We start from the raw sequence: 138,107 nt of genomic DNA, 5'->3' as shown, positions 1-138,107 counted from the left end.
TTGGCTCTGCGGGTACCATTGTTAGGCCAGAAGTGAGGGATTTGGGGTGCAGGAAGGGGCTCTGGGCTGGAGCAGGAGGTTGAAGCACAGAGTATGGGCTCAGGAAGGAATCTGGATGTGGAAAGGGGCTCAGGGCTGGGGTTGTGGGGTGGGGCATGGGAGGGGATGGGGGCTCTAGGCTCCAGGATGAATGGATCTGTACTGGGTCAGGGCAATAGAGCTCAGGATAAGCTGTGGGATATGGGATCCAGATAAGGCTTATCTTGGGGGGGCTCTCTGGAACCAGTGAAATGTCCCTTAGCAACTAGGCACAGAGGCAGCCTGGCAGCTCTTCAAGGTGTGTGCTGCATCCACCCACAAACAATGGGAACTGTCAAGTTGGTGCATGGCGGGGTAGCACCCAGAGCCCCTCTCCTATGCCTCTGCCTAGGAGTCAGAGGGATGTGTTGCTGTCTCTGGGAACTGTGCGAAACCAGGTAGGGAGCCTGTCTCTGTCAGCACCAACAACCAGATTTTTAATGGCCCAGTCAGGGGTACTGTCTGGTGCGAGCAGGGGCCCTTTTTGACTGGACATTCTCTTCAAAAACTGGACACTTGGCAATCATATATGGTTTCCTCAGCAAAAGCCCAGACCTTGATATTGCAGCTTTTAGTCTGCCAGAACACCATGGAATGGAACTCTGTCATCTCTTTTCCTGGCACTGCCATTTTTATAAGGCAGCTGGGCAGCTCCTAGCTGCATGTGGCTCATTATTGAGCCATTTGCAGATGCAGCTGCTCTCTTCTGGCTCCCAACGCCCTGTTACACTGAAAGAGGACTCAGTTTAAGTGGTTTAAAACAATTGGTTTAAGCTGCCTAGGGTGGGAGGGGGTCAGCTTGAGTCTGTGTGGTGGGGGGGAGTTAAGCTGCCTGGGGCGGAGGGGGATGGTTTGGAGTTGTGGGGGTTAAGCCTGAGGGTGTGGGGGGCAGGTGTGTGGTTTGGGGCTTGAATTCCAGCACCTTGTTTTCTAGAGAAAAAGCACTGTCAGCTTTTGGAAAATTACAATCGCACATGCTAAGAGTATGAGCCTAATAAAATAGACCTGAAAGTATCTGGTCTTCATCATTGGCATTACAGGAAATGTAAACCCATGTAAAAAAATGGAAACTTTATAAAACCATAAACTCTGATGCTTCATTTAGTTTGTGGTATTCCACATAGAATTATAAAATGCTGCCCTCTTACAACATTAGCACAGTGATACTAGGTGACTCACTTCCTGAAGATTCCACAATTGCTTTTTGTTCCATTGTCTCTACCGTCTCCTATACTGTTGTCAGGAGCTGTCCCTGAATCCTGTTCAGTCCCTACTGGATGAATTTGGATTCTTTGACATTGACAGCGTGCTTGTGCACTTGATTTTCTTTTTAGGCATATAGTAAACAAAACGGATAATTTATTATTTCTTTCTGGAACTCTGACAGATTTTTGTGCTTGTTTCTGTTTTTGTCCATTTCACAGACCATCCAGCTTAAAGTCTGTCACAGCTGTTTCTTGTTCTTAGAGGCTGTTGTGAAGATTTCAGAAGTTAATTGGCTCATCCTACCTAAGACTATTGTATGGCTTTCACAGAGGAAGACCAACAACAGGGTAAGGCTGTTACCCTAAGATAATGTTACCTTAATTTACAATGAAGGCCATTCCAGGGTTACACATGTGTATTTTATTAAATGCCACTATTGGATTAAAGGAAAAGGGGAACTAGCTTTCAAGCACACATGCACACTCTTGCCCTCCTGCAGTCACACACTTACAGGCAAACTCATGCAGGTGAAGAGACGCATAGGGACAGTGGAGGAAGCCAAGGCATAGCAGGTCCAGTATGTCTGGCTGTAGTCATGAATCTGAGGCAGCAAGCTGATTGCAAGACCCCATTGTCAGCTTGCTCTCTTCCCTCTGTAGTATTCAGGAGCAGTCAGTATCAACCATCCTGGGGAAAAGGGGAGGCACTTCCCCAGTCAGCTGAGACTAACTCCTGCAAACTGGTAATGGCAAGAACAATTCTTATAGCTTTGCACCCATCTTTTTATAGGTTTGAGTCCATAGCTCTTCTCATGTCCGATTGCCCCAGGACACTGTGGCTACGTCTACACGTGCAGCCAACATCGAAATAGCTTATTTCGATGTTGCGACATCGAAATAGTCTATTTCGATGAATAACGTCTACACGTCCTCCAGGGCCGGCAACGTCGATGTTCAACTTCGACGTTGCTCAGCCCAACATCGAAATAGGCGCAGCGAGGGAACGTCTACACATCAAAGTAGCACACATCGAAATAGGGATGCCAGGCACAGCTGCAGACAGGGTCACAGGGCAGACTCAACAGCCAGCCTGCTCCCTTAAAGGGCCCCTCCCAGACACAGTTGCACTAAACAACACAAGATACACAGAGCTGACAACTGGTTGCAGACCCTGTGCCGGCAGCATAGATCCCCAGCTGCCGCAGAAGCAGCCAGAAGCCCTGGGCTAAGGGCTGCTGCCCACGGTGACCATAGAGCCCCGCAGGGGCTGGAGAGAGAACATCTCTCAACCCCCCAGCTGATGGCCGCCATGGAGGACCCAGCAATTTCGACGTTGCGGGACGCGGATCGTCTACACGGTCCCTACTTCGACGTTCAACGTCGAAGTAGGGCGCTATTCCTATCTCCTCATGAGGTTAGCGACTTCGACGTCTTGCCGCCTAACGTCGAAGTTAACTTCGAAATAGCACCCGACGCATGTAGACGCGACGGGCGCTATTTTGAAGTTGGTGCCGCTACTTCGAAGTAGCGTGCACGTGTAGACGCAGCTTGTATGACCAAGAGTCATCAGCTAAGGATGGATGGAACTTTGATTTTCTCTTGATGGGGCTTCTTTCTCAGGTGGGTCTTTTTCATGCCTCAGCTCCTATTATTCTCTGGCCATCAAAGTGCTGCTGGTACCTGGTTGTCCAGACAGGCTGGCTTCAGGGACTTATACCATTGAAAATACACATTCATACTTCTAAATGAAATCACAGACACACCTAACTTTCTAACAGATAGGATTTCTTACAGTCTTAGGTATGTAAACAATTGTCTGCTAACTTATAATACTTAATATAGATCTAGCAGCTGCTACAAAACAAAGCTTATGAAACAAAATATAGCTATATAGAACTAACCTAAACCTATAAAACAAAGCTTCTGATTCAAAGCTTACAGAAAGTTACAGGACTTAAAATCAGCCATAGCTGAAGGTTACAGAACTTACATCTCTATTGTACTGAACTGAGCAGAAGCTTTACCAACAGATAACAGAAAGTGCAGCAATCTGTGAAGTGCTAAATGCCTTTTTTGTTTTCGTTTTCACCAAAAAGTTAGCAGTGATTGGATGAATAATATGGTGAGCATCAGTGTAAATGGGGAAGGGTCTGAGACTAAAATAAGAAAGGAACAACTTAAGAATTGCTTAGATTAGAATTAGATGTCTTCAAGATAGCAGGGTCTGATGAAATACATCCCAGAGTGCTTAAGGGACTGATTGAAGAGCTTTTTGAGCCATCTCTCAGAACTCATGGAGGAAGACTGAGATCCCAGGGAACTGGAAAAGGACAAATGTAGTTTGCATTGAAAAGGTCAACTTAATGCTAGTGTGGAAACAGTTACTTTAAATCAATTTTTATTGGCCTCCAGAGGTATTCTACAATACCCCACATGTATCCATTCTCGTGGCTTTCACCTCCACTGCTTTCCAGGTACACAGGAAGTAGTTAACAGGAAACCTGGGAATTTGAATTCATTTTCTTTTTGACCAGCGTGGATAGCACACCTCAGGAGCAATTGCATCCCGCCGTCATGAGTTCTCAGAATTCTACTGCTGATCAGAGTTCTCACGGTTGCAAAACAGCCCCAGAATGGAGCTATCAGGAGATCCAGGATCTCATTTCCGTGTGGGGGTGATGAATCAGTGCTGAGCAAACTGTGAGCCAGCAAAAGAAATGCAGACATTATGGGAAGATTTCCCAGAGCATGATGAAAAAAGGGTACACCAGGGTTGCTCAGCAATGCTTGGTCAAAATCAAGGAGCTCAGGCAGAATTCTCAGAAGGTGAAAGAAGTCAACAGGCGATCTAGGACATCTCCCAGAACATGTCGGTTTTACGAGCAGCTCAATATGATTCTTGGCAAGAACCTAACAAAAGTCACCAAGAATTGCATGGACTCCTCAGGAGACCATGTTCAGCTCTCCAGTGAGAGCAGCAAGGGTGAGGAGGAGATGAAGACCAATGAGGAGGAAGATGCCACCACTCAGCAGATACCTGAGGAGGCAGATCCTGCCAGCCAGGAGCTCTTCCTCACTCTGGAGCCAGTCCCCTCATCAATGCAGGATGCTCCAGAGTCCAGCAATGCTGGAGAGGGCTCTTGTGGTGAATGTATTTTTTAAACTTCTACAAGTGGGTTGCGGATGGGTTGGGGTATAGGTTTACTTCTGCTGAACGTATTTTTTAAGCTGCTACAAGGGGGTTATGGGTTAGGTGTGGTGGATCTATGCCCCTTGGAACAGCTTGTTAATATTTCTGAGGATGGAGCGTTTATCCTTTTCAGAGAGCTTCATAAAGGTCTCAGCCAGGTACTCTTATTTTTCACACCAGGTTTTTGGGGAGGCCTGATTTATTGCAGCTTCCACGATAGCACACCTTGCCATGCCAAGCCACCAAAAAGTAGTCTGGCATCACGGCACCACACAGCATTTTGACAAATTTTCCAGCCCTGTGCTCGGATTATGAACATATTTTCTTTTTCACTCTTGATTGTTCTTTGGAGGCTGATGTCTCTTTTTGCAGCCTAGAAGCAGCACAGGAAGTTTCAATAAAGTTTGTCCCCTTAACATTATTGCACTGCTCCCTGGCCATTTAAATGTCCCAGGACTTTCCTGCTACACCACACGGCTGCCGGGCTCTCTATCTCCTCCCTCTATGCAGATGGTGGGTTCCCCTGACCCGCTTTCATTACACTGCTAGAGGGCTCCCTGGCTCCACCACCCCTGCAACCACACGGCTGCAAAGAATTTATAAGGAGCTGCTGTGAAAGTCTTTTTCCACGTTTACATTTTACAGAACTGTCCCCCTCAGCCCACCATGTGGTTGGTGGGCTTGACCCCTCCCCGCAACCACATGGCTGAAGGTCTACACAGACCTTGCTTCCAGACACTGACATGTCCAGATTGGGCTTTCCCTGCTTTAAATGGCTTTTTCCCTGCACAGGAAAAAAGAAAACAATGAGAAAGTTGTTTTCTGTGCTTTACATTTTGCAGGGCTTTGTTTCAACTTCCCCCTTCCCTCCCTTAGCCACCAGGATCTTACCATGTCCTCAATGAAATGGTATGGAGAAGTTACAGCTTTTGTTCTGTTGGGGTTGATTCATTGTCACCCTGAAGAAGCCAGAAGTGGCCTTGGAAAACAAAAGTTTCAGTGACTGTCAAGCAGACAGCAATTCATTGTATGGGTCAGTGCATTGTGTCACATTTAAAAATTATATCTAAATTTTGACTTTGACTGTCTTCAACAGGCAACTTGAGTGGGAGTGACAGGGTCACTGTGATGTGCTGCAGGAAAAGAACAAAGCAGGACCTCATCCTGCAGCAGCTGTAAGAGGCCCAGAGGGAGTGAGCCCGAGTCTCTGCTGACAGAAAGTGGACCCTGCAATGGTGGCAAAGCATACTCCAGTGCAGGAACCAGGACTTGTCAGACCTCCTGAAAGCTGTCAAGGAGCAGATCGACATCCTGTGGGCCCTGCTGGAACTGCAGAGGGCCACCCCCTACAGAACTCACAATTACTTGGCCTCCTCACCCTGTTGTCTGACTTCCCTTTGTTGGGGGCCCCAAATGTGCACGAGGGGGAAGGCAAGGACAGCCTTGCAGTCCACCTCTAGGACCTCTCCACACTGTAAAAGGTTCACATTACCCCACATCTGATGGCAGAAGTCCCTTTCTTTTTCCCCACACCTTAGCCGCGTCTACACGTGCCGGCTACTTCAAAGTAGCCGCGCCAACTTCGAAATAGCGCCTACCATGGCTACATGTGGCGGGCGCTATTTCGAAGTTGACATCGACGTCAGGAGGCGAGACGTCGAAGTTGCTATCCCCATCAGGAGATGGGAATAGCACCCTACTTCGACGTTGAACGTCGAAGTAGGGAACATGTAGCCGTTGCGCGTCCCGCAACATCAAAATAGCGGGGTCCGCCATGGCGGCCATCAGCTGAGGGGTTGAGAGACGCTCTCTCCAGCCCCTGAGCTCGATGGTCACCGCGTGCAGCAGCCTCTTAAAGGTCCCCGCCCCCTGCCTTCCTGTGCAGGAAGCTGAGAGAACGTGCAGGCGGCAGCCCAGCCACGCGGCCAGCCTGCACACCCCTCTGCAGCCACACACCCCCCCCGCTGCAATGGCCGCCCCCCAGCCCCCCAAGCACCCCCAGGGCACACCCCCCCAAGGGGAGCCAGGGCTCCCAGCCCGGCAGCCAGGCTGGGAAGCGGCAGCGGGACCCCTCCTGGATGGAGGCCAAGCTTCGGGACCTGCTGGGGCTCTGGAGTGAGGAGGAGGTGCTCCAGGTCATGGGGAGCAAGAGGCGGAACGTGGATGCATTCGCTCAGCTGGCCGAGGGCCTGGCCGCCCGGGGTCACCCTGCCCACACTCCTGACCACATCAGGAGTAAGGTGAAGGAGCTGCGGCAGGGTTATGTCCAGGCCCGGGATGCGGACGGCCGATCTGGGGCCGCCCCCGTCACTTGCCCCTTTTACAGGGAGCTCAGGGCCATCCTTGATACAAAGAGGGGAGGGCACGTCCTGGGCCCCACACCCCGTAATGTCCAGCGCTGGGGGTGGGCGGCCGCGACCTGCGCCTCAGCCTCAGCCCTGGCCGGGGCTGGCTGGGGCCTGGGTGGACCGGGAGATAAGGCCGGCGGGTGTCAGCTGGCCCCAGGTCCCCCTTGGGGGAAGGGCCCTCGGTGGCGGATGGCAGTGCGACGGCGGATGGAGCAGCGGGTGGAGTGGCAGGTGGAGCAGGCAGGGTGGGCACAGTGGCGGCCAGCACGGCATGGGGGGGCCAGGTAGTCCGCGATGCGCTCGAAGGTGCACATAAAGGCCCCCCATGCCTCCTGGCGCCAGGCCAGCGCCCACTCCTGGAGTTGGAGGCGCCGCTCTTCCACCCGCAGTTGCTGCTCGGAGACCTCCAGCTGCCGATGGAGGATCGCCAGCAGCTGGCTCCGCCGTCATCCCCGCCCTGGGGCTGGTCAGTGCTCCGCCGAGGGGCTGGCCTGGACTGATGGCCCCGGTGGGCTCTCCGGGACCACTGACACCTCGCCGGCGCTCTCCGGTCCTTCCGATGGTGCAGCTGCGGAACACGGGGGAAAGAAGAGTGGAGACAGCCGTTAGTGTGGGCCCCGAGCCGTGGCCCTTGTGCCCCCACCCCTCTGCTGCTGGTTCCCCAGCCCCGTCCCCGGGAGATGCTGCTGCTGCTGATGGGTGTCCCACCCCCTCCCCCCAGGGGACCCTAGGTTCGGCTCCCCCCATCCCCAGGGATGGGGCACAGCACTGTTGTGCTGGGGGGGCAGGGGCTGATACACTCCTGTGAGGGACATGCCACTGCTGTCCTTGGGGCCATGGTCATCTGGGCATGTGGAGGGACCTGGTCACCTCTGTTACCCCCGCCCCTCAGCCCCGGGGGTGTACATACCTGATGGTCCGCTCCCACGGTCGGGGGACACCCAGTGGGAGGACGCCCTGCTGGAGCTCCGTGATGGCAGCGCGATCTGGAGCCCCCCGTCGCTGGAGGAGGACTCCCCCTCCTCCTCCTCTGGCTTCCAAGGGGTGGGCTCCTGGGGGGGCCCCTAGGGTGCGGGGCTTACCTCCAGGGCGGACTCCACCTCCGGGGCCTGCTGGGGCTCGTTGGCTGAGGTATCAAGAGTGGCCAGAGGGGAGGAGGCCCTGAGCTCCCTGATATCCCCTTCAGTAATCATCTTCTTTTGTAAATAGTTTGTATTAGACCCCTGTTGTTATGTTGTTATGCTGATACCTGCCCCACCATGTAAATAGTTCTCCCCTTCCTTGTCTTCCCCTTTTTTCTTTCATCTTATCTTATTTATAATACATATATATATATTATTTATGTTGCCTGTAAATAGTTAGTTATGATAATAATAATAAGAGTTCAACATATATCTGGTTTGATGAACAAATGTCTGTTTTTACTTACAAGAAAAGTGTGTGGGGGGGTGCTGTTGGGTGCTCTGTGGTGTGGGCGTAGGGGCAGGGAGTGTTGTGGAGGATGGGGGGGCTGCAGTGGGGGGCCTGCCAGCATTCACCCTGTGGCCTCGTCGAACTGGGCCCACAGGGCCTCCCGGACCCGGGTCCCTTTGAGGTCCACCTGGCGACTGGGGACAGTGGGTGGCTGCACATCGGCCCTGCCAGCCTCCACAGCCCAGCCCTGAAAGAATGCCTCCCCCTTGCTCTCGACGAGGTTGTGGACGGCGCTGCACGTGCCCACAATCTGGGGGATGTTGGTGGGGCCCGCATCAAGGTGGGTGAGGAGACACCTCCAGTGCCCTTTGAGGCGGCCAAATATGCGCTCCAACCCCTGGCACATGTGGTTCAGGCGCATGTTGACGCACTCCTGGCTGGCTGACAGGTGGCCCGTGTAAGGGTGCATGAGCCAGGGCCGGAGGGGGTATGCCGCATCTGCGATGACGCAGAGGGGCATGGTGGTGTCCCCCACGGGGATCTCCCACTGGGGGATGAAGGTCCCCACCTCCATCCGGCGGCACAGGCCCAAATTCCGGAATACCCGGGCATTGTGGGTCCTGCCAGGCCAGCCCACATATATGTCCAGGAAGCGGCCCTGGCTGTCCACCAAGGCCTGGAGGACCACTGAGTGGTAGCCCTTCCTGTTTAAGTAGCATCCTCCACTGTGCTCTGGGGCATGGATGGGGATGTGGGTCCCATCCAGAGCCCTGAAGCAATTGGGGAAGCCCAGGGTGGCAAACCCCGCGATGGCGGCATCCGGGTCCCCAAGCCGCACGAGCCTGTGGAGGAGCAGGGCGTTGATGGCACGGACGACCTTCAGGGGAAGCACATGGGAGACCACCAATGAGGGGTATGCAGGGTGTGTGTGGCCCTCCCCTGCCAGGGCTCCCCTCCCCTGCCAGGGCTGCCTCCCCCTCCTGCTGTGGGTCCTCTTACCTCCATGAGGACAGCCCCGACGATGGCCTTGCCTATGCCAAACTGCTGGCCCATGGATCGGTAGCTGTCTGGAGTGGCCAGCTTCCAGACAGCGATGCCGACCCATTTCTCCACACTGAGGGCACGCCACATGACCGTGTCCTGGTGCCTCAGTGAGGGGGTAAGCCACTGGCATAGCTCCAGAAATGTCTGCCAGCTCATGCGAAAGTTCTGGAGCCAGCGGTCATCGTCCCACTCTCTGAGCACCAGCCGCTCCCACCAGTTGGTGCTCATGGGGTAGCTCCACAGCCGGCGGTGTGTGCGGCGGGCGGGGGGCTGCAGGGTTTGGGGTTGCTTCCTCCTCCCCTGCGGGCAGCTCCTCCTCTGTGGCTAGGATGTGATCAGCTGCCTCCTGCATGGCATCGAGCAGGGCAAGCACTGCTCCTGCAGGGGCGGCTGGGTGGACCTCTGGCTGCTGCTGGGGGTCCATGACTGCGTCGCCCGAGGTGTGCGTGCCTATGGCTCTGCAGACCGTGTGCTGTGCAGGCTGAGTGTGTCTGGGAGGGGCCCTTTAAGGGAGCGGCTAGCTGTTGCCCCGGAAGTGCTAGTCTGCCTTGTGACCCTGTCTGCAGCTGTTCCTGGCACCCTTATTTCGATGTGTGCTACTTTGGCGTGTAGACGTTCCCCTGCAGCGCCTACTTCGATGTGGTGCTGCCCAACTTCGACGTTGAACATCGACGGCACCAGCCCTAGAGGACGTGTAGACGTTATTCATCGAAATAGCTTATTTCGATGTCGCTACATTGAAATAAGCTGTTTTGATGTAGCGTTCATGTGTAGACATAGCCCTTAACCCTCACCCCGCCCCCGCTAAAAATGATGCTGTGAAAACCACAGTGTCATGTATTAGTTCACATCAGGTGGGATGCACTTGGAGGTGCTTTCATAAAGTTCAAGCACAGATCATTGTGGCGGGTCAGGGTGGCTGTCTGCTCATTCATAAAGCTATTTTTCAGAGCCTTCCTGAGTTTTATTGCTTCTGTCTGTGGATTGCTGACTGCCCTTGTGTACAACTGTTCATAAACACTGCCCAAGGCATCTGCCTCTACCACTCAGGTGGGCATAAAATTTACCCCCTTTGATTTGCAAATGTTATGCAGAATACAGCATGCTGCAACCACGGAGAAAGGGGAGTGTTGGTTTCACAAATGTCCAAATGGGTCAAAAGGCACCTGAATTTGGCTTTTAAACTGTCAAAGGCACATTTCAGTGCCATTTTGCACATGCTTAGCCTGTAGTTGAAGTGCTCCTTGCTGGTTGTGTATGGCTTCACGAGCGAAGGGAGCAGAGGGTAAGCAGGATCACCCAGTATCACTATGGGCATCTCTACATCGCCAATCTTGATTTTCTGGTCTGGGAAAAGAGTCCCATCCTGGAGCTTTCTGTACAGAGCTGAGTTTCTAAAGATACACACATCATGCACCTTTCCCAACCATCCCACTTAGATGTTGGAGAAATGACCTTTGTGATCCATAAATGCCTGCAACATCATGGAGAGGTACCTCTTGTGGTTTATGTACTCTGAGGACAGGTGATCCAGGGTCAGGATGGGGATGTGTGTTCCATCTATTGCCCCACTGCAGTTAAGAAACCTCATGGAACCAAAGCTGTCCTGCACTTTATCCTGCACTTTTCCCAGAGTCATGGTCTTTTGCAGCAGATGGGCATTGATTGCCTTGGTACCTGGATCACCATGGCTCCCCGCTGTAGATCTGCCCACCCCAAACTGATTTCCCACTAACTAGTAGCTGTCAGGCATTGCAAACTTCCACAGAGCAATTGCCGCTTGCGTGTGAACTGCCAAAGCAGTTGGCAAACTAATAGAAAAGATTCACTGTGGTCATAAATTTTTGTTTAATTTTGTCTTTGGTGGCATAGGTCTTTGTTAAGTGCTCAGAAGAGTATTCTAGTGAGACTGTGACAGTAATGTACTTTAACCATTTTGGCATTGACCAGATTTGTCTTTTAATTTATTATGTTAGCTTTCTGCATTACTGTAAAGTTCCCTTATTTTGTAATATACAAGCTATGTTTTTCTCAGATTCCAACTTGTGCTCACTGCAAATTTCAACATTTAATTCCTGAGTATGTAGATGGCCACTATTCTGTATAAACACAAACTAATTATGTTTACTGTTAAGAACTTTTACTGCCTAGCTTTGCCTTGGCTATCCTCTCTTCTGTCCTATTGCTGACCCATGTCTTGCCAATAATGACGTCTCATTGCCCATTGCCCAGTTTTCCCTTCGGAATCTTCATGCTCATTCTCATGCTGTACCTATGTACTGCAGCTGTGTCTACACAAGAGGCTTTTCCCAGCAAAACTGGGCTTTTGTCAGGAAAAAACACAGAGCATCAACATGCAAATTGTGCTTTGTTGACAGTTTGTCAAAAAAAGCCAGCACATCTGCAGACAGCATTATACCTCTCCCTGTTCAGGAACGACATCTCTCCCAATAGTGTTCTGTCGACAAAACAACCATATAGACGCTCTGGGGCCCTTCTGTCAACAGAGAGGGCTTCAGGTTCCCTGGGCAGCCCTCTTTGCAAAGCTTCCAGTCAGCCATTCTGTCAAGAGTGGGCCAGGCAGTCTGGTTGCTCTCTGTCAACAGAGCGGATCGTTCTTTCAATCTGCTTTTATGTGTAGACACAATCTGTCAACACAAGTTTTGCTGGGAATTCCCTTCTAACAATCAATTCTGTCAAGAGAGGCTTCTTGTGTACACATAGCCTGTAGATTTTCCTTTATATTTTTCCTTGCTTTCTTTACGTGTAGTATATAGTTGTCAACTTGAGAACTAAAATCTATCTAGAAGAGTATATCCAGGACAAAGTGCTTCATCCATTTCCTTAAACTACTCATTTTGTGCCACGTTGAGGGTGAAGATATTAGTATAAAAGAATGTTTCACCTGTATTAACAAGTTAAAATCGTTACCTTTTGCTTGTTTAATGGTTACTCATCTTTGCCATTTTTTGTATATAGAGGACAAATTGTTGCTGAATGAGCCTGAAATTGGAAAACTGAGGAAAGGCCTAAAATGGGGACTTGAATTATCACTCTGGCTATATTTTATGAGTCCTGTCTCACTCGGAGAGTCAACAGGCTCAGTGTTTCACTCTTCCACTTCAATATACAATTTCTTTCTGTTGCACATTTGAAGAATCCCTCCTACTCCAAAAAGTAAAAAAATAAAAAAAATAAAATTCTGCAAAGTTGAGATGAGTACAAGTCCCCTGTCAAATCTTTACATTTTAATTAAAAATTGTACACCAGTCAGTTAATTTGCTCATTCCTTACCACTTCCCATACCAACATACCCAAGCTGAATCAGATGAATTAGGACAGTAATATTTAGTAATCATTGATCGCCCATTTGCAACACTGCCCAGTAGTTTTCACATTTTACTGCAAACAGAATGAGAAAAAACCCTAGTGAATTCAACATTCTGAAGACTGAAAAATAAGACAAGCTAGGCAGCTGCACATAGAACTACACCGAGCTTATCTTCACCAGACTTTAGCAATTAACTTAAGATACCTTTCGTATTTATAAAAGCTAACCAGCACAACACCCAGATATTGCTTGCAACTCTTCATTTGTTTGTTTGTTTTTTTACTTTAGACTGAAAAAATTAGATGTTCAGCCCATCTTCCAGAAGTATCTAGGTTCTAGCAAGTCAAGTTGTTTTAGCAAGTCAAGCCATTCTAGAGCATAACTCAATGCATTCCCTTCTCAATGCCACTGATTTTTATCCACTAGCCACAACTCATTCCTATAGCGAACACTAGACTTCATCATGCTTCTGTAACTGATTTATTATCTCTTAACGCAGGGGTGCACAAAGTGGGGCACAGATCCCTTCAGGGCATGTGAAATTCTATAAGTGGGGGTGCAGTATGAACGGTTGCTGAGTTTCAGGCTCATCCAGATCATTTAAAAGGTTGAAATATGTTACTGTTTTTAAGTATGGTGTATTCACATTTAAATACCAATTAATATAGTTTTTACATTCTACATACTTATTTTCTTACACATGCCAAAAGAGTTTTTTTCCACCCATAGGAACATAATGAAATTTCCATTGATTTGGATTGCCTTAGACAGGTTGTTGGGGCCTTGCTAATTGCAGGGATGAAGAGGGAGGCCCAACGTAAAAGTTTTCTCACCCCGTCCTGACGTATCTAAAAGGCATTATAAATGCATTGTTCACTTGCATTTAAACTTTTTAGGATCATCATCATCATCAACAACAACAATAACCACAGGGTCAGCACCCATTGGTGTCTGATGCCTCTCTCACTATTTCCTTCCACCTTTCCCTGTCCAGCGTGGAGTCGATTAGTTTTTGTAGCCTAGCTCCACTCCAATCTACTATAACATCTACCCATTCTCTGTGGGGTCTGCCTCTCCTATTCAAACCATCCATTATGCTGAATACCAGGGTCTCGATTTTTTGTTTGTTCTTCATTGTTTAAATGTGCCCTAATGTCTGTAACTTGCATTGTATAATCTTCGGCAATAGCTCCTCTTTCGGCTGTATCTTTCCATATCATTCCTCATTGTTGACCTTCTGCATCCATCCTATTCTCGGGATCTTTCTATAATAACTCGGCTCGAACACTAATATTCTTCTCTTTGAAACTTTCATTATCACCCATGTCGCACATCCATACAACATGCTGCTGAGTACGCACGTTTTCAAGATGCTCAGCTTCATTCCTAAGTTAATCACTTTGCTTTTCCAAATCTTATCCATTGCCTTCAAAATTGCTCCTGCCTTCGCTATTCTAGTCACTATTTCCTTCTTATAGTCCAGATCATACGTTATGTTGTTCCCCAGATACGTGAACTTCTCTATGTTCTCTAGTTCAATCCCATCTACACTGATCTTCCTATTTTCTTGTCTCCAAATACCATTGCCTTCATTTTATCAATGTCCATAATCAGTCCGTACTTCTTCCCTTCCTCGTTTAGCACCTTCACCATTTTTGCTAACTTCTCCTCATCTTCCTCAGTGATAACTATATCATCTGCAAACCTCAAGTTGTTAATTCTTATCCTGTGCACAGACATCTCTTCTATCTCTTCCTTGGTCATGTCCATCGCTCTCTCTAGCTGTGTGATGAAGATACTGGGCAATACTGGATCTCCTTGTCTTGCGCCTCTATTCATTCTAAACCAACTTCCCAACTTTCCGCATGTTCTTACCACTGCGTCCACATTGTCATTGGTGTCCTTCAACAACTGTATCAGTCTGCTATCCACTCGGTATGACTCCAACATCAGCCAAGTCACTTTCTGATCTATACTGTCAAATGCCTTCTAAAAATCAACAAAGGAATTGTAGATGTTCTTTCATAGAGCTTTCTCTGCTATCAGTCTTAGTGCCAGTATCTGCTGTGTGGTACTTTTGTCTTTCCTGAACCCTGCTTGCTAGTCCATTTTTCTATCTGCAATCTTAGTTTCTCCATCAGCATCTTTATCAGCACCTTGCCTAAATGACTCATTAGGGCAATTGTTCTGTAGTTTAAGAATAATTAGTTTTTATTCACACTCTGAAATTGCAGCATACTGCTTCAATATAAAAAGCTTTTGTTTGCAGTTTATGCTGATGGAAATATTTCAGAGCGGCACAGAATTTTAAAAGAATGGATAGAAGCTGTTAACACTAGGAAAAAATGGGGAAATAATGCTCTCTTTGGGCTGGGCTTTCAAGAGGAATAAAACATTCACAGTGGGTTTTTCACATTCTTAAATGGATAGACCATGCAGGAGTTTTAATTTTTTGGATGTTAAACCAAACTTTAAAGTCTTATTTGAAAAGACTTGTATAATTTTACAGACTACAGTGTGTCTAAACAAGTTTTGAGTCTTTAGTCTCATTTCCAAGGCATATTTTTCCCACTCCTTTGGGTGTAGTTAATTTTTTATAACATGCATAAAAATACTTTTGGTAATAAAAGATAAGTAATAAGAGGCTTGGTGTAAGGCTAAGGCCGAGGACAACAGTCAATGCTTTGCTAACATACAGCAAAGCTAAAGGCCTCAAGCCTGAACAATGGTGGGTTAAAGCAAAAACTGTGCTAGGTAGATTCTGCCCACAGGAATGCAGCAAGAGACAGAGTTGATAACTCACAGGGCCTAAAAGCACATAAAAACATGTAAAAGCACCAAGAGCCAGGCACTTAGTGATACACATAAACACATCCTGCTTAGTACCATGCACTCCCCATAGATAACAGCTTATCACCAGGTACATTCTGACCCAAGTTCAGGAACAAGTCGTAATGACAACATGATGGATAGTGTTTTGATGATACCACCATTATCCCCCAAGTTAATGGTTAGATCTAGTTCCATTAAGGGCTGTCAATGTGTTACAATGAGGGGGTTGTACCTGTACTTGTTTATACCCATGGATAAAAGTGTGTGTAGCAGGCTGTGTTGAGCAACCTAGGGGATGATGGAGCCCCCTTGCCATCAACTGAGTCGCGTCCATTGACACGGCATATGCATGTACCAATGTAAGCTGCTGAGTCATATTGGAGACTCATGAGGGTTTTGCAGCCCATACGTCAATGACAATAAACCTGGCTCCAGTGTCCTCGCACCTCGCTTGATTTGTGGTTCTTGGGAGCTCTCAGAGGTCTGCAGTGTTGGCTAACTGCAGGGTCTACACTGCTGTCCAAAGAGAGCACACGCATGTGGCCAAAGTGATTAACATCAAAGGGAGCAGATTGGACGTCTGAGCACCTTTCCGTTAGAGACACCCAACCACAAAGACAAAGGCTTAAACATAACAGTACAGACACATAAATAAAAAGACACATATGCAATTAGTGTATGTGGAAAGATTTTTGAAATAATCATACAGACATTTGTAAAACTGTTCCATCTGTTTACTCAATAACAGTTGTCACAGTATCTGCTTAATGTGTTTATGCTTGACTGCACCATAAACTTTTTAGCAATGGATTGAAATAAGAGCTTTATTCCTTGAGTCTACTGATACAGAATAAATATTTTTGCCATGTTAATCAACTGAAATGTTTGTAGCACATGATACCAATAGGCAATTGTTCGGCCAAAAATAATCAGGTTTTATTTATTTATTTGCAGTGTTCCAGTGGGAAAAAACTTCACCTAAAAATATTTGATTGAAAATGTTTCTTTTAAAGAATACTTTTTAAAAAGTGTCATTTAGCATTATTGTGATTAAACTAAAAAGTGTTGCTTCTGAACTTTTATACTGGTGACATTTTATTCAAATTAAGGATTATATGTAAACAATTCCTATATTAGTATCTTTCTGTTTCCGTAACTTGGAAGAAAGTGAGAAGAAGCACAGAATTTTGATTTGGCTAGGATGCTCTTTGACTTGAGGCCAGTCCTGATTCCCATAATGATAGAGGCCAGCAGTGGGAGAAAAAGAATCATGATCTATTATTATCATGGAGGGGTTATAGATCCTGGGAAAGTACACAAAAAAATGAAAGCTTTAAGAGAGAGCTAACATTACTTGGGAAAATAAAGAAATGAAAAGGAGAGGAAGGGAAGTTCAGCTGAGAAGATAAATGTCTGAAGAAATTAGGAAAGAAGAAAACTTCCCCTGAAGATAGCCACTGAAGATATTTAACACAAGTTTTCTGATTGTGGTTGGTGCATGTCCTCCATCACAAGTAAAATGTTTCCATGAATTTGCCATTTATTAATGTCTGCATCCAGTCCTGGGGATTATATGCACAAATCTGGTTAATAAAGATAATAGGGAAATGGAAATAATTTCTATTGTACTAACTAGCAATTCAAGGACCCTAGGTTTTGATTTAGCACATTATTTAGGTATTAAGGTGATTAAAAAATATAGGAGTTAAAGCTGCTCAGCAATGAACAGGATCAGGCCCTTCAAATAAAAAAACACAGTAAGAGACCTAACAAAGAACCACCATGGCTTAACAGCCATGTTAAAAAGGCAATGGGAGAGAAAAGGGCAGCTTTTAAAAAGTGGAAGTCAAATCCTAGTAAGGAAAAGAGAAAGGAACATAAACACTCCCAAATTAAGTGTCATAACGTAGTAAGAAAAGCCAAAAAAGATTTTGAGGAACAGCTAGCCAAAAATTCAAAAAATGATAGTAAAATGTTTTTTAAATACATTAGAAGCAGGAAGCCCGCTAAAAAAGCAGTGGGGCCCTTGGACGATAAAGATATAAAAGGAGCGATCAAGAAAGACAGTGCCATTGCGGAGTGATTAAATGATTTCTTTGCTTCAGTCTTCACGGCTGAGGATATTACAGAGGTTCCTAAATCTGAGCCAGCCTTTTTAGGTGACAAATCTGAGGAACTCTCCCAGATTGAAGTGACATTAGAGGAGGTTTTGGAGTTAATTGATAAGCTGAATAGTAACAAGTCTCCAGGACCAGACGGTATTCACCCAAGGGTTCTGAAAGAACTCAAATGTGAAATTGCGGAGTTATTAACAGTGGTTTATAACCTATCCTTTAAATCCGCTTCGGTACCCAATGACTGGAAGACGGCCAATATAACGCCAATATTTAAAAAAGGCTCCAGAGGAGACCCTGGCAATTATAGACCGATAAGTCTAACATCAGTACCAGGCAAATTAGTAGAAACAATAGTAAAGAATAAATTTGCAAGGCACGTAGAAGAGCATGAATTGTTGGGCAAAAGTCAGCATGGTTTCTGCAGAGGGAAGTCGTGTCTAACTAATCTATTAGAATTCTTTGAAGGGGTTAATAAATATGTGGACAAGGGGCACCCAGTGGACATAATATACCTAGATTTCCAGAAAGCCTTGACACGGTCCCACACCAAAGGTTTTTATGTAAATTAGGTGGTCATGGGATAGGAGGAAAGATCCTTTCATGGATCGGGAATTGGTTAAAAGACAGAAAACAAAGGGTTGGAATAAATGGTAAATTTTCACAATGGAGGAGGGTAACTAGTGGTGTTCCCCAGGGGTCAGTCCTGGGACCGATCCTGTTCAACTTGTTCATCAATGATCTAGAAAATGAGGTAAGCAGTGAGGTGGCAAAGTTTGCAGATGATACCAAGTTGTTCAGGACAGTCAAAACCAAAAGGGATTGTGAAGAACTACAAAAAGATCTCAGCAAACTGAGTGATTGGGCAGCAAAATGGAAAACAAAATTTAATGTGGGTAAGTGTAAGGTAATGCACATTGGAAAAAATAACCCAAATTACACGTACAACATGATGGGGTCAAATTTAGCTACGACAGATCAGGAAAAGGATCTTGGAGTTATAGTGGATAGTTCTCTGAAGACATCCACGCAGTGTGCAGCGGCAGTTAGTAAAGCAAATAGGATGTTAGGAATTATTAAAAAAGGGATAGATAATAAGACAAAAGATATCATACTTCCCCTATATAAAACTATGGTGAGCCCACATCTTGAGTACTGTGTGCAGATGTGGTCTCCTCACCTCAAAAAAGATATATTGGCATTAGAAAAGGTTCAGAAAAGGGCGACTAAGGTGATTAGGGGTTTGGAATGGGTCCCATATGGGGAGAGGCTAGAGAGACTGGGACTTTTCAGTCTGGAAAAGAGGCGATTGAGAGGCGATATGATAGAGGTATATAACATCATGAATGGTGTGGAGAAAGTGAACATAGAAAAATTATTTACCTTTTCCCATTATGCAAGAACTAGGGGACACCAAATGAAATTGATGGGTAGTAGGTTCAAAACTAATAAAAGGAAATTTTTCTTCACACAGCGCACAGTCAACCTGTGGAACTCCTTGCCGGAGGAGGCTGTGAAGGCCAGGACTCTATTAGGGTTTAAAAAAGAGCTCAATAAATTTTTGCAGGTTAGGTCCATAAATGGCTATTAGCCAGGGGTAAAGTATGGTGCCCTAGTCTTCAGTACAAGGGCAGGAGATGGATGGCAGGAGATAAATCACTTGATCATTGTCTTCTGTTCTCCTACTCTGGGGCACCTGGCATTGGCCACTGTCGGCAGACGGGATACTGGGCTGGATGGACCTTTGGTCTGACCCAGTATGGCCATTCTTATGTTCTTAGGTTCTTATGTAATGGGTGGATAAAAACTAAGGGTAGTCCCATTGACTTTGATAAGAGTATTCATGAGCTTAAAGTTACACCAGCAATTTGTTGAACTCAGATCATAGTAATTCATAAGGGAAACTATGGGCCCCCAAATCAGTCCTGGCATAACTAGACACAAATGCCTTTGACTTACACAGGAGTTGCACCTATTTATACAAGATTTAGTGCTAAATCTAATCTATGTTATTTGAAGATTGGAGTGGGATTCATTGAAAGAGCATTGCAAAGAGCATAGAAAAGAAAAATGCTATTCCACAGTAACAAAACAAAACAGCAGAAAAGTAGCACTTTAAAGACTAACAAAATTATTTTTTTGGTGATGAGCTTTCATGGGACAAACCCACTTCATCAGATCAATCACGTTTCTAAAATCCACAAACCTGGAAACCCAGGATGCCCTATCATTTCACGTATTGGCACCCTTACTACCAGACTATCCAGCTACATAAACTCCCTCCTCAAACCCTACACCACCAGCACTCCTAGCTCTCTCCTAGATACCACTGACTTCCTGAGGAAATTACAAAACATTGGAAACCTTCCTGACAGTTCCATCTTTGCCACCATGGATGTAGTCCATCGGTTCCCAAACTGGGGTGGGCGTGCCCCCCTGGGCTGGGTGAAGAAATTCCGGGGGGTGCACGTAAGGCAACCCAGCCCCCCCATCAGTCCCCCCACCTGAAGAAAGATCCAGCCTTTGCTTCCGGCTCTCAGCCCCTGCTGTTTTATGTGGGTGACTTTGCCTGATCTCTTTGCCTCTTCGCAACCTTACGTTCATCAATCAACTGCCAGGTCCTGTCCTGTATCCAGTGTTCTTTTTGTATACCTCTCCTTTGACCAATCATCTCTTCTGCGATCTCAGTCACTGCTCTTTTGAACTGCATCCACTGGTCTTCGAGTGAAGTTTGGACTTAGAGGTGCCTTCAAATGATGCTTCTATGTTGTCCGGGTTTCACATGCATACAGTAGCATTGGAACAACCACTGCACAGTATTCAAAGAGTTTTGTCTTGGGATAGATGTCCCAGTTCTCGAAGACAGCAGGCGGTCGAAAACAGAGCTTGCACACCTCAGGCAACGCTGGATTTCCACATCAATGTCAACTTTAGCGGAAAGATGACTTCCAAGGTATGGGAAGTCCTCCACATTTTCCAGCAGTTCTCCATTGACTTCAACAGAAGGTACATGAGATTGTCCTTTTGGAGAGGTTTAGTGGAGCACCTGCCTCAGGAGAATCCTTTGTATCTCTCAGGAGGATAGGCACATGAACATTTGCTTCCCGGAAGAGTCTAACATGACCAGCATTGAAGCCATTATCATTCATCAACAACTTTGTTGGATTGGTCACGTGGCCCAAAACAGATCCTGTTTTCTGAATTGGAGGAAGGACAGAGGAGCTTTGGGGGCCAGCAGAGGCCATATAACGATGTGCTGAAGGCACACATGAAAAAGTGCAGCATCGGTGTTGACACCTGGGAGAACCTTGCCCAAGACCATTCTCAGAGGAGAATGGTAATCTGTGAACGGCTGGCACAGTTTGAGAGGTACCGCCACAGTGCAGATGAAGAAGAAAAGAGCATCAAAAACTGCCCAGGACCCCTACAACAGCTACCAACACCTGCTCCTTCTGTGATAAGATCTGTGGCTCTAGAATCAGGCTGATGACCCATCAATGGGCTCACAAATAGGAGGGTGATATGAAGATATCCTAATCATTATTGAGTGATGGTTGAGAGAGGGGCTTACAGGAAAAAAGAAAGCCATTCACAGGTCATTGGTTTGAGTACTGAGCCGTTAAATTCCTTAACTATCACTAAAGGCCCCATTACTGCTACTTAACCTTGTACTCTGTATCAAAATAAAAACGCAGTCAAGTAGCACTTTCAAGACTAACAAAATAATTTATTAGATGAGTTTTCGTGGGACAGACCCACTTCTTCAGACCATAGCCATACCAGAACAGACTCAATATTTAAGGCATAAAGAACCAAAACAGTAATCAAAGTTGACAAATCAGAAAAAAAAATTATCAAGGTGAGCAAATCAGAGAGCAGCGGGGCGGCGGGAGGTAGAATCAAGAATTAGATTAAGCCAAGTATGCCAAAGAGCCCCTATAATGTCCCAGAAAGTTTGCATCCCGGTTCAAACCATGTGTTAATGTGTCAAATTTGAATACGAAAGAGAGTTCAGCAGCTTCTCTTTCTAAAGCAGACTGGAAATTCTTCTTCAATAAAACACAGACTTTTAAGTCATTAACAGAATGGCCGCTCCATTAAAATGTAGACTAACTGGTTTGTGGAACAGGAAGTTTTGATGTCTGTTTTGTGCCCGTTAACTCTTGTGTGTAGCATAGGCCATCTAGAAGTCTCCTCCACTTCACTCTGTCTTGGGACAAAACTTCTGGCTGTCTCAAGGAGTAACCCAGTTGTTGTCCTTCAGTCTCAGTAGATCCTCTGCACATTGTCTGAGATCTTCCTCTTTTGCATTTTCCTTGCGGGTTCCATGTGAGAGCTTGACAGACTATACTGAATGATGGTTTTCTGAGAGCATGGCCTAGCCATCCCCACTTTGTTTTCTTGATTTCAATGTCAATTGGTTCTTGTCCTGATCTGTTCCAAAGCTCCTCATTTGTGACGAAGACTGGCCATTTGAATGTGAAGGATGTACCTCAGGCACCTGTTTATGAATGTCTGTAGGTTTTGATTTGAAGACTTTTTAGTATGCCAGGTCCTGCATCCATACAAGAGCACTCTCTTCACACTTGTGTTGAAGATTCGCAGTTTCGTCTTCACAGATATTATTTGTGAATTCCATATGGGACTGAGAGTCTTGAACACAGCTGTTACATTTCCTGTCCTGGAATTGATATCCTTATCTGTTCCTCCATCTACACCCATAATACTCCCCAAGTAGGCCCCATTAGCACACTTAGAATTAAAACCAGATACACACTTCATATTCTTAACATCACATAAAAGAATGCTACGTGAACAAAAACAGGATATACAGAGTCAGCAGCATGCAACTTTAAAAGAAGCATGTTACATGACCGGTTTTTGCATAAAACATCTTTGGGTTATACATGTTGAAAAGCCAATTTTCATAAAGCGTGGGAGTCTACGACACTCACAAGCTCCCCAAAGAATCTGATACTGCAAAACCTTTTACATGCAAGTAAGCAGCTATCTGACCACTTATGGCTCTCAAAGGTGAGAACAGGCACCTCCCAAGTTCCTGTACAATATGGATGACAATGAGGGAACTGAGTCTAGAATGGTCCTACTGAAAGGAGTTGCTGCAGACAATTCAGGAACCAAGACCGCAATGGTTGTTATGGAATCCACTCATATCAATTGATTCCACTTTGCAAGCACTGACAAGATGGATGAAGCAAGATAAGTAGTGGAGGACCAAGTACAAGGATCTCTTCATAGGTGCAGAGAAGCCTTAAAGACATCTTCTGTAGTATCTAAACTGGCAGACCTGAGGGCAGGGTCTTGTCATAATAATCTGAGACTTGTGGGGATACCTGAAAGAGCAGAGCATGGCAACACCCTAAAATGTGTCCACAAGTTCCTTATAGAAGGGTTTAAACTACCAGCTGGTTTTGAGTATCAGAAAAGTGGCTGAGTTAGTTTGTATCTTCAAAAACAACAAGAAGTCCCGTGGCAACTTAGAGACTAACAGATATTTTGGACCATAAGCTTTCATGGGCAAAGCTGGTTTTGAGTTTTTTCTGGAAAAAGTACATAAGTCCCTGGCTCCTACACAAACCCTAAATACCAAACCTCATGCACTGTCAAATCTCTAACTCACTGTAAAAGCAGAAACCATGTAGCTAGCTCAGTATTTTAAAAAACTGTTGGAGGGGGGGAACGCAAAGTAACGAAAATTGTCAGTGTCTAGCAAAAGATGTGGTAGAAAAAAGATCATCTTTTAGTTGGGTTAGGGAACTTGCCAAGCTACAAAAGCTTAAATATTTCATTATGTTTCCCACTCGATTCCATGTCTGGGTAGTTGAGGACCTGCATCTATTCCAAAAGCCATAAAAAGCAAAAAGACTTTTTAAAGAGCCTGTAGAAAACTTTATTATTAATTATGTTTATTTCAGACTGTAGAGTCTAATGGGCCAGTCAAAAATGGGCCTCCATTGTGCTAGGCAATTGACAACATTAGTAAAACAAAAAAGCAGTTGTGTAGCACTTTAAAGACTACCAAATAATTTATTAGGTGATGAGCTTTTGTGGGGCAGACCTACATGCCTCCAGCTTCCATCTAGGACACACCACATGGTTTATCATTTATAGTCAAGGTCTTAGATACAACTGCATCTGCTCCAATTCTACTGACAGAGAAAACTTCAAGCTCTCTACCAAGCATTCGTAAAACTTTGGTCTGCCCCACGAAAGCTCGTCACCTAATAAATTATTTGACAGTCTTTAAAGTGCTACACGACTGCTTTTTTGTTTTGTTGGGATACAGACTAATACAGCTACCTGTTTGTACAACCGTAGTAATAGACTGTCCCGGCTGTGAAGAGTTTACAATCTAAGTAGACAAGACAGCCACAGGGCGTGGAAGGAATAGAAATACAATCAGAATGAACAACCTGATTAAATCATCCCATTAGTGGGATGATTTTATTTATCTGTTGTGGTTGGGGTAAGGAATAATCTGTAAAGAAAGACAAGGGAAGGAATGCGAAAAGGTCAGGACAGGGCAAAGGAGGGACAATTATGGAGTGAAAACAGAAGTGAAGAGACTATGAAGTGGGAGGGAAAGAGTTGGCTGTTTGCTGCAATCAGCCTGGGATAGGAATGTCTAGTACAAACTAAAGAGAGGTACCTGCATGTCTAAGTATTTGTTCTGCATTATCAGATTCACTCCCCTTGAGACCAACTGTTACGTCTGCCCTACTTGCAGATAGGATCCTATCCGGTGACTGTGAAATGTTCTTTTCTGGGATCTCTTCTGCTCCTATCTTAGCCTTTACGAGCTTTTGTGACATTAATTCTATTCTCTTCAATGGCTGAATGTGAGGTGCCCCATGAGGGGAGTTACAGGACTGGGTAACACACAATGAATGATCTCCCTAAACAGTTCCATATTCTAAGTCTAGGCAGCTGATCTCTGTCTATCCCTCTATTCGCCTTTTAAAATTAACAGCATTAGTGAAGCCTTCCCAGGTAGCCCAGTTCAACAGCCACAAATACTATTTCAAAACAAAACAAAAGATACACCTTCCAATGGGCAAGGGAGGGAATTAGGTTCTCAAACCTACAAAATTACGGTTGTAGTTTTATCATAGCACAGTGGTCAAACTGGTTCCAGCATGCTGCTCCCTCCCCACATGGGAGAAAGTGGAAAGTGTACTAAACACCAGATTCCCCAATGTGGGTTTTATCTGTGTTTGGACAGTGCCTACTACAATGGGCTCTGCTGGGCTCCTCTTGTTGTTCAACAGAGAACAACAAGGTGCTTACAGTTATGAGTGCACAAAGGGTGCACAGTCCTAGCAAAGAGGTATCAGCTAGGAGGTGGCAACATGGACTAATCTAGACTTCCGCATTGAAAACAAATGTATAATCTTGGAAAATTTGCTGAGCAAGGGCATCCTAAGGGTCTCCTAATTAGTCAGTGATGAGGGCTTTGTCCTTTTTATATTAAAGCAGCCTTACAATCTGTCCCCCTCAGCTGAGTAGTTGTACCTACAGCTCAGACATTTATTAGCATATCAGTTGGTCCCAGAATTACTAGATCTGTCAGAGGCCTCAAACTCCTGAGAACTTTATATATGGTTCATAAACTCCCCAGGTTCCCTTCCACTCTGTATATTTATTGCTAAGGAAAAGGTCTGCTACAGTTGTTTGTGAAAGTATGGGAAGGGAATTTATGACTGTCCTTACAACTATCCCCATGGCATGACATACTATCATCATCATCATCAACCATGGGCTCAGTGCCCATTGGTGCCCAATGCCTCCCTCATGATTTCCTTCCATCTTTTCCAGTCCAGTGCAGAGTGCCTTAGTTTCTGTAGACTAGCTCTGCAGCAATATACTATAACATCTACCCATTCTCTGTGGGGTCTACCTCTCCTATTTGAACCGTCCATTATGCCAAATACCAGAGTCTTGATTTTTTTTCATTGTTAATTCTGCAGATCTGCCCACATAGCTGTTCTGAAACAGGTTCTCTTTCAGCTGTATCACAATATGGCTACGTCTACACGTGAATGCTACATCGAAATAGCTTATTTCGATGTAGCGACATCGAAATAAGCTTTCGATGAATAACGTCTACACGTCCTCCAGGGCTGGTGCCGTTGACATTCAACGTCGAAGTTGGGCAGCACCACATGGAAGTAGGCGCTGCAGGGGAACATCTACACGCCAAAGTAGCACACATCAACATAAGGGTGCCAGGAACAGCTGCAGACAGGGTCACAGGGCGGACTAGTACTTCCGGGGCAACAGCTAGCTGCTCCCTTAAAGGGCCCCTCCCAGACACATGCAGCCTGCACAGCACGCGGTCTGCAGAGCCATAGGCACGCACACCTCGGGCGACGCAGTCATGGACCCCCAGCAGCAGCAGCAGCAGCAGCAGCAGCAGCCAGAAGTCCACCCAGCCGCCCCTGCAGGAGCAGTGCTTGCCCTGCTCGGTGCCATGCAGGAGGCAGCTGATCACATCCTAGCCACAGAGGAGGAGCTGCCCGCAGGGGAGGAGGAAGCAACCCCAAACCCTGCAGCCCCCCGCCCGCCGCACACACCGCCGGCTGTGGAGCTACCCCACGAGCACCAACTGGTGGGAGCGGCTGGTGCTTGGCGAGTGGGACGATGACCGCGGGCTCCAGAACTTTCGGATGAGCCGGCAGACATTTCTGGAGCTATGCCAGTGGCTCACCCCCGCACTGAGGCACCAGGACACCGCCATGCGGCGTGCCCTCAGTGTGGAGAAATGGGTCGGCATCGCTGTCTGGAAGCTGGCCACTCCAGACAGCTACCGATCCATGGGGCAGCAGTTTGGTGTCGGCAAGGCCACCGTTGGGGCTGTCCTCATGGCGGTAAGAGGACCCACGGGGGGAGGGGGAGGCAGCCCTGGCAGGGGAGGGGGGCCCGGGCAGGGGAGGGGAGGGGAGGGGAGCCCTGGTAGGGGAGGGCCACACATACCCTCCACACCCCTCATCGGTGGTCTCCCATGTGCTTCCCCTGCAGGTCGTCCGCGCCATCAACGCCCTGCTCCTCCACAGGCTCGTGCGGCTTGGGGACCCGGATGCCGCCATCGCGTGCTTTGCCACCCTAGGCTTCCCCAATTGCTTTGGGGCTCTGGATGGGACCCACATCCCCATCCGTGCCCCGGAGCACAGTGGAGGCGCTACTTAAACAGGAAGGGCTACCACTCAGTGGTCCTCCAGGTCTTGGTGGACAGCTGGGGCCGCTTCTTGGACATATATGTGGGCTGGCCTGGCAGCACCCACGACGCCTGGGTATTCCGGAATTTGGGCCTGTGCCGCCGGATGGAGGTGGGGACCTACATCCCCAAGCAGGAGATCCTGTGGGGGACACCACCATGCCCCTCTGCATCATCGCAGACGTGGCATACCCCCTCCGGCCCTGGCTCATGCACCCTTACACGGGCCACCTATCAGCCAGCCAGGAGTGCTTCAACATGCGCCTGAACCACGCACGCCAGGTGGTGGAGCACACATTTGGCCACCTCAAAGGGCGCTGGAGGTGTCTCCTCACCCGCCTTGATGCGGGCCCCACCAACATCCCCCAGATTGTGGGCGCGTGCAGTGCCCTCCACAATCTCGTTGAGAGCAAGGGGGAGGCATTCTTTCAGGGCTGGGCTGTGGAGGCTGGCAGGGCTGATGTGCAGCCACCCGCTGTCCCCAGTCGCCAGGTGGACCTCGAAGGGACCCGGGTCCGGGAGGCCCTGCGGGCCCAGTTCGACGAGGCCACGGGGTGAACACTGGCAGGCCCCCCACTGCACTGCCCCCATCCTCCACAACACTCCCTGCCCCCACGCCCACACCACAAAGCACCCAAGAGCACCCCCCCCACTTTTCTTGTAAATAAAAACAGACATGTTGTTTGTCAAATCAGAATATATGTTGAACTCTTATTATTATTATCATAACTATTTACAGGCAAAATAAATATTATATATATATGTATTATAAATAAGATAAGATGACAGGAAAAAAAGGGGAAGACAAGGAAGGGGAGAACTATTTACATGGGGGGGAAGGTATCATCATAACAACATAACAGGGGTCTAATACAAACTATTTACAAAAGATAAGTGAAGGGGATATATACAAAGGGGGAGGGTGGGCCACGTCCTGGGCCCCACACCCCCTATGTCCAGCGCTGGGGGTGGGTGGCCGCGACCCGCGCCTCGGCCTCAGCCCTGGCTGGGGCTGGCTGGGGGCCGGGCGGACCGGGAGATATGGCCGGCGGGTGTCAGCTGGCCCCAGGTCCCCCTCGGCGGAAGGGCCCTCGGTGGCGGATGGTGGTGCGACGGCGGGTGGAGCAGGCAGGGCGGGCAGAGCGGCGGCTGGCGCGGCATGGGGGGCCAGGTAGTCCGCAACACGCTCGAACATGTGCATAAAGGCCCCCCATGCCTCCTGGCACCGGGCCAGCGCCCGCTCTTGTAGGTCGAGGTGCCGCTCCTCCACCCACAGGCGCTGCTCGCAGACCTCCAGCTGCCGACAGAGGATCGCCAGCAGCTAGGGGTCCGTCGCCGTCCTGGAGTGCTGGCTCCGCCGTCGTCCCCGCCCTGGGGCTGGTCGGTGCTCCGCCAAGGGGCTGGCCTGGACTGATGGCCCCGGTGGGCTCTCCGGGACTACTGACACCATGCCAGCGCTCTCCGGTCCTTCCAATGGTGCAGCTGCAGAACACAGGGGGGAAGAAGAGTGGAGACAGCCGTTAGTGTGGGCCCCGAGCCGTGGCCCTTGTCCCCCCACCCCTCTGCTGCTGGTTCCCCATCCCCATCCCCGGGAGATGCTGCTGCTGCTGATGGGTGTCCCACCCCCTCCCCCTGGGGGACCCTAGGTTCCGCTCCCCCCATCCCCAGGGATGGGGCACGGCACTGTCGTGCTGGGGGGCAGGGGCTGATGCACTCCTGTGAGGGACATGCCACTGCTGTCCTTGGGGCCATGGTCATCTAGGCATGTGGAGGGCCCTGGTCATGTCTGTTACCCCCGCCCCTCAACACCAGGGGTGTGCACTGGGGGGGTACATACCTGATGGTCCGCTCCCACGGTCGGGGGACACCCGGTGGGCAGACGCCCTGCTGGAGCTCCGGGACGGTAGGATTATTTGGAGCCCCCCATTGCTGGAGGAGGACTCCCTCTCCTCCTCCTCCAGCGTCCCAGGGGTGGGCTCCTGGGGGGGCCCCTGGGGTGCGGGGCTTACCTCCGGGGCGGACTCCGCCTCCGGGGCCTGCTGGGGCTCGTTGGCCGAGGTATGAAGAGTGGCTGGAGGGGAGGAGATGTGCCAGGGGCCCAGGATGGCCCTGAGCTCCCTGTAAAAGGGGCAAATGACGGGGGCGGCCCCAGATCGGCCGTCCGCATCCCGGGCCCAGGCGTAACCCTGACGCAGCTCCTTCACCTTACTCCTGACATGGTCAGGAGTGCGGGCAGGGTGACTCCGGATGGCCAGGCCCTCGGCCAGCCGAGCGAACGCATCTGCGTTCTGCCTCTTGCTCCCCATTACCTGGAGAACCTCCTTCTCATTCCAGAGCCCCAGCAGGTCCCAAAGCTTGGCCTCCGTCCAGGAAGGGCCCTGCTGCCGCTTCCCAGCCTGGCTGCCAGGCTGGGAGCCCTGGCTCCCCTTGGGGGGGTGCCCTGGGGGCGCTTGGGGGGCTGGAGGGTGGCCATTGCAGCTGGGGGAGGTGTGTGTGGCTGCAGAGGGGCGTGCAGGCTGGCCGCGTGGCTGGGCTGCCGCCTGCATGCTCTCTCAGCTTCCTGTACAGGAAGGCAGGGGGCAGGGACCTTTAAGGGGCCGCTGCACGTGGTGACCATCGAGCTCAGGGGCTGGAGAGAGCGTCTCTCAACCCCTCAGCTGATGGCCGCCATGGCGGACCCCGCTATTTCGATGTTGAGGGACGCACAACGGCTACACGTTCCCTACTTCGACATTCAACGTCGAAGTAGGGCGCTATTCCCATCTTCTGATGGGGATAGCAACTTCGACATCTCGCCGCCTTACGTCGATGTCAACTTCGAAATAGCGCCCGCCACGTGTAGTCGTAGCGGGCGCTATTTCGAAGTTGGCACGGCTACTTCAAAGTAGCCAGCACATGTAGACGTGGCTTATAACTCCTCACTGGTAACCTTCTGCATCCATCCTATTCTCAGGATCTTTCTATAACAACTTCTCTTGAATGCCAATATCCTTTTCTTCAAATCTTTCATGATCACCCATGTCTCACATCTGTACAACATGCTGCTGAACACATACATTTTCAAGATGCTCAGCTTCATTCCTAAGCTAATTGCTTTGCTTCTCCAGATCTTATCTATCAGCTTCAAACTTGCTCTTGCTTCCTCTATTCTCGTCGCTATTTCCTTCTTACAGTCTAGATCATACCTTATGTTGCTCCCCAGATATGTGAACTTCTCTATGTTCTCTAGTTTGATCCCTCTACACGCATCTTCCTTCCTACTTCCTTATCTCCAAATGCCATTGTTTTTGTTTTATTGATGTTCCTAATCAGTCCGTACCACTTCCCTTCCTCGTTTACCACCTGAACCATTCTCACTAGCTTCTCCTCATCTTCCTCAATGATAACTATATCATCTGCAAACCTCAAGTTATTAATTCTTTTCCCATGTACAGATATCCCTTCTACCTCTTCCTTGATCTTGTCTATCACTCTCTCCAGATGTGCAATGAAGATACTTGGCAATATTGGATCTCCTTGTCTCGTACCTCTACTTGTTTTAAACCAACTTCCCAACTCTCCGCATGTTCTCACCTCTGCCTCTGCATTATCCTTCAACAACCGTATCAGTCTGCTATCCACTCCATATGACTCCAACACCACTCAAGTCCCTTTCTGATTTATACTGTGAAATGCCTTTTGAAAATCGACGATGCAAATGTATACGTTCTTATTCTTTCGTCAAGCTTTTATGCTATCGGTCTTAGTGCCAATATCTGCTGTATGGTACTTCTATCTTTTCCGAACCCCGCTTGCTCATCTGGTATCTGTGATCTTAGTCTCTCAGTCAGTATCATCATCAGTACCTAGCCTAGATGACTTGTTAGGGCAATCGTTCTGTAGTTCTTGCACTCCAATGTACTTCCTTTTTTGGGTATTATCACTAGCACAGATCTTGTGCATTCCTTAGGGGCCTTCCCTTCTTTCCATGCTATATTACATAGTCGGTGTATTTCCTGAATCATGCTTTCTCTGCTGTATTTGATCATCTCTCCCATAATCTTATCATTTCCAGGGCTCTTGTTGTTCTTTAGTCATTTCACTGCTTTTTCTACTTCCTCCTTCAAAATATTGGTCTTGCTCTCAATGCTCGGTGGAGATATCTCATTCAGTCCTGCAATCAGTCCCTCTGAGACACTCTGGCCCAACTGTGCTTTGTAGAGATTGGTGCAAGATCTCATCCATCGCTACACAATCTTCTCCCTGTTCATGAGTACTTCTTTGTTCTCATCTTTGATAGCCATCTGCTTCGGTTGCCATTTCCTATTAATATTCCTAATTGTTTTATACACCTCCCTGGTCTGACATTCGCTGTAATTCCTCTCTATATCTTCACATTGCTCCTCTAACCATTTCTCCTTATCCCTTCTGGCTGCTTTCCTTACCTCACTGCATTTCACCCTATATTGCTGTTCTGCCATCTCAGAAATATCTCTTCTGATCTCCAGCGCTCTCTTCCCTTGAACTAACTTCAGTGTCTCCTGGGTAATCCACTTCTTATTGTTCTTTTCTTCTTCTGGAACAGTCTGCTCAATTGCCTCTTCTATAGTGATGGCTATTCCTGCAACTCTCTTATCTAGGTCTTTCTCTGTGTTGACATTCTTAATCTTCTCTTCGAGCATTGCTCTGTATGCATTCCCTGTTTCTTCCTCACATAGCCTCGCCATCTCTCTTCTTTTCTTAAACTGTGTCTTACATTTTCTTTTGAGTTTTATCTTAATGTTTGCGATCTCTAGACTGTGGTCTGAGTCTATATCTGCTCCTTGGAAAGTTCAGCACTGCCGTACTGATGTTATCCACCTTCTTCTTATCAAAATCATATCTATCATATTCTTGGACTTCCTGTCCTTTGATCGCCATGTCCACTTCCTACAGTCCTTTTGTTGGAACCTTGTGTTGCAGATCACTATCTCATGCTTTGTAGCAAACTCTAGTAGTTTCTCACCTTGTTCGTTTCTTTCTCCATATCCGAACCTTCCCATGACTCTCTCCCAACCTTCGTTATCTGTTCCAACCTTTGCATTCCAATCTCCTCCGATGAACAACACATCTTTCTTCGGTATCTCTTCCACCATCTTTGTCAAGTCTTTATAGAATAGCCCAACCTCCTCCTCCGTACTGTCCGAAGTGGGTGCATACACCTGAATGACTAAGATGTTGAATGGTTTTGCTTCAAATCTCGCTACCATCATTCTTGCACTCACCAGTTTGTATCCTAAGACTGCTCTTCTAGCTGTTTCGCTAAGAAGGAATCCAACTCCTGCTTCATGCTTCGTTTTGTTTCCTGACCAAACGACTTCACAACCGCATATCTCTCCTGATGCCGTCCAACGCATCTCTGTACATCCAGTCCAAGTATATTGCATCAGTGTCTCTCCATCTCCTTCTGAAGCAGCTCTAATTTTCCAGTTGCCCACAGTGTTCGGACGTTCCATGCTCCAACGGATAGCATACGTGTTAGTTGTAATTTTCTTTCAGTAGCCAACTTATTGACCCAACCCCGATCGCTTGATTGGTATCGCAGACCTTGTTTATCTGGGTGAGGTCTGAGCTGGCATCTTTTATCATTTAGCTGTACTGGCATCAGATTTCATTTGTATTGTTGTCTGACGATCAGCGCATTGACACACATCTGACCAACCCTCCTCCTTCATCCAGGCTTGGGACTGGCATGGACCTCATAGAGGCTTCACGGTGGAGATAGTCTAGTGATCGCAAACATCAAAATGAAACTCAAGAGAAAGTATAAGACACAGTTTAAGAAAAGAGACATAGCAAGTTTCGGCAAGGAAGAAATAGGGAATGTGTATAGAGCAGCAATGGAAGAGAAGATTTGAAATGCGGGCACAGAGGAAGACCTAGACAAGAGAGTCGAAGGGATAGCCACGGTTATAGAAGAAGCAATTGAGCAGACTGTTCCGGAAGAAGAGAAGATCAATATGTAGTAGATTACGCAGGAGGCACAGAAGTTGGTCCAAGGGTAGAGAAAGCTGAAGATCAGAAGAGAGTTTTCCGAGAGGGTGGAACAGCAATATAGAGTGAAATAGCATACTAGACCATGTTATAAAAGCTTCTGTGGATCTTTGGCTATGCTACATACCGCAGGAGATTTTGTCCAAAGTACATTGTATGTTACAAAAGTTTCACAAGATAAAGATCTTGTCCTTGCTTTGTTGATGCTATACTACACAGAAAATGGGATACACACATATGCTATGGGACTGTCCAATCATCAGGAAGCTGTGAGAACAAGATAGGCATGATAGTTAAAATTGCACTTGACTTCAGCAGTCAAAATTAGATCCTGCTGAAAATTACATCCTAGGATACTTACCTAGCAAAATGGCTTTAATTCCTCCACTAAGACTTTGGTTCTTGAGGGCTGCAATGCTCACAAAGTGCATTGTACAAAGACAGAAGAGTGAGATTATGCCCAGAGAACAGCTTTCAGACCTTAGTCAGAAGCCAAAGATAGTTCTCGCTCTACATATCAGGTATGTGAAATTTCAACCCTGTTCCTAGGTATGTTTGGATTAGATCAGCGATTCCCAAATTATGTGTTTTGTGAGCTATGGCAAAGTGTTCTGCCATTGAAACTGAGTAATGGTGGCCTCTTCCCCATTCTCAGGGAAAAAATCTATTTTGGGATGTTTTATCTGTCATCCTTGCTATATTTGTTTTGTTAATGTCTGTGTTAATTGTTATTTGTTGAGTTGCATTTACCATACAGTAATTTAATTAATATTACTATGAAATGTTTTCCATTAGTAATATTCCTCATAGTATGGTGATGTAAAAAACACAGTGTTCTGCAGAGAGCACCGCGATACCCAAGCGTTGCATGACCATGAAAAGTTTGGGAACTGCTCCATTAAATAAGTTTTTGTGATTTTTAGTTTGAAGAATGACAGACCTCCATTTCACACGATCCCCTCTTATCTCGAGTCCCTTCTTTTTGTGTACCTTCTCTTTCATTATTGGAACCTTGGTCAGAGGGCACACTTGCCCTATAGCACCATCTGCTGGCCAAGGATAGCTTAGTTGAACATACCTCTGTTTTTTCTTCACCAAGGGCCCCTCCAGAAGACCACCCACACCGGAGATTCAAGATATTCCGTTTTACAAGTCCTACCCAATTTCAGCTGGATCCAGACCCTTGCCACCTGAGAGGCAGAGTTCTAACACTAGTGATTCTTTCACTCCAGTTCCAACCCAGGCATAGCCCTTCCTCCCTGAGAGTCTGTGCTCTACCAACACCTCTCGCCTGTAATTAGGCCTTCTCTACAGACTTTCCCTGCTGGTGCCTTTTCTGTGCTGACTCAGTACCCTGCAGAGTTTGTAGGCATCTACAACCAGCTGCACCTGTTTCCTCCTTCATAAGGCTCAGGTGTTCCCTTAAGCCCCAGTGGGGAGTAGGTAGTGAGTCAGGTGCACTGAAGCCCACTGTCTCCTAAAGGGGCCAGTCCCTTTGTTGACATTAACACGCTGATGTGCTATGTCTGTGTAGTATCATATTATATTTGTGTAGTTTTCATGAGCTGTAAAATTACGTAATTTTGCTTGTGATGCCACGAAGAGTACAGTAATCAGGAACGCATATAAGCTGTAAGTCAGGGCGGGCAAGATATGGCCCACAGGCTGGATCTGGCCTGAGAAGCCTTTTAGTCTGTCCCACAACCAGCCCTGACGGCTGGGTAGGGGAGAGCCCTATGGGTGCTGCCCCTATCCCCCCAGCAAAATCTCTTGGCTCCTATTGGCTGCTCTTCAGCCTCCCCAGCCATCCTAGAATCTGCCTGCACCATGCTAAAAACATCCCATGGCAACCTGTGGAAGTTGAAGGAAGGGAGGGGCAGGGCTACCACAGCCTCATAATTTGCAGGGCCCTCTCTGGGAAGGCAGAGTGTTGCCCATGGGGAAAACCAAACAAGAGGGGAGTTGCCGGATGCCTGGAGACTCCCACTTACCACCTAAGAAGTCTGCTGAAAACATCTAAGACTGAAGAGGGGCAGTGCTTTTTTTCTAGGAGAAAAGGTGCTGGAACTTTAGTCCCAAAACACCACCAGCCCCCACAGCCCCAACCCACCACCAGGCTTTAACCCTATGCCCCCCTGCACTCCCAAATCACCCACAGGATTAGCCCCCCACACCTCCAGTCCCCGCTCCCTGCTCTAAATGAATGCCCTCTCCCCCCAGAGCCAGGCATCCCTAGAATCAGGCACCCTCAGAACCAGGCACCACCAGCCCCTCACAACTGGATGCCCTCCCTCTTCCCCACAGCCAGGCACCCCCAGCCTTTCCCTCTCCTCCCTCCCCACAAGTGCATGTTGGCAAGTTACTGTGCTGACATGCAGCTGTAGGGGCCTCTCCAACTCAAGCCACACCAGGCTGCCAGAGCTGCATAAACACCACACTGGGCTGGGCATCCAGGACCGTGGCGGGCCACGGGCGCCAAGGCAGCAGCAGCCATGCAGCTCCTGGGTGGAGCCACGCTGGGACAGATCCCAGCTGGATCTGTGCATGCGCAGAGAGGGGGGCGGGGGCACACCACATGTGTGGCTCTACTGAGCTGCATCTCACCACCCCCCACTGCTCCTTTGGCCAATGCATATGGCAGTGGATGGGGAGCATAGCCCAGCCACCTTTCAAAATGGCAGCGACAAAATAAAAAGGTGTCAGAACATCGTTCCGCGGCATTACAGCAGAAAAAAAAGCCCTGAAGGGGGGAAGGATTGTGCAGAAGCTGGGAGGCTGCATACCGTGTGAAAGAGATAATTAGAACTGATAGAGTTAAGGGTATGTCTATGCTTGGGAATGAAGCCAACTTTATTAAAGTCGATTTTTTAACTCTAGATTTTATAAAGTTGAGGTTGAGTGTCCCGACCAGCTTAGAATGTCTATTTAGTGTGTTCCCACAAGGTTCCCTGAATTCAGCTGTGGTAGCAGTACATTGTGGAAACCTATCCCGCAGTTCCTGCAGTCCCGTTGCATTTTGGAATTTTGTGCCGGTGTCTTATGGAGAAAAAAGTCTCCGCAAGTGGTTCTGGGTTTCTGATGTCATCATCCCAGAATGCATTTCCCTCACCTCCTCTTTCCAGATGAAATAAAACAGGATTTTTTTGTGGTTTTCATCTTGACTGCCAGCTGGCATTAACATGGATCCTGATACGCTTCAAAGTTTGATGCAGTGTCTTGTGCTCAGTTCCCACACTGTGATGCAGAACCTTCTGAACATAATGCCCGTGCACTATGAGATCATTGTTTCCAGGGACATTGACTGACATGAATCTCTGGAGAGAAGAACTGCTGAGTTTCTGGCAGCACTGGAGTCACTGTCGAGCAGGGAGAGCAGGTTCTTCAGCCACAAAACCGGCACAGACTGGTGGGATTGCATCATTTTGCAGTCCCGGGACATCCAGCAGGGGCTATGAAACTTCTGCATACGTAAGGCCACTTTAAAGGAATTTTGCGAACTGCTTTCTCCCATCCTCAAGCGCAGCCTTACCAGAATGAGACCTGCTTTGACAGTCGAGATGTGCACAGCAATTGCTCTGTGGAAGTTGCAATGGCAGACAGCTAGCGGTCAGTGGGAAATCAATTTGGAGTGCGCAAATCTATGGTGGGAGTTATTGTCACACAGGTAGCCAAGGCGATCAACATGCTTTTCCTTGTCAAACTAAGCTGAGCTGTTCCTCTGATCTGACCATGCTCATCACTTAATGGCGTAATGTGTGTTTACTCTAGGTGTCAGTGATGGTCCCTGATCCTTTATGTAATCGCATGAGCACAGAAACCATTTAAATTAAGCAAATATTTCCCTTATCAATCGTTCTAAATCATATGCAGTCACTGCTCTATTAGTCTCAATGCACAGCCACTATCAATGGCTATAACTGCCACATGAAATTCAAATTGTAAAGTGCTCTAAAGTTCTCAGTCAGGTCTGGCCTGAGCAACACCAGATCGTACCATTTATATGGACACTTAGTTTAAAAAATGGACTAACCTAATAACCATATATGGACAATCTTCTGGACCTTTCTGCATACTAATGAGATGTGGCTATAAAAGGCTGCTCTTTGGTTGCAGAGGGGTCGGGGCTTGCTTGGCCTTTGGCCTGGCTTGTCCCTTCCCTTCTCTTCTCGGCCTTCTGAAGATAATTGAGCTGATCACTTAAGCTGAAAATCACTAGGAAGAGCCTTAAGTGCTGCAGCTTCGCCATTCTACTGCGATCATCACAGCAGCTGAGGAGAACCGAGGAGATCAGCACCCGCGGTTCCAGCGCCGCCATGTGACGACGCCTCTTCCTGACGCTGACCGCTGCCACTGGCTGGCGTCAGCCGACATTGCTGACTGACGCCCCCAAGGCTTCATTCTTTTCACTGAGTGGCCTTGCTTGACGCAGCGCGGCTTCGCACCTGTGCGGCCGGCTACAACAACTTTCCAGAACAATAAAGGCCATTGGCCCTGTTCCTGGGCTAATCAGCCGGAGATGCTAATATCCTTTTAAATGTAATGTGTTGTATTCAGTTAAAATGTTAATGTAGTTACTGTTAATTAGTTAATGTTATGCTAGCTAGCTATATTTGCCTAAACTTAAAAGGTGCTTAAAGTATAACTGCCTGGTGATAGGAAACACCCTCACCAAATCCTCCAGTGGCAGAAGTAGCGCACTGTCAACTGGTGCAAGGGCTCTGGCCTGGCAAGCTGGAATCCCATCGGGACTATGCATTAGAGTTGCGGCCTCTTGTGGTCCTATTTATTAAGGGCAATCCAGCCTGACAAATCTAAGGGCAATTAAGCCTGCCAGATTAAGGTAATCAAGCCTGCCATTCAGTAATTAAAAGTTGTACTTAAGGCAGATATCTTGCCATCTGACAACATGGTGATCAATATGTACCATTTAATTGTAATTCAGTTAGTAACTATATAATGAGTTTTATTTCCTTTTTACGTTATTGCTGTTGTAGTTTGTATGCTGTTGTAGGTAAAAGAAACCCAACATAAATAAACCGTCATAGTTCGTTTCAGTTAAGACTTTTAATTTTGTATTTCTCCATAACCACCTCAATGATCTTGGGTAGAGACTGAGTGGATGCTCTGCCTGCACTTCCCCATGGGTTATATACTGAGGTCTTCTAAGGCAAGCCACTTGCGTTGTTTTGTAGAATTCCTCTCAAGGCTTTTTTTTTTAAAACTGCTCAGGCCACCGCCTTCAATTCCCCCTGAGCCTCAACACTCCCGTGGAAGACAGTGCCTCTGGGGAATGTGCAGGAGATAGTGGACAGATTTGCTGCCCTGGGATTCCCTAACAGATGTGGGGCCATAGATAGAACACACAGTCCCATCCTGGCACCAGACCAGCAGGACTCAGAGTACATTAAGCACAAGGAATACTTCTCTATGGTGTTGCAGGCGTTGGTGGATCACAAAGGTTGATTCACTGACCTCAATATGGCATTGTTGGGAAAGGTGCACAATGCACAAATCTTTAGGAATTCTGGTCTGTTTAGAAGGCTCCAGAGTGGTACTTTCTTCTCAGACCAGAAAATTAACATTGAGGGTATATAAATGCCCATAGTGATTCTGGGTGACCCTGCTTACCCCTTGTTACCTTGGCTTGTGAAAACCTACACAGACATCCTGGACTCCAGTAAGGAGCTCTTTAACTACAGGCTGATCTGGTGCAGAATAGTGGTAGAATGTGCCTTTGGCCATTTAAAAGCCAGGTCCAGGTACCTTCTAACCCACTTAGACCTCAATGAAGAAAACTCTACCCTTGTCATTGGGGCCTGCTGTATTCTTCAAAATATTTGCAAGTTGAAGGGGGAAGTTTCATGCCTGCGTAGGGGACTGAGGCAGAGATCCTGGCAAGAAATTATCAGCAACTGACCCCAAGGGAAAACAGCAAAGCCCAAAAAGAGGCACTGAAAATCAGGGATGTCTTGAAAACCAAGTCAGTGAACAAGCATGAAGTGCGTTAACTGGCATCTCCCCCATCACTTGAACCATGCTGTTTCCTCGCCCTTTATGAAACTGTCCATCAACTGCAAGACAACCACCCCCAACCACCCAACCCCAAAGCTTGCTAATCAATAAACGAAACTTTTTTCAATAAATAATGCTTTTATTTAGAGGGCACTAATGGAAGAATGGGGTGTATAGGGAAAAAAAAGATAATAAGGTAATAGGTAGTCAAAGGTTAGTTTTCTGGTCCATGTTGATTTTGTGGGGCTATGAAGCAGGATTCTCTGTGACCTTCCCTTGCTTGTTCTGAGTCTCTGACAAGAGGAGGGTGCTGAATGTGTGGCTGCCAGGAGCAGGAAAAAGAGAGTGGGCTGATTGGGTTGAAGGAGGTCTGAAATGATTGTGCCTGGAGCAGCTGGGGGATGCCGTGCCCCATTCAGGGAAGGAAAATGAATGGGGTATGGAGAGTGGCCTGTATTAGTGGTGCCTGGAGTGGCCTGTAGAGTCTGTGCCTCTAAAAGGGAAAATAATGCGTATGGATAGCGAGGTATGTAATGGGGCATTTGTGGGCGAGGGGCGCATGGTTTGCTGACTTTTTATCAAGCACAGCTTCAATTAAGGCAGAGGTCGCTGATTGTGATTTTTCTATCAGTGAATTAATCAATTGTCTGCTTGCCCATAAAGGACGTGAATGAATCATGCATTCATTCTTCAGAGTCCATCGTTTTTTTGCTCCAATCACAGAGCTGTGTTTTCTTTTGTGACTATATCAAAATTATTTTCCAACAATTCATCCTGGGTCTTCTTCCACGTTTGATGCAACTTCTCACCTGCTGGACTGGGCCCTCTTTGTCTTTTACCAGGGTCATCTGCTGATAAAACAAATTTAGAAATACAGTAGACCCCTGACTTACATGTAGGTTGCACTTTTCCCAGGGATGGCGGCCCATGTAGGAGTGGGTGGCTGCATCGCGGCATTCTTAAAGCCTGCTGGTCCAGGAGGAAATAGGGATTTCCTGGAGCATGTACTGCTTATAGCAGCACGTGGATTTTAAAACGGCTGCTGAAGGAGTTACAAAAATCATTAAAAGTCATTGGGGGGCACACACGTAAATTATGGGAGTGTGCAATCGTCTGCCAGCCCTGGGGGCTGGGGGGATGTTGCCTGGAGCAGCAGCAATTAGATTTTAATGCTGCTATTTCAGGAGCTAAAAATCCTTAAAATTCATTGAGAACACACATGTGAATCATGGGAAGGTCCAAATGCCTGCCAGCCCTGCTAGCCGGGGAGCGGGAGGGTTGCCTGGAGAGCTTGCTGCTTAAAGCAGTGCCTGGACTTTGAAGTGGCTGTTCCAGGAGATGCATGGCAAAAAATCATTAGTGACTCACAGAACTTCCCATGCGCTTGAGGTGGCCAAACGAGACATTAGCCCCTTCAGAACAAGAAAAAGGGATAGGGAACGATTGCTCGTTCTGTCCAGGTACCATGCTGGAAAATTTGCAAGAATGCTCTGTGGGTCTATGTTTCCAGATTGCTTACTGGTGGCTTGGTGCAGTAAGGTTTTTACCGTGGAAGCAGAACAAGTTAGGTCGTCCCAAAAATCTTGTGAGGAGAATCCAAAAGTGCCTGTCTAAGACCTTCAGGTTTTTGTCCAAACAAGATCAGCGCTCCATCCCCAGAAATATTAACAAGCTGTTCTAGGGAAAGAGGCATAGACTCTCCACCTCACAACTACAACATACTATTATCAAAGAAATATAAACCACCTTCCAGAAGTGCCCTTGCCAAGATCCAGGTTGGCCTCTGAAGCCACCTCCTGAGTTAAGGAGGCAGAATCCATGGGCTCCAGCTCAACAAACAGCTCCTGGCTTTCAGAATCTAATTCTACTGTGGAATGGACCCCATTGTCATCCATCCCTTCCACATCAGGACGTGCTTCATCATCCTCCCGAGGACACAGGAGTTGATGCGAGTCTGTCCCCAGAAAAGTGCGTCGCTCTTTGTAGTATTAGTATTTCTGGGGAGATGCCTCAGACTGACTGTTGGCTGTCTTGCATTTCTGGTAGCTCTGCCTCATCTCCTCGATCTTTATGTGTCCCTGCTGTACCCTTTCTGAATCATGCCTCGCAATATTTTTGCATAAATATCAGCATTCCTTTTGCTGGATTTGAGCTGGATAAAAATAGCTTCTTCAATCCAAACTGAAAAAAGGGTCCAAGAGCGCCCGATGGCTCCATGCTGGGGCCCTCTTGCGATCCTGAGAAGTCATGGCTACAAGGTGTGCTAAGTGTGCTGCAGAGATGTGATGCACACATCTGATGACCACACTGGCGAGAGAAGAAAGGAAATCTAATAAAAATTTCCAGGCTGATGACAACCGCTTCCTGTCACTGACTTCTAGCTCATCTGGAGAGAGCATAGGTGGAGTGATGACCGGAGAGGACACCTTGGGACACCATGGGACAGTTTAAAGGCAAATAAAACTGATATTAATAATGCTGCCATCTCCACTTGTATAGTTCAACTTTGCAAATTTAACTTCTCAAGTTGCTTTGGGTGGATTTTAGAGCCCCTTAAAATCAACCTGTTGAGTGCTGGGGTGTAGACAGATAGTTTATAAAATCTAAATTAGACCCTTAAATTTGACTTAATCTCCTAGTGTAGACCAGGTCTAAGAATTTGCACGTAACAAGTATCTTAATGTATTAGAATTAGCTGGCATGCTTTTTTATTTTGGCTTAACAACTTACTTTGATCTGTCTGGTTTTACCTGCAGCTAATCAACTCCTACTTTTTATATTTAATAAAAACACATTTGTTTATGATCAAGTCCAGTGTAAATAACTGTTACCTGGGGGGAACAACCCCTGTGCATCTTTCACTGACAAAGAGGACAATCTCATAAGCCTTCTCTGTGTAAAACTGAATAAAATGGATTTATTTGGGGGTTTGGTCCCTTTTGGGGGTTGCATTCCTGGGTGTTGACAATAGCCCTATAGCTCTACAATTTAGTTGTTCCATTTAAAAATAATAAATCAAAATGGCATCAGAAACCTCTGAAGGCATAAAAATTGTTGATTACAAAGCTGTTGCTCTCCACACGAAATCTGAATTTGGTATCCCTCGTCTGTTTGCCAGAAGATGGGAATGGGCAACTGGGGATGGATCGCTTGATAGTGACCTGTTCTGTTCATTTCCTCCAAGCTCATAGGAATAAGGGGATTTCGATGTTGGTGGGGGTCAGTATAGATGAGTGGTGCAGGAGCAACCTGCAGCACTTTCGATGTGCCACAGCCACCAGTATGCTAATGAGGTGCTGACTATGCATTTCAGCGCCTCATGAGTATTCTTCGATTTGGCCATTAGCATGGCCATTTCAAAGTTTTTACTAAGTGTAGACATAGCCTTGATGTTCACACCTCCACATTAGCTACTGATAATGGGCCACATCCTGAGTGACTTAACAGATCTTGTCAACTCTGGTCCTCCTCTTGCCTGGGACCCCTTCCTTTTCATAAGTCCACATATTTAAACCCTCCTCTGGAACCCCCTACTCACACCATCTGATGAAGCACAAAACAGACATCAAAACACTCCAGATCCACAAACCAGTTAGTCAACATTTTAATGGAATGGGGCTTTCCATTCATGACTTAAAGGTATGCGTGTTACTGAAAAAAAAATTTCACACTACTATTCAAAGAGAAACAGATGAGCTGGCTTTTATATTCAAATTCAACACATTAACACGTGGTATGAACCGGGATGGGAACTTCCTGAGTCACTATAGGGGCTTGTCTGCATACTTGGCTTAATCTAATTCTTGACCTCCCCCAACTCCACTCTCTGATTTGCTCACCTTGATCATTTTTTTCTGATTTGTCCTCCTTGATCACCGTTTTTGGTTCTCTGTGCCTTAAATATTGAGTCTGTTCTGGTCTGGCCATGGTCTGAAGAAGTGGGTCTGTCCCACGAAAGATCACCAACAAATAAATTATTTTGATAGTCTTTAAAGTGCTACTTGACTGCTTTTCATCTGATGAAGTGGGCCTTTGCCCACAAAAACTTATGCTCCAAAATATCTGTTAGTCTGTAAGGTGCTGCAGGACTCTTGCGGCTTTTGCAGAGTTAGCAGAGGTCCTGGCACTAGGTGCAGTGAGTGCCCACACACCAGCCTGCTCTGGTCTCTCCCCTGCTCCATTCCTCTACTTCTCTCAGGCCCCAGCCCTGCCTTTTTCTGGCGTCTGCCCCTGCTTGACATGGAGCCGGGTGGCCTGGGTCGCTTGCGGCTGCCGACGCCGGGCATCCTGGGATGGCCGCCATAGTCCGTCCTACAGCTGGGACCACGCTGAAACATATCAGCGCAAACGCTGGGGGCGCCGGGCGCCGCACCGCGCCCCGCTCCCTGAATACTGGTGGGGCCTGGGCAACACGGGCCCGCATTAAATCGCCGCCTAGGGCAGGATGTGCCCCCGACGTGCGGGGTGGGCGCTGTGGCACGACGCACCCTGCAGCAAACGCCCCGCGGCCGAGGGGGCGGGGGCTGGCCAGAGCGAACCTGCGCCCAGCGGCAGGGGGTGACGCACTGACTCGCGGGTCTGCGGGGGTGGCGGGGAGAGAAACTCCAGCGGGGGGAAGGGCGGCAGCCAGTGCGACCCCCTCCACTCCCCAGGGGCGGGCTCAAGCGCCCCCGAAAGGAGGCTGTAGCAACCGGAAGTGCCTTTCTCCTCCAGGAAGTGACGTTACCCCCTTCCCCGGCGGCGGTGGCGGCGGCGGCTGTAGACCCGGGCGCGGCGGCGGCGGCGGCGGCCCGAGGAGCGGGCGGCAACATGGCGGACGGCGTAGACCACATAGACATCTACGCCGATGTGGGCGAGGAGTTCAACCAGGTACGCGCGGACGGGGTCGGGCCCCGCGCGCTGCTGGCGGGGCCGCGCGGCGGGAAGGAGGCGGTGCCGCCGCCGCCATTGTTGGAGCAGGCGCCCGGCCGGGGGCTTCCCGCTGAGTGCTAGGCCGCTGGCGCAGGCCGCATGCGCGGGGCCTGAAGCGGCTCGTGAGTCTGGGCCCACAGCCGAGGTGCTGCCCGCGGAGTCCAGCCGGCCCGCTCCTCCTGGGCCTCTGCCTTTTGGGGGTTCGCGGGGGAGACACCGTAACGCCCCGAGCCACAGCTCTCCATCTTCGCGTCCTCTGACCGAGAGACTAGCTCCCCCAGTCGCGCCCCCGTCTCTGCATCCGCCTCCCCCAGAGACTGTAACGCCCCCCTGGCAGTGCCCTCGTCTCTGCATCTGCTTTCCTCAAAAACTGTAATGCTCCTACTAGCACCCTCCGTCTCCGCATCTGCCCCTCGCCGACCCCGAGACTACAACGTCCCCAGGTGTGCTCCCAGCTCGCCCCCTCCTGCGAGAGTGCAGCATCCCCAGCCGTGTCCTTGTCTCTGCATTTCCCTCCACCAGAGACTAACGCCCTCAGCAGTGCCAGCCTCTCTGCATCTGCCTCCCCAAGAGACTGTAGCGCCCCCAGTAGTGCCCACATCTCTGAATCTACTTCCCCCAGAGACTGTAATGCTCCCCATCAATGCCACCATTTCTGCATCCACTTCCTCCAGAGAGTGTAATACCCCCCAGCAGCACCCCTGTTTCCTCCAGAGACTGTAATGCCCCCAACAGCATGTAGCCCCCCACCCATCTCTGCATCCCTTTCCTTAAGGGACTGTAAGGCACCCAGCAGCGCTCCCTGTCTCTGCATCTCTTTCTCTGAGCAACTGTAAGGCACCTACTGACGACCCCATCTCTGCATGACTTTCCTCAAGAGATCATCAGTAGTACCTGCTGTCTCTGCACCACCCTTCCCTGGAGACTGTAACAAAATTAGGAGTCAGCTCTTGTCTCTGCATCCCCTTTTCCGAGAGATTGCAAAGCCTCGGTGGTACCCACATCTCTGCATCCTCCTGCCTGAGGGTCTATAATAGTCCCAGCAACAACCCCCACCCAATCTCACATCCCCTTGTCTGCTGGACTCTTATGCATCCTGCAACAAATACCCATTGATACATCCCCCCGAGATGCTGTTTTACATAGCCAGCAACACCATCCCATAGCTCTATAGTCCTCTCAAGAAGTATTGCTTAACCAGCAATACACTGCTGTCTCTGTAAACCCAGGGAGACCATAACAATACACAGCAACCGGTCCATATCCCTGAAGAGATAGTAAAGTGACTAACGCAAACAGTAGGGCAGAGGTGGGCAAAATATGGGCCAGGGAGCAAATCTGGTCTACAAAATGGTTTCCTTTGGGCTGCTAAAGGTCCTGTGGTGCAGTAGGACACTTAGGCAGGCTGCCTGCCTGTTGTGGCACCAGCCATGCTGCTCCTGGAAGAGGCAGCTGGCCACTTCCAGGAGCAGCATGGCTGGTGCCACAAGTGTGTCTGTGTGTGACCCTTGTGGGGAGGGGAGCAGCGGGTTTCGATGCGCTGCCCCAACCCAAAGCACCATGCTTACAATTCCTATTGGCTGGAAACTGGCCAACAGGAGTGCGGGGTGGGGGGCAGTGCTGCGCCTGCAAGGGGAGCAGGGAAGACCCATTTGCCTCCACCCTCTCGAGTGGTGTGCAGAGACATGTTTTCCAGTTGCAGGTGGTTGTATTGAGTGATGTGGAACTGTTGTGGCATGCAGGCCTTCAGGCCAAGGCCAGAACCTGCACCTCACCCCGCTACCCTACCTGAGAACCCCCTCCTGGACTCAAACTCCCCACCAGACCCTGTAGCCCCTCTGATACCCCAGTTCTCCGCTCCAGGTTGGAAACCCTCCTGCATCCAAACTCCATCCCAGACCCTTCATTAATATAACAGAAAAGTGTGGCCTGTAACAACTTACTAAAGTTATTGAAATGGCCTTCCTGCAAAACTTATTGCCCGCTCCTGTATTAGATTAATACCCAACTTCTTTCACCCCAAGGGAAGAAAGTACATAGACACAGCAATGGCCCCTCTTACCCCACAGAGAGGTTATAATTAACACACACACCTTTCTGTATCCACAGAGAGAGCAAGTGTAACACACAGTGGTGGCCCCAGAAACAAGAGATGTAGAAAGTATCAGAGAGGTAGCTGTGTTAGTCTGTAGCTTCGAGAACAACAAAAGGTCTTGTGGCATGTTATAGACTAACAGAATATCTGTTAGTCTATAAGGTGCCACAAGACTTTTTCTTGTTCTTAAAGAGATGTAGAAAGTAATGCCCCCATATTCATGTTGAGTGATTGTAATAGAGAGCTACATTACCCTGTGTTTGAGGCAGCAACACACAGATCAATGCCCTTGTCGCAGTAGAGAGACTGTAAAAGACAGCAACACCATTACCAACTCATAGTCTGAGAGACACGGAGAGAGCAACAGGGACACAAAGGCTGTGTCTGCACTAGGCAAAAACTTTGAAATGGCCATGCAAATGCCCATTTTGAAGTTTACTAATGAAGCGCTGAAATACATATTCAGCGCCTCATTAGCATGGGAATGGCTGCGGCACTTTGAAATTGACACGGCTCGTCCAGATGGGGCTCCTTTTTGAAAGGATCCCGGTTACTTTGAAGTCCCCTTATTCTTATGAGCAGATAGGAATAAGGGGACTTCAGAGGAGCTGGGGTCCTTTCAAAAAGGAGCCCTGTCTGGACGAGCCGCGCGGCAGCGAGCCATGTGTGCTGCGGCCATCCGCGTGCTAATGAGGCGCTGAATATGTATTTCAGCGCTTCATTAGTAAACATCAAAATGGCCATTTGCATGGCAATTTCGAAGTTTTTGGCTCATGCAGACACGGCCAAACAGAACAACAACCCTTCCACAGAGAGATTGTACCAAACAGGAAAATCTCTCCTGTCTCTGTATTGGAAATCCCCATATCCTTTGAAATTTTGCAAAACATATGATCGTACTAGCACCAAAGAGGGTTAAAGACACTGTAACACATACATGAAAATTTCAGTCTACAGATTGATAAAGAAACCAGGAAACAAGAAAAAATTCTTGCTCTATGCAAGGTCTCCTAGTACAGGGGTAAGCAAAGTTTGTACATTTGGCCCCACTTTTTATCCCTACAATTAGCGCCACCCCCCCCCCCCCAAACCCGTCTAAAGAAATCCAAATGGATGGAAATTTCAGTTACATTCATATGAAGAAATCCTCTTTCAGCATGTGTAAGAGAATACGTTTGTAGAATGTAAAAACTATTTATTAATCAGTATATAAATACATAAAAACAGTAACAGATTTCAACATTTTTAATGAGATGGATGAGCCTGAGCACCAGCAGTAGATCAAGCTGCACCCCACCCAGTGAAATCTTGGAATCATAGTTGGAAACATGGCTGTCAAATAGAAGATTATTGAGAATATGCTGTCTTTTGCAATGTCAGTGTGATCCAGGTTCACCCCTGGCTCCAACCAGTGGAGGGGAACTAGGAACCAGAGCCTGGTTCCCTGCTGGCCTCCACTGGCTAGAGCCAGGAAACCGACCAGGGCTGTTGCCCTGGTCAGTTTCCCTGTTCCTGTCAGCATCAGCAGCTGAGAGCCTGGCTCTGGGCTGCCACTGATATGAGCAGCTGTTGCCCCTGAGAGGAGTGGGGAAACTGCTCCTTATTATGCTTAAGCAAAGCACAAGAGATCTTTTATAGGGGAAAAGGCAGTATGCCACATTTATTGAGAATATAACAGTAACATATGCTTCTCTCTTGCGCGTGCACACAGTCGTGACAAACGATGTTATAGTTATCAATCCAGAGCCTGGATCAATCTTGTGGCCAGCTAAACTGATCACAGGAGGGGAGCAGGGCCTTGTCGGTCGCGATCCGATGCTCTCCTGGAGTTGGGGAAGGTGAACCCAAAGTCCCATGGCAAAGTACCCGGCTTTTATAATCCTTTCCTCCATTGAGATTTGTTGTGTCAGTCTGTGACTGGTATGTTATATTTTGATACCAGTCGTTCTCATAACATTTGCAGAAGGGTCATCCTAATCAATAACCATCTCTGAAAGGCTCATCCTGTAATCAGTTGTCCTTAGGGGTGCCTGCTCCATGCTTTAGAGTTGTCACTCTGCCAGTCCAATCACTTCTTGACCGGGGTATGCACTGATGGTCCTTCTCTGACACTGTGTAGTCTGTCTTCACACACACTTTGCCCCTCCTTTCTTGACCATCTGGCTCTGGGTTTAACCTTCACACCTTTATCTCAACACAGACATACCACTTTCACACACAAGCAATTCTTACAAGGACTCTCAGAGAAAAGCAGAGTAAAAGGCATTGTAAATCAAACAATTAAGGCCTCAGCCTTCAGCATCATCTGGTAATCTCATTAACATAGACACAATACCAAACTCACTTACTTACTAAATTCACCAAACTCTAAAACAGGAAGCCTATATTCAAGTAAAGAACTCAATCAATAAAATCAGTGTGTTACATATGTTACCTTACACTGCTACCTTGTTAAGCTTAAAATCCAAAGTTTAAACAGCCTAAAAGAGAATAAAACTTTCAACCCCAACATCCTGTCTGGGGCTGCTGCCTCTGAGAGGAGCAGGGAAACTGATCAGCGTTGGTCAATTTCCCCTGACCTATGAGTAGTGGGCAGCCCAGAGCCAGGATCTTGTCTACCTGCTGCTCACAGGAGACTGGAAAGTGACCAGCACTGTTGCATTTGTCTGTTTCCTGGCTCCTCTGAGTTGCATGAATTTTGACACGTGGGGTTGCGCAAGAACGCAACCCCTGCATAAGTTGGCGGTCTACTATAATCATTTTGTTTGTCTGGACATTGGCACCAAAGAAAGCTTCTGCTTGTACAGTAGGTCTTTGGTCAGCATAGATATATGTTAATAAGTATGTTGATTGAAGTGTGTAAAGTGTGGGTCTCCTGCTCTTCCCCCTCAGCGCCCCCCCCGTAGCTATGCTAATAAAACTTATAAGGGTAGACTAAGCATTAGTTTTGGCTGTTTATCTTTCTTTCTCTGGCAGATTGCTTGCTTGCTTGCTGTAAAACACGATTTTCCATAGTAGTGTTATTCCTCCTGATGTCCTTATAAAACTTCTCTAGAAAAGCACTTAAAGTTTTGTGACATTATAGGTAACATTTCTTTGAATAGTAACGGAGAGGTAGCCATGTTAGTCTGTACTCCAACAAAAAAACCAGCAGAAATGTAGCACTTCAAAGACTAACGAAATGATTTATTGGGTGACGAGCTTTTGTGGGACATACCCACTTCTTCAGCTCAACTTCATTTCCGGTACAGACTCATGGGTCTGTCCCACAAAAGCTCTTCACTGAATAAATTATTTCTTTGAAGAGCACCATGGAAGGCAGTCATGGAGCTTATCAAGCAGTTTCCTCTGCTTCTGGTCACCGTAAAGTGGCAAATGTCTAAAATGCTGTTTTGATTGTCGTCTTTTTGTTTAGATAGTACATATTCTCTGTTAAGAAAAGATTACATGCTTAATTGTGTCCTACCTTTCTTTCTTAGCATCTAATTGAGTTGACAGTGAGTTAATAGGCACTAGCTACAAACAAATCCTGCCAAGTGAATCAAACCAAACCTTCTCTGTTAAAGCTGAGACAAGATACATTAGATGGAAACAGACCGATCATAGGGAACAGAAAGGAAATGATGAACAGAATATTGATTTACCAGTAGAATAGACTGATGGGAGCTATACTGTAGCTTATTTGCTCTTTTCTCTATCTTTTTCTCAACCAAAACTGCCTACAAAGGATATTTTGTTTAACTCAAGGCTTCTTCTTAGTTATCGCTTTTTATGCCTGACTGCATCCTCCTTCCGGTGTCTCTTCAAAACAGACTTCCTCAAAGAGACTTGTAAAGAAGGCCATACCAAGTTCACAGTCCATTTTGGTCAATTTCACAGTCATAGAATTTTAAAAATGGTAAATTTAATGATTTCAGTTATTTAAATCTGAAATGTCAGTGTTGTAAGTGTAGAGGCACTGACCCAAAAAGAAGTTGAGTATATGGAAGAGAAGTTTGAAAGGTTATTGTAAGAGCATTGCAGTACTACTACTTTGACTTCTGCGCTACTGCTGTTGGCATTGTTGCCATCAGAGCTGGAGAGGTGGCTACTGTCCAGGAGCTCAGTTCGGGAGGCAGAGTCCCTGCCAGCAGAAGTGCAGAAATAAGGAAGGCACAGTACGGTATTGCTCCCCTTAATTTTGTGCTGCTGATGGCAGAGCATGGCCTATCTAGCGGTGCATCCAGTCAACAGCTGCCTGTCTCTGGCCACCCTGCTCTGGAGACGGCATAGAAGTAAGGGGGACGGTATTGTGACCACCTCTCCTTTTCCACAGCTCTTTTGGGTCAGGACTCCCAATTTGAGAAATGCTGGTCTTCCCCCAGATTTCATTCTCTGATGTGTTTTTCACGGCCATGAATTTGGTAGGATCCCACTTGTTTAAAACCTACTTGTCTTTGCTAAATTAAAAATAAAAAAGTAATGCACAAGACACATGCGTTCATTTAATAAAGGCTGTGAGAAAGTTGTAGATATTTGTTCTTGTTGTTCAGAAGTTGTGACCACAGTTGAAGTTGCAGTTTTGATTCTGTCAATTCAAATCCCATAATGAAACAAACAATGAGAATGTAGAATAAAGGCCTCCCATCTTCATACTCCTGGAAGGAGTCCAGTCCTGGGTTTACACCAACATATAAGCTCCAGTCATGTATGACTGAGTGCCTTTGCTACCTCTTGCACAGGGTTTCAATCCTTTTTGTACATTTGTCCCTACTGCTCCTCCCTCATGATGGACACTTGCATGTGTGTGGAACAGCCTTTAAAGTGGCGCTGTGGTGCGTTAGAGGGTAAGAATGCTATAAGGACAGAATTACTAGCAGTGTCCTTTTTTCCTCTGGCATAGGCTGGATGCTCTCTCCTTTGCCAGTCTCTAGTCCAGGGTGTGTGTGGGGCCTGAGCCTCTTCTGCCCTGAGCTGGCCCCAGCTCTGAGACCTTTGGAAGCCCTATTATGGATCTGTTGCTTCTGAGGCTTTCCTGTTCTGGTATTGCACTCTCTGGGTGACATAAGTCCCAGATCCCACCTGGCCCCACTTAGTGGCGCCTTTCTGAGCTTCTTCCCCATGCAGCTGCAGAAGTAAAGTCTTTGAGGTTGTCATCCTTGTGTACCACCACAGTTCCATCTCTTGCACCAGATTACACTGTTGTTTAGTCAGTTTTTTCCTGGATGCCAATCTAATGTCTCATGTCATCCTGAAGGGGTGGTTGGGCCAGGTTTAAGTGGTCTTTTGACCTGTGATCCAAGTCACAATGCCAGTTATTCGAATTTGCCTCGACCAACCCGCCATCGTAATGGGGGAGGGGCACTAAAAGTTGCAGTGAGTATTAAAAGTTACAGTTTCCATAACAGAATCACAGCACAAGATTTTTCTTGCTGTTTTATTCATATTCAGCCTTGTCTGACTTTCTACTGTCCTGCAAACCTGTGATTTGCTCTCTTCTCTTGATGGTAAAACTGGCTGTAGAGGGAGACCCATGCTGATAGTGAGAACTGTGGTAATGCTGTTTCTTGCAAGGTCCAGGTATGCTGTAGGGAGTGAAGGGTACTTTTTTTTTCAGTTTTGTATACGGTAGAACTTTAGGGTATGCGTGTACTGCTGGGAAGATCGACCCAGTCTGGTTTGATTTCCCAGTTTGATCTTGCGCGTCTGGTAAAGATGTGGCAAAATTAACCTCTCTGGAGTAAGGGAGGTCGATGGGAGAGTATAGAGGCTAGGTCTTTACTAGGGAAATAAGTTGATTTTGATACATCAAATCTTAGTTATGCAAATGCCGTAGCTAGAATTGCGTATCTGAAATCAACATATTTCTGTAGTATAGACTTAACCTTTGAGTTACAAACACCAGAGTTATGAACTGGTCAAAAACATACCTCATTTGGAACCAGAAGTACGCAATAAGCCGCCAGCAGAGAGGGTAAAAAATGAAATACATTACAATACTGCATTAAATATAAAGTACTTCAAAAAAGTGTAAAACTTTAAAAAAAGATTTGACATACTAAGGAAACTTTGTTTCATTTATATTTAGATGGTTAAAAGCAGCATTTTTCTTCTGCACAGTAAAGTTTCAAAGCTGTATTGTTATTTTTCAGTTGTAAACTTTTGAAATAACTGCTATAACATATGAATTACACTTTGTTTCCGAGTTGCTCTTAATGCCAAGGTTCCAGTGTATATGGGCAGTGCTGCTGTCATCATAACCTTTTTGGTTAAAATCTTGGCCAGTAAACTTTGAGGAAACTTACTAGAATTCCTTTGCTTTGCCTTCAGGATGCTCAATTCAGACTTTTTCTTGGCAGCTTTGGGAAACAAGTTCCCACTCATTTATACTCTCTGGCATTCTTTACTGCATGTCTTCACCTTTTAGGAATTCTTATACACCTTAAGCTATCTTCTTGAAGAGTTTTCTGCTGTGTTATGTGTTGAGCTGTATAGGAGGGCAAGTACCTATGAAATGGGGGATCAGTATGGTTTAGAGGCAACCAGTCTAGCACTAAAAATCTAATCAGTGCATATTTACTAACTAAAAATGTTTTACGGTGCACATTAATGTATCTAATAAACTTTGCTATGGTGTGAACATTATTTAAGACAGCGATCCTTAGTCCACCATTTTGGGGCTCTTTGAGGCTTCCTCCCCTCTTCACATTTTCTCTTTCCTCACTGAATGCCATGAGCAGCTATTTGCTGGCATTCCCAGAGGAGGAGTTCCTGGTCTTCTCCCTCACTCCCTGAGCTTAGTTAAAGACCAATTAGAATTAGTTGAACACTCGTGTACTTAGCTATCCCCTGCTGTGGGCAGGATACTACTCTGGGGAAAGCCATGAAAAAGCACAGGTACGAAGATGGATACTTATCCTTTACAGAGGAATGTGAACATAATTATTTCTTTGTGCCCAGTAAATGAATCTGCTTAATATGTGACAATTCCATTGCCCAATTTAAAAAATCTAATCAAATCAGATGTTACGCAGCTAGTCATGTGAACTTCGATTTTCAATTGGGAAGTGAATTTAGGAAGGAGAGACTTAAAAACCTCAACCAGCAAAGAATAAAACAACAAAACGTGTTTCATGTTAACACAAGCAAAAAATTCCCAAATGGTGTCGTACAAAATAATGCATGGAAATAATGAAACGGATGAATCCTTATGTTCATGGCATGACAATAAAACACTGCATTTTAGTAGCCTCCTCAACCCCGTGTCTTGACAAAAAAGAGCTTGAGAAAGAGGTGAGAGAACTTCAGCTCTCTTATTCAGCCATGTTGAGATGTGTATTGAATATTTTAGAACCCATTTAAAAATATATTAAGGAAAGGTTGTCTTCTTCCCAGCTTGTGTGCCTTGTTACGGATGAAAGTCTGGATATCAATAAAATCCCAAAGTAACTTCTATTTCTCAGAGCTAGAATTGCTGATCTTGATGTGATAGAAGAATTATTAGATAAAGTTCCCCTGCAAAGTGGCACAACTGGAGAGGAAATTAAAATACCTTGAATCTGGATAGCTTGAAAGAATTCATCTTACCACCAAAAAAAAAAATTACAGTAATAACAGTCCACAGTGCTCCTGCTATGCTTGGAAAGAAGAACGGGAGCATAGCTGTGCTGAAACATACCCTGAAAATGGACAAGTGACCTTTTTTCATATCATTGCACTGTGCATGAGCAATCCTTATTTGTAAAGTCTTGTTCTAAATTATGTGATGACTGATATAGTTCATTGATCAGTTGTGTCAGAGCTTTGGGCTAGGATTCGTCACCAATTTTGGCTTTTTGTGTGAGGAATTTGAAGAGCCTCATATGGGGATTTGGTTTTGCCCATTGAGATCAGATGGATTTCACACATTTTGTGGATGTTTGTGAACCACTCTCATTTTTCGCTGTTGGGCGTGGAAGAACAGATCAGTTTGCACTTTTGGACAACTTGGACTGGTAGCTATCTATTACATTTCTGTGCAATGTCACTTAGCACTTAAATGAGTTAAATGTGAAAATGTAGGCTGAGAATAAGATTATGTACAAACTACATAGCTATCAAAATATTCTTTGTCAGACTGTAGTTACTACACAGCAGTGTCAGCAAAGGTGACTACTGTGTTTTTTTCAAACTTGCAGAAAGTGGTGAGGCAAAATATCCTGGTGCTGTGGATGCTGCCCCCTTGAGTCAGAGGCATTTCTATTATGTACTGGATGAGCTGAATGAGAATTGAGGTGCCGGATTCAGTGATTTTAAGAATTGTGACAAACTATTCCTTTTGGTGAATAATCCATTTTTCATTGAGCTGGCTGACATGGAAGAAATCTGCGTGGAGCTCAGAGATGCAGATCTATTGATGGAGTTTGTGAAATTGAAAGGCTCTGGTAAATTAGCATGCCAATTCAGTCAAAATACAGCTGTGAGCTTCTGCAGATTAGTAAACCATCTTCCAAAAATGGTTAAATGTGGTCGCAAATATGGCTTCTGAGTCACATAACCGTGAGAACCACTGGTTTAAAAATTTCTTGCCATGCTGTGATTACAGTGGGCACATGGTAGTTTATTGATGCTCTCAGTACTTTTAAACAGAAAGTCATTCTTGTTCTTATTCAGCTAACATTTTCCCGAGTGATGAATTATGAAATTAAAGCGGGAAGCTGAGCTTCACCTGTAGGAGAGGAAGTTTTGGTTGATCTTATAATAGAGATGAGACTTCCTGGTAGGTTGTAGTGCACGAGGTTCAGATGTGTTTTAATGCCTCAATTTGGAGAGACTTATCTGTTAGTCTATAAGGTGCCACAGGACCCTTCATTGCTGTTACAGATCCAGACTAACCCGGCTACCCCTCTGATAGTCAATTTGGAGAAAACCTCAGTATTCTGTGTCCTCATTTTCTCTTTGACCTTGTTTCTGCTGGATTGATGGATGTAGCTGTTGACAGTTGTATATTTTTTCTACAGCAGAGCCTGGCAAAAAACATACAGTTACAGTGTGAATATGTGTTTTTGCATTTGTGTCTGATCATATGTACTGGTGACTCTAGTATCATATAAAAATTATTTAAAAGGGAACCTTGAAAATAAGAAACAGTTTTGAGACATACCCAGTAGTTGGATAATAAAAATAATTAGGTTTTTCAAGTTAGGCTAAGTATACAAGACTCCTACAGTGTTATGAAATAGGTATTGGGCCAGTGGGTAATTAAATAGTCCCAGGACCGTAATAGTTAAGTAGTCGATGGGAATATGACCTTTGTAAAAGAAAAAAACATCATCTGAAATCTGTTGGCAATCACATGATGGTACACTGTGTCTTTAACACCCTTCTACAAATTCTTGAATGCATTTGTTATCTTTCTGCCTCCTTCCGGCTAACACAATGGAACCTGGAAATAGAGAAAATGAATGGGGTAAATGCCGTATACTTTATAAGGATTTAGACTGGCTTTCAGCTTAAGATGTTAGCTTTAATATTCAGATAAGGCTGTATAAATCAAAAAAATTAATGAAATGTATTGAAAAATGATTTATATGTATTTAAGGTTTTGCCCTTGCTTGTAAGGTCTTGAGTGGAGATTGCCTGTTACTGAGTGTGTATATACAGCACATATCACAATGGGGCCTCAGTTCCTGTTGGGCCATCTAGAATAGATGCTACCATAGTACAAACAATAAAATAATATTCACCTGTGCTTTTAGTTTTTGTGGATTTTCTTAGTTGTTCCACCTGTAAATAATTTGACTGCTTTCTCAGTTTTGTAACATTATCCTCCCTCATACTAGTGTAACTGAAACAGTTGGCTGTGTGATGTGAACTGCAGGAACATGTGAGCCAAACAATTTTGTCCACTGTCTTGGAGTCTTCTCCCTAAGGAGTGGGGAGTCATCAAATATTTTAGAAGCGTCAAAAAGCATTCTATTAAACTTTATTTGAGTTTATATGTGCTAGTTTTAAGTTATGAAACTGTTTCAGAAGCTTTAGCATCTCAGGATTCATATCTCCCTGGTTAAAAAAAAAAGATGGATGACACTTGGTTTTATAGAAGTATACAGATCTTTCTGTTTGAGATCTTGTAGGACTTTCCATAAAATAACAAAACTGTGTATACATAAATAGTTTGTACACAAAGTTGAGTAACAAGAAGCAAAAACAGTAGTGGAAACTCAGGTATTTGCTTCTGTTCTCTCCTCTCCTCTCCCTTCTCCCCAGAAACACTGCTGCCGCACAATTTATTATTTGTGGTGTTTCACTTATTTGTGTAAATGATTTTTCTGTTACTGATTTTTCTGATAACTTGATATATGACTATGGGTAACAATGTATGACAAGGACTATAAGAGAGTTCAAAGAAGAGCTAAATCAATTCATGGAGGTTAGGTCCATAAAAGGCTATTAGCCAGGCAGTAGGAATGGCATCCCTGGCTTCTGTTCGTCAGAAGCTGGAGATGGATGGCAGGAGACAAGTCGCTTGATCGTTGTCTTTGGTCCACCCCCTCTGGGACACCTGGCACTGGCCACTGTCAGCAGACGGGGTGCTGGGTTAGGTGGACCCTTGGTCTGACCCGGTAATGGCCATTCTTATGTTCTTAAGAGCCATGGGATATACTATTTTTGTGCACAATATATAGTAATTGGCAAGTGATAATTCAAATGAATCTATAAAGGCTGTCTTTCAGCCTACTCCTCCACACAGATCCATAATCTATACCAGCGTGGGGAACTTTATTTGGGTTGGGGGTTATATAAAAAAAGACTCCCCCCACCCCTGCCCTTAAAAACAAAAAACTTCACAGATGTGGCCCCGTGACTGAGACCCCTCACACTCCAGCACTATGGGCAAGTGGGTGGAGAAGTGGGGGGTGGGGATCTGTCCATGAGGCACGGGGAGCAGGCTAGGGGTGAATCAGCAACATTTGGAAATAGCACTTGTGTTTTCTTTCTCTTCCTGTGAAAGTAGAACGAAATCATTGTAGGATTAAGCAGTTAACTCTAGGCTTTTTGTTAATTTCATGTCATTTTAGTGGAATTTTTTTTCAAGGTACAAATCAAAAGTTAGTGACATCAGATTCATGTGTTTGAATGTAGATCAAAATAGGATGTGAACTGTTTCATGAGGGAGGGACATGCTGTTGCACTTCAGGCCCGAATGTTTCTGTGTTACCTTGTTTGATAATTCTCTTGATATTTAAGACAGTATTTATGTTGAATAAGTATTGAGTATTTTAGGTAATATGTAATCCAGATTTTTTATTGTATTTTAGGAAGCTGAATATGGTGGACATGATCAGATAGATTTGTATGATGATGTTATCTCTCCATCTGCAAATAATGGCGATGCCCCAGAGGACCGTGATTATATGGACTCTCTCCCACCATCAGTTGGAGATGATGTAGGTAAAGGAGCAGCACCAAATGTTGTCTACACATATACTGGAAAGAGGATTGCATTGTACATTGGAAATCTTACTTGGGTAAGTGTTGTTCAGAATTGAGTTACACATGTGCTCGTTTGTAATGGGCAGTAATCTGATGCTAGTCAAACACACTCCTAGTTGAATTACTTTTAAAAGACAACTGTAATGTTCTTTGAGGTTTCTCTGAGAATTCATGCTCAGACTATGCATTGCAGTGACTTTCCAGGCAAAAAAAAACTGTTCCAAGCATCTGTTTTAACAGTTGTGTCTGTAGTATTTTCAGCTACTTGCAGACTGAGGAACCAGACTTGTATTTCTCCAGAGACTATGTAATTTTTGTTGTTGGCACTAATTTTTCACTTGCAGTGTGCTATTTAAAAATAAAAATGTGTAAGATACTAGAATAGCAGCTGAACTTGTCAGATTTTGTAGTGACAGTTAATCTAAAAACCAATTTCTCCACCCCCTTGCATGCAAAATTGAGTTTGTGATTGCGTCCTCTGCTAAAACCTGGATTGGGGCCGGGCAGGTAGTCTTCATACTTTTAAGTGCTGCAATACTTTGATTTCAGGGACTTTCTAGGTAAATAAAGGAGGTGCTGATTTGTCATGAAACACTTCATTTAAAAGCTTGTTTATAGAGGTGGGAGTTTCAAAACAGTGTTGGTCTAACTCTGCTCCCATTGAAATCAGTGGCCAATAGGCCAATGCTGAGAGTTTTTGAAAATCCATGTATGCTTTAAATCTGTATCCTTACTCCTCACCTAGTTCTGTTTAAGATGTCATCTACAAAATGTTGCCTTTGCCTTCTTAAGGATTGTCAGTTTTTTAAAAATTATGTTAAAGTGACATGAGATTCAGCAATTTAGTTTGCTTGTGATGAGCCAGAAAGGTATTCAAGGCTCTAAACTAAAGCTGGGGTGTGCACGTGTTAGGTATGTAGAGTATGTGGTTACCTGACTAACAGAAGTGCTACCAGTTACTTCAGGCCAAACGCCCACCGCCCACCTAGTAACTAGGGAGTGGCTGGCTCAGCCTCTATCCCTGCTTGCACCCAGATCAGTCAGTTTCCCCTGTTGCAACTCTTTATTTAAAATGCAGAACCACCACACAGACTGGCTCAGCTTCCGTCCCTGCCTGTGTGCCACATTAGCTCTTTAAATGCAGAGCGGTGGGTGTGGGATGGGGAGGAGTGGTTAACTGAGTAACAGACAGTAATTCTAGCGGTTACTCAGTTACCAGATTACCTACTGTTTAATATCCCTAGTGTATGTTGGGTGGGGGAAGGGTTTAAATAAGGAGTTTAAAAACTAGCACGTGCAGTTCCGTCTCTGCTGAAATTTTATGAAGCTTTGGAGTTAAACGTTTTCTTCTTATTCCAACTACAGGTGCACACTTAAGATCAGGATGAAAGAGTTTAACTTCAGAAATGCATAATGTTTGCCTTAAGAATATGCTTATAGCAGATTTAGATGTTGATGGAAGCCACATATCCATGTCCCACTGAAGTGTCTGATAAACTCTTCATTTCTTACTCTTTCTTTCTGTTTTTTTCATGTGTCACCAGCAATTAAAACAAAAGCTGTTTAAAGCTTCAAAAAAACATCAGATTCATAGTTTGAGATTTTAGTAAAGTAACTTAACTTGGGTCAGTTGTGGCACTGGTATGGAACACCAAGTATAAGGAATACAAATGTGCTAATACATCTGAAAATGAAGTGTGCTATTGAAATGGTGTCCAAATCTGACTTTGTTCATAGATGTATAATTTGGGGCTGATAGAAACTACTGAATCTGGTTTAAATAAGACAAATTTGCACTCTTTGAAGTATAAAACAGACATGACTATTGAAATTGGCCAGATTAGGCCTGGCAGCCTTGAAAGTAAGTTTTCTTTTTTTTTGGTCATAAAAACAGAACTTCTTCAAATGGAGTTTTAAGACGATACACTATGTAATAGGGCTGATGATACATGTCTCATGCTATTAGTACCATATACGAATTGGGAATAAGGGAATTTCAAAGTCGGGGGTTTATTTGGAAGTGCCTGTGTCTATGGCCCGTTTCTGTTTCGAAAGCAGCACTTCTGAAGCATGACTGGCTGCCAGTATGCTAATAAGGTGCTGAATATTTATCAGTGCCTCATTAACCAGTTCCAATCTATGTCATTTACATCCCCCTTCCGAAAGGGAGGGGCATGTGTAGCCACTGCCAAGGAAAACTGGTATCTTACTGTGTTTTGAAAGTTGAATATAAAAATGTTTTGCAGTGGACAACAGATGAAGACTTAACTGAAGCAGTCCATTCACTGGGAGTAAATGATATTTTGGAGATAAAATTTTTTGAAAACCGTGCTAATGGCCAGTCAAAGGGGTAAGCATTTATAATCTACTTTTTCTACTGGTGATCATTGATCTGCTCCAGTGAGCATGGTTGGTCTGTGTTTTCCACTGCTAGAAATGAGTTCACTTTTGTTGGACAGCTAATGTCTAGCAAAGGTTTTGTACTCTTATTATTTCACATTAACGACTAATTCAGTTACAGAAATAAGTTCTGAAGACAAGACTGAACTTTCAGTATTTCCTGAATGAGACTGTGATATTGGCATTCCTTACACACGCTTTTATTTTCCTAGATTTCAGACTGTGCGCTCTTAATTTTTTTAACCCCTCGTCAATGTGAATGCTTTTTCATACCATTTTTTGACAGATCTTTTTCAAAATTTGGTTTCTTAGCCTTTTATTTCTCGATTTTTGTTTTGCATAGCTCTGCCAGTACCTCTCAGTCCTTACTAATAATACACCTGAGACTCCAGGGCATGTCTATTGCTGACTAGAAATGGTCAATTGTGTGAGTTTTGTGATGTGAACAAATTGACTGTTTCACTTGTGATTTAAATAATATTTGATTTGGTCTTAAGGAGTTCAAGGGTCTAGTTTATTTGCTGTTTGAGTATTTGGATTATACTCACTTGTCTGTGTGTGTGAGAGAGAGCAAGAGAACTTTTTTGAACTAGCTTTCAGGATGCAGTTTTGATTTAATTTACAATGGAAAAGAGAAATCTGTTGACTTATGCTAGCTTTGTCAAATACGGCTTCTTGATGGGAAATCATGTCCTTTGGTAAAAAGATGGGTTTAAAAATCCTTTTAAGCATGACTAAATTTGATTGTTTGTTAATTTTAGGTATCCAAAACCTAAAATAAATTTCCTTAATATTAATTTATAGAGGAGAAAATATTCATTCTTTTCCTTTTGAGCTGCTCTGAAATTCTCAGAGAGAGAGAGAGAGAGAGAGAACTTTCCATAATCCATTTGTTTAATTTATCTTTGCAATGATTCTTAACAAGGCTAGTCACTAGAAGCACAGTAGACCCCCAGTTTACGCCTACGTTGCATTCCTGGGAAATTGTGCTTAAGTTGAATTTTGCGCAACTATAGGCACAGTTTGGATTCCTTGGACCCAATGCTTTTTTTTCTGGCAGCCCCAGCCAGGTTCCGGGGTTGAATGGCCTGCCATCCCTGTGGCTGGGGGTCGGCCAGAGTGCAAAGCTCTGCTGTCAGCTTGAGCCCTGGAGACCCAGCCAGGCCTGGGGAAACCTCTGCCAGGGTTCCTGGCTGGGTCTGCTGGCGGAGCCCTGTGTTCTACCTGGCTCTCAGCCAAGGGTCTGCTGGGGTTCCGCCCCAGCTAGGTCCCAGGGGCTGGAGCTGCCAGGAGGGCTCTTTGCTCTAGCCGTCTCCCAGACCAGGGCTGTCAAGGTTCTGTAGCAGCCTAAAAGAAGAACTGATGGTGTCACAGAGACTATGCGAGCCTCCAGAATCCTACTCATACACATGAATGACACACTTCTCAGGGTGTCCTGTTCTATTTGATTGTTAGTTTTGATTCACATTGATGCAAGATACGTGCAAGTAGAATATGCCTAAGTCAGGGGTCTACTGTATGTTTAAAAATTGGAAATTTGAAACGAAGGATCTACATTTTGTGGACATGGCACATAAACAGGTGCATACTTTATGGTTTAGCAGAAGAAAAGTTACTTTCCCATCTTTCCTATTCATGGGCATTTCAGATTGAATGATGCAAAAATTGAGTTCAATTTTATAGTTAGCATTCTTTTCTCTTGCCTTCAGAGTTCTCTTGACAAATCATAGCTGTAAGAATGAATTAATCAAGTTTATGAGGAGATTTTTTTTTGACAGACATTCTTTTGCTTGCCATGTATTGACCCTTTCTGCGGAAAGTAGGCAGGCTCTTCTGATGCAAGAAATTGATGTAACTTTTCACCCTTCTTTTTAGGTTTGCCCTTGTAGGTGTAGGATCTGAAGCATCCTCCAAAAAGTTGATGGATCTCTTGCCTAAAAGGGAATTGCATGGGCAAAATCCTGTTGTAACTCCATGTAATAAACAGTTTCTGAGTCAGTTTGAAATGCAGTCAAGGAAAAGTAAGTTGTCTTTTCTTAGTGGCATCGTAAGTTTAAAGAACAACGGTCCGTTTCAGGATAGGTATTGCAATGTGCAGTCACTCCACGATAACGTGTATGACTCCAAATAGTTATAAAATGGTTAGTTAGCCCCAACAATTTATAACAAGCTTTCCCAATACTTCTGTGGTTTTTTCCCTATAGTTCTTTGAAAAACTCTAAATGCGTGAAAGCATTAATTCAACCAGGTTGAACAAAATAAATTAATAATGTGGACATTTGCAGGCAAATTGGACTAAAGGCTGGTGTCTGGGTGGTTCTGTTTGTTGCAGGACACAGAGGGAGGTGGATATCATTGTTTTGTATTTCATACAGTAGTTGGGCCAAGAAATAAAAACTGTGTAATGGGAAGCACATTTTTACATGTAGCAGAGAACTTTTAAAAGTCATCAATGAACTTATGATGTCAGTAAAAATATTAATTAACTTTTTTGTAGTATACTTTTATTTGGTCGCTATGTTTGGTTCCCTTCTCCACATGCAGGAGGAAAGGGACAAGGGAAACAAATATAGAGGCAGAATAAAAATGGCTGTGCTTCTCTTCCCACCCTTTTGGGTAGGCCGTACTCATTGCTAGCTGACAGCTCAAAGCCACTTCTGGCTCTGGCCCAGAGAATTATGTCTGTTTACTTTTCATGTTATGTAGCAGTGGAGTCCCTAAAAGATTTAGCAAAGCAGGCATCTCCGGGTATTCAGGTCCTTTTGCACACTCCCAGCGTTTTTTTCCCTTCCTTTTCTCTGTTTAGTGAAGCATCTGAATATGTGGTCTGCAAGCATCTTGACACAAGCATAGCACCGTTTGAGAACCCACTTTTTTATCTCTGGACCCCCAGTGGTCTGCAGACCATATATAGCAATCTTTGGTTTATGGTCTGAGCATGGGACAGATTATTAAGAGACTGAACACAATTGCCAGCTCTTCCATTGATAATCAGAAGGAATTTGGACTAGTCACATAACTTGTCTGTGACTCATTTCCTTATCTGTAAAATAGGGAGAAGGCTGCTTTATAGAGCACTTTGAGATTTATGCATGAAATGCTCTATATAAATATGAAGGGTAAGTACTCAGCTTTACTGCAGCAACTATTGAAGAGTATATAGCAATGCCACATCCCCCCACCACAGACACACAACCCTCCTCCCCCCAAAAAACGAACTCTGTCAGGGATTGTGGGGAGAGGAAGGGAACCTTTCATGTTACGGAATGATAATATACTTGTGCTTTCCCATTGCAGCCACACAATCAGGCCAGATGTCTGGGGAAGGTAAAGCTGGTCCTCCAGGAGGTGGCTCACGTGCAGCATTTCCACCAAATAACAGAGGACGAGGCCGTTTTCCAGGTGGCATTCCAGGTGGGGACAGATTCCCTGGACCTGCAGGACCAGGAGGGCCACCACCTCCTTTTCCAGGTAAAGACCTTTGTTTAATTTTCTAGCTTACCACTTTCAGTTTTTAATATAGCCATCTATTTTTATAGCATAAGTTCTAACTTGGTTTGGGAATTGCAAAGATCCAGAGAATTGGATCTGACATACTTGTTTACAATGTCTTCACTTTGTCACTGGGATTTAGGGTACTGTGGGAGCTCTGTGTCACTGTTCAGCATAGGGAAATCCAACTTCTGACATCAAAGGGGTATTTTCAGGCTCCAGAGAAGTGGGAGCATGAGTATGAACAAACTTAATAGTATTTACAACAAAAATCTCTAATGTGATAACTTTATTTAGTGTAACAATATATTTTAAAATCATAGTTGCACTGAAAAATTATAGGTGCCCCACCATTCTGTATGGGCTTGTCTTTGCAGCTTCATTAGTCCAAGTTATCCAGTTAGCCTCATTTGAGTGAGAGCAATCACTGCAATACTAATCTCTAGCTGCATGGTGTAGCTGCATTCTTCTTTGAATGCTTGCTCTTGTCCGTTCCTTGTTAGGTGTATGTGCACTGTGTGCTTCGTTGCCACAGAATTTTTTTCCCCTTAGTAATATCTGTCAGGCTGGCTCTAGCTCCCTCTGGAACTAGGTGCTTATACGCCAGTATAAGATGCATTGTCGGTCACACATCTCCATTCCTCCTAACCACCTTGATGGTTGCTGAAATGACCTCTCTTGCTCTGGCAGGGCTTTTTATTCCCTGTGGTTTTTGGATTCTAACTTCCTTCTTAGTTATCGTAGCCCAGTTATATACAGTTTTTTATAATTCATGTTGCTGCATTTAGTGTAAATAGATAGTTCCTGTCATCATGGGAACTTTGCCTCAGTTTTTGGGCTTCAAACTTTGTGTCTCCTGCTGCAAACTTTTGCTTATGAGTAATCTGCACTTCAGCTACTTGAAATGCTTGCTGATTGAAGTACTGTGCAGAGGCTCACGTGAAGCACAGTTGCTGGTCTTCAGACCACATGCTAAAAAGACAGAGACTTTAGGCTAAAGGCACTTTCATGGGACTTGCCTTTCAGACCATCCTTAGAGCTGAGCCACTCAAGTTTTGCACCGTGCACTTTGGCATTAGTGCTAAGCTCTTCCTAGCACCATTGGCCTACTTTGGTTTTGCAGAGGAAGCACAAAAGCAGCACTCAGACAGTGGGCACTGGCTGATGTATATAAAAGGCAAGTGTGGAGAAGGCAATACAATGAGATCGGTGCTGGGCTTCCACTCCTGTGCCTCTGATGGCACTATCAGCTCTGCCTATAGCATTGAGTCCATTGTGGGATCTGGTGCTGACACCTGAATGCTACTGTGGTGATACCAGTGGTCTGACTGTTCCATTGACCCAGGATGTGTTTCAAGAGGCTAGGAGACTGTTTTTGTTCTCAGTCACTCCAACTCTGCTGGGACACTTATCAGCTCCAGTGACTAGAAGCCAGAGAGAAAAAGGAGCACTAGGCTCCTTCCCAGCACCTTCTAGGAGTAAGCTATCCCTAAACCTATTGTCTGTCACCTCTGGTCTGCTGTTAGTCGCCAGAATCTGGGCACTGCATGGAGTACTGCTCAGAGGTGATCTCAAAAGGAAGACTCCTGAGTAAAAAGGGGAGCTTTATATGCATCCAAAAGCCCTCCACCAGTACCAAGCCTATGCCAGTGGACTTCGGTTCCAGTTACCCTTCTGACACATGGCCAGAAGATCACTGGCCTTTGCAGTGGCTTTACTGGGACCTCTGGGGATTTCTCTTGGTATCAGGTCGTGTTCTCCCCCACCCAGTGTTCCTACGAGGTGGTTCCTGAAAGATAGGTTGCTGCTCCTTCCCACTTGGCTCTGGACTCCAGCTCTGATACAGACATTCAGGAGGTGTTCCAGACGGTGCCTTTTTTTTTTTTTTTTTTAAAATAGAAAAGTACCAGTACTCAAGTCAGCTCCCTGCCCATCTCTTCAGTCAATCCTAGGCTAGGACTGCCAAGGCGCTGGTGGTCTCTGCTGGCACAGAAAAGCACTGGTTCCAGGTATAGTGGGGGAAGAGGAAAGATCCTTTCCTCAGTTGTGGGTGTCATGGGACTCTATAGCCTGCTTCCACAGGATGATGTCAGGACCTTCTAACATAGGTGCTGACTTCTCCTTCAGCCTTGCATGGTCATACGTAACATTTGACTGCTGGGTTCTGAGTACAGCAGTAGTCAAGTACACTCTTCAGTTTGTATCCCCCCTTCATCCCTGTCCCTCTCCAAGGACCCTTCTTGTGAGTAATTCCTCATCTAAACCCCTCTTGTGAATGGGGATTTTGTAGGAGGTTTCAAAAGGCTTGAGAGCGAATGGGTTATAGTCCTGCTATTTCCTAATCCTAAAGGCCCAAAGCATCTTGGACCTGCATCGCCTCAACTGGTATCTCAAGAAACTGAGGTTCCATGTGGCCTCACTGGACTGTTCGCAGAGGTCCAGTGAGTCAGCACCAATGTTTCCTCTAATCTTTTCCATCCGTGTGTGGAATAAATTTTTTGTGACCCAAAGCATGCATGAATATGCTTCAGCTGTAGAAATAAAACCTAGCTGTGGGCACTCTGCTAATCTGCTGGGCAGCATTTCAGTCTCTCCTGAGTGGCTGCACGAGTGCGTGTGTTACAGGCGACACTGGTCAACACTACCTGCCATTGCCCTCCAGGTTTTCATGAAATGTGTGGTGGTAGGCAGCACATATGTATATTTGTACTTCAGCAGCTGGCTGATCGAGAGTCAGTTGCAGGCTAAAATACAAAATAGGACCAGCATCGTCTGAGCCCCCTTCTGAGCACTGATAAATGAACAGAAGTTAACTCTTATCATGGTTCAGAGAATAGAATTCGGTGGGGTGTACTCCACTCAACCCAAGCTAGGGCTTCCTGCTGGCGGCCTGATTCCAGAGCATTTCAGATCTGTTATCTAGTGTCATAGACCACCAATCTTGATAGCTCAGGCTTTCTTGAAGCTACTTGGGCATGTAGTGGCATGTACTTTCATAGTCCAATGTGCAAGGCTGTGCCTCAGACACCTCCACATGTGGCTAGCGCCAGTATCCTTTCCAAGCAGATCCGACATGGACTCTCAGTGCATGGTCCTTCTCCTGGTCGTGGCCTTCCTGGACTGGTGGAAAGACCAGAAATCAATAACGGTGAAGGTGCTCTTTATCCCTCAACAGTAGGTAACTTTAGTCTTGGACATGTCAGACCTAGGTGGAGAGCTCATCTCAGAACTAGTAGAAGGTAGAAGTAGTAAAAAAGCCTTGCACCAGGGTTACCTTCCTAACCCTGTGGAGGCGCTGCTCATTTTGGGATTCTCGGTATGCTCTCTCTCCATCTCGATCTTCCTTCCACTCTGTCTTGGACTATTTGTTCCACTTAATCCAGGAGGACCTGGCCCTCACATTTATCAGAGTGCACTTATCAGCCATCTGTCTTCCTGTGAATAGCAGGTCGTCATTCTCCAGCAAGATGACAATACTTTTTCTCCTGTGGTTGGAGAGCTTCTCATTAGCTACGAGCCAACCCCCATCCCCATGGGACTTACATTTGGTTCTGTCAAGGTTCTCGCTTCTCTCTGAGCTGTTAACATTGGGCTGATACTTCTGTCTTGGGGGCTTGTCTTTCTAGTGCTGATCACTTTGGCCAGAGGGGCCTTTGATATCAAGGCCTTTGTCAGACTTCTCCTTACAGACCACTGTGCCCAGGCAAGGTCCATCTGCACCCCATCCAAGTTTCCTACCAAAGGAGTGTCACAATTCAATAACAGCCAAGACATTTTCCTACCAGTCTTTCTGAAACCTCACAAGAACTCTGAGGAATGGTGGCTTCACTTGTCAGACATTAGAAATGTCCTCACTTTTTATAAACAAACCTTGCATCAGGTCCGGAGAGCTCTTTGTTGCCATGCCTTCATTAGCAGCATTTCTTGTGCAGGTGCCAATCCAAGACACCTACAGAGGTGCAAACTGCTTGCCAGTGCATCTTTCATATCCCACTGTATCATTACCCAATGGGCCTGAAATGATACCAATTTTGAAAGAACAGTGTCGCAGTCAGCATGACTATGAACTCCTAGCCCACGTCTTTGGCTACTGCTAATAAGTCATCTAACATGGAATGGACATGAACAAGCATTCAAATTAAAAATGGTTACTAGCCTTTCATAACAGTTGTTTTTAAGATGTATTACTCATGCTCATTCTATGACCCAGCCTACTCCTGTGTAAGAATTAACCTGTAAGAAGGAATTCAGAATGTATGTGCTGATGGCACCCCTGACAGCGGTGCATAAGCCTGCACCTCCAGAGGGTGTTGGGCCAACCTGCTGGATGATACCACTGAGGGAAAAGTCTCTGGCAATGGTGCATAGAATGCACATGAGTAACACATCTCAAAAGATTAGTAACTATTTTTTCTATTGCATATTAGCTTGAACATCATAGCACTCAATCTTTAACTTGCCAGCTAGCTCAAGTTTTTAAAGCATTTCCTCCTCACTTGAGCTAGAATTTTTTTTTTGTGTGGATGGGACTCAGATTCTGGGGCAACACTCAACTTATATCTCAAGCTGATACTTCAGTGAAGAGAAACCATGTGTGTGGTGTGGGGCATGATTAAGTATCTCTCCAAGTATGATCATACAGCAAAATCACTTCTCTATATCATTCACATTTAAATCAACACTGAAACTGAAAATTATTCATTTAGAAAAGAACTGAAGGCGGATTTTGGTGCTACACCCAGCCTTAACTTTCCTTAACAATACTTATGATTTTACAATTACTTTTCTGTACTTAAATGTAGTATATATTCTTTTTCTGTGAAGACCCACACAAACAGCAAGGCTAATTTATCTTAAATCTTTTTCAGTACTGGTAGTCTTTGATGTTACTTATATTAGTAATAGGTGTCAGATTTTAAGTGTAACTTTTAAAAATGTTAGTGGTGTCCTTTTAAATGTTTAGTTGTGAAGTACCTATTTTTGAACTTAATCAGTTACGATAATTTGCCTTTTCTTAGACGTGGGAATGTATAATGTCTCATGCGCATCAAAATTTCTCAGTGCGACTTGCAAAAGTATCGGTTAAAATGATCTAATTGTGGAAATAACTTTATTTTCGCATTTTTCTTTCAGCTGGACAAACTCCACCACGTCCACCTCTAGGTCCTCCTGGTCCCCCAGGCCCACCAGGTCCACCACCTCCTGGTCAAGTTCTTCCTCCTCCATTAGCTGGTCCTCCTAATCGTGGTGACCGTCCACCACCACCAGTTCTGTTTCCTGGACAACCCTTTGGTCAGCCTCCGCTAGGTCCACTTCCTCCGGGTCCTCCACCTCCAGTTCCAGGCTATGGCCCCCCTCCAGGTCCGCCACCACCACAGCAGGGTCCACCTCCACCTCCTGGCCCTTTTCCCCCTCGTCCACCTGGTCCACTTGGGCCTCCCTTGACACTTGCTCCTCCTCCACATCTTCCTGGGCCACCTCCAGGTGCTCCCCCACCTGCTCCACACGTGAATCCAGCTTTCTTCCCCCCACCAGCCAATAGTGGCATACCTACTTCAGATAGTCGTGGTCCACCACCAACAGATCCATATGGCCGACCTCCACCTTATGACAGGGGTGACTATGGTCCACCTGGCAGGTGAGTGCTTTCAGTCTTGTGTGTTTGGAAGCACATTTATTCCATGCAGGAGACACACGATTTTTTTTTAAAGGTAGCGTCTTTTCCACTTTCTTCGCTAAAACACCAGTCAGTGTTTAGCTAGTTGTAGAAGTATCGTTAGATAAACATCCATCTCTTCCTCTTGTACCTATTCAGTTCAGACCTCTGTCTCTGTTCACCTTTTGTAATCTAGGTGTCATTATTGACTTTCTCTGATATTTTCTGTTTCTATCCGGCACTACCTCTGCAATGGTTTATTTATGCTTTTGTCTCAGCTCTACATCTAGCAATGTTCACCTGTTTGCTAACTGTCTTATCATGGCCTTTCCAAGTCCCAGCTCTGCAAACTTCACCTTGTGCAAAATGCTGCTGCTGTTTTTCTTAACATATAGTATTGTATTTGTTAAGTATAGTGCAGCTCAAAGAACCATGACTATGTGTCCATTATTTTCATGCACTGGCCCCTATTCCTTTCAGGACTGGGATTCTTGTCAGAAAAAACCCTCCATGGGGACTTTTACCTTTCTTTCTATCTGCTTACCTAATACCAATGTTGCTGTAGTTGGTACAAAATCCTTCTCTGCAACTCTGGCTATCTGGAACAGCCTTCCTGATTCTCAGATCTGCATTGAAATATCTGCTCTCCTTTACCTTTACCTTTTAGTGTCATAATCCCTCCACTGTTGTTTATTATCCATTGCATTTGTGTTAAACTCTGTGAAGCATTTGGGGATTGTATATAAGAAAGGCATGGAACAAAATTAAGTTTTAATGTATTTACAGTTAGATGTTATAAGTTATAGTAGTCATGCTTCCAGTGTAAGGAAGACATGTTTATTCTGTCCTTTAATATTCATTTTTTGTTGTTATTTCTGTTTGGATCTGGTTCTACCAATGGTTCGTGGAAATCAAAAGTAGAAATCAATTGCTTATAAATTTAATGTTAATATAGAAATTGTATGGAAGTTTAGAGCTTTTGGCATAATTACTATATATATATATATATATATATATAAACCCAAAGTCTCTTCTGGTATCCAAAATTGAGGTTGCCAACAGTTTGAAGAAGTATGGGGGAGGAAAAGGGTGGGAAAACAGGACAGAATCACTGCATTTGCTGTCCAATATTTTCATTATTTTAATTTCAAAATTACAATCCATAACTATTTTAAATTGTCATTAATTATATATCATAGGCGTTTCACTGGAAATAACATGTCCATAAGAGAACAATTACATATTCCATTGTATTGGAGGCATACGAAAAATAATACTCAAAACTCAGGGAGGTATGAATTTTTAGACATTTCCTCTTATGCTAAACTGGCTATAGGATCTTGTTCCACTTCTTGCTCTTAAGAGGATAGCATTGCTTATCATTCTGCATTTTCTTTCTACCAGAATAACTAACACTATTTTAGTAATATTATCCAGCAGTCAATCAGTTTCACAGTCTCATTAACGTCATCCTCCAGATATTTTGTATGACAGAGACTGGCTGATAGAACACTGCAGAATTGGATGGGAAATTTTTATCCCCATTTTGGATTGGTTTCTGTGGAAACCAAACACAGGTGATCAATAAAATATTATTTACAGTACTCAGTGAATGCAAGAATTCCCTTTTACAGTGTTAAGTGTAAGCTGGACACTTTCTCCTCAAGAGTTCTTGTTAAAACAGTAAATTGGAGCATCTTTGAACTTGACCAGAAAAATATTGGAAATTAAAGCAGAAGTAAAAGCTTTGAAATATTATTCAGGAAGTGGAGCATTAATAATGCTAGACCATATTTACTTCATCTGCTGCATAATTTAAAGTCCTGATGTGATAGAGCGGGGGACTGGGAGCCAGGAACTTGTGAATTCTGATCCCATTTTTGGTTTATATTTCACCTCTGTGGGCACGTCACCAGAATCCCCTGCCTCAGTTTCCCCATCTATAAAATAGGTATAATAACTGCTGGTGTCATAGGGGTGTTGTGAAGATTAGTTAATATCTGTAAAGTATTTTGAAGATGGAAAGCACACTATAACTGCTTATAAATCTTCAGTATAAATGGATGATCAAAGATGACTTAAGCACATTTACACAGCAGATGTTTTAATGTTATATTTTTGCCTGCAAATTTTATACCACAACTTTTTTAAAAAACAAAACCAACCAAAAACCAACCAAAAACCCGCTTTCTGTCTTGTTTGTCACTTTGCTTAAAGTTGCAAACTTGAGTTGTTAACTGCAATGCTATCTTCATAAGCTTTGAGTTATTTTTTAAACTTTAATTTTATTACTTGCAGAGAAATGGATGCTGCAAGAACACCTTTAAGCGAAGCAGAGTTTGAAGAAATCATGAATAGAAATAGGGCCATCTCGAGCAGTGCCATTTCAAGAGCTGTGTCAGATGCCAGTGCTGGTCAGTAAATCTTTAGAGTCCCTCCTTTTCCATCCAACTAAAAGCAATTCATATAACTGCCCTATAATAATCTTGGAGATGTGAAACCACTTTTCTGATTATTTTAAAAAGAAATGCTGTCCTGGTTGTAGGTATTTCTTATGACTAACTTGATTTGAGCTATACTCAGATTTATATGGACACTTGCTGGTTACATATATAGACCATATATTTGATTGTTGGTGCACAGCATGGCTTCAGTGGTTGTTACAGAGAAGAACAGCTGTCAAAGGATAATAGTTTTACAGATGTATTTGTTTACATTTTAATCTTTTTAAACTATTGAGAGCAAATTTATTTTCTTGTTTTCAGGGGACTATGGAAGTGCTATAGAGACCTTAGTAACTGCTATTTCCTTAATTAAACAATCCAAAGTATCTGCTGATGATCGTTGTAAAGTACTTATTAGCTCCCTGCAGGATTGCCTTCATGGAATTGAGTCCAAATCTTATGGTTCTGGATCAAGGTAAAGCTTTCCTGTCTCATTAGCTAGCTACAGTCTAAATTAAAAAGACATGTAAGGGCTAGGAGGAAGGTGTTTTATCTTAATTTTACAGATAGGGAACTGAGGCACAGAATAATTGACTTGCCTAAAGTCACACAGGAAGTCTGTGGTTGAGCTAGAAATTGATCCTGGATCTCTGGAAGCCCAGTCAGTTGTCTTAAACACAAGGCCGTCCTTTATTCCCAAACTATTCTTGATAGCTTCATGTTAAACATAATTTTGATTTTTCTGTCATTTTTGAATGTTTCTGTCTATGCAGCAATAATAGCATGTAAACATCAAAACAAAATTATTTACAAACTTATGAACAGATTGATACATAATCATGCTTAAGAATGCAGTTAATTAAAAAACCAGGAAGTCCTGGGGCACCTTATAGACTTAACAGATTTTTCTGGAGCATAAGCTTTTGTAGGCAAAGACCTGCTTTGTCAAGTGCATACAGTGGAAATTCCAGAGGCAGCTCTTAAATATACAGGCTCATGAAAAGATTGGGACTCCCTTCTTTTCATGAGCCTGTATAGTTAAGATCTGCCTCTGGAATCTCCGCTGCATGCATTTAACAAAGCAGGTCTTTGCCCACAAAACCTTATGCTCCAAAAAAATCTATTAGTCTACAAGGTGCCCCAGGGCTTGTTGTTTTTGCAGATACAAACTAACATGGCTACTCCTCTGATACTTATTATTTAACCAAAAAAAAAAAAAAGTCCATATTCTGAATTACGCAACATTAGTTTTCTTTTCTATAATACAATTATCTGTATTATGCATATCTGTATAGATAACTATGAATTTTAAATGGAAAAGGCTACTGAAAGGAAACATGAGGGGGAATGGCAGATTCAGGTCCATCAGGCTTCACCCAGTATTAACCAGAGATGATATTTCTTTTAGAATTCAACTCCATATGGAGTTTGGACAGATACTCAGTTTGTACTCAGTCCGCATGCTGTACTAACAGTGCAACTTACTCATATTCATATTAAAACATACAATACCACTGTCCCCACAAACTTTCAATACCTAAAATGGCTGGCACATTTGCAGGAGCCATTTTAGGTTGCATGCATTCCCATGACCAGCTGTCTTATCCTCCTATGCTCAGTTTTCTCTATCTCCTTCGTTCCTCCTGTTAGTCCCCAGTACTTGCACATAATCTCAAAAGGTAGAGCAGAAAGGAGATAGTATTATGCTGGATCTGCTGCTGGTATCCTCAAAAGTGAAGAAGAAATGGGTTAATTTGGAAAAGTGGGAGTAGAGTATATATTCAGTATCCTCTGAATACCAAATCTGTTCTATTATTTGGTGTCTGCCTGAATTGAAAAAACAAAACAGATTTATCTTTTCTGTGCAGTATATAAATATGCATCTCCATATCAAAACAAATAGATCTTCCCCTCAGAATTCTTGTTTGAGCATTTTCATTTTATTAAACATGCAGAACTGAACCCATTTTAATTTTCTGGTGCTATATTTATGTATTTTGAGTAAAAAATTAATGAAGTAATTTCTTTTAGAAGACGTGAACGGTCAAGAGAGAGGGACCACAGCAGGTCAAGAGAAAAAAGCAGGCGCCACAAGTCACGTAGCAGAGATCGCCACGATGACTATTACCGGGAAAGAAGCCGTGAACGAGAGAGACATCGTGATCGTGACAGAGATCGTGACAGAGAGCGTGACAGAGAACGAGAGTATCGCCATCGTTAGAGAAGGTGGGTTATGTTTTGTAGGGTTGGTAGTTACTTGAGTTAACAGTAACTACTTTGGGTTTGGGATTATTTATACAGTAAATATGTTACACTTAATTGTGGCCCAGCAGTATGTACTGAATCCTTTCCTCCTTGTAGACTCTGATGGGAACTTTGGTAAGTAATGTCAGGTAACTTCCTTGAATTTTTGTGGGTTTTTTCCTTTTGCTAATTGCATGAATGTGTAGCTTCTGTGATGTGGTATTCAATCTTTTCAGTTTTTATGGATGGGTGGATTAAATAACTGAAAAGGCTATAGTAGATCAGACTAGTCAAAAGGAGTCTTTTCTTGCTTATCTAAACTCTGAAGATTAGAATACCCACAACTCTTAATAACATTTTGTAGTTTCATTTTAAGATTTATAAATATTTAAACTGTGATTATTTCCTTGTGGGCAGTGCTGGCGTGTGTGTAAAATCTACAGGCCTAAATCCTGCAGAGCTAGCTAAATTCTTATGCAGGTGAATTTTCTGTTAATTTCAGTGAAGACTTTGCTCCAGTAAGGACTGCAACAGTATGTGTTTATTTTATAAAACATGACCTTTTATTTTTTTTTCTGGTCTTTGAATTAAATTCAGCTGGTGTTCTCACTGTCAGTTGTCCATGCTGCGCAGTTGCTGATAGAATTTCTGCCAAAAATTGCAAAATAAATGAACAAACGTACAATACTGGGAATAGGTTCTTTGTTGGTTAATTCACACTCACTAAAAAGTGCTGTTTTAGACATTCATCGTCCTTTTATACACTAAAATTTCATTTTAAAAAGAAACAAAATAAAACTAACCAAACATGTAATCAGCTGTGGAATAGCACTTTAGGTAGACACTTTGTGAACTCTGGGTAGCCACTGGGGGGGAAAAAAGTCCATGGAAATATTCATTGCGTATGTAACTTGGTTATGTACACAAATCAGTTGGAGGCTCTTGAAAAGAAATTGATTTTTTTTCTTGAATTTGACCGTTGAAACCAAAATCTCTCATCATTTGGAAGTCATAATCTTTTTCCTGTCCTCCTGTATTTAGAACAGTTATTTAATATACTATGTTAAAAGTCCCACTCAGAAGAAGTGTCTCATCATAGCACTTCATTTTTATGTCTACCCTACAAATTTGAGAAAGAAAGTTTAAAGTGCCTTGTAGTCATAGAAATTCATTTTAAAGGCATTAGTATAATTGGAGCTAAATTATTTTGAGAATAATGAAAATCTTAGTAAACCTCAAGTAAAGGGAATTATGTAAACTGCTTAATGTCTGTTTTTCTTGGCAGGCCTTATAGCATTTGTGTGTACTAGAGACCCAAGTCTGACCTCAAAACTTCTGATCCCACTTAATATTGGGACAATATATGTTGTCCTTGGTTCCTGCATGCTTACTGGCTGAGCCATGCAATAAAGGCCTATGGAAAGGGAATCCCAGGCATAAATGAGGCTAGAAGGAGGCATATGTAGTGAAGTTGGCAGTCATACACCTTAATTGCTTAAGTGACAGTGGCTACTGTTATATTGTATGCTGTTTTAGTACAAACATTCCTAGAATCTCCCCTGGTTGCTAAACATAAAATGTCAGAACAAAAAGTTTAAAATGTGTATGACTGAATGTAGGTTTTCATTAGTGGATTTTCCTTACCTACCATGGATTTGTTTTTAAATATACAGCAGAATCTCACAGTTATGAACACCTCAATAATGGAGGTAGTCTGAAACTCTGAATAAACATTGTGGTCGTTCCTTCAGAAGTTTACAAATGAACAGTGATTTAATACAGCTTTGAAATTTTACTGTGCAGAAAAATGTTTCTTTACTTTTTAGTAGTTTTGTTTAACACAATACTGTATTGTATTTGCTGTTGCTCTTTTTCTTTTTGTTCCTTTTGTCTTTGTTGCTGAGTGTGTACTTCTGGTTCCAAATGAGGTGCGTGGTTGACTGATCTGTTCATAACTCTGAGGTTCTGCTGCATTTAAGTGCCGCATGTAGAGTGTTTTGTTGGAGGTAATCCAGTTAAGTTTTCAAGGCTTTCACGTCATCTGTGGGAGATGAGTAAATGATATTAAAAGCTGTTAATTTCAGGTTCTCTACATTTAAAACTAAGGTTGGGAGTTAATTTAGGTGCATTTCATTACTAAAGCTTTTTTTCAAGTATTCAGACCAGGTGTCTGTATTGTGGAACTTCTATACTAAGTATAGATATATTTTTCTCTCTCAAAGTGTCTGAGGGAACATGATTGTATTTTATAATTACCATTATGCTGTTTTATTTATTTCTATGCTTATACATTTTAAGCATTGTGTTTGATTATCTGGTTTATTCAACTCTCAGTACACCTGGGATTAAGGCCTGGTCTACGCTAGGAGGAAAAATTGATTTTAGATACACAAATCTAGCTACGAGACTTGCGTAGCAGAAGTTGATTTATCTGAAATTTATTTTTTTTTAATCACCATTTGCATAGTGAGAGGTTGATGGGAGAAACTCTCCAGTCCACATTTCTTACTCCTCATAACTTCCAGGAGTACCTGGGTTGACAGCAGTGCTGCAGTGTAAATCAAACCCAGGAAGATTGATTGCCAGCATGTTGTTCTTCCCATACATGTAGATGTTGCTTTACATATGCAACCACCCTTTATATCTGTATGTTCTATACTAGGACTTTCATTAGGATTGAGGAGTTGAGTAGATAAATTCCCCTTCATTAAGAGGAAAATAGACTACAATAGGACAGATTTAGTGGACTACATTCAAATGGTGTTTTAAAAGATAAATGGTAAAAAGTTTGTCTTGTTGTTCTTTTAAGGAAGGGCTTAATTTCCATAGTTTTTTTGTAAAATATTTAATTTCAGTAATCTTCTGGTGTGTGTTTCATTTTCACCAGATGTATGTTTTCATACTTCTTCGTGGCTTTTTGCATTGACTTGGTTTATGAATGGTAATCAAAGGTTCCCAGTCACTTACTAAAATAATAGAAATACTGAGAGGAACAGAGGAATGTTTTTCTCCGTTAACCCTCGGTGTCTGGCCAGATTCTAGTGTTGGTCTTTACCTAAAATATATGAATGACAATGGTTTTCCTCTCTTTATTCCCATGTAAGTTTAGTAGTGCTATGATACCCTATTAGCATGCTTTAACAAAACTGTTAAACACGCTCATTTTAGAAGGGCTTTAAAAGTTCATTGTAAATTTTTGTATACTTGTGAAACATTAATCAGTTTTTATTACTCATTTTGTCATTTGTATCTGCTTGCATTCATGTAGATGAATTAAATTTGAATAATTTATTAAGTGTTATATAAAATTTTATTTAAAAAATCAAATGTATCATATCAAAATTTCACACTTCTGTTTGTACATTTAGAGATCAAAGTTGTCAAGTTAACTTATGACTAACTTTCACTTGGGCAGTTCTTTATGTGCATTGCCAGTGTGAACTTAGCAAATAGTTATTTAATTTGAATGTTCTCCTGAAGGCTGTAACTTTTGCTAGTGTCATGTTATAATTATTAATATAAAAGTGCAGAGCAGTCATTGATTTAAAAAAAAAAGTACAACTTTCTGACGTAATTTTCTAGAACATTGTGAACATATGTGTTGCTAATCAGGGTTCTCTGATTTAGAGAAGTAACACAAAAATATACATGTACAAACAGAAAAGTAATGTAACTTCATCAACATTAGCTCTAGATTTTTTGAAAATTTCAGTTTGATTGGTGGTTCAGTTATGTATTTTAACTATTACTGTCCCATCTTTCTCTCACTGTCTGGATTTTAATAACTTCTAAATGTTACACATTATTTCGTTTTATGTTTTTGTTATTGGGGCAGATGTTTTTGAATTGTATAAATTTTCTTTGCATAATTAAATTGAATTTGGAATGAACTCCAAAGAGAAGTACACAAACATTGTAACTTTCAATTGTATGTAGAGTTGTGCTCCATTTTTCATAATTTATTTCTATTCCTGTTCTCAGACCACTGTAAGCAAAATCTGTAAGCCTTCTAGTGAACTTTGGAAGTATGCAGTTTCAAAATAATATACTTATGCCCATTGGTAGTAAAATAATCTTGCATATTTATGTTGCTTTAAAAAGTCACACAATTTGTCTTTTCTGTGTCTGTAGAAGAATATTGTACTTGACAATAAATTGTTACAGGTAGATTCCTGTTTTCCTTGGAAAAGGAAGTTGAATGCTCATAAGTCTTTCAAGCACTTCCCTTGTTAAATGTCATCTAAATGAGCCTGTGGAGTTTTTTGTTTGCTTTTTGAGATCTTGCAATTTATGGGGAAATGTTTACATTGCAGCTTGATTGTTCAATTATTAAAACTAATAACTATTTGCTTGTATCAAATAATAACTGTTCAATGCCTAGCTGTATTAAGTTCTTTGGCATTGTTTCAGTTGTTAGTGTATATTGGGCTGCCATTGCCATTTTTCCTAGATACACTCAGTTTCTTATTTTAAAAAAAGTATTGTACTGGAAATATGTTAATTTGGAAACTGATGGCAATAGCTATAGAAGCTATAGTACTATATCTTTCTCTTTACTCTGACTGTGAAAACTTTTGACTTCTATCAAATTAATAGGCCCTTTCTTGTAGAGCTAGCATTTCTCATAAGAGGCATACTTTTGAGTATTAGGTTGAACACATGAAACTCGTTCTGGAGGAGAGAATGTAAAAGAATCTGTACCTCAATGGTATGCTGTTCTTTTGTGCTGAATGACATTTATTTCATTTTATTAATTGTGACCGCCTCAGTTCTTTAGGGTAGTTGGGTAATCTGTCATTTAAAAGCATAAAATGCCTTTGCACAATTTCTGCACTTTCATTGTTTCTTTCAGGGGTGCTATGATGATTGTACTTTTTTTTTCTTTAAAGAAACAAAACTAAAATCTTGCCCTATTAACTCTTTTCAAATGTATACATATGTACTGTTTCTGATCCCTATTGGCTTCTGATATCTTTTTTTTTGTCTGCACACATTACTATAATTTTCCTGCCATATTTGTTGCCTGTTGATGGGCTAGGGATTTGTTATATTCCCGTCTTCTCTATGCCTTGCATTCTCTTTTTCCCCTTAGTTGTACAGTGAAAATCTGTGACTGAAATTTGCATTGTGAAGCAGTTCTAAGAGAAATGTATCTTTAAGGTGGCTGCTTTACATTTGAAAACTGCCAGGGGGTGGTCTGGATATAGGATTTGTCCAATGAATTGAAATGTTTTGTCCATTTGGCTAGTTTTTATTCTTTTGCTTACTGTGGTTTGAGAACTAAATTGTTTGTTTAAAAAATCCAACATATATTTCTCTTTTTATGTTTCTCTGTGGCAGTTTGATCTGCCTCTGTGTCTTCCTCATACACAAATGTGAAAGATACTTGCATTCCAGATTTTTAATTTGTCAACTAAAATCTAGTTTTATTCTTTTCAAAGAGAGAAATTGCATTTTATTTTTAACAAATTCTTTTGTGAAAAATTTCTGTATTCTGTAAAATGGTATCTATTTCAGTATATTGATGTCATACTTAAAAGTCTGTTTTATTATAAGTTAATTAAAACACTGCAACATTAAAAATGGAATATGTTGGGCAAATTGATAGTTAGAAAATGCAAATCTCTCTGGTGAACATACTTATGACCTCATAGAAAAGGTTCATATTAACATGAAATTGGGGTATGGGAACACATTTTCCTTTCATAATAATTATTTTTGTGGGATAGGTGTGGTTTTTATGTCAATTTTAAAAGTATAAGGTAAGTATAGTAGTAATAGGTGAAGAATCATGATATGATGAAGGGTAGTATTCAAAGATTATTAGCATTTAGACTCACGATAAACTGAACTGAATTGATACAATATCTTCAGGTTTTTTTAAATATAGAAGAGCTAGTGAATTTAGAGTCATGGTTGAAACTGTTCTCTGCTCACCCTAGTGTAATTATATGTTAAGTATACAATATTAAGAATACAAGGTTGAGTTGAGGAATGAATTTCAGCCTTGAAGCTGAATTTTTGTAAGATTTGACCTTTGTGTATTAATATTTTGTATGTGTAAAACATGAGATAAAGGGAGAATTTATTGAAGTACATGAACACGTTAGGAACCATTAGTGTGTGGAATATATCTGTATTTCTACTTTTTTCCCTAATTGTGACTATACTGTGATAGACTGTAACTGTTCCTTGTAATTAGTATATTTGCTAGGATATTACATTTATTTAAAGGCATGTGCACATCAAACCTTTTTAAATGATATAAAAGAGTTGTCAGACTTCCATGTCATAGCTGTTAAAGAACTTATGATTACATAGATGTTTTATTAAAAATTCTTCAACCTGCTACTGCATGGACACACACACTTACACATAAGTGATCCATTTAAAAGTATATTAGAAAATGAAGATAATCTCACTCTACATATGAAAAGCAAAAAATGCCCAACACTGTCCAAGTTAAATCATTACATAAATATAACTCAACAGGTGAGCGAAGTACTGGAGATTACTTTCGTGGGATTGAGGACAGGGGATGGAGTGGATATAGGCCAAGACAAAAGGTTGTAGCCTTAAGCAGGCTCTTTTACAAGTAAGATATTTAAAATATGGGGAAAAATGGGTTTTGTTAACAGGAGCATCTCTTTACTGTATAGAAATAAACAGTTCTTAGGCAAGGATGGAAGTGGTATTGCCAAAAGGCATTACATAAAAATATTTCGATATGTAACCTTATGCATGTTACCCTTTTTATAACCTGTTTTGTACTTCAAGATTCTACAAAGTAGAATATTGAAAATGTTAATGCACACAAATTTATTTCTGCCATAAGAAGCATGAAATCTAAGTTTGCTAATTAGCCAGAACATATTGGTAGTATTTTTTGTTAAAGGGGACTTTTTATACCAGTTTGGGGAATTTTAGTGTTTTATGTTTTGTAATTTAGGTTCATCATAAACTTCTCAGTCTCTTAAAATCTGTGTAGTTCCCCAAATATTAAAAAGCAGTGACCCTGTATAAAATTCTTCAAGAGTATTCGTTATTCTTCAGAAAATCTAGTAAACTGTCCCATTGGACTCAGAAAAATTTTGTCAATATAATAAATCAAATTTATGCTTTTGGATCTATTAACTGTCACTGTAGAAGTGCTGAAAGACCCACTATTCCTGCACAGCATTGTGTTGCTAGAGCAGCAAATTCTGACATGCAGTCTTGCAGCTGTCGTTCCTTTATTTGCTCCTCTGAGATATTGATATCCCCTGTTTTCATTAATAGCTTGGATTTCAACTACAAATGTTTTGTTATGCATGAAGTGACACTTTAGTACCATTTTGCTATTGAAATCCAGTTTTAAAAGCAGCTGTGGGGATCTGTTTGGGAGGGGAAGATCTCTGAACGAAGCCACTGATACATTTTGTCACTTGTTAGAAAAGTTAATGAATCTGAAAAGGTCTTCCAGGCACAAGTTCAAATTTGAGTGATTCTGTGCTGTTTGCAAACTGTAGTACAGGTTGAACCTCTCTAATCCAGAACTCTTTCGTCTGGCGTCATCCATAATCCAGCATGATTTTAATTAGCCAGATGATTTCTTATCATGGGAGTGGCCAAGTTTCCTGTGGTCACATAAAGTTTGTTTACAGCTACCAGTCCTACCTCTAAATATCTTCTAAGAGCCCAGATAATAGAGAGAGTGTTAGTAATACTGCTAGAGAATACTGACCTCCTGTGGTCTGGCAAATTCTATCATCCAGCATCAATCAGATCCTGAGGGTGCTGGATTAGAGAGGTTCAACCTGTATATATGTGATAGACTTTTTTGTGGGGAAAGGAACAGTGACTAATTATCATTCATGTAAGTTTACATTGCCTCTGAATTGAACCATTTTAGTAGTAAAAGAATGCTTCTGAATGCTGTGCATTGGTGTGTATTCATGAAATTGCTTCTCTAAATGTCCAGCTTTTGAAATGATCAGTTAATGTGTTACACTCTTTTGAGCAACTTGGTTTACATTCTTATGAAGTTGTTGAATGTGGAAATTGTGATCTACTGATAAAATACAGCTAACAAGTTGTGTTTTGTAATGGAATTTAAATGAACCATAAGTGAATGGAGTTATAATAGCCAGGTGTAACGTGAGCTCTACAATAATTATCTTTAAATGAGTTGTCATTCTTTCATTGGATTGCTGAAAAAATCAGTCTAACTAGGAAGCAGGGCTTTTTTGTTTTTTGTGTGGAAAACCTAAAACCTCATCTGTATTGTATTTTTTAAACAAAGTGGGTTTTTGTAATTATGCGACAGTATATTTAAAAAAAAAAAAATCCAGGGGTCCTATTATTTTGGTTTCCAAATTTTGTAACATTGGCATCAAGCTGACAAATTGCAGAAAATATTGTGGTTTGTTAAACATACTACTAATCTGTAAAATGGCCACTTGATTAAACATTTAATGCAATATTTAATTGTGAGAGCTAGGTTAGAATTACTGTAAATGGGTGGGCAAAATGTAAAGAACAAATCTGGTTATAGCAGCATCATCCATGTACTTTTCTTACCGACTCTTGCAGTATTCATACTTCAGGAAATGTTCTATATAAATGTTTCCATCATTCACAGAAACAGTAGTTATTTGTTTCTTGTGAGTTATGATAATTGTTAAATTGCATTCTTTCAAAACTTTCTTGTACACTTATTAAAATTCATTAAAAACGGATTATTGTTTTATAGACAATGCACTTTGAGAATTCTCAGACAAATAGCTACTGCTTTTCAGTACCTTTTTTTATTTGTGTTAGATAACGTTATGGTGAAGTAGCTGCATTACTTGTGTATGTATAGTTAAGCCAACATTTTTCTGTGTATTATGGGGACTAGCAAAATCTACATCACAAATTTTGACACATTACAGCTGAAGGAAGAGGAACACCTTGCAAGACAAGAAACATCCTTCATGGAAAGAGATGCTTGTCCAGCGGTTTGCTTCTTGTGATTGAACTGAGCCTGTAAGGATTCATGGATAAAATGAACAGGAATAGATCTGAATAAAGCAAATCTGCATACATGGTAACCAGTAGCTCTTTTACTTTTTTATGTTGCTTAACTGTTTTATTTGAGGGAAACCTGTGTGATTTAAAACTTATAGCTTTTGCAACTTTATTACTGGTTATATGCATTTGGCGATTATAATGTGCAAACAATTGGAAAAAATTCAAGTAAATCCTTGTTTTTATAGTAGTTTGTTCTTGTTAAAAATGTTCATATGATGATGTCTGTACACAGCACCACTTTGATTACAGTAGATGTAGTGTTGTAATAAACTCTTTAATGGGGCTGATGTGTAAAGCTGTTCAAGTTATTTGATGTTTACACCTCAGGGAAAGTCTTGTGTTCAGCAATATTTAAAGATAATGATTATATGAAAACATTTATACTGTGTTTAAAAAGCATTGCAATAGAGTTTTTGCATATGCATCAACCTAATCTTGCATTCAGTGAATTAAAAATATTAATGCCACTCTTTCACATTTGATTTTGATATACAAATAGGTTATTACACAAAGGCTTTAATTGCTTCTCTAGCAATTTTTACATAGATGACTTGTAAATTTGCTGAAACGCATGTAAAATTGTAAAAACTGCAGTTTGATTGACATTCTGTGAGCCACATAACTCTGTCATTGTTTGAGGAGAGGAAGTCCTAGGTTGATGATTTTAGTAAACTGAAAACTATCTCCCTCAACATGCAGCTGGGCTGAGACACTATAGTTTACATTATTTTCATTTAAACTGGTAAGGTTGGGAAAATGCTAGCTTTTTATTGAAATGCAGCTGCAGTTGTTCACGGTTTTATGTAAATAATACTTGTGGTTAGGTTTTTTCAAGGCAATAGGCAGTCTGTACATAGCTGTATATTAGCAAAATGTGACTGATGAAACCAGTCATGGTATTTCCACTTTTTCAGATAATATGGCTTCCAGTGAACTTAGTATTTTCTTAACCCTGAAGTTTATCCATGCATCTGTGTAAAAGAGCGATAGTACATTTGTGCATCCCTTGTACACTGGTGGAGAATATTTTATTGCCTTAACAAAAAAGTGAAATTGACTAATTTGGTCATGAGGTTTTGCAAACTTGTCTAAAAACTGTTTGTTGGAGGCTGTAATTCAAATATTTTAAATATCAGAATATGAACGAAAAAGCAGATGTCAAATGACTAGAATTGATTGTAAATTTTATGAGGGCAAAAATTAGAATAATATGAAGTGTAACAAAATGCAGCAGAATTACAGTTTGCTTATGCAGACTGGTGTGGATGTTCATTCTGAAAATGTACTTCACTTTAATAGATCAATCTGTGAAGTTTTCACTTGTATGAATAGTTTGCAGAGCATGTTTTAATGTTTTAAGCTAAGTTTCAAGACCTTGGTGGCTTCAAAAGGTAATCTTAAAAACAAAAAATTGGTTTGTTTTTATAACTGAATTTTATGTTACATATTAAGGCCCTATTCAGGAAAACGCGTGTTTCTGTGCTTTATTGAACTGGGACCTATGCAACTGCAAATGCTTTACATAACACTGAAAATCTTAATTTTTGTCATATACCATCATGCTATATTTACTGCAGAATGGCTCATACTATTGGACATATCCATATATCCCTGCACATTTTTATTTCTTAAATCGTATACCCCAGTTTCTCATGCATGGGATCATTGGTGTTTGTCAAACCACTTTTACTTTTAAAAAGATACTTCAGATGTTTAATCCTGTTCAAAAATGAAAACTGATTTTAAAACTTTGTATACTAATCGTATCAAAAAAGTCAGACTTTTTCCTCTTTTTGTGAATAGGTCTTGTTTTTAACCAGTCCGGGTGTAACTTCTTAGTTTTCTTAACAAACATTGTTTGTTTGTTTACTGTTACTTGTAATAAGTTTAGGGGAAGAAATTACCCGCACATACCTGTTACATGGTAAATAGCTAATTCTGAGTGCGCAGCAGGTAAGTAATATGTCCACATGGCTAGAAGTCTTAAACTCAGAAAAGAAGCATATTTTTAATTTTGTGACTAGCATTAAAAAATAAACTGGAACAAGGATTTTGCTCAATTGAGTTTGAAACTGAAGAATTATACTGTTACTCCTACAGTGGGTATCATTTATTTCCCTTTTCTCATCCTTTTGCTAGAGACTTCCATTGCTGGCAGTGGAGGCACCAAAATAGCTAACATAATAGTTAATCTTTTAATATAAATCTGTCTGGCTTGTTGGTGAGTACTTTATATTACAAGGCCCCTATTTTATACTTAGTCTCAATATGTATATAGTTTGGTTAGCTAATGCTCTGGTGTGTCTTGTGATTAGGTGACTATATCTTCCTTGTGTGTTTACTTTTGTCAAATCTGTTTTGGTTCAAAGTGAGATGATCATGTGTATATAAAAAAAAAATAAATTCCAAAAAACCGTTACAGAAACCAAAAAGGAATATGTCCCAGGGTATGTTCCATGTGTGTAATTAGATCGACAGTGGAATTTTCTGTGTCCTCACAGGAGAGGTCAGTTTGTTAGTTTACCAGATGCTGCACCTGGATGACATCTTGAATTGCTATTGAAGTGTTGTTTAGTAACCAGTTGTATTTAATCTGCTTCTGTCTGTGAAAGAACAAAATAGTTTCTTAGGAAGTACATAATATTTTGTATGTGGACATTCATAAATTAACACGTGGGCATATTAAATTAACATCATGTTGCTCTTGTCCAAAGGATTAAACAGTTACCTAAAATAATTGAGATTTTTTTAAGTAACACAAACAAGATTACTTTACAGTCAGGTTAGCTAAGAAAGTCAGTCTGGTTTTGGAAGAGGTATTTTTGCAGAGCCAGTCCCCTGTCCCTTCCCCCTAAAAAAACCTTAATAACAAACAATGGACTATATTAGGGAAACATGTACCTTTTTGTTCTCATTCCCTCTCTGCTTTTTAATGTGCCAATAACCGATCATTCAAACTGTATTACACAAAAAAATTGTCAAACATTTAAAAATTAAATATAATTTGGTTCTCAAATGGCTATTGCATTTGTATGTGTAAGACAAGACCTTATTAAATTTCAGCTTTAGCTTGATTATAAGAGTGGATGTTCTGATTGGCTTCTTTTGTTGAGACTATTAAGGTTTCTGTGGTTTTTTAATGCTATATTTTTTTCAATCTGATTATGTTAAGTTGCATATCCAGTCCTTGTAAATGTTTCCCCAAGCTTTATGTGGTTAACTGCAAATTTAAATGTTGTATATATTTGTCATTTGTGTTTCAAGCAAAAAAAAATACATGGCATTCTTTTTAGAAATACTTTTTTTCCTTTCCTTACTCATACTTCTGTCAATTTACAGTTTGACTGACTTTACTAATTTTGTTTATGAAATCTTATGTCTCTTGCATAAACTGTTTATCCATGTGTTTTGTGTAAACTAGTTTATGGCCTTAAAACTCTGGCTTTCTGCTAGTGAAGATACACTGTGTCATATAGAATTTTATAAAATGTTTAATATTTTACTTACACTTGAAAGACTTAAGACCCTAAATTCCTTTGCATTGAAATTCAAAAATAAAAACTTTAATATTCTCACAGAAGAAGACTAGTGATCAGACTATACAGACTTCCTGTAGCAGACAACATTCCTTACAATCCCTGTCTTTTCGGTTTTGGAAGAAGCACCATCAATTTTTAGAATGATGAAAATTATGCAGGTAGTTATATTACTGAAATTATTTTAGCATACAAGGCAAGACTTAATGTGCATTATTCAGAACCTGTGGTAGTCTCATACAATTTACGACTATTTTACAGTTGGTTAACTTGGGGTGCAAAATAACACATTAGAGAGCCTATAATATTTACAATATTGATAACATGGCATCTTTTTAAAATGGGGTAGTCTAAAGGGTCATCTTGGATCCAGATTAATTTTAGGCGCTGCTTATAGGCTCAATGAAAGCTAAGGTTTAGGTTTTGTCATGGAAATATCCATGGTCGTGTTCCCACAGGGTTTTTCCTCTGTTGGATCAGACATGATAAATGGCCCCTCTAGGTTTTGAAGCTTTGAGGCTGAGTCCTTTCTTCACCTCCACTTATTCAGCATGACTATTATGTTCTGGTATATACACCCTTCTATGTTTTTAAGGCTTTCTGGGCATCTCTTGAAACTTTCTTTTATAGACACAAACCTGAAGGTAGTCAAATTTATAGTTTACCACAGTGAAATGAGAAATTTAATTTGAAATTTCCCAACCAAACATAATTGAGACATACAATAATCATAAGTGTATGCAATTCACTGTATGCCCAATTAATGTAGAGTGGTGCCACTATCGCCCTTTTAAATGTATTTTGTATGAAGAAGATTTTGAACTGTTTGTGTTGCCATATGTTGAGTTATTAAATGTACATTCCCATAACATTCTGGAAAGCTGAGAAAATAAGGGATATGCATAGTGAAAACTGGTGATGTCAAATTCAGTTTGCTTACTAATACTGATATCTTGAAAAAATCAGGTAGTGTTTGAATGGAAATGTCCCAAAAACGGAATTTATTGTCCTAAATATAACTAGCACTGATGACTGTATAATCTTTAAACGCTAACACGAGTCTTCCTGTACTGTTCTCCCCAATCTCCATTCTATTCAGAGGTATAGCACCTCTAGGATTAAGTTTAAAGTGCAACCTTGGAAGTTTTTGTATAAATAGAAATGCAGAATTATTACATTGCATATTGTAAACTGATTGGTGTCTGAATACCTGATTCAGAAAGGGGTTTTATGAATAGTAACAGCTTTCTATACCACAGGCCAAAGAGTGTCTTAAGGTATTGAGTCTCTGGAGACCTAGATTTCTCAGCAAGGTAAGGTGGTATCCCATCAAACATGCATTTCTGAACACATTTTCAATTAAGGCACCTAGGATTCTAAAATTAACTTTTGTTATAACTCATCCCTTTTTCATGTTATAATTGAAATTTTGCATTAATTTTCATTTTCCATTGGTTTTCTTTTTTAATTACCTTTCTTCCAGCCTTTAGGAGACCACTTAGCAATTTGCTGTCCAACCTTTGTGTTGGTCTTAAACTGAAATACTAATTTAACTTGTAACGAAGAAATAAAATTCAGTTTTTATTGAAAAGCTCTCTTGTGTGTCATTTTGTCTAACATTTGTTATGGCATTCAGCATGTCATATTCTAGCCAAATGATATATTCAGACAAATATAAAAGTAATAGTGTGTGTAGAAACAGCTGACTAAATTCCCTTCTCAAAATAATTTTCATACCTCAGTCAACTGTTGCCTTTTAAACTCTCATGGCTGCAGAAAGAAGGTTAAAAATGTGAATGCAATGCAGAGGCTCAGAGGGCAAGTAAACTGAGCCCCATGGTTGGTTGGTTTGTGTGTGTGTTGTTGTTTTTTTTTTAATGGTTGAAATTGGCAGTGCTGTGGTGTCATATGCAAGAAAGATACATTCAAAAATACATGAGTTACTTCACACTTCCCAGCTCTGTAATCTGTAGGCTGTGGAATCCTACCAGAAAGATAAAGGGTCCTTGCCACAAAATGAGTTTGACACCTCTGGCTTAAACCATGCATCTTTAACCATCGACATTGTCACGATGGCATATATTGGATTCACACAGCAGCGCATGTACATTCAGAAAGTGATAGTAGTGATACCTTCTGTTTGTGTGCAATGAGATTTTTAACAAGGATAAAAGAGATTCTAAATAAAACTCTAAAAGGGGAAGGGGAGGAGCACTGTAGTTTCCTTTTTCCTTTGGTATGCAGAGAAGCCTTTTCCTGTAAGGTTTACCGTGGGATAGAGCCATGAGAGGTTCACAGAGGGCAACAGTTGCTGTAAGGTTAAAACATCAGGGTTGACCCCCTCATAACTATTGTAGTATAGAATCTGTTAATTTCACTGTTAAAGGCAGTACAAGACAGACAGCAGCTCTGGGCTGCCACCCAGTTAGCTCCTGTAACTACAATGCAGCTCTTTCTCTGACCGTGCCATATGGTGAAATTATTCATAGGCTTTGAGGTCAGAAGGGAGGGCCATGATCATTTCATGTTACCTCCTTCACATTGCAGGTCACAGAACCTCACCCACCCACTCCTATAATAGAACAATAGCCTCTGAGTTCCTGAAATCGTACCATGATTTAAAGACTTCAGGTTACAGAGAATCCACGATTTACACTCATTTAAATCTTCTAGTGACCCATGCTGAAGAGAAGTGTGGAAAAAAAACTTCCTGGGTCTCTCTCAAATTTGAAGAAAAACTTCTTCCTGATCCCAAACATGACTTCTTTTGGATCCTGTGCATGGGGGCAAGACCCACCAGATAGACATAGAAAGAATTCTCTAGTAATTCAGAACCCTCCCCATTTAGTTTCCCATCACTGGCCATTGGAGATACTGCTGCTTACATTTGCAGAACCACTACACGCAATTGTACGCAGTCTCATCTTGCCACCCCCTTTATAAAAGTATTAAGCTCATACTTTAAGTCAATTAGGGTTTTTTTTCCTTCCACAGCTCCCCTTGAAAAAGCTATTCCAGACGGAAGTTGAAGCCTTTCAGGCAAAAGCACAGCCCCTCATTTTCTAATTGAAAGTTTTGCTGGGCATGCAAAAATTTAACTTTTTGCATTTCCCTATTGAATATCACAGTGGGAATTATTACGAGGATATTGTCATCACATGAATTTAACCATACATTACATTGATTAATCTAAAGGTCAAGTTCTATACAGTTCTGCTAAACATGTTTAAAAACATAAATAATAAACAGTTACTACACCTGTAAAGTAACAAACATTTGTAGGTATTTGATCACTACTTAGGACTGGTGAAGAAGGTGCTCAAACCCAAGTTGGTTGGCTTGAGTTTATTCAAGTAAGTATGAGTAATGAGCACTCAGTGGTGTCATTCTTTTTCAGTGACAAGTGATGTCCTTGCCAGTTGCTAACTCTAGCTAAAGAATTGGTTTGGGGAAGTTTCAGGATGAATCCTTTCCTTAAGCTTGGATTAAACAAGATTTACATCTGGACCTCCTTTCTGCAAGGCTTTTTCTCTTATCAGTTCCTGTCCAAGTCCAGTTTTTACAGTTGTCACATTCTTTGAGGCCTTCCCATAACTGCTAAACAGAACATTCACTTCATATGAACTGCAAGACATTTTTTCTTACCTAAGCTATTTAGCCCTGTAAGTACCTAGCTAATCCTCTGCTCATTTTCTTAGGCTAAGTCTATACTAGGGAAATGATATTCGCAATTCAGATTTGCAATTCTAGCTACAGCATTTACATAGCTAGAATCAGTGTATCAGAATTGACTGATTTCCCTAGTATAGATCTAGCTTCTATACTCCCACTGACCTCCCTTATACCATGCAATAGCACGGAGTACAGGCATTGACTGCTGAACCCAGAGAAATTAATTTTGCGCACGTTTAACTCTGGATGATTGACCCTGACTGCGTTGGTCTTCACGGAAGTATAGACGTACCCTTAGAAAAAGAGAGTTTTTAATGCAAAAAATATTACAAATGCAGGGCTTCAAGAGAGGATGGGGCCTTTTTTTCCTTTTAAAGTGAGAACTTCATTACCCTGCTTCCGTAATTCTCTTAGCGGCAGTGGCTCCTGGAAGCAGGCTGCTGTTCAAGACGGGATGCTGGAATAGATGAATCTTCTACCAGTATAGCAATTAGTGAGGTTTTGTGAAGATGACTTGTCACTCTGCAGTGACAGTCTTCCGCTGATCCTCTGGCAGCCTGTGCGCAGAGGTAAAATCGTCCCTTCTATTCCTAATGCCCTCGGGATTAGCTTCAGTTATATTGCCACCGAGCTCCTTCTTCCCAAGCACCTATCATCTTGCCTCGTTTGTCACTGGAAGGGCAATGCAGGGCAAATGCTGAGGTTCTTATAAAAAAAATGACCTGCCCGAAACCTCTGATGCATATGAGGCTTTTTTTTTTTTGAGGTGGTGTCTTTAAGTCTCCCAGCTGCTCCATGAAAGTGAGTGGTGAGAGGGTACTTGTTTTCCTCTGTCCACCCCCCACCACAGAACCTCTCGGGGCTGTTGATACAGGAAGAGAATATGTGGTGTTTGAAGCAGTACTCCAGTTTGGTCTTATTCACTCCACAGGACATAGGGTAATCGTAGGTGGTCAAAGGATTAGCTTGCATAAAGGGAAGAAAGGTAGAAATTAAATAAGGACCCCAGATTGGGTTGAACCCTGTTGAATTGATTAAAAAGGGGCCCCTTTAAGAAGATTTAAAATATTTAAAAATGATTAAAAGGACTCCTCTCTGATGTCTGCCTAGGTTACACAACTCAAGTGGGGTCTATAAAAAGCTGTGAAAGTTCAGTTTGTTTTTTGCCAGGTAAATGAAACTGTGGGCTCTGGCAAACCACTGGACATTTAAAAAAACATTTAATCTTGATTTTAAAAAGAGATGCTCTAATGCACGCACAACTATTGGACTGGATGCAGGAATTATACACAACTGGCTTATGTTACAGAAGTTGGCATGATGCACTAAGACAGTGGTCCATTTTTCACCTTGAAAATTGGCCTGTGAATCACCTTGGCTTTGCGAAAACCTCTCAATATTCCATCCAAACTTTGCTATTGGAAAAGTTGGTGGGCCCTACATTTTCTAAAGTGTCTACCTATTTTTTAATTTAATTTCTTACATATATTTTGTTGGCTGTATGGATGTACCTGAAAACAGGTGGGGGGGATTTCTTTTGTTTAAAAAAAAAAATCAGGTACTGGGGCAGTGCTGAGGCATGTTAACTGTTTGGAAAACATGCAAGGCAATTCAAGGGGAAGACTCTTTGGATGAGACCGTTTGGAGGGATGCTCTTTGCGATAAAGATATCAGAGGAGTGGTAAGAGTAGTTGAGATGGGAGATCAACTTGGGAACAAGTTTGGACTGTCAAGGTGGAAAGGAAAGGTCAGATTTTCAAAATGGGGAAAAGGTCATGATTTAGTGACAGCCTGGAATGGTGCAATAAAACCAGTGGCCGTTTCTACACAGGCCACTTCCTTTGGAAGTGGCATGCTAATACAGGAAGTGAAATATGCTAATGAGGTGTGGATGCAAATTCCTCATGCCTTATTAGCATAATGTCACGTGATTTGGAGTCCAGAAGACCATTCTTCCGGACTCCAAAACGCCGTGTAGAAGCACGGCTGCTGTGGGGGCTTCTGAAAGGAAGTCTGTCTTCCGGAAGGAAGCCTTCCCGAAGGGGCCTCTGGAAGGAGGACTTTCTTCCGGAAGCGCCGCCGCCCCCCCACCCCCGGCAGCTGCGCCTCTACACGGTGTTTTGGAGTACAGAAGAACGGTCTTCCGGACTCCCAATCACATGACATTATGCTAATGAGGTACGGGGAATTTGCATCCACGCCTCATTAGCATATTTCACTTCCTGTATTAGCATGCCACTTCTGAAGGAAGTGGCCTTTGTAGAAAAGGCTAGTGTGTCCAGAATTGGCTTTTAGAGTCATCCAAAAAGCTGCAATACGCAACGGTGACCTTACATGTGCAATAATGACGTTTGCTAAGAATGGGGCCATGCGGTAGGGGGTTGTGAGGAGTTGTCAGGGAAGAGATGATGTAAATTGAGAGATGAGAAGGGTGGAAGGAGGCAGAATGGAGGGCTGAGGAGGAAAGACTAGACCTCTGTTTTAGATCAGATTGAGTGGGAGCTGGCACCGAGCCACAGAAATTTTCCTTCCTTCTAGTGCACTATGAATTGTGTATAAGCAAGATTAGAGAAGCGTTTCCCAAACTGTGTTCTGTGCATTGTGACTTAGGTGTTCTATGAAAAAATGTTGATGCTAGCCATATTTTCCTTATAAAATATTAAATATGAAATTACGTATGTGTCAAACTCTAAAATACTTGAATAGTATTTAGATTGTAGGTATATTAATATTTATAATGCATTCATGATACTATAGTTGTTATGCAACTTGTGCTGAAACAGTCAGTCAGTTTGGATTGTTTCACCTTGAGTCATGTTCAGAGATATCACATGATGCTGCACCTGATATGAGGCTCCAACTCCACAGTATGTAAAGTGGATTTGTGATCAAAAGATGCAAAAACATTCTTCCCGTTAAAAGAATTGTCAATTGTTACTTATTTTACAATAGTTTTCTATAAAATAACAAATTTGTAAAGACACAATTTTAAAATATTTTTCTTTACCTCATTTGTTTTGCGTTTTTTTCATAACAATGTTTTTAAGCTTTAAGGAAGGACAGCCATTTTTGTGAACAGTATTGTCCTTTCTATTTTTGTAGAAAAGAACAACACTAACCATCCTTTGAACTCTTGTATTGATGTTTTGTTTTGGGTTTTTACTTAATTGCGGGGTTGCTAGCAGTCCTCCTATTAGGAAGGCACTAGTTGTTCATTCAAATGATTTTTTTTTTTTTGGTTCATTGTAAAATAAGATATTAAAAATCTAACTCTTTTTAATCAACTTTTGAGCTTTATGTGTGGCAATTTTTCGGTATGACCCTCCACCCCCATCAGTTGGCACATACGTGTTCTGTCAATATATTTCACGACCAAAAGTGTTCCATGGCCAAATTAGTTTGGGAAACACTGGATTAGAGGAACAATTCCATTGAGGCGATGTGAATATGTGAGTCTTTTATACTGGTGTAGTAAAAGGATGAGCATAGCCAGACCTACAGCCTAAAGACATTCTCCCTGTTACAGAAACACTCTGCTGCTGTTAGTCTGCAGTGACTCTTTAGCCTTACTTTGTTGCCAAACATATTTCTTCCTTTCACCCATGCACAAGAACTTACTGATCTTTGATTTGCTGTACCTGTTCATCACATCTGAATAACCACAGAAAAACGTTAATTCCCTACTGTTTCTCTTCAGATTTCATTCATTGCATGAATTGCATTTCTGCATCTCTTCAAAGTGAAATTCAGATTGGAAAAGGAAAACTTGGAGGAGAGACACTCTCCATCAACAAGGTTTGTCTGCCTTACAGGGAATGGAAATGATAGGTGTTAACAATGGATGTGTCTGAACTTTGCTGCGTGCTGGTTATCAGCAAGGGTAGGTCAAACCCTACGTGCCACCACTTCCAAAAACTGCCTCAGTTCACCAGTGGTTTTGCCATGCTAAAAAAACAGGTCATTTTTGTAACAGACAAGACCCAAATATTCCTCCAAATAAAGAAAGATGTAGTCCAAATAGCCCACATTCTTTCAGACTGCTTTAAAATAACAGCCTTCTCTCTCCAAATAGTGGCTCAAACAGTTTGCTTTTAAAGAACAATCAACAGTTCTGTGCCAAAATTGACACTTCAACAATTAAAATCACTGCTTAAATGCGAGTTGCAGATGGAGAGCATTGAGCTTGTGCTAATGCACTTCTAATGCACTCCCCTTGTTTTTCTTAGGTTTTTATCACAGAGAGGTTGTCTATGATTATTTAAAAACCTTCATTTTCACACTTAAATTTAGGTCTTTCTTGCTTTAAAAGCCATTATATTGATGAAGCAACTAGTGAAACTGGCTTCAGAAGACACTTAATGTTGAGTGCGGAGATGGAAAGAATTTTTAATTGGAATATTTGAAATTTTTAACACCTGTTTGCTCTGAAATTTTGATTAGTCAATGTTGTCATTTTTGCACATTTTACAAATTGGACAGGTTCCTGTCAGGTTCCAAGAGCTACTGCATCAAAACCAGGCTTGAACCTGGTCTACATTTAAAAATTAGGTTGACATAGCTACCATGTTCAGAGGTGAGAGAAATGCACCACTCTGAAGCACCATAGTTAGATTGACTTAGGTACTGATAAGTCAATGGAAGAATTCGTTGTTTACATAACTACAGTGATGGGCAGATATGGATTACCTATAGCAATAGGAAAATCCCATTTTGAGATGTAGAAAGGACAGCCTGTGAGGCACTATAACATAATTTAAGAAAGAGCTAGATAAATTCATGGAGGTTAGGTCCATAAAAGGCTATTAGCCAAGGGTAGGAATGGTGTCCCTGGCCTCCGATTGTCAGAGTTGGAGGTGGATGGCAGGAGACAAATCGTTTGATTGTTGCCTTCGGTCCACCCCCTCTGGGGCATCTGGTACTGGCCACTGTCAGCAGACAGGCTACTGGGCTGGATGGACCTTTGGTCTGACCCAGTATGGCCGTTCTTATGTTCACTGCTTCAGCATAGCTGCGGTGCTGTAACTTTGCTGCTGTAGTCCCATAGGCTACATCTCCATAGAGCCATGCTACCGGCACAATGATGCAAAGGAGGGCTCTCAAAAATATGAAGTTGGTCATTTGCATAATCACATGGCTAATTTGCATACTTGTGTGGGATTGCCCTTCCAGCGAAGGCTGCTGTCAGAAAATGCATTGTGCAGAAGTGGTTCTGGTGGCAAAAGCCTCCTTGATCATCAGCCCCTTTTCCCTGATTTTTTTCTAGGGATAAGAGGCTGCTGACAAAGGGGGTTTTCACCAAGAGAACAACATGTATATGTTACGTTTTCTGACATCAGCCTCTGCTGGCAGGGCAATTCTGTGAGAGTATGCAAATTAGTCCTGTGACTATGCAAATGAGCAGCCATTTGCATTTTCAAGAGTCCTGCTTTGCCACACACTACCAGCAGCATGGCTCTGTGGTGACGTGGCCATAGTGTTGAGGGGGCCTTGGTACTCTGGATCTGTGCTAGTATAAAGAAATCCATCTGTCAGTCACTTCCCTTTCTTGTTCCTGATGATTGAAGCCGAAGACTTCTCTGTGTTTAGGCAGCTAACATTCAGCTTTATTGAATTCAGTAAGGCAACAGATGAGCCAAACTGGACACCAGTAAAACCAGGTCCAGCAAGGCGGCTTGATGCAGCTAACTCTAGTAGTTTATACCCTTACACAACCAAGTCCGGAGCTAGAAGCAATTAGTTAGTGAAACATCAATTATTTTCAGAGAGAAAACTGTTATCAGCGAGGAGGAACAGGTACTAGGGAGTAAGAGCCCCAAATCCAAACAGTTCATTAACTCATTCCTCTTAGCTTATCCTCCCTGCCATTCCCAAATAGGTGAGGAAAAGTTCAAGCTCATGTGTACAGGCAGAAATAAGAAACAAGACATGGCTTCTATATAAGATTGCTTCCACAACTCCCCCCTTTTAGCCTTAAAAAAGCTAACTCAAGCCATATCATGGATATATCTCTACTAAAGTATACACATACCTCTTGGGTTTGTTTTTTTTTTTGTCCATCATGCCTTAAAATCATTAGCTCCACTTTCCTGTTGGTAAGGACCTGTTAGGTAATTTTTTAGAGCACAGGAAAGACATTCGATTAACAAGAAACAGAAATAAACACAAAAGAATATAGCCAATACTAAGGCTATTCCTTGTAAAATCTAAGTTCCCACATGTTCAACTCAACCTCTCAACCAACGCCATAGGGTCCAACTTTCCTTCTGCTTAAGGCTCACCACAGCTTTTTCAATTTCTGAGGCGTCTTCCTCTACTTCCTTGCTGGTGTCCGTAATATGCACACAGCATTCCTTTCCCACCATGGCACAAACCCCATTCTGGACAACGCTTATCTCACACCTGCTTTTCCCCACCTGGGCTCCTGTGCCATTGCATGTCCAATGATATTCTTCCACTGAGGTTATGGCTAGACAAACATATCCTAGGCCATTAAACTCTTTATCATACCATGTGTCATTCTGGCTCAATTCATCAAACCATGTGCCGTTCATCTGAGTGTTATTTAGTGGGACTGGAATCACTGGGACACCTCCTTTTGAATGTACAGGGCTGTGAGCACGTATCCTACAATCTGGTGTTAAATTCTTGGGAAACTTTGTTCACTAAAAGTATAAACATGTTTGAGCCATATAGGCTATAACTACTAGGTATTAAAAACAGGATTAAACATAAGTTCAGCAAGATTTTTTTGGCCAGTCTCATTCGGGCTGTTCTTCAGGACTTCGTAGCTTTCTTCACCTGTCGCTGGCAGGTTTCCTAGGCCGCAGCTAGTACCGTAGTCTTGGTCCCTCAGGTTTGTCTGCTTCTGGGCCTGGATTGCCGGTACCAGGCCTACACTGATCCCCGTCTATTTGTGGACCTGAGTCTCTGGTACCAGGTCTGCGGAGCTCCTCTTCAGGACCTGCCTCTATAGGAGCTGGAACCGGTTTGCAGTGGGAGGCATGAATCCAAGTGGGCAATCCCTTGCACTTCACAGCGGTATGGGTGGTCGAAAGGACTTGATAGGGACCCTTCCACATTGGTTCCAAGGCAGTCTTTAGCTGGTGGATCTTCACATAGACCCAATGTCCTGGTTGTAGCTTATGGCACGACACAGTAGGGGCCTCCTGGAAAGTGTCCTTGACCTGTGAATGATAGGACTGCACACACTTCATAAGCTCCTGACAATACTTAACTGTGCTTCCTTTGACAAGTGTGCTACCAGCCTGGTCGATTTCCAGGCTACTCAACAGTCTCATGGGCCGGCCGCGCACAATCTCATAGGGACTAAGTCTGGTTTTTCAGTTGGGGGTGCTCTCATGCTCATTAGAGCAATTGGGAGAGCTTCTGCCCAAGTTAAACCAGAGTCCTCACATATTTTAGCAAGTTGATTCTTTAAAATTCTATTTTGTTCCTTTACTGATCCGGCACTCTCATATTGCGGGCAATATAGCGCCTTTTGGATAGAGTAGTACTTTGCCAAATTTTGAATAATTTGTCCAGTGAAGTGCATGCCTCTATTACTGGAGATCACGAGAGATATTCCCCAGGATGAGATATAATGATTTAAAAGTCTTTTTGCCACTTTAATGGCGTCAGCTTCCCTGCATGGATAAGCTTCTACCCATCCCGAGAACAAACAAACAATAACCAGCACATATTCAAAAGACTGACATTTTGGGCAGTTGAATGAAGTTCATTTGTAAATTCAGGAAGGATCCTAAAGGCAGAGGTCTGGTTGCCGGATCTGTCTTTACAGGTTTGTCCATGTTGTAGTCTTGGGCCACTTGGGAGAAGTTGGGAGCAAACCAATTTTGTTTGAAACAGTAGTAGCCATCCCCCCTTTGCTTACACGAGCCATGCTGTGGTGCACGCAAGCAAGATAAGGGAGAAGGACCTTGGGCACAACCAGGTGGCCGTCTGGGGAGTGCCAAAGGTGGTTAGGATGCAAAAGGCATCCATCCAGTCTCCAGGTGGCCTTTTCCGAATCTAGGGCCTGATTTTGAAATAGTGCAATATCAACAAAAGTTGCAATAGGAGACTGGGAGTCTGTAAAAATAGGAAGTAATGAAGTGGCCCAAGAGGGGGGGAAGGGCTGCAGCTTTAGCTGCTGAGTTAGCCAAGGCATTTCCACGTGTAACTTCATCATGAGCAGCCTGATGAGCAGCACGCTTAGTAACTGCAACAGCACATGGTAACTGCAAGGTGTTTAATAAGGCAGCAACATACGGACCGTTTTTTAATTTGTGAGCCCATGGCTACGTCTACACTAGCCCCAAACTTCGAAATGGCCACGCAAATAGCCATTTCGAAGTTTACTAATGAAGCGCTTCATTAGCATGCGGCCGGCCGCGGTGCTTCGAAATTGACTCGCCTTGCCGCCGCGCGTCTTGTCCCGATGGGGCTCCTTTTCGAAAGGACCCCGCCTACTTTGAAGTCCCCTTATTCTCATCAGCTCATGGGAATAAGGGGACTTTGAAGTAGGCGGGGTCCTTTCGAAAAGGAGCCCCATCGGGACAAGACGCGCGGCGGCAAGGCGAGTCAATTTTGAAGCGCCGCGGCCGGCCGCATGCTAATGAAGCGCTGAATATGCATTTCAGCGCTTCATTAGTAAACTTCGAAGTGGCCATTTCGAAGTTTGGGGCTAGTGTAGACACGGCCCATATGTATTTTCATGTTTACTTACCAATGTAGACAACTTACCACTGCTATTAATAAGACAACCACAAACAAAATACAAAACCGTATTCTTCATTTTGAAAGGGGATTCATGGGGCAGTTAAATCCCAGTAGAAACCCTTTATCTTCTTTTAGCAAGTTTTACTGAATTATGGAGATTTAAATTTGATTATTTCTTCAAAACTGGCCAAATTTGGCCTACTGAAGCTGGTCTGGGTCTTAATGAGGACCTCTTATTTAGTAAATCTTGGATTAACTTTAAAGCTGAGGGCTGTTGGCAGATCAGTATTAAATCCTTCTCCTAATGTGTATGTTTGGTTTACCAGACCCTGCAGATCCTGGTGGTCTGCTGGGCATAACCCTTAGCAGGAGATTTCAAGTACATCTCACCCATTATTTCTATATATTGATGTTACCTCTATAATTTGCTTAACTTTACAACAGAAGACAAAATTTAGGTCTGTGATCTTATTTAGGTTTTACACAACTTCTGTTCTCTGATATTGGAAGGTATCCACATCGGAAGGCGTCCACTCCTCATGAATATGCCAGCAAGGCACACAGACAGACAGAGACAGACACAAAATTACCCCAGACCGGTCAAAAGCAAAGAAGCTCCAAATAAAAGGATGAGGAGTGCAGATTAGTACAGATTCTAATTGCCAGACACTTGGCAATACAAAACCAAAAGAGCTCTTTGTTGCTGCAAGGGCAGGTTATCATATTCTGACACAAATACATGTTAGCAAGGCAATTAATTTAAACAAAACTCCATGACATATGCACATATATTGCAACCTAAATGCTAACATGACTACACTCTGTACCACAAAGAGTTAAGGAGTTGGGAAAAAGAACTAACAGCTTTCAGAGTTGGGCAGTTTCTTCAAGGTCTTATAGTCTGGGCTTTTGTCCAAAAAGCTGTTTCTTCCAGCCCAGATGAAACTGCCATGATATTCCTTACTCCCCTATGTTGTGTTTGATCCCATTCTCCTGCTGTGACTGCTGCAGCCTGAGGGGTTGCAAAGTTTAACTTCTGCTTAAGCTGTTTAATAACGGATTTGCAGTGATTATGACTTGAAGGGGCTTTACCTTGTTTTAGTGTTAATTTCTTTACCATGCCCTGTGGGACCTGGTTTTAAATTTGAAGGGTCAGACTGATCAGTTGTATTTTTTTCTTCAATTCCTTTACCATCAGTTTATTAGTGGAGTCCTTAAGACTCCTTACCCGGGATTCATTTAAGCATTTGGATGTTTTCTCTTATTAGTTTCCTCATCCTAATCAAAACATAAATTTCTTTGAGTTTTGAGAAATTTTGCTACCTTTTGATTCTAATGCCCTCTGGGGGGAGAGAATATTTTTTTCTAAGTCAAATGTACCCTTTAGAGGAAATTGCTTCAAAGGATTCTTTCTGGTATACCTATTCCATTTGTGTAAAAACTTGCAAATATTTTCTCCATAATAAAAAAAGCTGGACTGCCCTTAGAGGGTACTGGCATTCCTGGAGACTGACCTTATCCCCATGATTTATTTTTTCCCTGTGAGGCACCGAACTGGAGTTCACCTGGCTCACAGGGTGCGAGGCACTGAACCGAAGTTCACCTGGCTTGCAAGATCTTTCCTCCCCCTTCTTCTCCCTGTGAGGCACCGAACTGGAGTTCACTTGGCTCACAGAGTGTGAGGCACTGGACCAAAGTCCACCTGGCTTGCAGGGGTTTCCGGCACCCGCTCCAGCCCACCAGGACACTTCATCCTGGTGGCTGGAGATGGCCTGGCAGAACTTAGGTCTGCCCGGGCTTGGGGTTATCCTTAAACGTTAGCCTTACTTCCGAAAAGAAACAGAGGGAGACGACACAAGCTTTCCCGCGGTTCTGTGTGCTGAAAGCAAGTAATGGCACCACACCAGTTTTTAGTGTCCAAACGTAGAGGGTCCAGCGCATGGCTGTCTCACTAGAGACACCAGTGTGCCCTTTGGGAACTGTGACATACAAGACAGGCCTAATAGACAAAGACAGACACAAAGAAACAAACAAACAAAGAATGTTAGCTGCTCCACAGAGGTGGAACCCGTAGCTCCCCTTACCCCAATGGCTGGCCGCCACTCCAGTCCCAAGCCCCTGCCAGGAGATTTCTTAACAGGTATCCCCCTTATCTTCTATCGTGCGCACTATGAGAGGCTTGGAAGTGGGATGTCGGTTCCTCCGTCCGGGCAAGTGGCACATTGGGATCTCAGTGGAACCTCTAGATTCTTGAAGCAAAAGACTTCTCTGTGTTTAGGCAGCTAACATTCAGCTTTATTGAATTCAATAAGGCAACAGATGAGCCAAACTGGACACCAATAAAACCAGGTCCAGCAAGGCTGCTTGATGCAGCTAACTCTAGTATTTTATACCCTTACAGAAATGAGTCCAGAGCCAGAAGCAATTAGTTAAAGAAACATCAATTATTTTCAGAGAGAAAACTGTTATCAGCAAGGAGGAACAGGTACTGGGGAGTAAGAGCCCCAAATGCAAACAGTTCATTAACGCATTCCACTTAGCTCATCCTCCCTGCCATTCCCAAATAGGTGAGGAAAAGTTCAAGCTCTTGTGTACATGCAGAAAGAAGACATGGCTTCTATATAAGATGGCTTCCACACACTCTTAGAAATCCCAAATAAATACAAGCTAAAACTTTTCATGCTTTTCATACAAAGTTCTTTGTTAGCCTACGTTATAAAAGGGAGATGTCCCCTTTTGAGCACTGTGCCCTTTCAGGTTTATCTCCATAATGTTTTAGAGTGCTTGTAATGGTACCTTTCATGCTTAGATGATATGCAACTAGGTGTACACAAGCATCACTTTGCCCCTGAATTAAGCTTTCTGCGCTACGGACCTGTGGACAGTAAGGCAAACTTTTGGCTAAGGCATCTGTGGCAAACACCTACTACAGCAAATGACATGGGAGTGGGAGATACGTATGTAGACAGTGCATGAAAGAGTTAATCTTTAATCATGTGTTTTGTGGTTCCTGGTGCTTAGACCATAGAAGCCCCACCCTCTTTTTTTAGCCCTCTGCTCCCCAGTGATGGAAACAGAACTAGCCACCATCACCCTTTACAAATTGCAGACTGTGCTTCACTTATATGTAGTGTGATTATTTCCCAGTGCTAAAGAAGGGACACTTGGTAAAATTACTCATTCATGCAAGATCTGGGCAAGCTATTGGAACTCTGCAGTACAAACATGCAAATCGACATCTAGTTGTCAGAGCCCTTGTTACAAAGAAATATGGTGTAGTTGGATTCTCTTTATATACCTTCTTATCTTCAAGGCTTTAGGGTTCACAGAGGAGGGATGAAACGTACACTCCTACTCCCTCACTCCTACTCCCTCCACACACAGGGTGAATTGACTTGGACATACGACCAGGAGAGGGGTGTGTGTGACCAACTGACCCCACCCTCCCTGCTAGTGATTTCCACCCTCCATGCCTGGTACAGTCCCCAGGACAGACTAACCTCTCCTGGTGACACATCTTCCTGAAGCAACATGGGGGCGGGTGCACAGGATCGCAGCCCTCCCTGCCCCTTCCCAAAGTTCTGCAGTGCTTCCCACCAAAATGTGGCCAGCAGCAGCCTTGTGCTGAAGGAGGAGGAGTGGGGAAAGGGAAGACCTGTCCCAGGGCTGGAAACAGACTTTGTCAGGCCCAGGGGGAAAGCTCAGTTCCAGGTCCCCTAAAAGGGGTGGGGCATTGGGCAGAATGGGCAGGGATTGGGACAGCCAGCCCTCAGCACCACCCACACTGTCCCACGCCTCTCCCCCAGCACCACCTGGACTGTGCTGTGCAGGGTCCCAGTGGCAAGTTAGAGGGCCCACAGCTCTGACTGCTGTATCTTCCGCAGAGGTGGCCTGGAGCTCTGGGCCTTTTTAAATACCTGGGCCCCTGTGTAACTGCTCCATAGCACCCTCTTGCCCAGGAGCAGTCATGGCCGGCCCCATGTCTTTGCTCCTCTTCACTATCCTTCACTCGTCCCCTCTCCTGCCCCACCCCACCCCCCACTGGCTAGAAGCCGCTTGTCCCTTGTTGACCCCACCGTGTCAAAAAGCAGCTTTCATCTCCAGGCTGTTGCTGGACACTGAGGTAAACCAGTGAGCTTCTGGGCCCTGGCTACAGTGCAATCAGGTAGGGAGTAAGCCCTCAGGATGCCCAGTGCACCAGGGTCCAGGGAACTTGGCTGGACCCAGCCACAGAAGTGTGTCATCAGAGGAAGGTGCCTAGGGGACAGAGCTGCCTCATGCTCCCTGGGGGCAGGATCTGGGGTGGGAAAAGGGAGAGAGGAGGTTGCTAAGCCCCTGCCTGGGAGCTGCTGTGGAGCCTGTGAGTTGAGAGTGTGAACAGGCCAGAAATTGCTTCCTTCCACGACCTTGCTGCTCTAGAGCGTAGCTGAGGGCTGGTGAGGCTGACCCAAGCCAGCAGTCTGCAGGGCTTTTGCACAAGCTGGGCTTGGTTCCTATTGCACAGCACCCTGAACCAAAGAGTCTTGGGCTTTCCTGAGGTGCCAGCCCAGCCAGAGGCAGTCAGGGAAGGAAGGAGCCTGCTAGCCAGTCTGTGGTTTTCTGCACTGTGAAAGGTAAGTGCCCTGTGGGGTCAGGGGATATAGAGGCGCGGCAAGGCTGAGTGGAGTAAAGTGGCAAACCATGGAGAGCACAGTGAGAGGGGGAAGCACTTAAAAGGCCAATGGGCAGACACCACAGGTGACAAGTAACTGGAAGCCACCTGGTACCTGTCCCCACTCATTTGTTTGCAGCGAGTGCCAGCTGGAAATGAGAGGGGGTATGAGTCCATTCTGGCTGAAAGCCCCCCGCTGTGAGGCTACACTGACAGGCCAGCAGGGGGTGTGGCTACCCTCGCATGCTGTGTCTTCATCTTGCCACCAGCCACCCCCATTGTAGGCCCCTGGACACCCCGCTGCCACACACACACACACGTTCATCGCTGGTGCGTAGCTGGCTGAAGAGCTGGGATCTGGCCAGCAGCAAGATTTGCCAGCGCTGATGGGGGAGAAGACAAAAAATGGGACAATTTGCCCATTTTTAAGAAAAAGTTGGGGCACTAGCAGGAGGGCTTAAATACAGCACTGCCCCTTAAAATGGGTCATATGGTCACCCTGCTTGTGTGTGTAACTGTAGCTGGACATGTCACAGCATTTAACTGCAGAAGGGGGATAAAACAGACCTTTCAAGCTATATGAGTCTGTCTCCCATCTCAAAAAGTTAACTGGCGCCGATATGCATTAAAACTGCCTCCCTCACCTCTGTAAACCACGCTTCATGGAATCTTCACAAAAAAGGAGTTGATGGCTACTCCTTCATTTCAAAAGCATATATGGTGGAGATAATACAAAGGGTGATCAAGTCAAAACAGCTAACTTCTTGTCTCAGAATAAAATTCTGGAAATAATGTGTGAACTCATGTTTTTAAAAACTGCTTTGAAATCCATTCAGGGTAGAATAAAAAATTCCATGACTCTTTACTGGCATAAAAATAGGTGGACTCTCCCATCTACCCACTTTTTTCGTTGTGAACAAACCTCTATCTTTTTCTGCAATTGGAGGCATTCCTTTCATGGATTGGCAATAGCTGTGCTGCAGTTTGGAGGCCAGAGAAAATAGAATTGTGTATGATCACCAGTCTGAGCTCCTACTTTTAAGAACTTGCTCTCTTTAATGAAGTTACTTGAAAAACTAATTGTGTTATATTCTGAATGAATCTGGAAATAAAACAGAGTTACTTCCAGCTTGTCATTTTACTTCAACATTTATGGTCGTAATACTGCTAATAACTCCTTTGGATAAGTACTTCTGGGTGGTTCCAATGCCTTCTTGCAGAGCAAGGCAAGGCTTAGGTAAAATCACTCCAAAATCAAAGTAATAAGCTGCTAAAATGTGTCACAGCCTATTAGAAAAGCTATCAGCCTGAAGTTCAGTACTGGAGCTATACTTGTGATGTCTTTGTAGCTGTGTATAATCCTGACTGGGAGAAGACCCTGAGACTGTTCCCACTGGCTCTCTTCCTGTGGCCCTGATCCTACAATGAGCTGTGCCAGGATCGGTCCATGTGGATCTTGCTGTGCAAGATCAACCTGTGGGAGATTTTTCACAATACCTCCCCACAAATAAAATCTTCCTCCTTTATTGAAAAGAAGGAATAATCCCCATTACCTGCCACTGTGCAAGAATGCTTGAGTTAACATAAAACCAATTCTGAAGCCCACAGTCTTCAGTTTTCCTGTTCACAAGCAAAGATACAACAAAATGATAGTCTGGCTCCTGAAAGTCACAGCCCTGCTCAAGCAGGGGGAGGTTTGATACTGCCTTCTTATGGGTAAAACTTTGCAGCCACTGTCTGCCTCCCCATTACAGGGAGCTCCCACGCATCAGGACCATCAGAGTAAGAAACAATTGTCCTCGCTCTCAAGGGCTGTGCTGTGACACAGTCGCCGTATAGCAAACAGCACGAGATGAGAGCTTTTAATAATTTAGCTGAAGTTCACCATCTCAAGCTGGATTGTATCCAGCACATAAATGACATACTAATATTTTCTTTTCCCCAGAAGAAAGCCTTCCATAGTCAACATCCCTTTAAGAGTACAGAGCTTTCCCCACTGCAGTCCCTGTCTCAGGGCAGGGTTTGCATGTATCAGGGTTATCCTGGTTTCACCAGTTCAGGAGCGATGAGACACTGGCATTGGACCACCAACAGCCAAGGTTACCTACATGTTCCTATGTGTGCACCCATCAGACTAGACTTCTCCAGGGGACTTGCCCATTGGGATGACAGGTATCAGTCACTGAGCAGTTCAACTGCAGCTGAACACTGTTTAATAGAGACCTGCCTATTTCCTCCTCCATGTACCTCTAGAGCTCTACCCGGGAGTCATTGGGCATGGTATTTACAATATGTCATTAAATCAAACACAAACCTGAAACCCACAGTGAATATTATCCATCTCTGGTATTTAAGTGGCTCCCACCTTCAAAGTCTGAGCATGATATGCCGCCTCCATGAAGTGGGAACAAAGGCACACAGCAAGTAAAGGACAGAGGAAATCTGGCAGATGAGGGCAGTGTGTTCTCAAGACAAGTGTCCAACCACTGGGCCATTCTTGCTTTCATGATGACAAAAGCGCACGTAAAATGAAGGAGTCCATAGTGCATATCTGTATAGTTTTAGCTTCATAGTTTGGGATTTTACAACATATGAGGAGAGTCCATAATCCCCTCATTCAAAGGATTATTTAAAGGAGAACAAAATGTTCAGGGTACCTTAATGCCAACTCCACATAGTAGCAACTCCAGTGCAATAAAGCCCTTCAGAACCTTGCCATTAGGCCAAAGAAATGGATGAACTTGGGAAATTCAGGAATCTCCTACACTGGAATTTGTGGAAATTCAGCATTAAGCTGCCCATACCAGAAACAACTACAGGCTTGTACGCTAGCGTACAGAGGTACTCAGTGGCCTAAATGTGATCTCTCTTCATATTTGTCACTCTGTAGTAAACAGGTATGTGCACTCTTCCCTCCACCCGGCACAAGAAGAATGTTTTGTTTCTGAACTCTATGACCTCCAATTCAATTCAGGTTTTTTAATAAAAATCTTCCCTCAGGCCTGTTTCATCAGTTTTGAAGCTGTACTGATGGGGGAGTTCTGCACAATTGCACATGTACATTATTAATGTGCTGTGCATATTTTAGATGCTTTTTGTTCAGAAAGTAGCTTCTGCTGGCAAGTGGCTGCAGTTTGGCCTTTTGTCAGCCAGAGGGCAGGGTAGCGTTAGTACAGAGCAGAGGCTTCTCTTCAGTCTCCACAGAAAATAACTTTGTATGGAAACAGCAGCGGAGGGTCCTATGGCACCTTATAGACTAACAGAAAAGTTTTGAGCATGAGCTTTCGTGAGCACAGACTCACTTCATGCATCTGATGCTGCATCTGATGAAGTGAGTCTGTGCTCACGAAAGCTCATGCTCAAAACTTTTCTGTTAGTCTATAAGGTGCCACAGGACCCTCCGCTGCTGTTACAGATCCAGACTAACACGGCTACCCCGCCGATACTTTGTATGGAAAGTACCAGAGAGGCAGCCGTCTTAGTCTGCAGCTTCGAGAACAACAAAAAGTCTTGTGGCACCTTATAGAGTAACAGGTATTTTGGAGCATAAGCTTAAATGATGAAGCGGGTCTTTGCCCACAAAAGCTTATGCTCCAAAATATCTGTTAGTCTATAAGGTGCCGCGAGACTTCTTGTTGTCTCCACAGTTATTGCAGTTCTACCACTTGCCCACCAGAGGTCTCTGCAGGGCAAGAACAGAGCTACTCTGCCTGGCCAAGTAGGGGAGAGAAACTGCTTCTAGTGCAGTGGTGCCAATAGTAAGTGAAGGGTCGCCAACGCTTGTGGTTGTCATCCTTCTGTATTGGACACAGCCTCCCACCAGCAATGCCCTCCCCCTCCCCAAGAGCCAGGCACCCCCAGCTCCCGTCCTCCCCACCACCCTGCGCAAACTGAATGCTGCAACTTACCAGAGCCACCGCCACCTCAGGAGCAGCAGGAAGTGCCTGAGCCGCGTCGGGGCCTGAGCTGCGCTGACAGGAGACCCACCGGCAGGGGCTGGGGCCCACGTGAGCTGCACTGGCAGGGGTCATGCCAGCAGGTGGACGGCACGCGTGTGCAGCTCAGAGGAGCTGCATTTAAAGGCTCCAAGAGCTGCATGCGGCTCAGGAGCCGGTCACCACACCACGGTGTCCCTTTTGCCACATGTGGCCAGTGGAGAATGTATTGGACACCGTGACTGTAGTGCCTTCTGCACAGTGCCTGTTGGGCCAAGTCAGGACACTGGGGATCTGGGGAGACACACAGTATGGGGCAGCTGGGGAGTCATAACGGGGCTCATAAGAGGTATGGGGGCCAGACAGACTGGGGTAGAATCTGAATAGGAGTGGAGGTGCAGGGCCACAGGGCAAGGGAAGAGTGTGTAGGGATGTGGGAGTAGGTGCAGGCCCATATGGGGATGGGCAGACAGAAGGAGGGGATGCAGGTGTACCTGAGGAAGGGATGGCTGGGCAGGATACATGGGGTGGAGGAAGGTGATTGGTTTAAAGAGGCTGGAGATACGTGTGGACATGGACAGATGTAACTTACCGAATGGGAGAGACTAGGGTCAGCCAGGCTCTGCATGGGGAAACCTTGCTAACAACCCCTCTCTTCCTCACAGAAAATCCTGCTCCATGCTTTTCCTTCCAATACCTAACCACTCTCCATGGTCTCACTTAGGCTGTGTCTACATGGGCACAAATCTTCGAAATAGCCATATTTCGAAGATTACTAATGAGGTGCTGAACTGAATATTCAGCACCTCATTAGCATTAGGACGCTTCCGGCTGCAGCACTTCGAAAGCACGTGGCTCAGCGCGGCTACACGGGGGTCCTTTTCGAAAGGACCCTGCACCTTTCAAAATCTCCTTATCCCAATCACTGATTGGAATAAGGTGATTTCTAAAGGGGTGGGTCCTTTCCAAAAGGATCCCTGTGTAGCCGCCTCCAGCCGCGTGCTTTCAAAAGTGGGGCTTTCGAAGCGCCATGGCTGGAAGCGTCTTAATATTAATGAGGTGCTGAATATTCAATTCAGCACCTCATTAGTAATCTTTGAAATATGGCTATTTTGAAGATTTGTGCCCGTGTAGACACAGCCTATGGGTCCTTCCCACAAGTACTGCCCTCCCTCTCAGCTCCTCTCTTACCCCAGACTTCCCCAAGCCTTTGCCCTGCTTCTGTAGGGTGTGGGAAATATGGTTATGTATTCAGGTTTAAATGAATTATTATTCAATTCTGTATTAATACACCTAGAAAAGAATATATTTGTTAAACAACATTTCCTAACTTGCTTTTGTTGACTGAATTTTACAGACATATCTGCTGACAGGTGTTTTGAAACTGAAACTGGTATGATTATTTTATGCTATTCTTGGCAAGTAACATGCAGAATTTTGCAGATTTTAAAACATTTTGTGAAGAATTTTTAATTTTTGGCACATAATTCCCCCAGGATGACTCTATATTATGTATACATCTCAGGATAAGTCAGATCTGTTTGTCCTACGACTATTTTGTTGTGATAATTAATAGTAGTATGGTATCTTGCTTGAGGCTTTACATTCTTTATAATTAACAAAATAATAACTTTGCACATATATTTTGTCATTATTGGTTACTATACAAAAGAAACTGAATATGAAATTATGAACTTGGAAGAACTGGGCCTACCATTATGAAACAAAGAGTCTGAGAGAAGCATGTCATAAGGGAGGCCTAAATGTTTTATCTCTTGAGTATCATAGTTTGTAAAAAAACACAGTGATGGGGAATTGTAATGTGTTCTATTTAATTATATCCTGGAAACAATCCCGAGGGCTTAATAAAATCTATTAAACTTTTAAAGCAAATATGCTGATGTCACTCATCATATCATTTACACAACCCAAGCACTTAAAAGCAAAGAAATGAGCAGTTAAGAACACTGGATCGCTTACACTGCCCATATGACAAGCACACGTGTGCATCCCAGTCTGACAAAGTATTGAAATCCAGGCCATCCAGTGAAGTCAATGGAAAGAGGCCCACTATGCAAACCCCAGCTTGCAGATGCTCCCTTGAAGACTGTTTGTTACCAGATGGCAAAATTAGCTATCTGATGATGCAGAATAGGCAGAAGAGATCACAGGCTGTAACCACTGGCTGATGGAGCCCTCCTCTTCTCTGCTGTGACAGGTAGAGTCCTGATGCAGCAGAGAATCTGGCCTGGAATAACTCCCCTGCCGTTTCTAAGCTTCTTCTTCCTCCTCGGTCTTTGTTTTTCTCATTTGTTCTTAAATAAGTAGGTCAAATTCATCAAAGTTGCTCTGAATTCTTTAGGTCTATTCCGCACTCTTTTGAAGTAGTTCTGAAAGTGTGTATACCTGAATGTGTAACTCAGCTTTCAGCACCTTGTCACATAGCTGGAACACAAGCATCAGCATCCTGTGCTGCAGGGGCTGGGGTTGTGGGGAGAGCCCCAAATCTCATAGGCCGACTCAGGGCAAGCCACTGGCCACATCTGACCTGCAGGCCATGGGTTCCCCGCTTCTGTCTTACAAGAACTAATAACAGCGATATACTTGTATGTATGCTTAGGAGGAGACTAGTTAAAAGAGAAAGAGAGAGACCACAGTCTTCCGTTGAATGAACAAGCTTGTATGGAAGCAACAAGTAAGTTGGTAAGACATTAGTGTATATTTATTAAAATATTAGAACTTGTAAACTAAGGGTTTATAGCACACCCGTACTTTACGGACACTGAGGACTCCTCAGTTATAGCTATATTCAGTGTCACCTGGACCTTTGCAGCAGTAGTAGAGATAACACTAAGTTCTTCCTCCTCCAAAAATCTCCTACCACGTGAACTGAAAAGACTCTCTAATAGTTGTTAAATGTGGAGGGTCTAGGATGTACAGGTGATGGGTTTTGATTCCAACCAGAATAGAGCATTGGCTCTGTGGATGGGGGTCTTTCTCATCTGCTGTAACCAGCAATCCAGGGGTCCTGTGCAAGTTCACAGCTTACCTACATCTGGAAGTTGACTTGGCTAATGAAGAGCAGGACACCACAAAGGCTGGCACAGGCCTTTTTGACAGACTTGGCAGACCTGACAGTTCCTAGCTGAGCATGGCTCAGTCCAGCCCTGGCTCCTTTCAGCCTCAGACCCAAGATCCCTCTGTTCAGAGACTGGCTCTGAGCCCTCCTTCTTGCCTTATAATTCCCTCCAGACTTGTTAGTGCCCACGGGAGAAATGGGATCAGCTTCAGTTCCTGTCTTCAGGACAGACAGTTCCTGCTCCGGTTCAGTGGGGCATTCGACCAGCACAGCAAACGCACACAAACTATTCTACTTAGAGAAATACATTTGCTAAGTGCCTGAGGTTCTTCTCTGGAAGCTTTTCCCCCTTCAGCTGGGGCTAACAGGGAATGAGCAGTGGTGCTACTTAGCAGGACAGAGCTTATTGCACGAAACTGAGCAAATGTGATTCCATCCAGTTGAAACCAGTGGGGCGAACGCATCAGTCTTCCGTGGCAGGAAAAGCAGCTGGCGAGTGGGCCTGTTGACAATCACTGGGGCAATACTTTAGAAAGCGTAGACAGACTCAGGATTTATTCAGGAGGGTGCAGGATGCAGGATTCAGGAACCAGCTGGGCCATGCAGAATAGGCAGGCACTGGGCCAAGGTTGGGCCGATGGCAAATTAATTGTACCATTAATTTCACTCCCTGCAGAAGCATTAACCACGTACACATATTTAAAGCGATTGATTTCCCCTTGAGGAGCTGTTGCATTCATTTATGAGGTTGCCATAATCAATTACCATGATTTTTGACTCAGACATGTCGGCATGAAAAAAAGTCCTGCAGAGGACGAGATGTCTCCCAGTGACTCAGGCGCTGCATGCTGTGAGGTGTAGGGGTTTACCCCAGCTTGGTTCCCTTGCAAAGTACCAGAGTTTTGCAAACAGCAAAATGTTCCTTCCCTTGCTTTCCCTTTTACAATTAATCTTAGACCCATAGGATACGAGAACTAGGAGGGACCTGGAGAGGTCATCAAGTCCAGCCCCCTGCACTTCTGTTCAAAATAAAACAAACTCAAGAAAAAGGTTTAGTGCAATTGACTGGTGAAATGCAAATATTCTATTCCTTTATGAGACTCTGGATCTTTCCATGTGACCAGTCCCAATAACGTTTTTTGTGGTCTACACAGTTTAGAAGGTCTCTTATTACCACTAGCTACTGTATATTGAGTTTCTCTGTACATCTGTCTGTCGGTCTGTTCAAGAATTCTCCTGAAAGGTAAAAGCCAGGACCACCAAATTCAGCATACAGTTTCCTCTTATTATAACTTAAAGGAAGGGAAGGGGTTGGTTGTGCCAGGACAATGGGATGTGCCTGGAATGGGATTGCTTCCCTAAAACAATACTGAGAAGAGACAGAGTCAGCAGGCAGATGAAAAGGGTGGGTTAGGGCACCCTTCCCCCTCCACAACTGCCCAAGGCCTAAGCCTCTCCCCACTCCTGGTGCCCTTTGGGGAGAGCGGGATGGCTTAAGCTCCCCCCATTTGTATGGGAACATTGCTGCCTGTTCCTCTTTGCAGGGAGCCTGGGGAACACACACAGTTTGCTGCACTCCTTACTCTACCTGGCGAGCTCAGGGGGGCAGATGAACCTGGACCTGCCCCAGCTGTGCCCACTGGAGCTGCAGCAGCCACGGAGAGGCGCTTCTCACCTTCTCACAAGTTGCTGTGGTGAGAGAGGGCTGGCGTGGTCCTCTCTTTCCAGGGCAGCCTGAATATTAAGCTGCATATCCCCAGCTCCACCCCAGAGCAATGAATCAAATGAAGCACATACATTTTCATTTTATTTTCCACAAACCAAAGTCAGTTGAGTTAAGGACATGAGCGACATTAGCATGCCCCAGACGGCCTCTTTCAGCTGCCTGGTGATTCTGTCTCTGTTCCTCTGGGTAGTCTTCCCTGTGCCTCTTCCCTCCAATGGCACCTCCTGCCTAGGCTTCAGGGGGCCCAGAGGCAGTGCATGGAGGATCTAACCCAGAGGATGCTCTTGTAGCTAAGGAGGTTGAGGTAGACAAGAGCCAGAGGCTCTCCTGGGGTCACTGAGTGTGTATGGCACCCAGCAACTGTTCCCCTCTGCTGATGGACACAGCTGGTCTGAGCAGTAGCTCTCCTGAAACCAGGAGGCAGGGATGAGATGCAGATGGAGTGGCTGTGGGTGGTGGCGGCCAGGGCTGAGGGGGTGGAAAAGTGGGAGGCTGGCTGTGTTTCTGTGAGCTGCATGTACTCCTATGTAGCTAATCCTTATGGCCCAGCAGGATGTTGATACTCAATGTGATCGTAATGAGAACAACAAGAAGTCTTGTGGCACCTTATAGACTGACATATTTTGGAGCACAAGCTTTCATGGTCTTTGCCCACGAAAGCTTATGCTCCAAAATATCCGTTAGTCTATAAGGTGCCACAGGACTTCTGTTCTCAAAGATACAGACTAACACGGCTGCCTCTCCGATACTTGTGATCACAATGGAATTGGACAGAAACAGGCGATCGGAACTTATAGAGAGACCTTTGTAGATTGCCTGCTCAAGATTCCATGGCAGAACTGCTTTGTCCACTACCCCCATAGGAGACTCACCTGTTCAGGCATCATCACTTGTGCAGGAACCAAAGATGAGCATAGGTGGGCTACAAGGCACAGGGTGAAAGCACAAGTCTGCAGATGTTGTGCTGTTTCCTTGCTAGCTCTGAGCAGGGAGGTGTCTGCCACCATGTGACCTACCTGGGACAAGGGCGCCGCAATCAGGACGGTGTTTCTTACTGGAAAGGAAATTTCCCCCAATGGCAATTTATGTTGCCTGTATGCACAGATGGCACCACCCCATTCCCCCACTCACTCTGCTGAAGGTGCTTGCCGAGCTGCGTTCCTTTCAATGGCCAGTGGGACAGTGAGTAGAAATGGTGAGAAAGGGGTTTGTAGACGTGGAATGTTACCATGTGGGACTCGGTGTTAACAGACTCCTTTGTGTGCTTGTCCCTAACATCAGAGACTTTGGCAGCCCCGTTGCACACTGCCTCAGAGGGCTTCCTACAGGTAAGGCGACGTCTGTGCAGAAACAGGGAGGATTTGATCCACGAGGTGCTAAATCAGTCGTTGAGTGACTGCAAATGTTGAGAGCAGTGCTTGGGAAGGGAGCTCAGGACCCACAAATACAGCCAGGCTATTGCCAAGCAGCCCACACAATGTGTAGTAAGAATCAGGGAGGAACAGACTGAGAGATCCTTCAAGGTGCTTGGTGAAGCACAGTGAGGTAACATGGGTTGGCCTCCTTCTGCAACAGAGTCATAATTGGGTGTGCAGAGACCTCCCCCCACCCGCACACCATCCCCCTCGTTTATTTTCCTCCCCAGGGAGTCCTAAGTTTCCCCTGTGCACCACCCCCTCCCAGCTGTGGTTGTGATACCTGGATGTCCACACAAGTGTGAGCTGCGACCCTTTGCCAGCACTCCCTGGCCATGTGGGTCGGGGAAGATTCATTGCGTCTCAGTGCACTGCTTTCCAGTGGGGAACGGCGCATTTGCAGAACAATTCAATGCTTTTATTTATTACTTCACAGTGTCACTTACCAGTCACCATGACCCTGGTTGCAGCACTTGAAGGCGTGGTCCCCATTATGTGTTGCATTTGGTGGTGAGGGGAAGCAACTGTTGGAGAAGTTGTTTCAGTGCCCTTCCTTTTTTAAAGTGCACATTCAACACCTCTCCGATGTCAGCAGCAGCCCTTTGATCTCCTCCAACAGCTGTAATGTCTGGCTGCTCCTGCTCTGCAGCCACGCTCTGTGCCTCAGCGATTCACCGCTGAGCAAACAGGTTCCCCTTATTTTCACACCAATTATGCCAAGTCCAACATGCTGCAATAACCATGGGACTACTGTCCTCAGGGAGGTTCAAGCTGCCATAATGACACCTACATCTCACCTCCAGTCTCCCAAAGGTGCATTTGACTACCATACAGCACCTGCTCAGCCTGTTTATAAACTGCAACGTTCTGCTGGCCAGGTGCCCTGTGTATGGTGCCAGGAATCAATCAATGAGAGCAAAACCCTTCTGGCTGAGGTAAGATTGATACATGTAAGCTTCCTCTTATCTAAAACTACTGTTTATTAAGCAATGTGTTTAAAACATTGCAAATAGTTACCTAGAGATAGTGTTGAGTAATTAGCAGCAGGTTAGCACTAGATGGTTACTTCCTTGCTGAAGAAAATTGTGCCAGGAAAAAGTCTCTCAAGATAGCCTGAGAGAACTGCTCCCAAGTCCGCTCAACCATCTCATTTTTACAAAATATCTGTCTCACGGTGACCCCTACTAGGTCAGCTCTTCTCCTAGCTTCAATCAACTCTTTATTCACAAAACATTGCTAACAGTCCTAGCCGTGGTATATTTCTGTCGCAAAGGCACCCTAGCTCGAAGTCTCCATCCGCTTCTTTCCTTTTCAGTCTCATAATTTGTAGTCTTTTCTACCCTCCTCCAATTTTGATTATGAGTCACTGCAAGGCTGTGTCTACACTAGAGTTCTGTCGACAGAAGGGGCCTTCTGTTGACATACCTCAGGGAGCGTCTACGCTCATAGAGTGTTCTTTCAACAGAGTCTCAATAGAACTCTGCTTTTGTCTCGTGCCTGTTATCCCTCAAAATCTTGAGGAATAAGGCTCTGTCAACAGAGTTCTGGTGATGGTAGTGCAGTGTAGCCACTTCTGTCGACAGAGAGGGCTTCCTGTTCACCGGGCAGCCTTGGTTGCAGAGCTTCCAGTCAGCCATTCTGTCAAGAGAGAGCTGGGCAGTGTGGCCGCTCTCTGTCAGGAGAACGAGTTGCTCGGTCGATCTGTTTTTGTGTGTAGACGCACTCAGTCAACAGAGACTTTGTCAACAGAACTCTGTCGACAGTGACTTCTGTTGACAGCTTGCTGTAGCATAGATGTAGCCCAAGGCTGCAGCTAGTATTTGACCCTTCCCCAAAACACCTCCTCCTCCACATTTACCCATAACTATGTGATGCTTTATTTTATTAGTTCATGGTGGCTGAATCCTCATAATATGATTGCAATTAATTTGATCAAATTAATACAGCCGCTGGAGAACCCTTCCCATCCCCAGCCCTCCATGTAATGCAGAGAAGAGCCATCAACTATGGGAAACAAAAGGGACTTAATTCCCAATGAAACAAAGGGACATCACCCTACCTACCACAACTGCTGCCATCAGGGGCCACAGAGCAGCCACCTGCAATCATTGCCATTTCTGTGAGGAAGAGTTGCCAGATAACGGAACCACCTCAAAGAGCCTTCAGTGAAATGGGCTGGGGAAAAACATGGTGATTTAAGAGGTGGTGGGCCAGGGCAGGAGTGGCCTGTGTCAGCCCTGCTTCTGAAGACCTAGGAACAGTTAGCAGTGATAATTTTTCACTCTAGACATAGTCCAGTGGAGTGACTCCATTCTGGCTACCTACACTCAGCAAGAGCTCTGAGCAAACACAGAAGTCTTCACTGTTGTGCTGCCTGTGCAGTGATAGGTTTTCAGTGCCAGCAGTGGCTGCATTCAGTGGCGGGTGCAGCATTCTCTTGATTGTACAGTTTAATAGCTAGTCTGGTGCTTCGGCTTTTTGGAGAAAACCATCTTATACAGGTCTGTTACACACAAAGACGCAGAGATCCTGTGAATATGACCCACAAGTCAACATTTAAAACAGTGTGTGTTGGGCTGTTATCTTCTCTAAATTGCCACGGTTGATGTTTTTCACACTTTCTGGTTAGGAATCCTGAACAACACCGACTAGGGCTCCCCTGACTGGCCCTATGGGGTATGGAAAAAAATTCTCCATTGTGGAACTGTATCCTCAGTGTATGTAACTAAGTGTAGATTCGCTGAAGTCAGCCACTGATTTGTTTTTTTTTCTAGCTGAGGATCTAGCCCTTGGTCTTCAGCTTTTGGGCCAGCCTGTGGGAGGAACAGCATGAGCTAGCAATGCTGTGCAGAACATGCCCTTAGCCCCAGTTGAAAGCGAGATGAGGAAAGGCAAAAGCCTCTTGTGCCAGCAACCCTGGCAGCTGTACTGGCATTGATGGCTTGGGCAACTTCCAGCCTTTGGATGACAGGATCATTTTAGGGCCCTGCTCCTCAAAGGAATTTAGACATATAAATCCTCACAGATTTCGATAGGTGTTAGTACCTAAATACTTTTGAGCATCTGGGCCTGGGACTCCAAAGATTTTCAGATAGCAGGTGGTGAAAAAAGTATGAAAGTAAGAAAGATCTTATGGCTCCAAAGTGTCTTTAAGGCTCCTTTTCTCTCCCATTGAGGAATAACCTGTGATATGTAATGGTGAGAGCACTGGACCTGGTATTACACTGGAACAAACAGGACTAGGTGCAAGTAATTATACGCCCAGCTTGGAAAACTTCTGCAGTGCTCTGTTAAAATAAGGCTGTTGAAAAACAAATGAGGAAATGAAACAATGTCTGCTTTTGTTTGAATAACAGAAAATGGCACATTCTACATGAGACGTTAAAATTACTTATTTGGGATTTCCCAAGAGGGCTTTCTTCATAGTGTGGTTCCCTTCTTGGGTTGCATTTGCAGAATTCTCCTGGTGAAGATGAAAATCGATACTGCAGTATTCTGGGGTGTGTTATTTTTCTTAACATGTATAAATTGCAGTGTAGGAAGGTCCAAATTTAGGCCTGAAGGCCAAGAATGGAGGATTTTAGCTGCATTTTTGTGAAGAAACTGAGGCCCATAGCATACAAAATCCACGGCATTTAAATGAGTCCTGCCATCAAAGTGGTGAGCACTACAGACCACCTCCAAAAAGTAGGATACAAATGCACAGTGAGCCACAATGACACGGGAAACCTATGGCACAAGAGAGCAGCATGTCCCCAAACCAGTGCCCCAACACTGACCCATTCTTGCTTTCATAATCACAAAGAACAACATCTGAGGGAAGGGGTCTCTAGTTTATCATCCCCTTATGCGAAAGAATTATTCCAGGGAAACCAGTTGCTCATATGAAGTTAAAGCTGATCGTACACATCAGCAACTCCAGTGTAATAAATCCCAAGGAGGCCCTTGTCACAAATCAAAAGAAAGAAAGAAATGTGGGAAACTGAAGGGAACTCATATGCAGGAAAATGTGGAAAATCAACATTATAATATTCAAACTAGCTTCAATTCTGGACCTACAGGGTAGCGGACAGGTGTACTTGGTAACCTAAATGTAATCTATCTTCACACTATATTACTACAGACCGATAAAAAATACATACACTCTCCACAAGAAGAATGTGTATTTCTCAACTTCTGCCCTTAGGATGTCTAATCCATTTCAGGATTTTTAGTTAACTCTTCCTTCTGGCTCAGGCCTCTTCTGCCAGTTTTGAAGCTGGTATGCCCAGGGTCGGACATTTTAGATGGAATGACCCAAAACAGGCCTGTCATGGGAACTCAGGGCATGTCTACCCAAGGAAACCATTCCAGATTATCTAAAATCAAATTAACTACTAAACAACTAAATCGAAATAGCATGTCCACACTATGGGGGAAGAGTTGAGGGCAGATACTTCCTGTGGCTGCTGGGTCAGGCAAGCTGCGACATGTGCTTCCAGGGGCTCCTGTCCATGGCCATGTCTCACAAGCTACTCCACCACTGCCCCCCTGGATGGGACATCAAAGGGACACAGTGGACATGCACCTCCCTGTGCCCTTGCGGATGCCACAACATGCAAGACATGGAGCCAGATCTGCTGCACAGCATCTTCATCCTCATGGGCCACATGCTGCACCTTATATTGCAGTCCTGCCAAGCTGCCTTCATGTTGCTCCAGAAGGACAAACCCCAGCATAGTCCACAACGATCCTGCAGCTGAGCATGCCCCCCAAACTCCTGGACCTCATGGAATGCTGCTTTTTACGATGTGAGATGAGCTTGGACTGGTGGTACCGCATTGTCCTGCAGGGATGGGATGAACAGCAGTGGCTGTGCAATTTCTGGATGTGGACGGCTGCCTTCCTGGAGCTCTGCAAATGGCTTGCCCCGACCATCAGGTTACAGGGCATCCACGTGAGACCTGCCATCCCTGTGCAGAAGTGTGTGGAGATTGCCCTATGGAAATAAGCTACATTGCATGGCTCAGTCAGCAACCAGTTACGTGTGGGGAAATCCACACTCAGAGTCATGCTCCTGAAGGCAGCCAAAGCCATCATCCACATGCTGCTATGGAGAGTCATCACTCTGAAAAATGTGGATGCTATCATGAACATTTTGCTGCCATTGGCTTCCCCGACTTCAGGGGGGTCCTGGACAGCACACATGTCCCCATCCTGATCTCTGCCCATCAAGCTGAGGACTACGTCTCTAAGAAAGGGGTACTTCTCCTTGGTGCTGTAAGTGCTGGTGCTGCAACCCCTTGTGGGTCACAAGTGATGCTTCATCAACACTGCATGGTCAGGAAAGGTTCCTGACACCTGCAGCCTCAAGAACTCTTGCCTCTTCTGAAGGATTCACGCTGTCACCTTTTTCTCCAACTGTACCATCAGGGTCAAGGAGGTGGACATGCCCATTGTTATCCTGGGTAACACAGCCTATCCCTTGTTTCCCTGTCTCACAAAGCCTATAAGGGCAGCCTAGACCTCAGCAAGGAGCAGTTCAACACAATGCTGAGCAGAGTCTGCATGGTGGTTGAATGTGCATTTGATTGTTTAAAAGGGTGGTGATCTGAACCAGTGTACCATCCCCTTCTTGGTGGATGCCTGTTGAGTGCTCCACAACATATGCAAGAGCAAGGGAGAGGTGTTCCTGCCAGGGTTGGGGGCTGAAGCTGAACATTGACCAGGTAGTACAAGCAGATGGACACCAGTGGTATCTGGAGAACATCTGGAGAGCACATCAAGGGGTTGTGCTCATCAGAGAGGCCATGAGGAAGGGTTTCATGCAAAGTCAGTTCTGAGACTCTCTTCTGTGCTGCTTTGCAAGGAGTCCCTGAATTCCTGTGTGTGCCTGTCATCCCCCACTCTTTCCTTCCCATCCCCTCCCTTCCCGTCTTCTGCTCCTCCCCCACAGAGCACATGTGGAACAAAAAGACTCTTTATTGGGAGGATGTACCAAGGGAAGGAATGGGGAGAGAACTTGGAATGTGGGAGGGGGCTCAGGGGTGGAGGTCAGGGAGTGGCGCCCTCCCCCTGGATGTTGGGAGACATCAGCTGCCCTAGGTATCCCAATGCACCATGTACTGGAGCCCCCAGTGTCTCCAGGGGGGCTCTAGGAGAGGAGGCCAAGGGGAGTGGGGAGGTGGCTGTTAGTCTGTTCCACACAAGCCACTAGGTGCTCCAGCAATGAGGTGTGAAGCACACAGAGCCTTGCTGGCGTGCTAGCTTGACCCTCGCAGCTGCGCTCTGCTCCCTGTTGGTGGCTCACTCCTGGCATTCCTTGAGCCCCATGACAGGGGACTCCAGTCAGGCTGTCTGCTTCCACATCAAGTCATCCCAGGTGCACTTCCATTTGCAGATCCCTTGCAGCAGGGTATATGGCATGGGAGGTGGCGGACTGCCAAGGTTGCAGGAGGCCCAACTGTGAAGGAAGGTTACAATGGCTGTCATCACAGGTGACCTTGGGTCATGGATGGCACTGCTGTGTGGTTCCATGAACCCAGGCTACGCAGGGGTGGCTTGCTGCGGGACAGTGTCCTGCCACCAAGGCAGTAATGGGGCAGGCCTCCGTACGAACCCTGCAGGAAGGACTGGGGGTTTCCTGTGTGAGAGCGTCAGGGAGCTGAGTGCTCTGGACTTGCGCTCCATGTGCAGACAGGTGGACAAGCTGTTACATGACCCTCAGGTCAGGTGGGGGGCAGCAGTGGAGTGTGCAGCCTCCTGCAGCCTCTTCAGGTCCTTCGGGTAAGGAAGCATGGGAGATGTCCTGGGAGGGGCAAACCAGTTCCAGGGTTAGGAGAACCTCTTGGTTGGTGGGCCTGGTTGGTCTGCCCTCCTCCTCCTCCTCTACCATCCCGTTCTCCTGCAGACTGATGGCAGAGGAGGCAACCGGTCCCCCTCCCAGGATGGCACTGAGCTGGTGGTAATAGCGGTCGATATGTGGTGTTGCCCCAGTGCATCCGCTCTGCTCTCTGGCCTTGTGGTAGACCTTGCACAGCTCATTGATTTTGAGCTGGCACTGCTCAAGGGTCTGGGCACGATCTTTGTTGGCCAGGCTGGTGGCAATCCTGCCACAGATGGCCAAATTGTGCCTCTTGGTGTGGAGATCCTGGAGGTTGGTCCTCTCCCCACAAGACCTTGATGAGATCCAGAATCTCTGCACCAGTCCAGACTGGGGACCTCCTGCATCCCTGGCCAGGGGCTGCCATTGGAACTGCAGAAGTGCTGGCAGCCACTGGGGGATTGGAGGCAGCACTGGGGTCTGGCATGTCAGCCTCGGGTGGTGGTGTCCCAAACAGGGCCCTCATGGCTGGCCATGTGCACTGAGCTCTTCTCCCTTTGAAGGTCTTATGTAGCTCCACAGGAGGAGGGGAGCAGTAGAGTTGCCTGGTGTGGCCGGAGCTGTCAGGGCTTCAGCTGTGAGAGGCCTCTGGAGGCCAGCTGACCCATGCACACTGTCCCTATTATGAAGTAACTCTTTCAGAACAGACGTTACCTCGCATGGAAAGCAGGAGTATTGATTTCAGAATAAGTAACCAGCTTATTAGTGTGGACATGAGGGCCTTATTTCAAAACTAAGCCCTAATGTAGGCCAGGCCTCAGTGACAACATTAACTACTGAGTGGCTATTGGCATGTCATATTACAGGAACAGAAGTCTCAGGAGCTGAGCCTGAGGTTTTTACACCAAAAAAATTCACATTTTTTTTCAATTTACAGCCTGTAGAGGAAGAAACTGTAAGTTACAACAGAGCGCTTGATCTGAACATGGCCTCCCATAGGGAACAGGGTGTCCTAGGTGAACTTGTGTTTTGGCGCCCCTCACCTCCATGGGCATAGCACCCCCCCAACGCCTCTGAACCCCAACAAGAGATCTCCACCCCGGATCCCTATGCCCAGCACCTTCCCATCCAGAGACCCCCCCCAATTTTCCTTTCACAGCCCTACCACAGCTGTCCAGTGCCCCGTATTTCTGAGGAAGTTTAACATCAAAAAATTAAGAATTCCTTGCACTGTATTTTAAAATTCTGCACATTTTATATGTCAAAAAATAAATAGGGAGGCTCCAGCATGAACTTGCCAAGCATAGACCACTGGCTGTGTGAAGGTGGGAGATCACCCTGCAGCCTTCCACCTCCCCTCCCCTCTGTGGATAGGAACTGGGCAGTGACCTATGTCTGGGTGAGTGGCAAAAGGCCAGAGGGACACATTTCACATGGTGGCTGGGATGTCAGCTATGGCCCCCCAAATCCATTTGAAAGAGCTGATTCCAATGGCTGAGTCCTCCCCTCATCCAGGCCCTTGCTGGCTACCTCTCTGGGTCATCACTTCCCACATGGCCCTTTGCTCTCTTGAAACAGGGCATTTCCCTCTCAGGTGGAAAAAGTGGAGGGGTGCCTGGGTTGTCCTTTAATAAGAAAAGGAACCGATTATTTTACTTGCAAATATGCTCTTTTAAAAGATCCGTCCTTTCCCAGCCTCACCCACCTCCTGTTTCCATCCCCTGCCTTTCAGGTCAGTTTCTCCCTTTTCTCTATTGTCACAAGTTTGAAGACTTCCCCAGTTTTACCACCTCCGTCTTTTTTTTTTTTATTTCTTCCTCTCCCGCTCCTGCCCCAACCACAGTGTTCACTCAATCTGCTACCACTTTTTAAAACCACAGCTGCCTTGTCCACCCAAGGATTTCATTAAAATGTTAGTTACCATGAGTCAGCTAAGAAAGTGGTGAAAAAACAGCTTGTTGCCTAGATAAAACAAGGCCTAGGTGTTTGCTCTAAAGCAGCTGCATGCATGGCTGGTCACTATTCCACTGTATTTCATTCTGTATAGGTTCTTATACCGTGCTCATTTGTTTACCCCAGTACCTGAGCATCTTCCAGTAATGCATTAGGCAACTGGAACTAACATCCATGACACGTTATTTGCTCTCTCTCACTTCTCTAACCAGGGGAAATTCTCAACGTAGAGAAGAGATGAATTATTCTCTTTTTTCCAAGTCTGGGCTGAAGCACAAAGTAGCTTACCTAGAAAAATGTTGTCAGTTTCCAGAGCTGTGAGCTGGGCACCTTTCACTAGTGCTAAACTCATACAAGAAACAGCACAAAGAGAACTTTGTATAAACATTTCCGGTACGTTTTGTTCTTTAAACAGCACAAATAGCTTGACATTGGAATGTTGCAAATGATAAAGCAATACGTGGTAAAGGCAGATGGAACTTTTAAAAAGGATTTTAAATCTTAAAGTTTAATTTTTTAAAAAAAGAAAAATATCTACAAGTATTTAAGATGTCTCCAGAATCTCAGCAATGTGTATATGATTAATCTATGTCTGCAGTCCCATGAATTTGTATTATGGTAACCCCGTCCTGTCTTTCCATCGCCCTGTTCATGGCTCTTACTTATGTCAAGCCGTAGGTTGGATGACTCAAGGCAGGGTAGAGAAATAAAACACCCAAACCTCACTTTTTCCATCTTTCCCTTCCATCTCTGCACCTCCCTTCCATTCAGACTTCAGTGCCCCGCCCAGCTCCTCACAGCCATCCACAGCCTGGTTCTATCTCCATCCTGGCCCTCTCCCTGAAGGCCTGTGCCTGGCTCTGCCCCCCCTGAGCTCTGCTCCTCTCCCTCTTCCCAGCCCCCTGGTATCTCCTCAACTCAGTTCCCAGGCTTGCCCAGTTCCCGCCCCCCTCCAGCCATCCTTGCTCACTCACATGGAGAAAAAGTTTTGTTCCTGGTCAGGGCCCCACCCCTTCCAGATACTGAGCAGGGCAGCCAGGAAGGGACTCCATTCTGCTCCAGATATTGGTGGGCTAGGCCATCACACCGCCAGTAATGGTCTTTGCTGCTCTGGGCTCATGGGTGGGGAGGCAGGGTGGAGCAGGAACCTTCACTCAGCTGGATGAAGAGTGAGTGGGTTGAAGGGAGGGGACAAGGAGAAGCCCAGTGGACCAGCGCTGGGGAGGGGCCTGGAAGGGAGGAATCTGCGCTGAAGGAAGCCAAGTGGTGGTGGAGGTGGTGGAATGTCCGTCCCTAGAGGTTTTTAAGTCCCGGCTTGACAAAGCTCTGGCTGGCATGATTTAGTTGGGATTGGTCCTGCTTTGATCAGGGTTTGGACTTGATGACCTCCTGAGGTGTCGTCCCACCCTATGATTCTAGAAGTCCTTCTACGGCTGCCAAGGGGAAGCTTGGCTGTGGTGCCCTGGGTATGGGCCCAGTTTGCCCTAAGGCTGGCCTTGTATCAGAATAATAATATCTAGCAATTCTATAATGCATATAGCCCACAGGAGAGAGATCATTATTCCCTTCCTGCATATGGGGAAACTGAGGCAGGGGAGAACTGTTTTGTCCAAGGCCACCTTGCCAGGCTTGCAATAGATTGTAGGTCTTTTGGATCCCAGACTAGTGCTCTGTCCAGGAGGGCACATTGCAGCTGCAAAGGCATTGCAAAAGTCACAGATGCCACAGTGAAATAGACCAGAGTTTCTCAGTCAGGGGTCTGAGCACCCTTGGGGGTCCACTGAGGTCTTCCAGGGGGTACATAACTCATCTAAATATTTGCCTAGTTTTACAACAGGCAACATAAAAACACCAGTAAAGTCAGTGCAATCTAAAAGTTCATTCAGCCAATGACTTGTTTCTACTGCTTCATATGCCTTATGCTGAACTATAAGTACAATATTTCTATTCCAAGTCATTCATTTGATAAGATGGTAGAAAGTCAGCAGGTTTTCAGCCGTAGTCTTTTGTGATATTTGGGCATGTTTTTTGTAAGTAAGTAGTTTTTAAGTGAGGTGTAATTTGGTGGTACACAAAACAAATCTTGACTCCTGAAAAGGGTACAACTATCCAGACCGGTTGAGTGGCACTTGTTTGAAGATCTCAGATTGTCTCTGGACTATGTGTCGCAACTGGTGGCAGACGTATCTTTAGGGGTAGGTGGGAGAAGCCTGGGTGTACTTAGGTGGGGAGGAGGTTTAGCTCAGTAGTTTGAGCTTTGGCCTGTTAAACCCAGGGTTGTGACTTCAATCCTTGAGGGAGTGATTTAAGGATCTAGAGCAAATAGGTTTAAAAAAAGGGGGGATGGTGCTTGGTTCTGCTAAGAAGGCAGAGGACAGGACTTGTTGACTTCCCAAGGTCCCCTCCAGCTCTATGAGATGTATGTCACCATCTGTTTGTTTACTTACATTGTTTATAAAAAGGGGTACTTTACTTTATTAAAAAAAAAAGGTTGAGTACCACTGAACTAGATGACCTTTTAACCCTTTCACTTTACCATTCAAAGCTGGGAGTGGCAGAAAGGGGACACTGCTTAGCTGCTGGGACTGGCAGGAGGAAGAGCTGAGAGCTGTGGGGAGGGGCTGCTGATTTCCAAGACGCATGTGATTTGAAGTGCTTTGCGTTGCTCTTCCTCACTATTAACAGGCACCCGTCCCTGTGGTAGGAACCTGGGTTTGCTACACTGCCAGCATGAAGGCTTTGCTACTCCTGGGGCTTTTCCTCCTGCCCCTGGCTGCTCATGGAAAGGTCTACGAAAGGTGCGAGCTGGCAAGAGCCATGAAAAGGCTTGGGCTGGATGGATACTGGGGCTACAGCCTGGGACACTGTAAGTCTGTTGCCTCAGAGATCTCCATGCGGTTCAGAGGGGCAGGGACAGGGGAGGAAAGGGTCTAAGTAGCCAGCGCCCAGTTTTCAAATGGAATGTCCAGTCAGAAACAGGCTGTGGCAATACCCAGTGAAAGGTACTGATCACAGACCAAACTGGCACGCACTGCAGGAGGTTGGATGGGAGATGCAGGGCGATCGGTCTGTTTCAGCTCTGCACAACCCAGGTCACCTCCTATCTGCAGACCAGCTGGTGGCCGCGTCCAAGTCAGTTTGTTGCTCCTGGCCCAGCCCTGGAGCAGAGGGAGCCCAGCCAGAGGACTGGTGAGGTGACTGAGACCAGTGACTGGGAGGTGAGAGAGAGAAGGAGAAGAGTCAGTGGGGCTGGGTTTTGGGGGAGGCCATGGGGCAAGGGTGGGACTTCAGGATCCAGTTTTCAGCAATAAGAAAGTCAGCATGTTTACCCTGCAAACAGTGGTGTTCCCTTCAAAGAGATAGACCCCATGTGGTGTTAATATTACAATCCAAACTTTTACAGGAAGAATGGTTTTTCTTAATGTGCCTGTTTAATAAGGATTGTGACTCTGATCGGATTAAATGGAAGCAAAACTGCCTGTGGGTACTTTGTATTGAATAGTCATTTGCACCTCTACAAACAGGTGATACAGGGCATTTAGAGCTTTATTTCTGTCACATCAACCTCTGAAGAGCTTTTATCATTGTAGAAAAACACATCATTCTGTGGCTATGTCTATATGGTGGCTGCCCATGTCTAAAAACGTGCCCATTGTCGCAAAATAGTTTTCGAGGTAACAGACACACTATTCTGGCATCCCTGCACACCTCGCTGCAGGAGGAGTGCAGGGATGCCTTGAAACAGGGCTATATTTGGGCCGTTTAGACAGTACCATGTTCTAAAATAGCCTAGTTAGAAATTGGCTCGAAATGTGCCCTGCAATCTGGATGGCACAAATTGTGTAGCTTGTTTCGAGGTTAGGCTGTCGTGTAGACACTGCCTGTGTGTACTTATTTTTTTTAATGGAATGTTCACAGGGGTGTGCACAGCAAGATTTGAGAGCAGCTTTAACACAAGTGCCATCAACTACAACCCGGGTGACCGAAGCACTGATTATGGGATTTTACAAATCAACAGTCGCTGGTGGTGCAATGATGGCAGGACCCCGAGAGCCAAGAACGCGTGTAGAATCCAGTGTCGGGGTAGGGATAACAGAAGGTTCCTGTCGGTAACACTGTGATGGGCTAATTCTGCCTTTTGGCACAAGGCTACAGCATCGCAAAGTTACAACTGCAGCCAGGTTTTGCCCTATATTCAAAAACCAACCCGCTAAGTCTACAGATAGAAGGGCTGGGTTGCAGTGTGTGGAAGTGTATGTGTGCCCTAAAAGGGGGGTTCCTGAAGGATTTTTCTGAGATAAACTGTTTCTCAGCCTGTCCCTTTTTTTGGTTTCTTTAGTAACAAACAATTCTCTTTTGGAGAAACATTTCTGACTTACCCATTATGTGGATCCGAGAGCCCTTAATTTGGTTGTGAGAGGATAAAAACCACTGCTGTGCGGAAGGCCAGCACAAATGCCAGTTTTCAACCAGACTTCATGTTAAACGTTCCAATTTAACAAGACACAATCGACTTGAAAGCTAATACATTTTAAAAAAGAATTAAAAGTGGTTTTACGTACTGCAACATCCCCTCATTCCCCCAGCTGTTTTTTTTATTTTTACAATTACTTTTTTTTGTTTTTGGACTTGTCTCTTCTTTGTGTAACTAACCCACACAAACAAAGATGATGGGGAAAATACCAAATAATATTCTTTTCTAATTTCTTTCCATTTCTTGTGGCTCATAGGTGCTACCTGTAATAATAGTTGGTTTAAAGTGTTCAGATCTGCGTGTGATATTGATGCAGATGGTGTGGGATCTCTTCATAGTTCTAGAAGACATTTGCTTTGAAATAAGATCATTGTACAGAATTCTGCAAAGAAAATCTAATAGAAACAGACAGCAAGGATCAATTTCTGGATCAATCGCCATACTGAGTCAGACCAGTGGTCCTTCTAATCCAGTACAATGTCTCTAGTAGTTGATTTGCACCCTGGGGGAATTCTGCTCCAAAAATTAAAAATTCTGCACTATTCCGTGTATATTATTTGTCAGAATAACACAATATAATTACACCTCTTTCAATTATTTTGGTAATTTATTTCAAAGTGCCTGTCGCCGAGTAGGCTTACAACAATATGGACAGCAAAAAAGTATCAGGAAGTTTTTGGTTTTTTTTTACAAATAGAGTCCTTAGTCAGCATATTAATACAGAAGTGAGTAATAATTCATTTAAACTGCAGTGCTGGTTTTCCTGTCCCTCAGCAGCAGTGTTAAAGTGACTTGGGGGGAGTCAGGGGTAATGCAGGAGCTCAGAGAGAGGAAAGTAATTGTTGGGAAAGAACCTGGATTTGAACTGGTGAGGCTGTTGGGTGTGGGAAGGAAAAGAGTGGAGCAGGATTTTGGAGGGAGGGGAGGAATCGTTAGCGAGTTTCCCCCTGTAGAGCTTGCCTGACCCCAGCCTCTCCCATTTAGCCAGTCACATCTTCCCCTGTCAACATGTATCCATCCACCCACATTCAGCCAGCCCCTCCTCCACCTCCACATGGCCCTATGCCCACTGCCTCCCTCATCTGTCTGTGCCCCGTTCAGCGACCTATTCCCAGTGTAGCCCTGCATGCCTTCTTCTTGGCTCCCTGTGTATCTCTGCACCCCTTCAGCCAGCCCCCTCTGCCCATCCCCATGAGGCTGTACACCCACTGCCATGTCCCCATCTGGCTCTGGCTCTCTCTCCACCTGGGGCCCGGCACCTTCATTCCCATTCAGCCCCTGCCCCAGTCTCTGCCATCCCTTAACAGCCCCATGCAGCCGCTCTCCCCATATCCCGTGTCTCCTGACCTGGCCCAACCGGTGCTGTGAAGAAGGCGCTAGAGGTGCTCTCTCTCTCTTCCATTCTTGGCTAGTCTGTAGAGGCTGCCTTAAAAAAAAACCCAGATTAGTAAATAATAAAAACTAAAATTTATTTTCAGCATCCATTTTAAGATGACATTCAAAATAATGAAGAGAAAAATGTTTTCCACCCTCATATCAGTATCTTTCTTTTTCAGCTTTACTGACAGACAACATTACACCGAGTGTAAATTGTGCAAAGAGAATTGTTCGCGATCCCAATGGCATGGGTGCATGGTACGTTGAAAACTTTTACAAGAACTGAGAGTGACATATTTGCAAGTTTGCATAGGGACGGGCTTGCTGAAAGAGAGAAACGACAATTAGCTTTTGAATCAGCAGGCTTGTATGGACGTAACAAGGATTTTGGTCGTATGTGCCTGCTTGTTCATTAACGTAAGTGAACTCAGAATTTGTAAAGAAAAGGTTTAGAGAGCAAAACATTTATGGACACTGAGGATGCTCAGTTATAGCTATGAACTGCTCTAAGGCCTCTTGGAGCTTTATAACAGCAGTGGAGACAGAATCTAGATCTTCTTCCTCCCAAACTCCCACCGCTTTGACTGAAAAAGACTCTTTATTAGTTATCAAAGGTACAGGGCACTGGTGGGTAACCTGTGGCCTGAGGGCTACATGCGGCCCATTGCAGTTCTCTGCATGGCCCACAAGATATGTTGTTTCTTATTGCCCATGGACAGGATTGCCAGATTCCTCTGGTTTTCGTCCACATATATTTTTTCCTGCCTGTATTACAAAAGTGACCTGCACTTAAAGAAAGGCCACGTGAAGAGAGGTGATTTCACACAACAATGCGAGAACCATGCACTCCTTCTTCCTTCACTCAAAGAGCTGCTACAGTTCATTCAGCCCACCCCACAAATTGTAGGGGCACAAGCACAGTTTGCAGGAAATGGTCTGGGTCAGGGGTCGGCAACCAAAACAGCAAGAAGAGCCATTTTTTTCTAATTCAGTAAAAAAATCAGTCATTCAAGAGCTGCAATGCCTGTGAATATGGGATGTTCCTTAATAACATCAAACCATGACATTTGTAACCCCTCTTTTGAGAACAGTGCACACACAGTGATTTGCAATGGGATCCATGTTTACTGCAGGACAGTCGCAAACTTTTTGCATACTCTCTCGAGGTTGCATTTTTTTGTTTCTGGCAAATTTCTCATTGCACATGAGCCATAAAGGGAGCCCAGCTCAACAGGATATAAATGTGAAGGATTGGGTCCATTCGGTTTGAAATTCTCTGTTTCCATCTTCGATTTTCCTCTGGTTTGAAGCCATTCCAATCCCACTTTAATTATGCCAGTTTCGCTGCACGTTTAATTTCCATTTTCTTTCTTAAAATGCGTGTTGCCCTTCACAGCAGGAATGCCGCAAGCCTCCCTTTCCTTGTCTAAATCGAGACTTTATTAGCAACATGATCAAAACACAGATACAATATCATATCCCACAATGGACTGCACATGTTAAAGGGGGAGTTATCTAACGTTTTGAGATCACATATGGTTGGCTATTTAGATATGAGCAGTTCATTGTTGGGCTTTTAGACGTTCACCAATTATCAAAAATAATCAGCGGGTTGGTTTTTTTGGTTTTGGTTTTGATTTACTTTGCAAAGATAGTGTTGGGAGCCACAAAGAAGTCCTTAAAGAGCTGCATATGGCTCCAGAGCTGCAAGTTGCAGACCCCCAGTCTGGGTTATGACCATCTTGCATCCCAGTGACATGAAGGAAGGCCACTCATGTGGCCCACTCCCTAGCCAAGGTTACCGCTCACTGACATAGAGTCTATGACATACAGTTGAGTGGTGTTGGTTCCATCTAGTACAGGACACTGGCACAGTGAGTGGGAGCCTTTGCCATCTGCTATAAGCAACTGTCAGGGTGCCCTGTGCAGATTCACAACAGAGCTGCTTCTGGGGTTTGGTTTTTCTAATGTGATGTAAGATAGCACAAAGTTTGGTCTCAGCCTACCCTATAGACCTGGCTGACCTGACAGCTCTTGGCTCAGGGCTGCTCAGCAAACCCCTTAACTCCTCATGTCCTCAGACCCAAGATTCCCCTGTTTGAGGTTGGCTCTGAAGTTTGCTTCCTTCCTTCTAATTCCCTCCAGATATGCTACTGCTGGCAGGTGACAGGGGACCAGCTTTAGCAGCTGTCTTCAAGACAGACAACGATCCTCCTCCTGCCCAGGTTCAGTGGGGCGCTTGCCCGCTACATCACAAGCACACACAGTGTTCTGCATAGGGAAATGTGTTTGCAGAGTGTCTGAGAGTCCCAGGAGTTCAAATCCCACTTCAAGCACCAGCGGAACAAATCCAGAACCCCCCTCTGGACTTCAGGATTATGTCTATGCTACACACCAGAGCCACTTCACGGGGCAGTGGAGCTGGAATTTAAATTGCCTTTCTCTAATTTAGCAGCTTAGCCCCCTTCAGCTGGAGCTCACCAGGACTCTGTGTGAGTTCTGTTTAGCAGGGTAGAATCAATGCACAAAACTGAACAAGTGAAATTCCATCCGGTTGAAAACAATGTCACAGGCTCCAGCTTCCAATTTTCCCTTGGGGGGCCCAAAGCCCACTCAGCTTCAGGACCTGCTCCCACTCCACCCCTAGCCCCACCCTGCCTCTTCCCAACCCTTCTTCACCCTCAGCCTGCCACCATTCTAGCCCTTACCCCATGGCTTCCCCCTGGACACCTCTTCCCACTCCTGCTCTGCCTCCATGCCCACCCTTCCCTGCTTCTGTCTGCTTCCCCCCACCCCCAACCGTGTCCTGTCCCTGCTCCGCTCCCTCCCACTGCCTCCTACATGCAGCAGAACAGCTGATCTGCAGCAGGCTGGGGGTGCTGAGAGGGAAGGGGAGAAGCTGGTTGGCAGGGGCACAGGTGGATGTGAGGCACCAGAAGGAGGGGGGAGCTGCTATTTTTTTCCCCACAGATGCTCCAAAGCCCCCAGAGTTGGTGCCTGTGACCAGTGTCACAAACACAGTCAGTTTCTGTGGCAGGAACCCCAATTGGCAAGTGGGCCTTTTGACAACCAACTGGGAATCTTTTAGTTCCAGGATGCAGCTGGGCCATTCAGCTGAGGCAGGTGCTCTGCTGCGACTGGGCTAGTAGCAGATTGCTTGTACTGTAGTAGCTTGGCTGGCCGCAGGAAAGTTCAATGTACATAAAGGTAAAGTGGCTGCATTTTTTCTTGGGGGCAAAGAGAGGGACACAGCACTAATTGGTGAATTTGCCACTGTCAACTAACATGATTTTTAACTCCTGCAGGGTGGCGTGGACAAAGAACTGCAAAGGACGAGACGTCTCCCCCTGGATCAGAGGTTGCGGGGTATAAAGCATTTTCCCAGCTTGGTTCCTTTACAAATATGGAGCTTTTCACCCAGAGCAAATGATTCCCTTTGCTTGCTTCACTTTTTACAGTTGATTTTGTTCAAAATTTAAAAAAAAAAAAAATCAGGAGAAGAGTTTACAGGGAAACCGATTGGTGAAAGGCAAATGTTTTATTCTTTGCTATGAATCTTTCCATGTGACCGGCTTATTTTATTCTACGCACTTCAAAATATCTTTTATTTTCTCTATATTCTGTATACACATAAGAATAAGCCGGTCCAATTTTTACTGTGAGATCCTGCTAGTACTTCATTCTACTCATTAATAGTATTATGCCATCTTGCTTGAGTGCTCATGTTCATTATAATGAATAAAATTGCTCAGTTTGTGCATAGCTTTGTGATTATTGGTTAATATAAAAGAGAAACTGAACATGAGATTATGAACTTGGGTCCAAGTACTGAAACAAATTCAGGCTCCTAATTTCCATGAATGTTAGTTGACTGGACTCTAAGAGCCCCAAATACCTCTGAAGGGGACAGGCTGGTACTATGATATAAAGATTCTGAGAGAAACACATAATTATGTGGACCTACATGTTTTATCTTGACTATAATAGCTCATAAAGAACAGCTGCTGAGTTGCACTCTGTTATATATAATCACTAGAAGGTTTACTCGGCATTGCTCAGGTCCTTAACTCAATGTTTATTTTCTGGAAAATAAAAGGGTGGGGATGGGGATGCGGACGGTGTTCGGTGTGCAGGCTGCCCCAGGGAGACAGGACTTCCCCAGCCATCTCCAACAGCAGCAGCTTGTAGCCCAGTGAGAAGTGCGTCTCCACAGCTGGGGTAAGGGTGCATGTTCCCCAGCTGTGGTGGGTCCAGGTTTGTCTGTCCCCTGTGCTCCCCAGCCAGAGTGAGGAATGCAGCAAACTGTGTGCTCCCCCCTGGTGGAACGGCCAGCAAAGCTCCCATATGAATGTGGGGTGCGGCGGTGGGGGGCAGCTTTGCCCATAACACTCTCCCTAAAGGGCACCTAAAGGACACAGACCTGCCGCTGTCCCTCGGAAACTCTGTATGATTTTAGGAGAAGCAGGCACATCCCATCTCCCTGGCATGACCAAACCCTTACGTTGCTTTTGGTGATGATGGAAGGAAACTGCATACTGATTTCAGTGGTTCTAGCTCTTACCGTTTAACAGGAGTTCTTGAACAAATCAACAGACAAATTCTCTCAAGTATATAGTAGATGTTCCAAAAAACATAAATGTGGGTTTAAAAAAAAATCTGCTGAAGTTCTTAATCAAATATGCAGGTAATTCTCAGCACATCATGTGCACCTCCTAAGTACTTACAAGCAAAGGAATGTATCGTTAACAGGCCTGGACCTCTTACACGGCCCACAGAAGAAACACAGACACTGATCTTTGTTTAACAAGGTATTTAAGAATATGAGTCATCCACCGAAGTCAGGGGGTTGAGGGGAAGTTCACCTAGCACTCCTGCATACCCCAGCCAACTGCTATGGAAACTCTTACCAGCAAGTATCAGAGAGGTAGCCGTGTTAGTCTGTATCTTGAAGAACTATGAGAAGTCCCGTGGCACCTTACAGACTAACAGATATTTTGGAGCATAAGCTTTCATGGGCAAAGACCCACTTCGTTTGCCCACGAAAGCTGATGCTCCAACATATCTGTTAGTCTATAAGGTGTCACAGGAATTCTCGTTGTTACTAGCAAGCAGCTCTCCACTGGCTCATACCAAGCAAGAGAATTCTGGGAGCCGACAGACAAGAGCTGCTGGGGCTTGCCATTAGTGTGCGCCCCAGGGAGATGGAGGATATCTTTGGAGGGTAGGTACACAGCGAGGGCAGTCTAGGAATTAGAACAGGGATACCAGACAAGAATCCAGCTGGTCAGTGTGTTGTGGTGGGATCCCTGCTGACCCGGGAGTGGAACCCTCTGCCCCTGTTAAAGTCCTGATCTGGGACCTGGGGGAAGTGGGTGAGCCAATGTCCCCCATCCTCTGCTGCCAGCCACATCTTTGGGAGGCAACCTCCACACCTCAGGCCAAGAGGCTGCCTTTGTCTGCCCTCGCCTTGACCAGGACCTCAAGCACCATATCACTTGCAGCGCTATGCTGCCCAGAGGACCAGAGCCCCTAGACAGCTAGCTGACCCACCCGGCCTCAGGCCCTGAGCCTCAGATGACAACTTGCCACCTTGACAGCCAATTCTCCTTTGAGTTAGTCTTGTCAGAAATGCAGGAGCCAGCAGGCCTGACCTCCCTTTAAGACTGATGGGAAGAGACAGCTGCAACCTCCTACACTTCTGACCAGCCCCATTGATTACAATGGCAGTTAGGCTCTTAAATACCATACAGGATCTGGGCCTAGGACTCCTGAATCTCTAGTACAGCAGATATAGAAGAAAATGTGAAAGTGGGAAAGATCTTGTGGCTCCAAAAGTGTGTTGAAAGATTTCCTTCTTTCCCCATTACAGAAAAACCTGTTATGTATAATGGAAACCATAACAGACCTGCTATTACCCTGGCACAAATGGCACATTTATTAATACACAAAAGTTTGGCAAACATCTGCAGTGCTCTGTTGAAACACAACGGTTGGCAGATGAGTGAGGAAATGAAACAGCGTCTGTTTTTCTTTCTTTCTTGGCAAGCCATCAGAAATACTAGTCTGGGATATCCAGGAGGGCTTTCTTCATACTGTTGCTTCAGCCTTGCCTATGTTTGCACAATTCTCCTCAGTAAGACGAAACTCAAACTGTAGAGTTCTGGAGCGGGATCAGCCATACACTGCATGTGTCATAAGGTACAAATCTAGGTCTGGAGGTTAAGGCCATCTCGAGGCTGGCAGCGGTAAAGCGCTGGCAGTTACAAGGCCACTTACAGAGCTTAGCGGTGCAACCGCTACTGGGTGTTCACGCTGGGCAGCCTGAGCAAGGGCGTGACCACACATGTGGCGGTTGCAGTGGGTTTTGGAGCAGTGCACCCTGGGCAGCTATCCCACTGAGCACCTCTTCCTCTCTTGCATTTGTGGAAAGGCAGAGGGATAGCATGGGGGTGGGGATCCTGGGTAGTGTCCTCCCTCATACCCTGTCGTGTATTGCTTTGCATCTCTGCTGCCCCTGCACTCTCTGGTATTTGGCCCCATCTTTCAATGACGTCCCTGCTGCACGCTCTCCTTCTTCAGTCTGTGGGACTGGATCCCCAGCTGTTGATGAACATGCTGATAGGTCTCACTAATGTGTCACAAATGGGAGCTGAGTTATGCCTTAAGCTGCACAGTGACAACGAGGAAGCCGCACAGCATTCATACGACATGACATTTGTTGTGTCATTCACAGAGGTGCCAACCCCTGTGGAACACCAGCTTTGGGCTTGTGAACCAAGCACTGAGTGGTGCGCTCACATCGTCTTGCAAGCCTGAGACAGCGAGCAGGGGCTGCAGAACTTTTGGCTGGGGAAGGCCACCCTCCTGGGACTGTGTGATAAGCTCACCCCCGCCCTGCGGCACTAGAACATGCAAATGAGAGCCGCCCTGACAGGGGAGAAATGAGTGGTGATCACACTGGGGAAGCTGGCTACTCCAGACAGCTTTTGCTCAGTTGCTGGTCAGGGGAAGTTGATTGTTGGACATGTGCTGATGGAAGTGTGCAGGGCCGTCAATCACACCCTGCTGTGAAAGACCATGGCTCTGGGCACAGTGAAATTGTGGATAGCTTTGCATGGGTGGGTTTCTCTACCTGCAGTGGTGGGGTAGATGGCATGCATATTCCAGCTGTGGCACCAGACCATCTGGCCTCCAAGTCTGAACCACGGGGGCGTATTTTGCCATGGATCTGCAGGTGCTGTGGATCACTGTGGGCATTACATAGCCATTAACACTGGGTGAGCTGGAAAGATGTTCTGTTTGTTCTGGAAGCTGCAAGTGGGTATATTTTCCCCAGACCAGAAGCTCACTGTGGGGAAAGTGGAAATGTCCAGTGTCATTCTTGGAGACCCTGCCTACTCCTCAATTCTATGGCTAATGAAGCCAAACACAGAGAACCTTGACAGCAGGAAGGAGCTGTTCCATAACAGGCTGAGTAGGTGCTATATGACTGGGGCGTGTGTTTTGAAAGCCTTCTGGAATTGTTTGTACAGGAAGCTGGGTGCGGCTGATGATAACAACCTTATGGTTATTGCCACGTACTGTATTCACCATAATATTTGTGATGGGATTCGTGAAAGCTTCAGTCAGGGCTGGACCGTTGAGGCTCAGTGTCTGGAAGCCAAGTCTGAACAGTCTGAGACCAGAGCTAGTAGAGGAGCACATTGTGGGGCTGTAAGGACTGCAGATTCCTCCAGGCACCAATTTGATGATGAAAGTCAGTAAAAATTGTTACCACGCAGGAGAATGCAGTGGATGCATTTCTAGGGGGGTTATTCTGATTGGTCTGTGCTCTGCACTTTGTGCTACAGTGACCATAGCTTTGATAGGGTATGCTTGCTAGCTTGTGTTTCATGCAATGGAATAATGATTGTTTGGAATCACATGGATTTAATTTACTAAACACAATGACAAACATAGGACACATGAACCACGAAACATCTGCAGTTGGTGGGAGACAGGAGCAGGAAAGGCAGGGAGTGAGGCATGACCCACGCGTTTCACGGGTTTATATATAAGAACACAAGAATGGCCATACTGAGTCAGATGAAAGGTCCATGTAGCCCAGTATCCTGTCTTCTGACAGAGACCAATGCCGGGTGTCCCAGAGGCAATGAGCACAACAGGTGATCATTGAATGATCCCTCCCCCCAGTATCCATTTTCAGCTTCTGACAAGCACAGGCAAACGATGCCATTCCTACCCATCCTGGCTAATAGCCATTGATGGACCTGTCCTCCATGAATGTATCTAGCTCTTTTTTGAACCCTCAAAACAAAAAAGCCGTCCAGTAGCACTTTAAAGACTAACAAAATAATTTATTAGGTGATGAGCTTTCATGGGACAGACCCACTTCTTCAGACCATAGCCAGACCAGAACAGACTCAATATTTAAGGCACAGAGAACCAAAAATAGTAATCAAGGTGGACAAATCAGAAAAAAAAATTATCAAGGTGACCAAATCAGAGAGTAGAGGGGTGGGGGGCGTGTCAAGAGTTAAATTAAACCAAGTATGCAAACGAGCCCCTATATTGACTCAGAAAATTCCCATCCCAGTTCAAACCATGTGTTAATTTGTTGAATTTGAATATAAAAGAGAGTTCAGCAGTCTCTCTTTCAAGAGTGTTGTGAAAATTCCTCTTCAGTAAGACACAGACTCTTAAGTCATTAACAGAATGGCCCACTCCATTAAAATGCAGGCTGACCGGTTTGTGGATCAGGAATGTTTTTATGTCAGTTTTGTGCCCATTAACTCTTCGTCTAAGAGAGTTTGAAGTCTGTCCAATATATCCAAATATATATAGTCTGAAGAAGTGAGTCTGCATCACAAAAGCTCACCTAATAAATTATTTTATTAGTTTTTAAAGTGCTACTTTATTGCTTTTTTTGTTTTGATAGTATATAGACTAGCATGGCTTTCTCTCTGTTGCTAATTTTTTGAACCCTATTAAAGTCCTGGTCTTCACAATGTCCTCTGGCAAGGAGTTTTATAGGTTGATAGTATGTTGCATGAAGAAATATTTCCTTCTGTTTGTTTTAAACCTGCTACCCATTAATTTCATTTGGTGATGCCTAGTTCTTGCGTTATGGGCACAAGTAAATAACTTTTTCTTATACACTTTTTCCATACCTATCATGATTTTTTACACCTCTGTCATATCCCCACTTGGTCTCCTCTTTTCTAAGCTGAAAAGTCACAGTCTTTTTACTCTCTCCCCGTATGGCACCTGTTCCAAATCCCTAATAATTTTTGTTGCCCTTTTCTGAACTTTTTACAAAGCTGAGATCTTTTTTTTGTGATGCGGTGACCACATCTGCATGCAGTATTCAAGATATGGGCCTACCATGAAGTTATGTGGAGGCAATAAGATATTCTCAGTCTTATTCTCTATCCTTTTTACTGATTTCTATTTGGTTTTTGACTGCTGCTGCACATTGAGTGGATGTTTTCAGAGAACTCCAAGTTCCCTCTCTTGTGTGGTAATGGCTAACTTAGTCCCCATCGTTTTGTACATATAGTTGGGGTTATGTTTTCCAATATGCATTACTTTGTATTTAGCTACATTCAAATTCATCTGCCATTTTGTGACCCTGTCCTCTAGTTTCATATGCCCAAGTTTCATGGGCAGCTCTGCCGTTCGATGTGCTGTGCAAGGGGGCCCGCAGGTCATCAGAGCTAAACTGCATGCAGATGGATGTTGGCTGCACTGGGAATGTCTAGGAGTCTCTGTGGGTGGAGGCTGGATCAGCCAGTGTGGGGATGGCGGGTGGCTGCCAGGGAACAGGGTGGTGTCTAAATTGCATTAGGGTGACGGGGGGTGTATGACAAACAGTTTTGGGACATGGGCTGCAGGGCCAGCTAGTCGCACAGCTGCTTCATCTGCAGCGCAAGCAGCACATCCGCTTGCTGCTCCATAACGTTTGGGAGCCGCCCTGCTCTCTTCTTATGCGCCCTCCTCTCACTGTCCCTCCGCTCCCGCCGTTCTTGGCGTTTGTCGGCAGCGTGCCTCGGGACGGCACGAAAAACTTCTCGCCAGTCCCGCGTGGGCACTCTCTGGCCTTTCGGAGCCTCTCGGCGGCGTTAGGGACTCAGCCTGGCATATTAAAGTCAGCTCTGTCGGGGCACAACAGCAACACATTACAGTGGGCCCCTTGTTAACACTAGACA

General features: G+C 44.4%; 2 protein-coding genes across 7 annotated transcripts; both read left to right on the top strand.

Moving 5' to 3' along the window:
* The first annotated feature begins 43,509 nt into the window (after positions 1-43,509).
* CPSF6 (cleavage and polyadenylation specific factor 6) lies at positions 43,510-93,580 on the top strand. 6 transcript variants are annotated; one of them, XM_075013088.1, is made up of 11 exons: positions 43,510-43,683; positions 57,100-57,309; positions 59,521-59,624; positions 61,550-61,695; positions 62,972-63,145; positions 68,300-68,804; positions 70,022-70,114; positions 71,121-71,236; positions 71,588-71,741; positions 73,298-73,492; positions 93,467-93,580. In XM_075013088.1, the coding sequence occupies exons 1-10, from the start codon at positions 43,624-43,626 to the stop codon at positions 73,485-73,487; spliced, it is 1,752 nt and encodes a 583-aa protein (XP_074869189.1). In that variant the 5' UTR covers positions 43,510-43,623; the 3' UTR covers positions 73,488-73,492; positions 93,467-93,580. The 6 variants fall into 6 exon arrangements, with proteins under 6 accessions (XP_074869189.1, XP_074869197.1, XP_074869171.1 ...); XM_075013096.1 differs by lacking the exon at positions 93,467-93,580 and adding an exon at positions 82,423-82,844 and having other exon boundaries at positions 73,301-73,492; XM_075013070.1 differs by lacking the exon at positions 93,467-93,580 and adding an exon at positions 82,423-82,844.
* Positions 93,581-124,211: 30,631 nt separating this feature from the next.
* Positions 124,212-131,659, top strand: LOC142022859 (lysozyme C). The gene is made up of 5 exons (XM_075013128.1): positions 124,212-124,243; positions 124,734-124,914; positions 125,967-126,131; positions 128,079-128,157; positions 131,205-131,659. Exons 2-5 carry the CDS (start codon positions 124,779-124,781, stop codon positions 131,269-131,271), a joined length of 447 nt encoding a protein of 148 aa, XP_074869229.1. The 5' UTR covers positions 124,212-124,243; positions 124,734-124,778; the 3' UTR covers positions 131,272-131,659.
* Positions 131,660-138,107: the final 6,448 nt, after the last annotated feature.

The sequence above is a fragment of the Carettochelys insculpta genome, chromosome 1 (assembly GCF_033958435.1).
Source record: "Carettochelys insculpta isolate YL-2023 chromosome 1, ASM3395843v1, whole genome shotgun sequence".
NCBI lineage: Eukaryota > Metazoa > Chordata > Testudines > Carettochelyidae > Carettochelys > Carettochelys insculpta.
This window is presented reverse-complemented; position numbering and strand designations above follow the sequence as displayed.

Excerpts from the sequence above, each read along its gene's own strand:
- CPSF6 (XM_075013088.1), top strand. The coding sequence starts at position 43,624 with ATGGCGGACGGCGTAGACCACATAGACATCTACGCCGATGTGGGCGAG. Across the intron at positions 70,115-71,120 it reads AATACTCAAAACTCAGGGAG|AGAAATGGATGCTGCAAGAA; the intron begins GTATGAATTTTT and ends TATTACTTGCAG. Across the intron at positions 71,742-73,297 it reads TCTTATGGTTCTGGATCAAG|AAGACGTGAACGGTCAAGAG; the intron begins GTAAAGCTTTCC and ends AATTTCTTTTAG.
- LOC142022859 (XM_075013128.1), top strand. The coding sequence starts at position 124,779 with ATGAAGGCTTTGCTACTCCTGGGGCTTTTCCTCCTGCCCCTGGCTGCT. Across the intron at positions 126,132-128,078 it reads GTGTAGAATCCAGTGTCGGG|CTTTACTGACAGACAACATT; the intron begins GTAGGGATAACA and ends TTTCTTTTTCAG. Across the intron at positions 128,158-131,204 it reads CCCAATGGCATGGGTGCATG|GGTGGCGTGGACAAAGAACT; the intron begins GTACGTTGAAAA and ends TAACTCCTGCAG.